Here is a 133,732-nt window from a genome sequence, read left to right on the forward strand (position 1 = left end):
TTCTTATGCTGATTAATCTCTTCCTCCAGCTTCCTGTGCCCTGGTCTAAGAAAAATGAGCCCAAAGGAAAGTAAGATTTTTTTTTCCTATTAAATTGCTCAGTGGTTCAAAAGATGAATAAATTGGAACTTCCTTTTTTTTGAAAGAGAACAAGTAGTTTTGCCAAGGACTCTTCACCCCCAAATCCAGCTAAGGCGCCCAAAGGGCTTCTCCTGGATCTCGAAGCTGGGTTTCTGAGCAGCACCACCTGCTGGTTCTACACGTGTCTTACTTCCTCGGCCCCAAATCTCTCTCTGGTGGACTTGCATTCTTTCAGAATTCTTCGGCACCTAACTACAAGTAAAGCAAAATATAAAGCAGTTAGAAGCGGCGAAACTGCAGCTCCCCAAAGATAGGAGAAGGTAGGCAACCTGCGGCGTGCGTCAGGAACGGGGCGTGGGGAACTAGGGCGGAGCTGGGCTTGAGCGAGCTCACGGGTGCGCGGCGCTGCTTCCGCATCGCGCGGCCCCGCCCCCCGCGACGCTACCGGCGGTCACGTGACGGCCGCGCGCGCGTCCGCGGCCGCTGCGGGCCCCGAGGCCGAAGAGAAAAGACTGCGAGGCGACCGCGGCTGTGGCCACAGAGGTGCGAGTAAGGGCGAAGCCCACTTGAGGGGCAGGGTGAAAGTTAGCCGCTCCGGGATCCTAACTTGGGGAGAGAAGTGATGGCCCGCGGTGTCACCTCCAACGGCGACACACTCTGGGTCGGCCCTGCGCTCCAGGCCTGAGAGGGGCGGCGGCGGCGGGGTCAGGGGCCGGTACGTAGGTGGACGCCCTTGGGCCGGGGGGACCGCGGCTGTTGCGCCGAGCCGGGGTGGGACAGCTCAGCCCTTTCCATCGCTCCCAGCTTGGCTGCTGTCACAGGCAAGAAGACGGTGACGGGCTCTGCGTTGCCTGGGGCCGCCGCAGCCCCTGCCCTGGGCGACAGCCTGGAGCTGGTCACGGTCCGGGTGCGAGAGGCGGAGCAGCGGCCATTACTGCGCAGCCTCTTCCGCCGGGGTCCTCGTCGCTGCCTTTGGTGGCAGCCAGGTCCCTCTCCTTTCCCCTCATCGGTGGTGTCAGGCCTCTACACGGGGACTTTGGGCCTCAAGATTTAGGGGCGGCAATGGTTTGAGGGGTATCCTACTCCCAATTTCCCGTGCGGAGGCTTCTACCCGGGCCTTGGGTCAGGGCGTAGAGTTACTGCATTTTGTCTTTTTCCGGAGTGTCTTTGGCTTCTTTCTCTTCTCTCTTTCCCTCCTCCTCCGGTTCAGTTTCTGGGTATTGCCTAATATGACGAGCAGTCCCTCGCCTTGCTCTCGTTAAGCCCAGCGCTGTTATTAAAGCATCAGAATCATTAAGAGATTTCTCAATACCCGTTGAGCCTCCAAAAACCTCGGTGCATCTTAACAGCGGAGGCTGTTGCTTTGTTCTTCTGGTTGCTGGGTGCGGAATTCTCTCCCTACCCCCCATCCCGACTGAAAGAGTACGGGTCTTATATTGTTGCCGCTGTTTTATTTTCCGTGGGCATCTAGAGAAAGGCTGAAAAATTGTTTTGAGTTTACACACACTTCTGGCAACTAGATCTTTTCCGCTTGATATCGCTTTTAATATGTTTTTCTTTTTCCTAAGTGCCATTTTAGTGAGCACTTATTTCTCAAGTTTCTAAAGTACGTACATTTTGTTTGTTAAGTAATATTTTGTTTATTAAGTAATATTAAAACTGTGGAATTGAGAGAAGAAAGCCAAGAAATGATAGAAAAACGCGTTGTCTTTGGATGATTGACATTTCAGGTACCCCTCCAATGTGTGTACTTTTAAAATAGAATTTGAAAGTATGACATTGGCGTTAAAAGCAGTATATACTTACGGAAACTGGAAGACTTAAAACTGTTTTTGTTTTTTTAATAAGTGAATCTATATTTAGACCTTTAAAAGACGTGGCATATAAGACCCAGGAGGAAAATGACCTGCACAAATAACAGGATTTATGATGTTGGCTTTGCTGTTTTTGTGACCAGCAAATACTGTTCGTGTTGAATGTCTGGGAGTGCTCTAAAAATCATGAAAATACGTCAAGTAATCCAATTTTAAAGAGCAAACCGGAAAAGTGAAAAACCACTTTAGAAATAGATTTTGCATGTTTGTTTTAGCTTGTACATCTTAAATTGGAGCATTTTGTTAAGCCGAATCTTTGATTTAGAATTTATGTTTCAAGTGGGCCAGTGTAAATTGTGGGCAAAATGAAAATAATGGCAAACATTTGTAGGATTTTGTTATTTACTCGGTTGTTAAAAACTTGGTAGAATTATAATCATCAGGAAAACTGTTTTTCCAAATAGCTGATCATGAGACAAGAGGAAGAAAAAAAGAATTTTTTTTTTTTTTTTTTTTTGTAGGAGACATGTGTCAACTGGTAAAGTATTTTGTTTTTGAGTTGTCGCAAGGATAGGGCAGATTTTTTTTTTTTGAAAGGATCTAAAAATGATTTCTTGACTTAGTAGAAGAAAAATATAGTATTAAATTTTTTCTTTTCACAATATTGATCTGCATAGAGAATATTATCCCATGTATTAGCAATTTACTAGCATAAAACACCTGACACACTGTCAGTTGGGTATTTGAATGCTTTTTTTTCCCCCAGTGTTAGTAACAGAAGGTGAACCTTTTCCATCCTCTTGCCTGGTTTTTGATTGTGCCCAAGGAACCTGATTTTGTGCGACCAGCTGGATTAGAAACAGTCTTTGTGGGTATGGAATCCATCTTATTTACATTCTGCTACAACCACCTGTGCTATTTATGGACTGTTGAGTGTTCATGGCTTATTACCCTTTGAGTTAGTTAAAACAAAACCCGTTGTTAAATCGTATTAATTAAAGTATTTAGAATTATGGAAGTGTAGAGTAGGGTGAAATAACAAAGACATGGGAGTTGTGACTTGACCAAGGTCACACAGATAATTAGCAGCAGAGCTTTTCTTATTTACAAAATGGTTGCAGGCTATGCAACTTCTGGTTTATGTGATTAAAAGACAGTACTTGTTCACATTCACATTTAATGTTTTGTTAAAATAAAATGCAAAGCCCACCTTTTTGGGTGGAAAATATAAAGATTTAATTCTTGGGTATGAAGATTGTGAAGGCCGGAGGTTGTCATACAGTAATGTTTTTTATGGGAAGTGTTAAACGCAGTGGTGGAAATAATTCTTTAACATAGAGTACTGTAAAATATTGGACCCCATTTAGTTGAAATGAGTTTTGACCGAAGACTTTTGTCTCCCAGTATGACGTGTGCTTTCAGTAAGCTGAGTTTTAGCAGGAGATGAGAAGGAAAGCTAAAAATGGAAACATTAGGGCATTTAGTTACATCTCTCAATTTGGGACTCTTCCTTAAGAAATATTAAGATGTATCTGCTGAATTACACCCGATCTCTCTCTCTCTGTTCCTTCTTTTACTGGTCCTTGCTTTTTGTTCTTTTTTCTTTTTTGACTTTGTATACCAAAAGTTGTAAGATTTGTAGTATTTTTCTTTTCTGTCACTGATACCTTTTATATAGAACATTTCCTGTTTTGTGTATTTTGAATAAAGAGTAAGAACTATTTTATTAAACATTAGCTGTTAGTATAATTGGAAAAATACAGGAAATCTTCAGATCTTTGTAATTTGATATTTTAACTGTTACATGCTTATCTTTTTCTTTGATGAGTTCTTTAAAAAAAGATAATCATTTATTTGAATCTATAATCTAAAAAAAACCTTTTTTTTTGACTCCATGACTGACTTGAAAAGTAGACTTGTGATTAAGCCTGTTTTCAGAGAAAATAACAGTAGGTGCAAATAATAGGAGCATGAATTTGTTGAGTGGTCACAAATTATAAATAATACAATATTCATTTTCAGTTATACTTAATTGGTTGAATGGGTAGATGATTTAAATTAACTGATACTCTCTAATCTCTTTTATATATTTTTAAATTCAGTCTGCCACTTTTTTTCTTTAGAATTGTTAAGGGGCAGAAATATCTCATTTAGTTCCATATGTTTTCTCTTTCTATGTTACCCTCCTAATGGTTCATTTCTGTATAAGTTTGCACCTTAAGAAGGAACCTTAACCCATTAGCTAATTGGTATTTGCATGTCAAAATATTGTGGCAAATTTTACTGTAATAATTCATAAATTGTGTTGACTTTGGTCATAATTTACAAATCATTCATTGCAGAAGGAATTATGTATGTTTACCAAATTAATTCTGGCCTGTAGTTAGAATTATACTATTCTTTTATCTTTAGTTGAAAGTAAAAGCCTCCCCCTCCTTCCATTAAAGAAAAAATATTTGGTTTCAAATGTAGAAGTTTTCTGAGGGCTACTTTACATGACTGTTCTGAATATTACTGATACATGCCATACCCTATGTTGTGCCCAATTGGCATTGTAATTCTCAGAGGCTAGAGTTGATGGATCTATTTGGTAGAATTGAGACTAGCTAAACCAGTCAGTTTTGATCACAGCAAAATATGCAATTTTCTTTTTCATCTGTGCCAGCAAAGGTGTGAGTAAAGTAACATGGAGTTCATTTTCTTTATTCAACAATTCTTGTAGTAAATTGCCAGTTTTGTGTTGGAAAAAACCTGTTGGTATGCAAGACATTCTAAACCTGCATTGCCAGTAGCCACTAGCCACATGGAGCTATTGAGCAAACTGTGTGGCTAGTCTGAATTGAGTTGTGCTATAAGTAAAATACACACTAGATTTCAAAGAGTGTACACACACACACATGAGTGTAAAATATCACATTAATAATTAATTTATATTAAATACCAGTGGAAATGGTAATGTTTAGAATATATTGGGTTAAATAAAATATATTCTTTAAATTAAATCTACCTGTTTTCTTATTATTATTGTTAATGTGGCTAATAGAAAATGTGAAATTACATATGTGGCTTGCATCATCTTTCTATTAGACAATGCTATTCTAGACCTTTTCTTTGAGATACAGCACATTGAGGAAAATATTTTTTTTAAGATATACTTGAGCTTGAATCTCATCTCCCAGTATTGATAGTTTCGTGATTTGGGGTTAAATCCTTGTGGGCTTGGGTTTCCTCATTTATAAAATTTCTCACAGAGTCATTTTGAGAATTCAATGATATAATGGGGCTACTAGTGCTTCCTGAACTTTAATATGCATATGAAATACCTGAGATCTGATTCTCTTGGTAGGGAGTGGGGCTTCAGATATTTTGTTTGTAAGGAACTCCCAGGTAATGCTGATGTTGCTAGTTGGGGACCACAGTTGTCATAGCTAGGATCTAGATGACTACATAGGTTTTAGTTCATTTTCCTCCCCTCAACCATTATCCATTTAGAGTCAGCTTTGAAATTTAGCCGTGGGATACAGGAATTGGAAAAGTCCCCATAGCTTGCAAGATTTACTAAAATTGGTTTTATTCCTAGATTTTTATCTGCATTCTGTAGAATTCATTGCCAGCAAATAAAGCTGGATAAATGATGTACTTGTCAAAAGATATAAAGATGGCATGAATTTTATATTTGTAAATGTAGTAACTCCCTCTGTTAGATTTTAAGTTGTTTAAAGAAAGGATTAGAGTTTAGATATCTTTATGTCTTTTGTGGTTGGGTGCCTATTCACAATTAGAATGCAAATGTTGTGTTATGTTAGTAAATAAATTTAGTTTTTCATTCATCCAAGAAATACCAGTTCAAGTTGTCAACAACTGATTGGCAGTTTACTGGCCGCTTAGAGATATAAATTGTCCTTGTCTTCAGGGGGCTCATGGTTTACTAGAAGAGTCAGAAGCGAACAGATGATTGCAGTGCATATGATAAATTCAGTAATAGAAGAATTACAAAATAGAGGGGAGGGAACAGTTTTTTGGAGGTAGTCAGAGAAAGGTAGTAGCGTTCTTTTTAGCCTTAAAAGAGGGAGACTATACCAGGCAGGAGGAAATACAGAACTACAAAGGGAAGTTTGGAGAACTGAGTAATTAGGTGTAAGTAGAGTATTAATTTGTGAGAGAGAGATAAGACTAGAGAGTTATTTAGGTTTCAGGTCTTTAAGACTTTTGAATATTGTTCTAAGGAGCTTTACCTTTGTTGTATAGGCTGGAGAGCCCATATAGGGCTTCGTGTATAGAAGGCTTCATTTTTCTTTTTAAGTCTATCACACTCAGAGACTTGGTGAATAAATTTAAGGGGTGATACTGAAGCAAGATAATCAGGCTGAACAGTAGTCCAGGAGAGAGAGGATAAAATTCTAAACTAGGGGATTAGCAATGGCAAGAGAATGGAGGATAGATTCCAAAGGTGTTAGGGATGAAAGTTGACAGAATTTGGTGTGATGTGTTAGGAGGGGAATGAGGAAAAGAATTTTGTTTTTCTCTGTCAGCACTCATTGGTTAAGGCATGGAAGCTAAGATGTCACATTGTTAGATATATGCAGAGATGGGGGTGTGTAGAGTATGTGTAGATGAGAGACAGAGATATGAGAGAACCAAGCATTCTCTTAAGAAGTTAAAATGGTTGGGCTCCAGATTGGGCAGGAAAGGAAATGAGATCAGGTATTGGAGAAAGGAAAGGAGGTGGTCAAGAGACTGGAGGGCCCCTTGAAATTAAAGAGTGGGTGTGGGAATGAATAAGTGAGCTGAAAGGACCGGAGCTTGTGATCTGAGAGTGAGATTAAGATTTTATAGAGGCAGTAGTTTTAGGAGGCATCTAGTTCCAAATGTGGCCATCATATTTTTTTGGGGGGAGGGGGGTGATGAAGTTCATTGAATTTAGGATTTTAGGAATTGAAAAACAAGGACAGTGTTTCTCAAATTGTATTCGATGGACTACCTGCATCAGCATCACTTGAGGTGAGATTCCTGGGCTGAAACCCATCTCTACTGGCCTACAGTATCTCAGGTTAGAGCCCGAGAATGTGTATTTCTAACAAGCCACCTCTGTGGGGCAAGTTCAGGAACCTCTGAGTTAGGTGTTGAGTGGTTTATTCTCAAGGATATTTAAATAGGTTCATAGTGAGATGTCAGGAGATAAGATGAATAGGATGACCAGTAGTGAGTAGATTAAGTCAGTACCTTAAGGGTTAAGAGAGAACAGCTATAGGGGATTATAGCCAATGGTTGGAGACTTCAAAGAATAAGTGGGGTTTTTTGGTTTGTTTTTAAGAGTAATGATGTTAGAATAGTAGAGTGTTTCCTGCTGTCCTGTGTGTGAAACTGGACAGTTTCTATTTTGAGTAGGCTACAGGAGGGAAGTGAATGATGGAGGGTAAAGTGAAAGCGCTGTGGAGGAAAGTCAGGACAGTGGAGTCCTTATCATGTAAAGACTAAGTTCTAAAGTCAGAGTAAAACAAAAAGTCATGTTGTTTAGAAACCCTTTCTAGTCAGTTACTTTTGAAAGTTCTCCAGTTTTGAAACAGATTGCATACTGTTTGGTCTGTTAAACATTTGGTGAGATACGCTGGCTTGTATTTAAAGGCCATATATCGTCTTAAATACTAAAATTACAAATTTTTTAGGGAGATGGATTCCCACACTGTGCGGCACATGGAACTGAAAGAGTATTTGTCTCTCCTGTCTTGTGGTCACTGTGAAGCCCGTCATCTCTTTAGTCATCACGTATGCTTGATTCTAATTTCTTTGTGGTAAAATGAGCCTCCCACAGTGGGCATGATGAAGTGGAAGGAGGAAATACTAAATGGGAAGAAAGAGGATTAATGGCTGAGATGATGCTTTAGTTGGTGACTCTGGACTTCCTGGACAACAGGCATCTTGAGAGAAGGTTGGCTTAAACTTGGACATACATATAAATACCAGGAGGTCCTAGTTAATGTGATGATGACCTTGCCTTCCCATACATTACCTTCTTGTAGGAAGGCAGTGGCTATGGAATACATTCCATGTGGGCTACTTTGTCTATAAAGAACTTGTTTCACTTAAATTTTTTTTCTTGTGGTGAAATATATCAGTTGGCCATAGATGAGTTTATTTCTGGACTCTCTCTTCTGTTGGTATCTTTGTCTGTCCTTATGCCAGTACCACCCTGTCTTGATTACTATAGCTTTGTAGTAAGTTTTGGAATCGAGAAGCTTGAACTCACCAACTTTGTTCTTTTTCAAGATTATTTTTGGCTATTTGGGGCCCCTCACAATTCCATATGAATTTGAGGATTTGTTTCTTCATTTCTGAAAAAAAGGCTCTTGGAATTTTGATAAGAATTATGTTTAATCTGTAGATCACTTTGGATAGTTTTGTCATCTTCATAGTCTTCCAATCCATGAACACCAGTTGTCTTTCCATTATTTAACTCTTCTTTAATTTCTTTCAGCAGTGCTTTGTAGTTTTCAATGTACAAGTCTTTCACCTCCTTGGTTAAGTTGATTTCTAGGTATTTCATTCTTTTAGATGCTATTATAAATGGCATTGCTTTCTTGATTTCCTGTTTGAATTGTTGACTGCTAGATACAGAACTGACTTTTTCGTGCATTGAACTTATAATAAACTGCAATTTTGCTGAATTTGTTTATTAGCTTTAGTAGCTTTCTTGGGGATTCTCCAGAATTTTCTATATAGAGAATAGAGAAAATTTTACTGTCTCTGCAAATAGTTAATGGTTTTACTTCTTCCTTACCAATTTGTATGCTTTTCATATCTTTTTCTGGTCTAATTGCTCTGGCTAGAACTTCCAGTAAAGTGTTGAATAGCAGTGGAGAAAGCAGGCATCCTTGTCTTGAAATTTTTCCACTTTTGAGATAAAATTTGCCAGTGAATTTTGTTAAATGAAGAATCATACATAATTGACTGAAATTAATTTTTAATGTTGTTGATCTTAGTCTGTAGAGAAGTTGATGTTGAAATTTTTCTTTTGCAGCACAGGATGATCCAGCAATGGAGGAGAAAATACTGCAAACTGGCTGATTGCTCGTGAAGAAGATGTTTTATTTTTGTGACAGTCATCTGTGGGATCTGTAGTAGAAATGTAAGTATGGCATCATGTTTGTTCCAAAGCTGCAGTAAATTAAGTGGACTGGTATAAAATGTAATAAATCAAGTATCTGTCATAGTTAGTTTTAATTATACAAAATGAGCATTTTATATAACGTTTAGATCTTTGAGTTGACAATTTTATTCACATTAAATTATTATTAATGTAGATTTCCAAAAAAAAAATCTCTTCATAGGGAAAAAATCTCTATTAAAAAGTGGAACTGAAGACAGAGAAATTTGCTCATAGAAGGCTAAAAAAAAACTGGAAAGAGCTCCAGGTCTTCTAGGTTCTACTTTTTCTTTACAGAGTAATTTACTTAAATAACCAAGCTAAGGAGATAATATCAGGCTTTATAAATAAGAAAGACTTATGGGTTATAAAATACTAGTTATTAAAAACATGTTTCAGTAAAATAAATAGTTTTTTTTAATTAATTGGTTCTTTTAACAAGTTAGTACATGCATTTTAATTCCTATTGGAGTCACTGTAGTCCCCAGTTTTACCAGTTCTGTTTTCCTATCAGTTTCTCTTTGTGAAGTATGCTTTAAAATGTTACTGCTACCTTGATCTTGCCCATATTGAACTTCATTCTGTTATTGATGAAACTTTTTCACACAATGAACATCATATTTCCGTCTTCCAAGTTGATATGAAAAATATCCAACTTGAGTCATTCATGAAAAATGCAGTGAACACTTTACTTTTACAGTTTTGGTGATAACAGTGTTTAATATACTTGACCAGAGAGTGACCCTTGTAGATACTATTTCATATGTTCTCCCAGTTTGACATATAACTATTGTTATCTACTTTTCCAATATGGTGCTTTGATTATATATTCCTATTAAAAGTATGACCATATCATTCTTAGTCAATGTTGAGAATTTGATAAAAGACAGTTGAAACCAGTAAGCATTTTTTTTAAAATTGGGACAAATATATTTTTTATTTAACCCTGTTCATGTATTGTCTATCTATATACATATGTATATTTTTTAATCCTGTAGGTCAGATAGTCTGACCATCAGACTATCATGGCCATCAAGGAACTAGACTGTGGTGTAGTCAGTAAGACACATATGTAATTAATAATTATATAGTGGAAGAAATACTGTATTGAGGCAACAATAAAATGCTTTCAGAACTGAGAGGATTTATTCCATCTGAAGGGTTCAGAGTGAACAGGGAACTTTTGGTTTGGTCTTAAAGAATGAATAGAATTTTAACAATCTGAGAAAACTAGGAATTATTTTTTAAGCCAAGGGAATGGGGAAGGGCACAGCTGCCTAAATATCAAGGTATCTTAGGGGAGTCGGGGAGCAGTCCTATGTGTGAAGGTGGAGTGGGAAATAGAGACTTCACAGGGAATGAGTGTTTATTTAGTGCCTACTTATTGCCAGGTGCTTACTGGGTATTTTACTTGGATTACTGAATTCAGTCACAAGATGGTAGTAGCCTTATTTACTGATGAAGAAACAGAGATGAAGTCATTTTCCCTGGGTCAGTGTTTACCAAATATCTCTGAGAATAATCTACTAGGGCACTTGTTGAAAACTGAGTTTTAGACTCTAACCCAGATGTGTCCAGATTTCCAGGAGAGAGCACACCAGCTAATTCTTATCTTTAGAGAAGTTTGGGAAACACTGTTCTAGGTCAACAGTAAGAATAAATGATAGATTTTAACTAAGTCTGTTATACTCTGAAGGCTATGTCAGTATAATTGAAAGCCAGTGTTTAGGAATTTCTGTGGGATTATGTAGGCAATAGAAAACTATTGAAGATTGAGTGGGGGGAGACTAATTAGACATAATTGAACTGAGGAAAGATGAAGAAGAAAGGACTGAGGTCAGGAAGGCCACTTGGGAGGTCAGTATTTTGTACAAGAGTGTGTCCAAGAGGCCAGAATTAAGGTCACAGCTTTAAAGGGAACACATTCTAAAGAAGTTTCTGTTGCAGAAAAGCAAAGTGGCCAAGGAATAGGGGAGCACTGAGGATGACTCCCAAGTTTTATCCAAGATAGAGACCAAAGGAGGAGGGTGTAGGTTTAGGGGAGCAGATAATTTTGGTTTTATTAATGTTTGGTTTCAGGTGACTGGAGATACTGAGGTAGACTTTTTGAATACAGAATTGGAAATACAGATTTTAGGTATCTAGAACAGTTCTGGATATTAGATTTGGGGACTCATGGGGGTTTATATATATATACTATATATCTACTGAGTATTCCAAACTAATACATATATATAAGTTTGGAATATTCAGTAGATTGTCTAGGCATGGAATGTAGTATGAAAATTTGGTCACCCACAGAGCCCCTGTGAGGAATACTGGTATTTAAGGGAAGCTAAAGAAGGTAGAAAAAAAATGATAACAGAACGGAGAATTAGGAGAGAGTACCATCATGGAAATGAATAATATAAATTTTTAGAAAAAGAGTCGATGGTTAATAATATCATTTAGTTCAATGGGATCGAATAGATCAGACTGAAAGAGGTCATTAGACTTAGCATATTAGTTGATTTTGAAATTTAGGGATGGAGAATATTAATCGAAATCTTGGAGGAATTGGGATGGTTTAGCTTTGAAAACTAGCAGTGCCCCATCCTGAGCCAAGAGGAATGATGATAAGGTAGAGTGAAGATAAAAATAAATTTTGAGGAGTCATTCATACCTAATTTCTTAATAAGGGAGTCCAGAATATCTCTTTACTAAGAGGTTGGAGGAGTTTTGTAATAGTCTTTGTGGGAATAGGGAAAGAAAGATGTCTTAGCTGAGTAAAAAGTAATTGATAGCAGGCTTGATGGATTCTGGGAATCAAAATAGCTAATCAGTGTATGGTGCTCACAATTTTTGCACCATATATTTCACTACAAATATGGAAATTTTCATAAGTTGAAGAGTAACTTTTATAAGTTCTCTCCTTGCTTGACCCTTCTTTTTTGCAAATGTCTCCCCTTGTGGCTTTCGAGGTGGCAGTCTTACTTTATTCCCCATTCCTCTCTGACCATTCCTCCCATCCTTTGCCTCACTTATAAATGTTGGAGTAATCCAAGATTCTATCGCTGGCCCTTTTGTGTGCACTCTCTAACAGGTTTAATTTGGGCATTTGTACATTTTCATGTCCCAAGAACCATGTATGTGTTGGTGGCTCATGAGACTTCTTTCTGCTTAGATTTCTTCAGAGCACCTATCTAGTAAACTCAACTGTCATCTACCTGTCTTCATCTGAAGACTTTATAAATATCTCAAAGTCATTATGTCAGAACTCGCCTCAAGTTCCGAATCTTGATGAATGATGCCATATCCATCAGTAACTAAATGCTTTCATTTCTGTTTCCTTAGTATTTCTTATATTCTATTGTTGGAACCTTACATCTGTCCCCCCCCCCCCCAATTATCTTATACCTGGATTACTCAAATTTTAGTTTCCTTTTAGCCCCATGACACCAAGTCTTCCTCCAAACTCCTGTCCAAATGGTCTTGATAAACTACTAAACTGTAACTTCCTAACATAAAACCTTTCAATGAATTCCTGTTGCCTCCTTAAGGGTTCATATATGGACCAGCTTCATAGAGATCCTTGAACTCCTTGATGTTATATGTAAGATTTCCTTAATAAGACTGTGACCTAAAAATGTTTAAGAACCATGTGTATTTAAAATAAGTGTTTAAACTTACTAAGATAGCGTAATGTACAAGGTCTTTGCAATACTTCCTGCATAGTACATTTCATCCATTCAAAATGTATCTTTCCCCTCCCTGCTAGTTACTGGGGAGTACAAAGGAAGAAATGGTATCTGTTACACTTATCAGAAACCATTAGGTAATGTAGTGTTCTTCAACTTAACTTTGATGGCAGTTTGATTATCCATTTCTCTGCTAGCGCCATGAGCATGGTAGATGCTCAGACACTTTCTCTGTTCAAAACTGAAAAGGAGTAAGGAGAAATACGTGACAGCTCTTGCAGCAGGTGATAAAAATGTCATTCCTTTATCAGTCTGTGAAATTTCTTAGTAACTTCCTGAAGTCTTTCCTAAAATTATTGATGGTGGTTCTTATATTTGGATAGTCATGATTATTTTAGAGGCATTCTGTAACAGTTAAGGGTAAAGACTATGAAGTCAGATCACCTGGATTATGAAACCTAGATTTGAGGCTGGCTCCATCACTTAATGAACTTTGGGTATTTCTTCACCTGAACTTTCTGTACCTCAGTTTCCTCATCTGTAAAATAAGGAAAATAGTGGACCCATTTCGTAGGGTGATAAGAGGATTAGATATAAAGTGCTTCGCAAAGTATCTGCCACATATTATGCAATCAGTAAATGTTAGTTGTTATATTTTAATGTAATGACATATGCATCAACAGACATCCAACAGAAATTAAACACCCACCAATTACAACACACTGTACAATAGGAAAAGTTAAGAATTTTGTCTTAAGGACTTAGGAATGGTCATTGTTAAAATTAAAATTTTAATGTTATATTTTTAACTTGTATTAAACCTCAAACTCTTTATATTCCAGCAGAACTAAAGATTTGAGGAATTTTTTTTTTTTTTTTTTTTTTTGCGGTACGCAGGCCTCTCACTGTTGTGGCCTCTCCTGTTGCGGAGCACAGGTTCCGTATGCGCAGGCTCAGCGGCCATGGCTCACGGGCCCAGCCGCTCCGCGGCATGTGGGATCTTCCTGGACCGGGGCACGAACCCGTGTCCCCTGCATCGGCAGGCGGACTCTCAACCACTGCGCCACCAGGGAAGCCCTTGAGGAATTTTTTTTGTTTTAAAAAATAGTCAAAGTTTTGGGAAGGAAGATGACATTCTTTTTTGGTAGGTCTGCGCAAAAGATGTTGCAGTACCTTATTCTTTATTCCTTTTTTTATGTTTTTAATTGGATTCTGAGCCCAGAATTAAAAACCTGACTTTTAATATTTTGTAGTTTTTAATTGCTGGCAGAGATTTCTTCAATACTATGTAAGCTAAAGGTCTTTTTCATTTATAGTAATTTTACCTTTCTTTTGACTAATGAAATGTTTTTAAGAAGATTAAACAAAATCTGAATACTTGGAGATTTCCACTGAATCTGCCCATATCCCTCTATATTTGGTCTTGTTGAAGAGAGAAGCCTTACTAGCATTAATAGATGTTTATTTGTCTTCCGGAAATATTTTACATAGTTTAGACGAAGAATGGGATTTATGCTTAAAAGTCATATCACACTAAGAGTTCAGTTAGTAAGAAAGTCTTGGAAAATGAGTGAAAGAAACATTTACTATGTTCTTCAGCAGAGTTGGACTAACGTAATTCCAAATTTCTACATATTATTCTTAATTTAGTAACCAGGAAATAAATTCCCTTTTTCAAAATGATCTCTGAAGTTTCCTGAGACATTTACTAGTTAGGGAATACTACTCTTTGATTAGCATTCTCTTTATCAAATTCTTGCTCTACAAAAAGGAAAGGAAAAAAAGCATTTCTTACACACCAGTATGATCCTCTGAACATACTCAGTCTCCAGCCTATTTGAAGATCATTGAAACTATGCAAAGAAAAAAAATCTGTTTTGTAGAGTAGATTAAAATGGTAATGAAAATTACCTTGAAGTGTGTCTATAGATAGGCAGGCTAGTGGGTTGCTTTGTCTTTATCTTGTTAAATATCTTAATGGTATCTTGTCCACTGTGTGTGCCTCATCCAGAGCTATGTAAAAAGTATAAGTTCTCTCCGTTTCTTAGTTGGTGATAGACTAGGAGTGTACTTGGTGGGCTAAACAGAATCAGAATTTGATGTTTGCTATGGCAAATTGATAGTTTAAAGTGCTTTAGGTGAATGAAACTTTAACTATCTTGTGTCTGTCTGTTTTCTGATGAAGTTTATCCAATTCTACTTCATTCTAATGAGGGAACCAAAATACCTGCCCCAAAAGAATTGTTTTGCCTTTCTAAATAAGCATGTTGCTTTCACAGTTCATGTCTTCCCCTGGGATGGCTGTAATTGCTTTTTTTAGTTTGTTAATTATATGTTTACGTTTATTTGTGCATGCAAGAGTAAGAGTCATATAAAATATTGATCATGTTAAACAGGATGGAGAGTAATGTTTTTAGGTTGAAAACTTCCTTTTTGTAGATAACCGCATCTAATGGAAGATCGACTTTTGGGTTAATTTTACTTAAATACAACAGGGTTTGGGATTATGTATCTTTTAAAAGTATGGCATTCATCCAGGTTACACTGTTGGATATTTTATTTACATTTTACATTTATTTACATTTATCTACATTTACATATAGACATTTTCTTTTTAAAATTTTAAATTTATTGGCCTGTCCTTTGCCCAGAGGGTACCTAGATAGTTTAGGATATGGACTTACTGTATATGAGATGTTGCTATTGTTGTTTCAAAGTACTGATGAGCATTAGCCCATTTCAACATTTTGTCTTCCGAATAGAATCAAACATCTGTCTTACTCAGTTAAATTACTTGTGGATGAAGGGCGTCCTTATTTTCTTTTTCTTACTTGGGCTTCAAATAAATATGGAGATTTAAAAAAAGATTTTCAAGAATTGCATTGACAACTGATTTCTTTAACTTAAATTGAAAGGGATGAAAGAATATATGTACTAATTGTTCACCCTTTCTACAGCTGATTTTAGTTCTTTTTGTTATGAAAATGTTTAAAGTTATCCTGAGATTTAAATGTAGCGATAGGACCTGATGAATTAAAACTAGGTAGCCAGTGCCTTACAACTGTTTTCAGAGTTCTTTTCCTGAGCACGGCCTATATATAGCTTTTGCCAACAAACAGAAAAGTGAGAAGCTAAATTCAGTTAGCAAGTATTTATTAGGTACTGTGTGATGAGCATGTATTAGATATCTTAGAAAAGGGAATTTTGAGTCAAAACATGAATTTTTCCTGTTTTACTGATGAGAAAACTGAAGTCCCAGAAGCATGGTGTGTGAGATATTTTTTCTTTTAAATCTCTTAAAGGTACATTGGGCACTGAGTGTAGTATTTGGCCAAATTGAAAGTAGTGTACATAAACTGTTACCACAGTGTAAGACTACCTGGGGCAGACAAAAGTATTCTGAATCGTTTGCTAAATGACAAATGAAATATGTGGTATTCTGTCTCTTGCCATTTTGGAAAGTAGTTAGATTTTGTATTCAAGCAATACATATGAGTTTTTGAGAGCCTAACAAAATATTCTGTGTACAGCCAGTTCATTTTAGGGGAAATAGGTGGGGGATATTAATTGACCGGTTGAGAAGCATGTGCTTTCACTTATAACTCAGATTGTTAAATTACAAAATCTTTGAAGGCATAAGTGTATCTCAGAATACTCTGAAGCTCCTGTAGTGCCTAATGACACATATTAAGAGGTCATATTTGGTTGACTTAGAATTTACCATAGGTTAGGAAAAAGTTGTATTTTACTAGGTTCTGTAACTTAGAATTTCTGGTAAAGGAGTTGATTGGAAGTGAAATTAAAGGTTAAAAAAAGATTGGAAATTAAGCATTTCATGGAGATCAGTTCTTTCCCTTGAGACTGTGTGTTGCTTCCTTTTCTAGATAAGTGCAGTCTTTTCAAAAACTTACTATCATTTTGAACCTTGCCTGTTGAGGAACCAAGGACACAGAAAAAGCAGTAAGAGAATGTATTTTTGTTTGATTAGATGTACTGTGATGAAAGCCTAAGAGATAAGTGTAAACATTTTTACTGACTATATCTTTTGTAACTATTGAACCCATTTTTGAGAACTTGATCTTGGGAAAAAAGCAAATATCCTTATGGTGATTAAATTCTAAATATTCCGTATTTAAAATGGTAGAACCACTCACTTTAAGCAGAGATTAAAGTGGAGAGAGAGATTGCCACTCACTTTAAGCAGCAGTTAATTAAGGGTTGCTAGTCTCTGTAAGGTCTTCACCTCCATTTCTCAGTCTTTCACTTATCACTCATATACACCCTCTTATCATTTTCTCCCCCTTTAAAATATCTGTGGTTTCCTATTACTATGGGATTAAACCAAATCAGATGTTTCTTTAGCAGGGCACAATAAGGTTTTCAGGTTGGGCATCTGGTTACCTTTTCAGCTTAATTTCCTGCTGCTCCATTGCTTATGACTCAGTGCTTTGCACATGTCTCTGCCTTGAATCTCCTCCACTCCCCAGCCTCCTGCACCCCAAATTTTCTAACCTATGTCTATCCTCTCATCTCTCTTATCATTGTTACTTTTAATAAGTATACTAACACATTTCAGTTATTGCAGGAATCAGGTCACATTGTGAATATCTGCTTGTTTGCATGTACGTTTCTATTTAACAGAGTAGGTATGTGTCTTATTCATCTTTAGATCCATCAATACTCAGAATTGTATGCGGACCATAGTAGTAGTTTAATAAATGTTTATCTGAATCAGTAAGGTGGAAGTTCCAAATTTTATACCAGTGTTTAAGCTTTATACATCCAGTTTGACAAATCTTTTTTATTTTTTAATTTTTAAAAATTTTTATTGGAGTATAGTTGATTTACAGTGTTGTGTTAGTTTCAGGTGCATAACAAAGTGAATCAGTTATACATACACATATATCCACGATTTTTTTTTTTTAGATTTTTTTCTCATATAGGCCCGTACAGAGCATTGAGTGGAGTTCCCTGTGCTCTACAGCAGATTCCTATTAGTTACCTATTTTATATATAGTAGTGTGTATATGTCAGTCCCAATCTCCCAATTTATCCCTCAAACTTATGGTACCTTATCCCCTGGTAAACATAAGTTTGTTTTCTACATCTGTGACTCTACTTCTGTTTTGTAAATAAGTTCATTTGTACCCCTTTTTTTTTGGATTCCACCTGTAAGTGATATCATATGATATTTGTCTTTCTCTGTCTGACTTCACTCAGTATGACAACTCTAGGTCCATCCATTTTACCACAAATGGCATTATTTTGTTCTTTTTTATGGCTAATATTCCATTGTATATATGTACCATATCTTCTTTATACATTCCTCTGTTGATGGACACTTAGGTTGCTTCCATGTCCTGGCTGTTGTAAATAGTGCTGCAGTGAACATCAGGGTGCATGTATCTTTTTGAATTACGGTTTTCTCAGGGTATATGCCCAGTAGTGGGATTGCTGGGTCGTGTGGTAGTTGTATTTTTAGTTTTTTAAGGAACCTCCATACTGTTTTCCATAGTGGCTGCACCAGTTTACATTCCCACCAACAGTGTAGGAGGGTTCCCTTTTCTCCATACCCTTTCCAGCATTTATTGTTTGTAGATAGTTTGACAAATCTTTGGTTTTTTTTTTCCTCTCTCCTTCCTCTTCAGGGCAACTTCGGTATGCATGTCATTTTCTCCCATGGTCTTATATGATTGTAACATTTGTTGAGCTTTTTTTTTTTTTTTTTTTGGTGGGGTGGTTTCCCACCTAAGTTTCATGAATTCATGGAGGCTTTCTCAAGAGAGATATAAGATGGGTAGTAGTTTGTCCATGGGGGGGCATGAGAGGCGAGAAATGAAGAAATATTCCGTATAGAGAAAACCTGTTATTGGAGGGAGTAGCCACTGTGGCTGGAAGCCTGATCAAGGGGAAGTTTGATGTGAGATGAGGCTGGCGTGGGAGCTGGCATCCAGACCATGCAGGGCATATAGATCCTGGTCTTTAACCTAAAATCAACCTTTTAAAAAGGGGTAAGGCTGGACCCATTAAAAGGCATATGCAGTAATTTAATAAATAGTGTTTGCTTGGTGACTAGGGAAGGGTAGAGGTGGATAGTAGATGGATTTAGGGGATATTTAGGAGATAAAATATAAAACTTGCTTATGTTGTGGTTGGGGAGGGGTTAGGAGAAGGACAACTTCAAGGATGGATTTCTGGCTTGAAAAGCAGATGAATAGAGGTGTCTCCAGAGGGGCATTTAGGGAGTGAGTAAATAAGGAGGAAGCAGATCATAAATTCAGTTTTTGTGCCTTCAAGACATCCAAGAAGAGATCTAAAATAGGCAATTAAAAGTATAGGTATAGGGCTGAAAGGAGAGACCTGGGCTGGTGATTGTCAACTTATGAGTCGGTAACAGTTGAAGCCATGAATATAGATAAGATTATCTTGAAAGAGTATAGCAAGAAGAGCATATATATGGTTTAGAAAGAGGCAGCAACAACAGGAAAGGCCATAAGAAGAGAGTGTTTCACAGAGGGGGAATGAAATGACTGGTTTAACCAGTGTTTTTAGATTATACAGCAGAGAAAGGGAATTTCTAGAATTTAAACTCTGGTATTGATTTCATATGGTCTCCTTGTCAAGTACCAAAAGTACATTAATACATGGCAATATTTGCAAAACTGCACCTAGTAGTATCCTAAAAGGCTACAAAATTTGTTACTTTCTGCAATTGTAACGTGAATTACTTTTAGCGATTTTCTGTTTCTCTGCTTTCCAGACTGATTGTAAAAGTCTAGATGGGTTGTATTGATACATTTTAAAATCTTTGCATTTAGTTCTATCTTGTAAGTTCTGTGAATAAATAGAAATGGTGTATTTATTTGAAATCTATACTTTGGTTGTATGTTTTTATTCTTGGCTTAACATTTGTGTGCCTCATTGCCACCCACAAGTAAAAATTAATACAAATCAAAAAGATTTTTCTGTACAAGTTAGAGTTTTTTTCTCTACTTTCATTTTTGTATCCCCATTGTCTAGGATGTGGCTTGCATGTAACAGGTACTTAATGTTTTCTGAATTGTTGAATTAAGATATTGGAAGAGTTAAAACAAGATTTTAATACTATATGTATTTTCTCTCATTTTCTCAGGATGGCTGGCTGTGGTGAAATTGATCACTCAATAAATATGCTTCCTACGAACAGGAAAGCAAATGAGTCCTGTTCTAATACTGCACCTTCTCTAACTGTCCCTGAATGTGCCATTTGTCTGCAAACATGTGTTCACCCAGTCAGTCTGCCTTGCAAGCATGTTTTCTGCTATCTGTGTGTGAAGGGAGCGTCATGGCTTGGAAAGCGATGTGCCCTCTGTCGACAAGAAATTCCCGAGGATTTCCTTGATAAGCCAACCTTATTGTCACCAGAAGAACTCAAGGCAGCAAGTAGAGGAAATGGTGAATATGCATGGTATTATGAAGGAAGAAATGGGTGGTGGCAGTATGATGAGCGCACTAGTAGAGAGCTGGAAGATGCTTTTTCCAAAGGTAAAAAGAGCACCGAAATGTTAATTGCCGGGTTTCTGTATGTTGCTGATCTTGAAAATATGGTTCAATATAGGAGAAATGAACATGGACGTCGCAGGAAGATTAAGCGGGATATAATAGATATACCAAAGAAGGGAGTAGCCGGACTTAGGCTGGACTGTGATGCTAATACCGTAAACCTAGCAAGAGAGAGCTCTGCTGATGGAGCGGACAGTGTATCAGCACAGAGTGGAGCTTCTGTTCAGCCTCTAGTGTCTTCTTCTGTAAGGCCCCTGACGTCAGTAGATGGTCAGTTAACAAGCCCTGCAACACCATCCCCTGATGCAAGCACTTCTCTGGAAGACTCTTTTGCACATTTACAACTCGGTGGAGACAGCATAGCTGAAAGGAGTCATAGGGGGGAAGGAGAAGAAGATCATGAGTCACCATCTTCAGGCAGGGTACCAGCACCAGACACTTCCATTGAAGAAACCGAATCAGATGCCAGTAGTGATAGTGAGGATGGATCTGCGCTTGTTGCGCAACACTCCTTGACCCAACAGAGACTTTTGGTTCCTAATCCCAACCAGACAGTATCTGATCGATCTGATCTATCAGGAACTGATCGATCTGTGGCAGGGGGTGGAACAGTGGGTGTCAGTGTCAGATCCAGAAGGCCTGATGGACAGTGCACAGTAACTGAAGTTTAAGTAAAAAAGTTTTCAGATCCATGCTCAAGGTAAAAATGGTTATCTGTAAATTTCTGCCCACATAACATTATACTCATCCCTAGTAGTGCATTTTGGGAGTTGGGGTGGGAAGGGGTATGGTAAGGATAGACCTGTAATTAAAATGTCTAACATGTCTCTGTTGAGAAATTTATTTAATATAAGGAACTTGGGTGTTAATAGTTGAGAGCTGTTTAGTAGTAACCCAGTTTTCTTGAGGTCTGTTTATAGTTTTTTTAAATATCTTCAGTTCTTTTGGCCAGCGTGTATTATTTGTGCATTAACGATCCTCATCTGACTCTTGCATTGTCATATTTTTCTGCATGGAATGACATAAAACCATTACTAAAATTTGGCACCTATGAGATGTCTGGGATCAGTATGAACAAGCAGCTTAATTAATGTGAGCATAGATGTGAATTTGGGGGTTTAAAATAGATGAATAACAACTATTTAATAGTAAAGTTACTGAAATGGAAATGTAAAGAAAACAGCTTATAACTTATGTTTCAGAATCTTGTCTGTAACACACTTCATGGCGTTCCCATAGGCTTTGCAGTCTAGTCCTTGTAGTTTGAGGTGTCTTGATCCACATTTTTCTTTTTGATTACAGACTTTATAATTTAATAAATACTAGAGTTTATCAAAATTAATCTGTCTCTTGTTTGAGTCTGGAAGGGGATGGAAACATTTTGACATCTGTGGCCAAAAGGTCAGTAAAAAGGGGGTGATTTGAATTGGTGGTGTATTCAGCTTACATAGTCACCTGCTCAGAAAAGTTTGATTTCTTCATAGAGAATATTTAAACAGAGTCTACAGGGAATGTTCATGGAATAAATATGTATGGAAATAAACCTAAAGCCTGTGAGACTTAAAGGCCTTAAATAACTGATAGTAGAGACCGTGTATATATATTAGATTTTCTTTGCCAGTATTCATTAATGGCTAACCCTAATCTGAATTAAATGGTAGGCTTATTTTTAAACAGCATTAGTAGACACAAAGTGATTCAACACAAAATGTTGTACAATCTGTATAGCAAGGTAGGAAGCATTGGGTTAACTTGGTAATCCAGAATTTGATTCTGAAGAAAAGTAACGTGAGCTTCTCTTCTGTATTTTCCTAAGTAAAACAGTAGGATCACAAAGCATACGCAAGTTGTCTTTAATATGATTTTTCAAAGGTGAATTGAATGTTACAGTAGCAAATATAAATTGTCATTTATTTTTTTACATATTTATTGGAGTATAATTGCTTTCAATGTTGTTAGTTTCTGCTGTACAACAAAGTGAATCAGCTATATGTATACATATATCCCCATATCCCCTCCCTCTTAAGCCTCCCTCCCACCCTCCTTATCCCACCCCTCTAGGTGGTCACAAAGCATTGAGCTGATCTCCCTGTGCTATGCAGCAGCTTCCCACTAGCTGTCTATTTTACATTTGGTAGTGTATATATGTCAGTGCTACTCTCTCACTTCGTCCCAGCTTCCCCTTCCCCCACTGCATCCTCAAGTCCATTCTCTACATCTGCGTCTTTATACCTGCCCTGTCCCTAGGTTCGTCAGAACCATTTTTTTTTTGTAGATTACATGTATATGTGTTAGCATACATATACAAATGTGTTAGTATTTGCTTTTTCTCTTTCTGACTTACTTCACTCTGTATGACAGACTCTAGGTCCATCCTTTTACCTCTTGTTGTGACAGGTTAGAATTAGGACTTAATTCTTTGACTTATGTTTTTTAAAGTCTGTATTACTGAGATCATAAAAGTTTCAGTTGCACATTATTAACTTTACTTTTAAAAGACAGCTAGTTATAAAAGAAGAAACGCTAGCTACTTTTCAGAAAAAAATAGAAATCTGATGTAAAATGCAAATGTATGTTACAGGATGCTTCCTCAGTCTCTGCAGTCTTTGGCAGTTTTGATCAAAGTTCAATTTGATTACTACGTAAACTACAGTACTTCTTAACTATTGGTTTGGAAATTCTGGAGCACACAAATGAACTGGCCAATTTTGTAGTTAGTAGACTTTCTTTATGGTGGCTATCATTGTTTCGTAGATAATTTAAAATAGAAATCTAATAATTATTTAAAAGATCAAATAAATAAGGTCCAGATTTGTAGAGGGCTGAGGTGAGGAGCATCTTTATTTAAAAGAAGGGCTGTTACCCATGACTTCTTTACTCCAGCTGCTTGGAGCAGAAGAGGACTAATCATACCTTTGCGTATTTTCCTGTCCCTGACCCCTCTCCACTTTTGCTAAGTTTCATTAAGCTATTTTTGTAAATAATTTCCAGGTAAGGCAAGACAAAGACTTTATGAAAAATAACACAAGAGATTTTGTGTAGTTTTTTCTTTTAAAAACTGGTCTTTGGTTATAGCCTAAGAACTAATATGGGAATTTGGGAATTGCTAATAATTTTTAAGCTGAAAGTGTCGCATATTTTAGTCAGATGTTCAGAATTACTTGGTAAGTACCCAAATAGACTGAAAACTAGGCCAATGAGTTCAGGTATTCAAACAGTTGTTTAAAACTGAAATACTAATAGTAGCCTTCAAAGTAGTTCTGACATTCATATTTAATATCATTTAACTTTCATACGTATTAATCATTGGAGTTTTACCTGTAGTACATATTTTTTTAAACTATTTATTAAACTTTCCTTTCCTAGCAATAGCCTCTAAATTTGCGGGTCCACCCCAAACTGTTCCTAAAAGATCTCTTTCAGTCTGTAATGCCTCCTCTAAACAAAGCTCTTTGCTTGAAGAAACAGATTTTTTCAAAGCTCTAATTACTTCTGGTGGCCCTTTGATAAACTGCTGTAGCCACTCTTGTGCCTCTCTGAGACATTCGGTTTCATCTGAAGACTGCAAGACCTCCTCAACCATTCCTATTTGTAAAGCCTTTTTTGAATCCAGCTTAAGGGCCCCACTTAACACTTTGAGGGCTTGTCTACTGCCAATTATTTCAACTAGCCGGGTAGCACCTCCCCAGCTTGGTATTACACCCATCTCCTTGTGGACAAATCTGATCTCACTCTCGGTAGTCATTAATCTGCAGAAGAAAAAAGAAAAAACTTAATTGAAACTATATATGCTTTAGTCACAAAGTACTACCTATTCATATCTGATCTGAAATCTCCATAGATCTTTACAGGTAGATGTGTTGTATTAAAAACAATGTTCAAAAAATCTGGCTAAGTATAGAATTCAATTTATTGCACACTATTTAGCACTTCCCTTTGAAAACATGGTCAACATTCTTGTGCTCGCTTATCTTTTACTTTGCATATAAGAATCTAATCTTTATGTTTACTTCTAAAAGCCCAAAGTGTATCTTTCTCGAGTGGTGGCCTACTGAGAAAACCTGGATTAAAGTGAAAATATGGGAGTAAGGAATGTTAGGTGCATACCATGAAAAAAAATGCATAGTGAGTTAAACTCAGTAGTCCTCAGGGGAAAAAAAAAATGAATGTTTGGTTTCTTTTTAACTCAATTGATTGATCCACTCTTCCAACAAATATTTCCTAAGCACTACCAACGCTAGATGCGGGACTACAGGAATGACCAAAACAAAATCCTTATGCTGAGTTTACATTCCTGTTAGGAAAGACACTGGACAATATAATGTCAGTGGTGATAAATGCTATAAAGAAAATGAGGCAAGGAACTAGAGAATGAGGCAATGTGTGTTGGGTGTGTGCTATTTTAGATGGAGTCCTCTGAATATTTGAGCAGCTACCCAAGTGAGTGAGCAATGCAAAATTCTGGGAGGGAATTCCAGGAAGAGGGAATTGCAAGTGCAAAGGCCTTGAAGTAGAACTGCTTAGTATCTCTGGGGAACAGGCTAATGTAGCTTGAATAGAGCCAACAGAGAGTAATGGGGGATGAAATCAGACAGGTAAGCTTATAGGCACTAAGGAGGTCAGGTTTTATTTTTTAAGTGTGAAGCTCTTTAGGAGGAGGCTGGCCAAAGGAGTAGTATCTGATTTGTTTTGTAAGAGTAGCCTATTTAGCATTTAATAGCACACCAACTATTTAAGGAACTTTATGTTAACTAATCCTCAGAACCACCATATGAGGTACAGTAATATGCTCATTTTACAGAGGGAAACAGAGGCAACAGCGATTAAATAAATAGCACACCCAAGGCCATGCAGCTATAGCAGGACCAGAATTTTAAATCCAAGTAAATTAGCTTCATTATGTGTGCTCTTAACCTCACAGTACATAAAATAGTTAACTAGATGAGTGGAAGCAGGGATACCATTAAAGTTGACAGTGGCTTGGGTTGGACTTGAGTGATTTCCTATAGCAGGGATTCATTTCCCCCAAATCTTGGGACTTTTATGAGTAGGGGGATTAATAATCAAGTGGAACAATAAAAGGGAATAAACACAAAGAGATTAGTGGGCACAGCAGTCACATTTGCCAGTTAAATGTGTATAGTATTAATAGGCTGCATAAATCTATACTGTTTAGAGAATACAGCGTATGAGTTTTATTTGGACTGCATTCTTCAATGCATCCACTATGTTAAAATCTCTAATTTGGACCAAAAGTCATGTCTGAATTTTAATTTTTTAAGAAAAATTATTGCTTTCAAACTACTCATTACAAAAACGAAGACTTTAAGATAGTTCTGGTTTTCCAAAGAGTTCAATGCTTAGCTGCAGGTGGTTTGGTTCTTTTAGTACCAAGAACAATAGACTTTCAGTCTCTGACCCTTTAATCAAGAGAAATATTCCAGTAGAGAATTCTCACAAAAGCCTATTTACTAACCCACTGGGAAAGAGAACTTTCTCTTCACAGCTGTGAATTCCTGTAAGAGAAAATCTGCCTCTATTACGGACAACTGCTATTAGAAGCAAATAGCCATGAAAATAGTAGTTTTCAATAAATTATTTTTAAATGGGAGGGAAGAAAGAACAAGTGTCTTAATCTGAATCTAGCCCCAAGTTGTGAGAGGAGTACTGTCTTACAATAAACAGAAATCAAGGTCAAAAGTTAAGAAAGTAGACTAGACATTACAATAATGTCTAATAGACTTGGAAATAGGAATATTGTTAATACTGAAAATCCTATAAAGCTTTTCACAAAATAAATGTGTCACAGTTCCTCATTATATACTGAAATTGACACTGATGGCTCAGATCTATGCCTACAGTACAGAAAAGGATTATGTCAGGGAAAAATTCATTTAAAATCAGCTGAACATAAAAGTTGGTTAAAGTTCTAGATGTTGGGATAATGTAGATGAACTTATGACAACAAAACTTATTATATATGTAAGCATATTTATATTTGGAATTATTTGCTTCTAAAGAAGAATGTTTATTACCATCTTTATACCATGTGTGGTTTTTCCCTTTTGCCTTATTTTATAAGGTGAGGTATGATTTTTTGAATCATATTTTATAACTCTAACAAATCCTGAGGTGATCTTTATAAAAATACCTATTGTGATCAAACTCTGACATCCATTCTTTACATGTCATGCCTAGGGTGTACTTGTGTACTGATGTACATATTATCAATACATTAGAAAATATGACCAAAAAATGTATTAGTGACAAAAGAACACAAAGTAGTTCAGTCTAACAATGAAAGAAATATGGAACATTCAGATGATAACCTTCCACAATACTCTTTATTAACCTAAAAGTTAAATATAAAATCTTCAATGGTGATAACCAGAATTTATGAAGAAAACGTCATATCAGCAAGATGCATCCAAAAACAGAAACTGCTTCCTGATAGGCCTTATAGGATTATACACTAATTACTGCTAGAGTTTAGATGCAGTTACCTGTATGTAATGTAATTTATTGCAAGGGATAATCTATTAATCTATGTAGAAAACTGGAAGACCTGAATCTTAAGATTCTGAAGCCTTATAGCCCGACTCATTTATAAAACCATATTAAACTCTCTTATTTTGAAAAGTAAAAGAATTGTAAGTATCATCTGTTTATTAGTGTCATTATTATTAGCAAAGTTGAAAATTTCCTGCGACACCTTGGGAGAGGGGAGATGAGGAAATTTAATCAAATATGGATATATCTGGTGTTACAGTATGGATGCATCAGTGTTATAGGAAAAACTACCCATAACTTGAGGAAGAGTATCACCTTTGACAGGTGTTGCAAAGTCAATGTTGATACCTGAAAGGACTGTTCATTGTGCTACTACTTTCTGATGAGTTAGCTATAAGTTGCAGGACTTTGGACAAATGTATTCAAGAAAAACAATTTTAAAACAATTACCAAATTTTACTAAAACAGGAAGATTTTTAGTAAAAGTAAAAAATGTTTATTATTAAAGAAAGGTACTTTTACTGATCTCTGTGGCAAAGAGAAACACATAAATAACTGCATTGGGATAGAGTAGGAGCTTTGATGTGAAGTGCATAAATGTAAACCAGACTGACTGCCTGGCTTGGCCACTAGACCGGCTGCATTTTACACCTCATAAAATACAGCAAAGAAAAAAGACACATGGTATAAAGAGGATGAGGAAGAGTAGATTACTTAACATCCCTGGGCCTCAGTATGCTTGTTTATAAAATAGATATAACAATAGTACTTATGCCATAGAATTACCATGAGTATTAAATGGTTAATATATGAAAGTTACTTAGAACATATATACACCACAATTCTTTTAAACAGAATCTTAGAGGAATTGTGTTTATATATGTTTAAAAAAAAATCAGTGTGAAATTTTCTGTCTGAGCCACATCTATAGAACACAGTATTATTTATACTTTTATTTGGAATATAAAAATTGTATGTATTTTGTAGCCTCACAGTGTACATATTAAACTGTGTACTAGCTTTTATTATTATCAAGTTGGTTACATTAATAGATAAGTCACTACAAATACAGCAGTGTTTCTGCTAGAAAGACATCATAAAGTTTCCTGGACTAAACTCACTCAGTCCCTAAAGTAAGAGCTATACTCGCACTGAAGCCCAGCAAATAATGATATACTACCTTTCCTCAATATCTGTTAATGGAGAATACAAAATATATACAATTTTTGATTTCCAAATAAAGGTAGAAATAATACTGTGTTCTGTTATAGATATGGCTGAAGCAGAAGATTCCAAGGTGATTTAAAAAAAGAAAAATAGACATATCTCTCTAAGACTAACTTAAGGAATATCATACAATATAAGTAAAAGCTGAAATATTTAAAAATTTTAAAGAAGGCAGTCCTGTTACAAAATTAAATCATGTAATATAAATTTGAAGTCTGAAATCATTGATTTAAATAAACTGTAGGGCCAGAAATTGCTGGTCCTTTTACATGGTATTAAGAACGAACCAGGCTTCCCTGGTGGCGCAGTGGTTGAAAATCTGCCTGCCAATGCAGGGGACACGGGTTTGAGCCCTGGTCTGGGAAGATCCCAAATGCTGTGGAGCAACTAGGCCCGTGAGCCACAACTACTGAGCCTGCGCGTCTCGAGCCTGTGCTCCGCAACAAGAGAGGCCGCGACAGTGAGACGCCCGCGCACCGCGATGAAGAGTGGCCCCTGCTCGCCGCAACTAGAGAAAGCCCTCGCACAGAAACGAAGACCCAAATACAACAAAGCAAACTGGTGATATGGGGAAATATGGCACATAAAATTATATAATAGCAACAACATACCTGACCACAAACAATACTTTAAAATCATGCTTTGAACACAGACACTTGTTTGTGCATGTACTTTCCTGGCACCTCCTTCCTCATGTTTTCTACCTGCCATCACAACGTAAGACAAATTATGGAAAACAGAAGGAAAGACTCCAAAGATTTTCCCCATAGCTCACTGTTCTGATTTCCTGCTCTCAGCTGATTGTTCTCATGAGGCTCCGTGTATTTTATGCAAAGAGACTGCTTGACTAAGAGAGTATGTGGTTGAATGAGTGAATATTGTGTGTGTGTGTGTGTGTGTGTGTGTGTGGTGGTACAGTGAGATAGAAACAGACAGTAAAATGTTTTGGGAATATAGTCTGATTTTAATACTCAGTAATCCTAGCATGCTCAGAGGTGCATTTTCTTGATATCACAGGCTCTAAAGTAAGTCTTTCCGCATAATAGTGATAACTACAAAACAAAGCAACATGCGTGGGCAGCGTGACTGCTTCCTAAGGTGGACAGCTCATATTTAGAGAACAGGCACTGCCGCAGCAAAAATGGAATTTGTGGGCTTCCCTGGTGGCGCAGTGGTTGAGAGTCCGCCTGCCGATGCAGGGAACGCGGGTTCGTGCCCCGGTCCGGGAAGATCCCACATGCCGCGGAGCGGCTGGGCCCGTGAGCCATGGCCGCTGAGCCTGCGCGTCCGGAGCCTGTGCTCCGCAACGGGAGAGGCCACAACAGTGAGAGGCCCGCGTACAGGAAAAAAAAAAAAAAGGGAATTTCTTTTCTAATGACTCTGGGATGTGCTGGTTGGTGTGTGTGTGCACGTGCACATTTGTGCAAGTGTGTATGTGTATTTTGTGTTTTACTTATTTAGTATTTTAAGAAAAGAGCTACCTACAGTAGCTCCCTTGGGACAAGGCTGTTTATAGCTCCCTTTCTTTGTAATATACTTTGAACTAATGGGTAGCAGCTGGAAATGCTAATACCTTTGGCTGAGGGTTATTTATATTCATGAAAGCAATGTTAGAGATTGAAAACAAATTAGATAGGCAGGCTCTAAACTGCATAAGTGAGAATCTTATTTCTCTAGGGAGATGGAGGAATAAAAATGTTTTTCATCCAGTGTATAAACAGCTAAATCTTGGATACTCCAAAGAAGAGCAAAAAGAAAATGCAGACAATTCACACACACACACACACAGATACACATCAATGAACATGTGAAAATTTATGCCTCACTGAAACCTTTAAAAATTGCAAATGAAAATAAAATTTAATTTTTGATTATCAAAATTAGAAAAGATCTTTTAAAAGAGTAATACTCATTGTAAGAAAGGATGCTCTCAAACAGACACTCATATACTGCTGGTAGTTGTATAAATTGGCAGAATCTTTTCTGGAGGATAACTTGGCACCATATATCAAACACCTTAAACATTTTCACATCCCTTGACTAAGTACTTGAAGTACTTAATAAGTACTAGGATTTATTCTAAGGAAATAATCCAAAAGGACAGAGCCTTATTTATAAGGCAGTTATCACAGCATTAATCATAATAGAGAAAAATTAGGAACAACCGAAGGAGGATATTTTAGTAATCCAAACTGATGGAATATTTTAAATTTATTAAATTCATGTTTTCCAAGTAAACTATATGTCATATGATCCTAATTTTTAAAAAATAGTTATACATCTGTTTTAAAAAGATGTGAAGAAAGCACACCACAGTGCTAATGCTAATTATCTTTGAATGGCAACAACTTTAATTTTTAGTCTATAACTGTACATTAAAAAATTTTTTTTACTGTACAGTAAGGTATATTTTACAATATGTAAAATATTTTTGAAATAAGTGTTTTCAAAATAATCTAGAACCTTGTTATTCAATGTGTGGTCTGTGGACCAGCAACATCAGCATCACCTCAGGCTTCACCCCTGAGATGAAATCAGAACTGCATATTAATAAAATCCCCAGGTGATTCATATTCACCAGCATGCACACATATCCTTTTACAACCAGAAAGCACAATAAACATTTTAAAACTATCATCACCTGTATTATTTACTATTGATGTTATAACACAAACTTATTGGCTTAAAAATAAATTATCTCAAAAATAAATAAATAAATAAATAATCTCAGTTCTGAATGTAAAGAACTCTGACAACTAAGTGCAGTACATGATCTCGCAGTGGAGGAAAAGTCCAGGAGTGCTATACTGGGTATTACTGCTGAATCGACACAACTGGAATATGGATAGTATGTTAGATAAAAGTATAGCACTGATGTTAAATTTCCTGCATTTGACAACTGTGCTGTGGTTAAATAAGGAAATACTCTAGTTCTTAAAAAATAATATATATTTATGTGAGTAATGTGTGTTTAAAGGAGTAAAAGGGCAAGATGTTTGCAACCTACTCAAATTTCTCAGAAAAAAATTATTATATATATATATAAAACATACATACACACACACACACACACACACGAGGTGAAAAACAAAACAGCAAGTGTTAAAAATCGGTAAATTTAAGTGATAATATGTTATAGGAAAATTCTCTGTTCATTCCACGATTGGTTCTGGGACTCCCCACATATATCAAATCCTCAGATGCTCAATTTCTTCATATAAAATAGTGTAGTATTTTTATGTAACCTACACACATCCTCCCATATACTTTAAGTCATCTCTAGATTATTTATAGCTAATACAATGTAAATGCTATGTCAACAGCTGCAAGTACGTAGCAAATTGAAGTTTTGCTTTTTGAAACTTTCTGGATGTTTTTCCAGAATATTTTCAATCCTTGGTTGAATCCTTGAATTTGGAACCCGCAGATACAGAGGGCTGACTATATTTCCAAACAAAAAATGCAATTCCAGTTTCTCTCTTATACCAAATTAAGTAGCAAAAACTAAATATTAGACATGTAATTAAACTGTTTACATGCTTTTGACTGCCAAAAGTTGATGCTGAAAAGCCAAGCAGTCTGAGTTTGTCATTTTCTATTTTCTAGGGTAGTTCTGAGAGATTTTCTTTTCTCTCCCCTTTGTCCCACCCCGACCCCCTTTTTCTGAATGATATGGAATAAGACAGAAAGCAGAATCAAGGAATGAGTGTTCTAAGTACCTCCTAAAATACATTCTGGAAACTTGAGCTTGAAACCAATCTAAGAAACCATACTATAGTTACACTTAAAATAATGTTTATATCAACGAACCTTTATTAATTTGGTGTATATAGGAACTCTTATTAATGTTGTCTAAAAAGTACCTAAATAAAAGTTTAAAAAGAGTTACAGGGCTTCCCTGGTGGTGCAGTGGTTGGGAGTCCGCCTGCCGATGCAGGGGACATGGGTTCAGGCCCTGGGCCGGGAAGATTCCCACATGCTGCGGAGCAACTGGGCCCGTGTGCCACAACTACTGAGCCTGTGCTCTAGAGCCTGAGTGCCACAACTACTGAGCCCATGTGCCACAACTACTGAAGCCTGCGCGCCTGGAGCCCGTGCTCTGCAAGAAGAGAAGCCACCACAATGAGAAGCCTGCGCGCTGCAACGAAGAGTAGCCCCAGCTCGCTACCACTAAAAAGAAAGCCCGCATGCAGCAACAAAGACCCAAGGCAGCCAAAAATAAATAAATAGATAAATAAATTTATAAAAAAAAAAAGAGTTACAAAGGTAGCTTAGAGTAACAAAGTTACCAATTTTAATTGGTGATCAAATAGGAATATAAAAGCAAAAAATCTGGCAATATTCTCTATGCCAAGCCCATACGATGTAGGTAGAATGGTCCCACAAAGATGTCCGGGGCCCTAATCCCTGGAAGCTGTGCATAGTAAACATAGTAAAAGGGACTGTGCAAATGTAATTAAGGTTATATACACCAAAATAGGGGCATTATCCTTGATTACCTGAGTGGGCCTAATCTAACCACATGAGCTCTTAAAAGCAGAAAACTTTCTCCAACTGGAGTCAGAGAGATGCAGCAGAGGGGAAAGTGAGAAAGATTCAAAGTACGAAAGGAACTTAACCCACCACTGCTGAAGGGGGGCCACATGGAAAACATGAGAAGGAATGCAGGCATCCTCCAAGAGCAAAGACTGGCCCCTGGCTGACAGGCTGACAGAAAAACAGGGACCTCAGTCTTACAAGTGCATGGGGCTGAATTCTGCCAGCTGTAACCAGGATGGACCTGGAAGTAGATGATCCCTCAGAGCCCAGTCCAGCCAACATATTGATTTGGGCCTTGTGTGACCAGGTTTAGAGAACCCAGTTGAGCCCAGCCAGATTTCCAACCTATACATCTGTGAGATAAACTGATGTTGTTATAAGCCACTAAATTTGTGGTAATTTGTTACGGCTGCAATAGAAAACTAATACTCAAATATTTTCTTAATTTATATTTCATTCTAGATATTTTAATTAATCAAGACAAATTTAAAAATTTGAAGCAAATGATTTTAATACAATTCTAGCTTTTTATTTCATCAATTTTGTCACTAAAGGGAAAGATAATGTTAGAGTGACGAGATTGTGAGCACTGTAGAATGTCATTTTTTAATTCATAAGTTAATGCTTTGCTTTAGAAAATGTTTTTAAAAAGCCATTTTCTCTAAGAAAGTTTAAATGAAAATTATGACTCAATTGAAGGCAATTTAGTATGAGGGTCTATATATGCCATGTAGACCTGTTTCTGACATATTAATTCATTACATGTATTATCAGCTGGTGCTTAAAGGGTTTGGGGGCAGCGAGTAGGATAATGCTAGAATGGTGCATGAGCTCAATTCTTTGGAATATTCATATTAAGATTATTTCTCTTCTTCTTCTGTCAGTTGAGTGAATTCCAGGCAACTCTCCAAGGTAAGAAAGTTAAGCTAAAAAGAGCCAACCTACGGAAGGAACTTATCTTTTTAGCAGAATGCTATGAAAGCTTTTGGTGTTTTTTTAATAACAAGTAGGTATTTTTATAATATAATTTGTCATAGAAGATAACTGACAGGGTACTGATCAAGTTGGGGGGAAAATCAGCTAGAGCAATTTGTATTGATTTATCACTACCTTGTAACTGTGGCTAGTAATGTACTTCACTATACAACCCTCTCTATTAGCCTTTATCTTTTAAGAACTCTTGCATTTAGTATAAAGATTTAAAAGGGCTGAATAGTCTAGGACAGTGCTTTTCACACTTCTATTGTGAAGGATCAGTTTTTTTTTTTTAATTTCTTTACAGTTGTGAATCCGAAATTTTATAAAATGTAATAAAACTGTATTACTAGAAAAACTAAACAAGAACCCAAAACATAAAAGTTTCTTAAATGGCAGTGCCTAGATAGCCATGGTGCTAAACTATGTTTAATGAATGACTCTACTGAATGCAATTTAATATGAGGGTCTGTATATGCCAAGTAGTTGGTCCACAAATGAATATGTCTTCATTGGAAAAGTGACTGTATCTGGTTATGTTACTGAATATATCTGATGAGGGCAGTATCCTCAGACAACTCATAATCAAAAAAACTAAGTATTTTATGAGGCTCTAGGAACACATGACCCTTCATTTAGAGAATAACATAGCAAGGTAAATTAGCAGTATTAAAGGACTAAATAATCTCTATTTTTTCTGTGATTTTGCCTTTTGGCCTAAACCCTAACTACACCCAAACACAGGTCAGGAATGAATATAAAGGATGATGCAAAAGTCTAATAAATGCTTAAAGATGAACACCAGACTATGTTAGAGGGTACACTTTCTCCAGAGTGCATCTATAAAGTTTTAACTTGCACTTACTTTTATGCAAAGAATGTTTTTTTATGTAGAGAATTTTTAAGTGTAATAATGTATACTCACATATACCTTAGGATTCTTTAAATATATTAAATTATACTTAAATATATACTTTATATCTTATATATATTATATAATTATACATTTAAATGTTATATTCCACAAGTACCTGTGTTTCAGGGTAAAGTGAGAAAGCATTTAATCCTTTCACACACAGAGCATTTATATTTAGTCTCATACTGTCCATGAAGCCAATAACTGCTTCCTCCTCACAGAATGAAATGTAGCTTCCTGATGCAATCTGCACTGATGACAGCAGGGGTCACTGTCATGTGAAATCGCCATTTTTCGTTGTGTACAAGAATCCTCCCCAGTTAGTAAGTACTAGTTTTCAGAGAGACTGGGATCTTTGTAAATTGTCTTATACACCAAAACTATTTTAAAATCCCGACTTATGTGAATACAAAGTGATATATTTCAACTTACAAATTGAAACCTGTCATAAACTTTAAAAAGAAAAATTAATATATCAATAAAATGTTACTACTTTGCATGAATTAGCTTACTGAATCTTTCCTCATAGTATTTCTATTAGTATATGATGCCATTTATATTAAGTTCAAAAAGAAAAAATAATAGAATATATTGGTTACAGAATAGTTAACTTATAAAACTATACAGGACAGTAAGAATGTAATTATCATAAATTACAGGGTAACAGTTTCCTATAGATGGAAATGAAGGGTCTATGACTTAGAAGGTGCATGTATGGGAGTTCAGGAGTGCCGGTAATCTTTCTTTTTTTTTTTTTTTTTTTTTTTTTTTGGCGGTACACGGGCCTCTCACTGTTGTGGCCTCTCCCGTTGCAGAGTACAGGCTCTGGACGCGCAGGCTCAGCGGCCATGGCTCATGGGCCCAGCCGCTCCGCGGCATGTGGGATCTTCCCAGACCGGGGCACGAACCCGTGTCTCCTGCATCGGCAGGCGGACTCTCAACCACTGCGCCACCAGGGAAGCCCCAATCTTTCAATTCTTGACCTATAATATGGTTACATAGGCTCCTATTTTGTAGCAAGTCATTAAACTGAACATTTATGTTTTATACACACAAAACCAAAATATAGAAGGCCTTATCAAAATTGTGTCATTCCTATAAAGTACAGCTAGCCAATACTAAAAAGAATTCTAAGGATTGAAAGGTTAATTGGTCCAGAATAACTTTCTCTAATTGAATTCCCTAATCAGCCCAAAATCTCCACAAAGTTACTACAAATCACAGTAAAGATAGGAAATAGTTCTCAGAAAACCTCTTGTTATTTGTAAGAGGAAGACTTAAGCAGTCTCTTTCTCTATTCTCTTTACTTTATTTCTCTGGGTTTTTTTAGTTCTTTACTTTTCTTGTATAATTCTTGGGAATCTTAAAGTTTCATATATTTTCTTGGTTTCCTTCCCCAGGGACTTTGCTAATATGGGTGTGATTTATTCAAATCCTTTTGTTAACTTTTTGAAATGCATAGTAATGAAATATTTATGGAGTTATACTAGACTGACTAAAATTATCTACTTGAATGATTGGCAAAAAGAAAATATTCACTAACTGATTATCCTCTTTAAGAATAAATAAAATATTGATATTCAGGCAAAAAATGAATTTGAGCATGTTAATTACACCTGTGCAAGGAGTCATACAATTCTTACCCTACCTGAAATCACATGCTGTGGTAACCTCTGCTCCTCCACCCAGGGCCCGACCTTGAACTAGTGCAACACTTATTAAAGGAAGTCTGTATATTGAAGGAAAAAGGAAAAATGGATGTTAATATTTTTAATTTTGATATTAATTTACAAATACTTTTAAAACTTAAGATGCAGTAGAAACAAAATTACTGAACTATGTTTATAAAAATAATCACACCTCAAAGTATAGAACTATTAGCCAATGTATCATGAGCAAAACAGTATAATAATGAAGATAAAATAATTCATACTAAATGCTATGTAAGCTTATCAAAATACCTCCCTAAATCATTATATATTTTTAAACTATAGACATATCAACTTTCTTCCAAATAAATGGATGTTTTTGTGTAATGCAGGCACTCCTCATTTCATTGTGCTTCGCTTTATTGCATTGGATTAGGCTTTGGCTAACAGTTAGCCAAGTTGTGAATACAGAGGAAAAGTTCTTGAAGGAAATTAAAAGGGCTACTCCCGTGAATATATGAATGATAAGAAAGCAAAACAACCTTACTGCTGATAGGAAGAAAGTTTTATTGGTCTAGATAGAAGATCAAATCAGCCACATTTCCTTAAGTCAAAGCCTAATCCAGAGCAAGGTCCTCACTCTGTTCAATTCTATGAAGACTGAGAGAGGTGAGGCAGATACAGAAGGAAAGTGTGATGCTAGCAGAGGTTGGTTCATGAGAAATCAGGAAAGAAGCCATTTCCGTAACATAAATGTGCCAGATAAAACAGCAAGTGCTGATACAGAAGCTGCAGCAAGTTATCCAGAAGATCTAGCTAAGATAATTCATGAAGGCGGGCTACACCAAACAACAGATTTTCAACGTAGACAAAACAACCTTATATTAGAAGAAGATGCCATCTAAGACATTCATGGCTAGAGAGAAGTCAATGCCTGGCTTCAAAGTTTCAAAGGACAGGCTGACTCTCTTGTCAGGGGCTAATGCAGCTGGTGACGCTACTAGTTGAAGCTAATGTTTATTTACCGTTCTGAAAATCTTAGGGCTTTTAAGAATTATGCTCAATCTACTCTGTGCTCTATAAATGGAACAACAAAGCCTGGGTGACAGCACATCTGTTTACAACATGTTTTAGTGAATATTTTAAGCCCACTGCTGATTTACTGCTCAGAAAAAAAAGATTCCTTTCAAACTATTACTGCCCAGGGCTTCCCTGGTGGCACAGTGGTTAAGAACCCACCTGCCAATGCAGGGGGCGTGGGTTCAAGCCCTGATCCGGGTAGATCCTACATGCCGCAGAGCAACTAAGCCCGTGTGCCACAACTACTGAGCCTGCGCTCTAGAGCCCGCAAGCCACAACTACTGAGCCCACATGCCACAACTACTGAAGCCCGCGCACCTAGAGCCTGTGCTCCGCAACAAGAGAAGCCACTGCAATAAGACAGCGCACCACGACAAAGAGTAGCCCCTGCTCACTGCAACTATAGAAAGCCCGCACACAGCAACAAAGACCCAATGCAGCCAAAAATAAATAAATAAATTTATAAAAACCAAACTATTACTACCCACTGACTATGCACCTGGTCACCCAAGAGCTCTGATGAAAGCGTACAATGAAATTAATGCTGTTTTCATGCCTGCTAACACAACATCCATTCTGCAGTCTGTGGATCTAGCAGTAATTTTGACTTTCAAGTCTCATTATTTAAGAAATACATTTCATAAGGCTATAGCTGCCATAGATAGTGATTCCTCTGATGGATCTAGGCAAAGTCACTTGAAAACCTTCTGGAAAGGATTCACCATTCTAGATGCCATTAAGAACATTTGCGATTTATGGGAAGAGGTCAAAATATCAACATTAACATGAGTTTGAGGAAGTTGATTCCAAATCTCTTGGATGACTTTGAGGGGTTTAAGACATCAGTGGAGGAAGTAACTGCAGATGTGGTGGAAACAGCAAGAGAACTAGAACTGAAGCCTGAAAATGTGACTGAGTTGCTGCAATCTCATGATAAACTTTAACAGATGAGGAGTTACTTCTCATGGATGAGCAAAGAAGGTGGTTTCTTGAGATGGAATCTACCCTGGTGAAGATGTTGTGAAGACTGTTGAAATGACAACAAAGGATTTAAAATGTTAAATAAACTTATTTGATAAAGAGCGGCAAGGTTTGAGAGGACTGACTCCAATTTTGAAAGAAGTTCCTCTATGGTAAAATGCTATCAAACAGCACTGTATGTTACAGAGAAATCATTCATGAAAGGAAGAGTCAACTGATGCAGGAAACTTCACTGGTGTCTTGTTTTAAGAAATTACCGCAGCCATCCCAGCCCTCAGCAGCCACCACCCTGATCAGTAAGCCGCCGTCAACACTGAGACAAGATCTTCCACCAGCAAAAAGTTTACGATTCACTGAAGGCTCAGATGATGGTTAGCATTTTTTAGCAATAAAGTATTTTTAAATTAAGGTATGTACATTTTTTTTAGACATAATGCTATCGCATACTTTAATAGACTATGGTAGAGTGTAAACATAACTTTTATACGCACTGGGAAACCAAAAACTTCTTGTGACTTGCTTTATTTCGATATCGCTTTATGCAGTGGTCTGGAACCTAACCTGCAATATCTCTGAGGTAGGCCTGGATACAGCTCCTGGAACTTTTCAGCAGCTGGCAATCGGGAATAATTCAATGTGATACTGTCTTAGTCCATTTTTATTGGTATCAAATTATGGATGGGAAAATTAAGAATGTATCCAAAAGGAAGAATTGTGGTACAGAAGACTGAGCTCCAGAACTGTTATTGAAGGTTCCTATCAAAAATGTTTTCATTACTCACTAAAATGATCCAGAGACTGATCCTATATAAAAGAATGGTTCTGAAGTAAAAATAAGTCTTGGGCTTCCCTGGTGGCACAGTGGTTGAGAGTCCGCCTGTCAATGCAGGGGACACGGGTTCGTGCCCCGGTCCAGGAAGGTCCCACATGCTGCGGAGCGGCTAGTGCTGTGAGTCATGGCCGCTGAGCCTGCGCGTCCGGAGCCTGTGCTCCGCGACAGGAGAGGCCACAACAGTGAGAGGCCTGCGTACCATTAAAAAAAAAAAAAAAAAGTCTTAACCTTTTGTGTTTGCAAAGACCCACTTTGCAAAGTGTGTATTTAAAAGGTGAATTTAAAATGTTTTGAAAGTACAGAATTTTTTGTAGGTCTAACCAAAATGAAAAGGTGCAGGTCTAAAGTAATTGCAAATTTCTTAACACACACTGCTTCCAAATAAAAAGGATTTTTTTGGGCTTCCCTGGTGGCGCAGTGGTTGAGAGTCCGCCTGCCGATGCAGGGGACACGGGTTCGTGCCCCGGTCCGGGAAGATCCCACATGCTGCAGAGCGGCTGGGCCCGTGAGCCATGGCCGCTGAGCCTGCGCGTCCAGAGCCTATGCTCCGCAACGGGAGAGGCCACAACAGTGAGAGGCCCATGTACCGCAAAGAAAAAGAAAAAAAAGGATTTTTTTTTTCTTGGCTGCATCAGGTCTTACTGGCAGCATGCACGATCTTCGTCGAGGCATGCAGGATCTTTCGTTGCAGCATGCGGGCTCTTCCTGGCAGGGCACGGGCTTCTATTTGTGGCATGTGGGTTTTTTTCTCTCTCTAGTTGTGGCACACGGGCTCCACAGCACGTGGGCTCTGTAGTTTGCGGCACGCAGGCTCTCTAGTTGAGGTGCGTGAGTTCAGTAGTTGTGGCACATGGGCTTAGTTACCCTGCAGCATGTGGGATCTTAGTTCCCTGACCAGGGATAGAACCCACGTCCTCTGCACCACTGGACCACCAGGGACGTCCCTAAAAAGGATTATTAAAAAAAAAAAACCCAAGTTTTAAGATTTATTTAAGAAAAAGTCAAATGTAATAGGGAGAAGTAGGTGAATAGGAGCTAAGACAATGAAGAAGGTATTTTAAACAGTAATGTTGATTCCACTTTTCTTTCTAGACTCACATACAAAGAGTACCAAAAATACAGTGATGTCCAATAAACAAGTATGCTAAATAAATATGAATTTCCTTAGTTATAATTATATTTAAATTGTTTACATTCAGAATATAGAAGTAGAAAGCTAATCAGCCCAATCATTTCACACTTTGTAACCCCAAATACAAAATGACAGGCCCAAAATTTTCTCATTTTTCTTCCTCATCTAGGTGCAAAGTGAATCCATCTTCCTCAGAAATCTGTAAAAGCCTTCTCCAATTGGGAACTCTTTTTCTATCTCCTTGCGGATACAGACCACTTCACTATACATTCTACTAATTTTGAATATTAGGTAATCTTTGTGTGTCACCTCTTGACCAGTGTCTATTCTGCTCTAGTAACAGTATTTAACCTTCCCATGTCTATACCTAAATATAACCAGATTATACCTAAATAACAGCTCTTTAGGGAAAAGTGCTATGTCTTTAATTCTTTTTATCTCTCATCTCTTATTTTTTAAGAGACATACTTGTATGTCCTTCAGTAACATTTAATTATATGACAATCCTTGATGGCACAAATAGTTCATCATTAGAATAAATATGGTTAGAAAGTCAGTGACTGCTTTTTATCTACTGCAAATCACAGAATGAAGAGCTATTTTTGGTTTATTAGAAATTATATTTTAAAAACAAAGATACATTACCTCATAAATCTTGTTAAGGTGTTTTGCATGAACATGCATACGGCCATTCCATCCTTTAAATAAGAATAAGCACAAAGATACAATGCAAATGTATTATATAAGAAATTATTAAAAAACACTTTCAGGATTTAGAAAGTAATAAAGCCAAAAATATACCAAACTTTATAAAATGAGGTTATCATTTAAAACTCTTTGAAGCTGTCTGAAATGCAAATGATGCAGTATTTAGCTGTGTGGATCTTCTAGGGTTCCTTGAGCTCAGCTTTGCATGCGCTATTAGTAAAGACTTAGGTGTGAGAGAGAGAGAGTAACTCTCACACCTAAGTCATATACCCCAGAAAAGAGGGGAGTTCTACTCAGGGTAATTTGGAGGGAAGAGGCATAAGACAAACCCACCTATTATCCCAAACTCTGATCCCCTAAGAATATAAACATAAAAAACAAGTTTCCTAATAGTAGTGTAAACTCACTGCCCCTTCTTTTTTCCCTCATATACTTTCTTCAACTAGTATAATGTGGTCTTCAGCCTTCTCTCAAAAGATTCTCCTCAAAGGTTTCTAATAATCTCCTAATTGTTAAATTAAATGGCTTTTCCTTATCCTCATCTTCCTCTGTGTCTCCGTAGTATACATAGCATCTTGCTTTGACCAGTTTCTGCATTTTGATATTCTCAGTTTCTAGCAACATCTTCCACTCCTGATCCCCTTCCTATTTCTTTGATTGTTATTTTCCAGTTTTCTTCTTTCTCTCTTTTTATTCAGCTAAATGCTATTACCAAAGATCCAATCCATGATTCTCTTTCTCTCCTTTATCTACAATTTTTCCCTTGGAAGTCTCAACCATTCCCATTGCTTCAACTACTGTTTTCATGTAGAGTCCCAAAACCTGCTAGAAATTTCACATTCTGCTAATACTTCAAATTCAGCACGGCAAAACCAACTGGTTGTGAAAAAGCTGGGTTTTAATCCTAGCACTGCCACATAATAATAACATAAACGTGAGCAGGTCATAACTATGAACTTCGGTTTTCTCATCCATAAGGAAGGAATGAAAATTTTAAAAACCTGTTCTATTTGACTTAAAGAATGGTTGGAAAGATGAAAATGTACCTAGATACTCTGTAAAAGATCACAGAGTGAGTTCTGAGTTAATAGGAAAGGTTTCCTGGTCCAAAAGGCTCAGAATTTTGGTATTATCTTTAACTCTTCCATTTCACAGTTCTCGCATGCTCGATGAGTTAACAAGCATGTCCCCTCAATCCTTCCTCTGAAATATTTCCAATGCAAATCCCTTCTTTTTCTATTTTCTCTGCCGCAACACTAGTTCAGACTTGTGTTACTCATGCTTAGATTATTACCAACAGCCTTGATTCCTAACTGGTCTCTCTATATTTAATTTCTTTTTCCTCTGTGATATATCTTGCATCCTGCCTGAAAAACCTCCCTGTAGGATGATAATTTCATATCACCAATAAAATGAAGTCTAAATTCCTTGGGAAGGATTAATCCCAAACTACTTTACCAACTTTATTGACTACTGCACCCCTCATCCAAGCATCTTAACTTCTGCAACGACAAACTATTTGTCATTCTTTTAACACCTTGCAGTTACGGTTGTTCCTGTGTCTTTGCTTACATCATTCCCACTATTTGGAACAGCCTGTCCTTTTCTCTACCTATTTCAAGGAATGCCTGGATCAAATATTTTTCCATCAGGAGTTTCTAAATCCCACAGTAATAGTTTTCTCCTTTGTGTTTCTGCAGTATTTTTATTTTTCTAACTTAACTACAGAATTTATAGATTGTATACACTGTATTTGGATTTATTATCAGTCACATCATCTCTACAAAATAAGGATAGGGAACATAATCAGTAGAATGTGGTCCCAGTTCCCAGTCCTCAAAAATCTTGTGAGAAATAAAGAAATGCAACATGCATCAAGGTATAGTATAATAAGTATTTTAAGAAATGCTTGAACAAGCTGAGAACAGTGGCAAATAGGAAAACAATTCATTTCAACTGGGTTGGGGTAGTTGAGAAGGTTTTATAGAGGAGAAGGGGAGATGGCATTTGCTAGGCCTAGATAATAAAGTCTTTGAGGCTAACAAAATGCCTTCTTTATCCTCAGAAGCTAGTAGTACAATGTTCTGCATATAGTATGTGCTTGCTGAAGTTAACTGACTCAGATGAATTTAAGATGGAGAACTATGTTGATTCATAAAACAAAGGCAGTCAATGAGTGGTAAAAACCAGTATGATACAAATTTCCTAACTGAAAGCCTTTATCAGGAAGGTCAGTCTATACAATAAAGTGATGAGAAAATTAACACAAGCACAAAGAGCTAGAAGGTTTAAAACTAGAATAGTTTATATTCTATTAAAAATCTGTCCTATAAAGCCTGTTAAATTATCTCAACAAAGTAATTTTAATAGGCTTATTTTCTATTACTAGATTTTAGAGTACTTAAAATACTGATGGAATTATTTAGAATTGGTAGAAATAAAAGTGAAGCGGGTATTAACCTATGTACTATTATGCTTCTCATTCAAAAGATAAAAGTCACACTAAAAATGTTTAAAAGCAATATGGAATAATAGATAACAACACAGACTCTAGAGCTAAACTGCCTAGGTTTGAATCTGGGCTCTACCACTTAATAGCTAGTTTGAATTTTGGCAAGATACTTAACCTCTCTGTGCCTCGGTCTCCTCACCTGTAAAATGGTGCTAGTAATAGTACCTATATCTCATTAGGGGAATTAGTAATAAATAAGTTACAACACAGAAGAGCTTAGAACAGTGCCTGACATACAGTACCAGAACAAGAATGTTATCTATCATCATTATAATTAATATCAGTAATAGCAATCAGATAATAAGGTATGCTTTGGCTTTAAATGTATCATAGAGATTACACTGCACTAGCCAACATGACCTAGGGAGAAGAAATATTTAATTTATTAAATTTATTCCCCAAAGCTATTGAGCCAACAATGACTAAATGTTCAGGCTTCTTCCTAGGCTACAGGATGAAAATAAGCCAGTGACAGAGAAACCCTGACTTGTGATAGAATAAACTGAAAGAAAGGAACCAATGAAAATCTAGACCTACTCTGATGAATGAAAGTTGGGAGCCTGGAACTTAAACTTAATAAAGGTTTTCAGAGCTGCTGCAGAAGGGGATACTTCCATCCTATCTGGATGATACCCTGAGACCCAACCCTCCTCCTCCAGCTCCTCCTAGAATTAACAAAGATGAGACGCACAATGCCCAGCCTAAGTGCCAAAGGGAACTATCAACGTCATATTTACTCTAAACCACATGTATACTGAGTGGAAAAATGCCCAGCCTGTAAACATATCTTATCCTAGAACTTTTTGGGAACCACTGACAGAAATCATCTGCCCTGGCCAGGCAGGGTAATAATTGCTTGAATGAATTATCTCACAACAGGAGGTCCTGATAAGGAAAACAGAACTGACAAGCTACCACCAGCCGGAAGAGAGGCCAAAATGAGGGAGGAGATGCCAGCCCATAATATGTCCTGCCAACCTCCCAGAAATCCTCACGCTGGAAACCATCTTGACTGAGAGATGTATGCGCTGCCAGGAAGTGGGCCAAATATGGGCACAAGCAAGACGATCATCCAGAGACAACCTGGAAAGCTAACCCCATTACCATAAAACCTGAGATTACAAGCCACGTGTCAGAGCAGTTCTCCTGGGTTCCTTATACCTGGCTGTTCTCTGCCCAGGCACCCCTTCCTAGTAAAGTCTTTTGCTTTGTCAGTACAGGTGTCTCCTTGGACAATTCAATTCCGAGTGTTAGACAAGAGTCCACTCTTGGGCCCTGGAAGGGGTGCCCCTTACAGTAACATAACCATAAATGAGCCTCTTTTTTTTTCCCTAAGCGCTTGTTGTATATATTAATTTCCTCAAAATACATGGAAGGGTTTCAAGAAAATTATAATAGCTTGTCTACAAATTAATAAGGCTACAATGGAACTGTACAACAGTCATAGCAAAAGCAAAGAAGTTAGACAAGAACTTTGAGGTCGCTGTGGAAATTTAAGCAACAGAGAAATAGGGGGCAACAGACTGGTAGAAAAGTAACAAGGGAGGTCAGCGGACAAAGGAGGATATTATCTTCCAGCTAGATTAAGAGTATAAAGGTTTCTAAAACGCCAGACTTTTCCTTGAGGCATTAAACCCATTCACTGCAGAGTAAGCAGGTTTTTATTACCCCAAATCTTGAAGCTTCTAATTGGATTTTGATTATTTCTGCCCTCTGAAAAAAGACTTCTTTTAGTCTGCAGAACATTGATAGTATCAGTTCAAATCTTATAAATGGGTTAATACTTACACTAGATTTTTTCCTATTTTATTCTTTTTTTCTGTCCCATAACTTTTCAGGGCTAACGCTTGTGTTATGCTAATTCATCTCCCTGCCTGGACCTTCTCAACCAAGGATTAACTGCCTAATAGGAACAATTAGAGCTCTTTTCCTGCTCATTAAACAAAGGGTACCAATATGAAACCAACCTCTTAGGAGACCACATACATAAAGAAAAAAAAACTAGAATGACAGATAAGCAAATATAATGTTGATGACTGTTGATACTATTATGAGTACATGAGGGTTTCAACGTATTAGTCTGAGAAGAAAAATATTGCCTGTCATATCACTAAACAAAGGATGTCACAGCCATCAGTCACAGCAGCCACTGCTGATGGTGAACCCTGAGGGAACTCGGGATGGAAACAAGGAATGCCCCCCATCTAGCAGTCATTAGACTGCAGCCACCCCAACACTGCAGATTTAAGGAAACTCAGGATGAGAAAACACAGAACACTGGCCCCAGATAGCTGAAGTGCCTATCAAAGGAATGATTTCAATGAGCCTAGACTCTTGCACCTCCCTATACATAGAAAAGCAGTAAATTCCTTAACTTGAGATATCTGGTTTTCTTTAATTAACAATAAACTTTTGACATTCCGACTACCTGCCCTTTGCTGCAAATACTCCTATATATTCCGGTTCCCCCTCACCTCCTCGGAGCAGTTTCTCAGGGTTATTTGAGATGCTGTCTCCAGGCTTGAAGTCCTAAGAATGTCGGCTGAAAAATACATAACTCTCAACTTTTAGGTCATGCACTTTTTTTCAGTCGACATGTCTACTTTTGTTTATATTTGGTAATTTTCATTAATAAAATATTTTTTCAAAACTGAAAACATACAGTGGCAAAAACATCAACATAATTATCTTTTTTAAAAAAGCCATTTAATAATCACTTTCATGTATATTATTATAATGAGAAGGGAAAGTAACCCAATTACTAAAATCATCTATTCTACTTATCTCATCACCCTCAGAAGAGTAAATTCACCAAATAAGCAGATGCAATGACGCATTTGCAACAACAAAGAGTAAGTATATTAGATAAAGAAGAGCTTTGTTGAGAGAAAGGCTGTTTATACTTAAAGTCATGTTAAGCATCTCAGAATCTCTCAGCTGTGAGGGACAGATGCGTTTATACGTGCAGCTGCAATTCACAAACATGCATGAGCCTCAAAAGTCCCAAGGCCATTGAAAATTTCAGTTTTACACACATTTATAGTTACTTCTCAGGCATACAGGAATATGTTCTATATGAGAAATGGAAACAGTTAACAGGAACTTCATGTAAACTGCTTCCACTTATTAATTTTAAAAATCATCATGTGACAAATATACCATACTTTATAAATATTACTGTGTTTCTTAATATTATCCATAAAGAGAATTTACTCAAATTGTTTATTTCCATGCTATATATTTCCTATAACTATGACTAAGAACGTTTCATAAAAGTACAATAAAGGAACCATCTACACAAAAAAATGCTTTAAATAAAATAAGGTATTTTAAATACCAATCTGGGCTTGAAGCATACACACTGTAAAGCAGAATCACAATTCCAGATTTTTTTTTCTAATGAGACTGGCAGATGTGCAGCTACAAGGGACGAACACCGGCAGTGTTATTTAAGCATTGGGGTAACACCACCCGAGTTCTCAGCTGTTGATCAAAAGTCAATCTTACTCTACTGCAGGCGTTCAAGACAGCAGATTACTTGGAGAATGTCCTTACTGGAAAGAATAAACTTTATTTAGTGATCCCTTACCTGAAGTCTGAAAAAAAATGATACATATTTTTCTACATGATTTACATCAGGCTGGCTACATATATGTGAAACAATTAGCATGTCTCCACTTTTAGTTTTTACATTTATAGGGGAAAAATTCCTGGCCACATGATCTAGTTAGACAGCAACAACCTTCTAACTAGAAGAAAGCAAAATAACCTTTCACATTTTTAGGGGTGTTTTCCTATCTGACTGGAAGGTCAGGCCACTCAAGATGGCTGTTCTCTGGCTCTCTATACATTCCCTGCTCCACCAGTGCCTGCTTTACCTACACCCTACTCACATGACTGACCTTCCTACATACCTGCCCCAGGCCCCAGCTAGTGACTGTTCTTAACAAAGGGGTGGTGAGGGGCGTGCCCCTCTGCTAGTTTCCCTGGTAACCAATGAGCCAACCTGAGGTTAATTCCCCTTAAAACTGGCAATCTCCCATCTCCCCTTGCCCTTGGAGTGAAGACTGTCCTGCCCTGTCCTACCCGCCATCTGCTGCAGATGGTGAGGTGTTGCTCCAGGACCTTGCTTCAGACGCTCCCCCTATCCACTGAACCACTGATGTCTCTGTCACTGACTCGGGGCTCTTTCTTAGGTCTTAAAGCTGGGCAAATACAGGCCTTGCAGGCCTGCAGGGTACAGCCCAACGCTGACAACACACCAGACCCACAGTAATCTATTATCTCATTCTACAATATCTTTATAGTATCTTTTGTGAACAAAGTAAAGTGCTTAGCAATACAATTATTCTAGAAATGAAAAATTATAATCAAATGACTTGCAGGTCACATAGTTAATTATCAGTAACGCCTGGGCAAGAATCCATATATTCAGATCCGCAGCTTAGTGCTCTTGATAGGGACAGATTAAAGGGACAAAGTAGGTGATTAAATAGTTAATCCCACTAGGAGATTGTAAGTAAAGACAAAGCATGGGAGACCCTGTAAGGTAATGATCACTCAAGAAAGCAGGTTTGCTTCACCACAAAACCAAGCAGGCTTGCTTAGCAACAAAATCATGCAACAGAAGCATGACACATGCCCCAAACAATAAAATAATGGTGGATTGAGACCCACATCCTGTCCAGTGAGGTCAGTAAGTTAATGATTTCTAGGACATGCTTCTCTGCATACACTGAAAATAAAAATATAAGGAAAAGGTGACATTATACTGAAAGCTGAGATGATTTATCATATTTTAGTATATGTTACCACCTTTTTGCTCATTTCCATTACACTATGACAGCCCCAGTTTGACCATGTAGGGACAAGAAAAATCCCCCACCCGACATGGAGGAGGAACCAATGTTGGAAGTGTGATGTCTACTCAAGAATGAGGAAGAAGGTGGTCTTCTCCCCCTCCCCACTTTTCCTTTGATTATAAAACTGTAGCCTACTAAGTTCTCAGGGCAGCACCCTCCTGCCTGCCTGCTTGTAAACCTATAAGCATCCTATTCTAATAAATCATTTCTTATCTATCACTTTGCCTCTTGCTGAATTCTTTCCAATCTGAGACATAAAGAACCAGAGCTCCTCGGAGCCCCCCGCCCCGAGATGCATTTCTGCAGTTTCACTCTAACCGTTCAGAGGCATTACAAATTTAAGGCTAGTGCTGCTACAAATTACGGATCATTATGGATGACGATCTTTGAAATAAAAATAATAGCTACCTTTTTCAGACACCATGCTAGTAGGCACTTTATATATATTATCTTAAATCCTCACGATAGCTCTGTGAAATATACAATTCTTATTTATAGATTAGGAAAATAAGACTTAGAAAGAGTAAGTGATTTACCCAATCACTTAGCCAGAAAATGTTGAAACCAGCATTCAAATACAAATCTATCAAAATTTCCAAAAGAGAGATCCTTCCTCATATATTATGCAAATAGAGATCATTATACTACATAGAGTGGTATGAGAGTTGTGCAATAATATTAAAACATTATTACCTACGTACAGCTCACATCTATAATTAAATGGCAACAGATACCTTTTTTTCTTTTTCTTCTCTCTCTCTCTCCTCTCTCTCTCTCTCTCTCTCTCTCTCTCACTCTCACTCTCACTCTCTTTTTTTTTTTTTCCCTGCCTAGGGGATGTTAGTGGACAGCTGAATTCAAGAAAAACAGGTTGCTCGGAGGACAGATAATGAGAGATGATTCGGATTCCTTTTCTGTAATCATAATTCAAAAGAAAATTTTTTAACTCTTAGCATTTTTTGAAGTCTACCATGTGCCAAAGCTATGCTAGGTACCTCATGGAAAACTCCTTATCATGAGATGCTAAGGGACTTCCACTTAAAAAATTAAAATCCTTGCTGGCTTTAATAATGAACTTTTTATTGCTAGTCTTCCTGTCCTTCACTTTATTCCTCATTACTTCACACTATTACAAGCTAATCTTTACTTTAAGAAGCAAAACAAAAACTCGGATCCTTGGAAAGCTATTAAAGAAAAGCTGTCATGATAATAACCATATAAGTAGAACATAAGTATCTTAGCCCAGATGTCTGACAAACATGTAGAACCTATTGCATAATTCATACAATACTTGCCTCTGGAGTTCCTAGTGCTTTCACAGCATTCAGATCAGATCCTGAGGAGAAAGTATTTTTTGCTCCGTGGACAATGAGACCTTTCCCCTCTGTCCAATTTTCCAACTCAATCACTTTTTCCAGAAGTTGTAGCATCATAACACCTGCCAGAGGGGAGAGGGAGTCAAAAACACATAAAATATTGGACAAATAGAAATAATTCAGAAACTGTAAGGTGTCAAACAAGACTCTTAGGTCACAAATTTTACAAATATTTACTGAATGTCTATCAAATGCCTATCATGTTGGTACTAAGGAGTATATACAAAAGAGGCAAGCATGACAGTCTCTGCTTTAAAAGTTTACAACTTGATAGTGACCTCTTTCTCTCTCTCTCTCCCTTAATTAAGAAGTCACATAAATATGTGGTTAGGTAGAAAAAATAATGCTGGCCCTAAGTATGAGAAATCTGTACCAGTAGTTAAAATAATCTTTTTGACTTTGTAAAATAAACGTAAGAGTTGAAACAGACCTTAAAGAGTATCTGGTTGGCTGATTTTCAAACAAGGGCCTTGAGAGTTGTGTGGTGTGGGGCTAATTCATCATCTCACAACCCAACCCAACCCAACCACCATCATCCAAATCAAAGCAGTTCTGCTTGTATTAGTTTTAAATATTAGGCATCAAATTAATACTTGTTTCCGTTTGAATAAAAAGTTTTACTAATATAAATTATAAATTGTAGCTATTCAGTAGTAAGTTAAAACAAGTATTTATCTAGTCTAAATCTCTCGAGCAGTCTTACCTTTCTAATTTTATTTTTCCTAGGCTAATATAAAAACTGGCTTTTATTCTCTGAACCAGTTGAGGGTATGCAGCTGCACTGTCCAGTAAAGTAGCCACCACGCACATGTAGTCATTGAGCACTTGAAACATGGCTAGCCTAAACTGAGATGTGCAGTAGTGTGAACAGCTTTGGGCAGGAAAGGCCTCTTTGCAAGAAAGAGCTCTCTACAGGAGGCCCCTTTTGTCTTGTCACTAACCTTAAGCCAGGCACCCCCATCCTCTACTCATCTCTGGCCCTAGCACAACTTTCAGATCTTTTGATCACACAATACGTTGCCTAACCTGTTGGCTCTTTCCGTAGATCAAAGAAGTAGAAATGAAGAATAAGTAATTAAGACATGACCACATCTCTTCCCTAGCTTCCCCTTCAGAAATCTCGAGAACAAATCTGTGTGAACAAGATAGCATCTAAAGAAAAATCACAAGAAGTCAACAAGCCTGCACACACTCGGGGATGGCGACGATTCTGACCCCTTATCTCAATGACTGAGATTACTTCCCCTTTTCCCTTTAAAACTTTCATGGCTGAGCAGAATCTTCAGAGCTGGTTTTTGGGGGACAACTGAATCCAACATCTCCCCAGATTGCCAGCATTCTGATTAAAAGCTACTTTCCTTTCTACCAACATCTGTCTCTTGAGTATTGATTTTTGAGTGGCAAGCAACCAGACCTGATTTGGTAACAGTAGTGTAAAATACATAACAGATTTCAGAGAATTGGTATGAAAAAAGAAAAGAGGAAAATACCTCATTAATAATTTTTGTATCAGTCATTTGTTGAAATATTTTGAGTACACTGGGTTAAATAAAATATGTTATTAAAATTAATTTTACCTTTCTTTTTCCTTTTTAAAAATATGGCTACTAGGAAATTTTCAATTACATATGTAGCTGACACTTGTGTCCTGCATTATACTTCTATTGGTTAACATTAATAGAGACATCTCTGAATTCTGCTGAATGTAAAGAAAAGTCATCTTGTGTTTAAAGACCCACCACTAATAATTTACAAAGTTTACAGTCTACTGAGTTATGTGTATAAGTAGGATTATATATAGACACAAGAAACTTTACTGGGATATTTTTGAACCCAATATTTCAAATGCTACTATAAAATATAATTCGCTCCCCCCACAATAAGTATGTAACTAACAAACAGAGATTGCCAAAATCACCTGGAAACACAAGTGCTGGGTAGTCAGGAAGGTAACTCATGAGCTCTTGTATAACCTCATGGTAGGATAATTCAAATTTGAGCTTTGGCAAAAAATTACAAATTATCACAGGTCCTGGACCTTGAGGTCTCTTAAATATAAAATTCTTATATGCCAAGAGTGCTGCCTAGTAAATAAAAGGTATTTACCTGTATCTCAGAGCTAGAAAGGGGCAACAAGTAGGCAAGTGCAGTGTTCTCAGTGATTATTGGAACTACATGGTTAAAATGACAGTCTTATTTCAGTTCATAGAAAAAAAAATTTAAGCTAAATAATTTTTTTCTCATTTTAGGCTTTTCTCTTTAGGTTGTAAAATCTTTGAAACATCCTTCCCTTTGTCTCCCAGTGACATTAGCTGAACACAAACAAATGAAGTTATTAAGCACTTAAAATTTCAGTGGAAAAAATAATCAAGATTAATTTGATGGTTTCCTTTTTACCAACATCCATACTCACGGATTTTTTAAAAACATTAAAATATTCACAATTAGTAAAAGAGTTCCTGGTTCAGGTGATTGTTTTGTTTTGTTTTCTCATGTTCTACAAAGAGTACCATGACTTTCAAGAATTCTTCAACAGATTTAAGGATAAAAGCATGGGACAGCAGGTTAGATTTAGTGTCATTTTTTAACTAACAAAAGAAAGCTCTCTATACCTGAGAAGGCATTCATTTTACTTGGATTGTTCAGAGTAAGAATGCCAATGCCACTGTCTTCCTTCTGAAGGTCAATGGATCCACCAGGAAACTGCTCAAGTTTTCTTTTCACTTCTTCCTCATGGAAGCCATGAGAGGTACTATAAAGTGACAATCCTATTTGATGTAGCAATTTTGTCTTCATAGGGATAGGTGATGTCTTCAAAACATGTCTTGCCATTTCTGGAAAAGAAAGATAAGTATGCAGTAGTCTGGATAAACAGACACTTTTAGAATATTATACATTAATAGGCTTTAGTGGGAGACCTTTCTGTTTATTGGGAGGACTTCCCTACTTCTCAAAACACTCTCTGAGAAGTGTATAGGATTGCTTCCCTTCCCCCCCGCTTCTCAAACCAAAGGATATAAGTTACATTATTTCAGTATATCATCAGGAGATGATGACGTAGTTATAGGGCATTTACTGAGATCCAACACACTAGGAGGATTTAGAAAAATGTTGCTGTTCTGTAGTTAGCACCATCTCCTGCCTTCAGGGAGTCTTCCTCATGACAGCAGTTCTTCTTCCTTTAACTCTAAATCTAAGAATAAATTCAGTCCAGAAGTTCCCTTGGAAACAATCTCTATGCAGAAATGCTACAGAGCAGTTCCAGTCTCTAACAGAAAATTTATTTTTAGCATTATCCTTACCTTATGTAATGCTTTATAGAAAAAGCTGGAATGGGTCCTGAGGAAAGTGGGCAAAGAAATAGGAATGTATGTGTGTGGTTTCTGTATTCCCCAAACTTCTGTCACTCTTCTCACTTTATATATCTCATCTCTGGGTAATCTCCTATCTGCCCAAATGCTTTTTTGCCCTATGTAAGTACTTTTGTTCACATAAAAAATACGTTCAGAAAATTATACAAATCATAGGTTACAGTTCAATGAATTTTCACAAGGTAAATACATTCAAGTAAATAGCACTCAGATCAAGAAACTGAACATGACTCCAAATAAAAATAACAACTATCTTGACTTCTAATAACCAACATTAGCTTGCCTGCTACTGAACTTTATATAAATTGAAAAATATAGTAAATATTCTTTTGTGTCTGGTTTCAACTACGTTTGTGACACCCATTACTATTATTATGTGTACTTAGATTCTAAATAGTCCATTCTTTTCATTGTTGTATTTTATTATATGAATATATCACAATTCATCTATTCTAATGTAAATAGTCATCTGGGTTGTTTCTGGGTTTTGGCATTACAAGTAGAGCCGCTGTGAACATTTTAGTATCTGTCTTTTGGGTCAACAAGTATGCCTTTCTGCTGGCTATATCTAGAAATGGAATTAGTGGGTCAGGCAGCAGCTGGCTAAAACTGCTTGTTAAACACTGAAGAATTTTGCAAGTTGCTTTTTAAACCATAGGTAGCTTGAAATTAACCATGGTGAGAGTATTAGCAAACTCTACATATCAATCTCTCCCCGCCCCCCCCACAGCCATTTTCCGGGTACACCACTGGTCATAATGATCACATCTGTTCATTTATTTCACTTTAAAAGATACTGCCTAAGAGTTTTCACATCCACAGCTAGTGAACGTTCCAGTTGTTCCACAACCCTGTTATCACTTGCCAATGTCTTTTTTTTCCTTTCTTTCCATTTTAGGCATTCTAGAGAGTGGTATATCATTGTGGTATCACTTTGCATTTCTATGATGTCTCATGAAGTCAAGCTCCATTTTCATATGCTTGTTATTTGCATATCATCTTTTATAAAGTGCCTCTTCAAGTTTTCTTGCTCATTTTTTTGCCTTTTTAGTACTAATTTGTTGGAATTCTTTTATTCATTTGCCTACAGTTTTTATTAAAACTCGTAAGACAACAAATTCTACATTTCCATCTCTAGTTGAGACCTTATGCCCAAGTCCTCCTAAATCAAACAAAAATCTACTTCCTTACTCCTCACCTCTAGATGTACCACAGGTTTCTCAAAATCACTGTTTAAACCTAACTCACACTTTTAAAACCTGTAACTACTTTATTCCTTCCCTAGTATCCTCAACCCAGAAAGCCACAGCGGAAAACCCAATCTCCTTCCCCACCTTCATTCCTCATATGCAACCTTTTGTATTTTTCTCATCCTTTACTTCTTCTATGACTAACATAGTTCAAACCTATGTACCTGGATGAATACAGTGGTCACCAATCAGTTGTATACTACACCTTAAGATCAGAGCTATCTTTCTACTGTATGCCCCCAGAAGTACAAATCTTCATATACATTTTCAAAGAAATTGAAAAGATTTAAAATTAGTCCTTCTCAGGACTTGAGCATGAACCTAAAAAATGAACCTGAAGGGGAAATAAAGTGATTAAGGTGGGAAAATTTAGGTCTATGGGAAATGAAAGGGATGGGGGGGGAAATACAATGTTTTTACTAATTAAAAAGTACGAAAGAGTTATGAAAAAACACAAGGATTTTGGAGGCTTCCTAAATTATCAACTAAATATAAGTATCAAGTTCTCTCAAGATTCTCTTAGCTAGCAGAGGAAATCTACACTCAAAATTTCAGGAGTTATTGAGAAATTACAAGCAATGGGGCTAGAAATAAATTAAATTAGCAAAACTTATATTCTCAGGACAAGATATATATGTGTATTTATATGTATGCTCACGACTCCAGCAATGTGCAAAAAGCCCTCTCACCCCCAACCACTGTTCTTTCTTTTTCATCTCCCCTTTCACTATCCCTAGATTCAAGTTCAGTGATCAAAGTCTGTGGGAAAAATAAGGTCAAAATATATCATTCAAAATGAGCTTGGAAGCCTTCCTTGCTTTTTAAAAGACAAATTGCAAAAAACATACATAATAACTAGATTAGCAATTAAGATAAATCTTTTAAAACAGGACAGTATTCTTTCTTGGATTATTTAAAGTAAATAGCTTCATTCTAAGAATAAAAAATGGTTGAATAGTTTCTTTGCATAAAAGCCATTAAGTAAATTACACCATGTGTATATAGGTTTTTATAGCCAAGAAGTTCAAAGGACTGGGATCCTAGTATATAAACATACATGCATATGATAAGAGCATTTGGTAAGATATAATTGGTAATAGTTCAATTGGTATTTATTGAGTTCCTATTTAGTGATCTCCCCTTTGCTAACTAGCTATTTCAGAGAGAAAAAAAAAGTATTTTTAGTTTTATCAAAGAAACAAAATACATACACACTCAGCAATAATATTCAACTCTCTAGTTGAAAATAGAACAAAATACCTCCTTTTATTAAGCTCTATTAGAGACCTGCATCAAATTTAAAATATAGCCATAACTTCATAAAAGGATTTTTTTCTCTTCACCAATAAACTTTTATCATGAAGTCTAAGAATTTTCTATAGGCAGAAATGGATCCAAAGACATTAAATCAGTGCATGGGATTATACTTTATTTCCCTTAATTCTTTCCAAGTTTTAACATTCTAAGCAGAAGTAGAACAAAAATCAAGCAACATTCTAGTTCTGCTGGGGAGTAACCAAAGAAAGAAGTAAACTCAGATCAGCTCTTTTTTTGCAGTGTCTTGTGGCCAAAATATTGGCAGAGGGATCTACTTTCAAAATACTCTCATCTTACATATTTCCAGAGTATCAGTTCTTCACCTGATTACGTTAGCACTAATATATTAGAATGAAAATTATATAGTCCCACTACCCTCACAAAACAAATCTAGAAAACAAACAGAAAATAGGGCCCACATTTCCATTTTACAAGTAATGAAAGCTTACCTTTATGTGAAGCTTTCCTCTAGAGAGTGACCTGCTTGCTGTCAAATTCTGAAACAACAGGAAAGCTCTTGAAGTTCTCACTCTGCTTTTTCTCCAAATAAATACATGTAATTTTTTAAAACAAATTATCAATTTATAAAAACCTTTAAAACTTGAGACACTATTTTAGGTAACTAAATAGCCGCCTAGAATCACAAGTCTTTTGAATAGACAAGAACATACTTTACATAAAGGCTATCGGATGAAATCAAAACATTTATGAGGTTATATGAAACTGTGTGACACTACTATTCATGTATTACTTCTATAAAAGATTGCTTTCATTTACTTACTTTGAAATCAGGTTGTATTACAGTTAGCCAGAATGAAAATAAATGTAGACATGAAGAATGAAGAAAGCTAACCTAACATACTTTTGAAAAAGTAAGGTTTCAGAATGAATGTGTTGTAGTTCTTAACCTAAGTAATGGATACACAGGTATTTCTTTTTGTTGTTGCCTTTCTTTAAACTCTTCTTATGCTCTTTTCACTATATGCATGTATGCTACATTTCTCACTAAACATTTTTTTAACTGAAGGATATCATTCCAAATTTAGAGGGGATGGTCTCTACCTTTGCTAGTAATCTCTCCCAACCTTCTAAACTGCCGATTTCAAGACTAGTTTTCTAAGTACTCTGTTTTTTGCATAGAAGATATTTAATAAAGAACACAGATATTGCCATTGGTGGCCACATAGGTGTCTGAAGGTTCTGGCAGGTCTGACAACTGAGCAAGTGTCCTTATTAAAGGTAATGATATTTCTTAAAAATTGATGTACAGCCAGAAACCAGATAAGAACGAATTAGAGATGAAGCTCCTGCCTCCAGTAAATTCAAAAACTCTTACGGGTAGGGACCACATCTTATTCATGGCTTTAGCATACAGAGCTTTACATTTAATATTTGCGGTACTAAATGATACCTAACGTGGTTATTACCATACAGGGTTTACTGTACCTAACCATCATTCCCCAAACTAAATAAAAGATCTCTATTTGCCATATAGAAAAAGTTTATTCCATTGTTGGAATTCTAGGAAATGCAAGTCCAGGATATGTAGCTACAAGTGCTCAAGGGTATTACAGTCAGCCAGAGAAGGAGATCTCCTTTTCACTGGCCCCTGGTCAGTTTGATCCAGGACCACGACTCCACCGTCAGTCCTAGCTTAGGAGCCCCTGCTCCTTTTCACAAAACAGACAAGAGCTTTGGGTCTGATATTTTTTTTCTTTTCATGTTTACAAATTGGGTTTGCATACAACACAATCTCTATTGGATCATTAATGAAAATACTAACACTTTTTAAGAAATGATGGTAAGTAATAGATAACAAAACATCGCTCTACCTATTTATAATGTCTGTAGTTGGTAATACATATTTTACAAGGGTCTGGTTAGTAGTATTCTTCCTACTTTAACTATATAACCAGATTTCCCTCACAAGGGTTAGGACTAGCCTGTTACATTCTCTAACTTCCTAGGAATGAAAGGCAATTTACCCAGTGAGTACTGAGGTTAAGACCATGTCACAACTAAGACCCGGTGCAACCAAAATAAATAAAAATTAATTAATTTTAAAGAAGACCTAGTAACTGTTCGTGGCAAATTTAAATGGGGAACCCATGACTGGACCTATTTTGCCCTACCTTCCCCACTCCTCCTTCAAAGGAAGATGCTATCGGTTTTGAGCCAACGACATTCAAAGTACCACAGCTTTCTGTAGAAGGCAACAGAGTGAAACTGTTTCCATTGGCACTGCTGCCACTTTGGATTTCTTTGTTCTCATCTCCCTCCTTTCCTCCTTTTCCTCTCTACTGGGTTCTCTCTCTCCTCTCCTCTCTTTCTTTTTCAGCTTGTGTGGTACATGGAAGCAGGGGCTGCCTTTATCTTCAGAAGGCATCTGAAGAAGGTTAAAGGCAGTAGGGCTCAGGGTTCCTTAGGCCTGCTTCTAGTCTAAGAAAAATAAGCTCTCAAGGTCACCTGCCAGATCAGTTCACAAAACTGAGAGGTCTACATAGAGGGTCAGAGCAAAACACAGTATGACCAAGCTTGCTTTTGCCTAGAATATGCTCTATGCATGTTTTGCCCCTGGGGATAAGTCATATATAGAAGAGACCACTCAATGGAAAATTCAGTTGGGGCAGAGGTCTCTTCCACATTGACCATGACTTCAGTATAAAAGAATTGTGCCAAAGAAATTTGATGAGAACTTAAATGGCTATTTAAAAAAATAAATAAATTTCCCTGTTTTCCATAGTATTCTGTTTAGGGAAAAGAATAAGGAGTTAAACTAGAAAATAAGAAGGGGTAAGGCTTATGAAATCATTAGCATTTTTAAGTATTATGAAGGGATAATAGATTCAATAAATGTTATCTTCTTTCATTGTAAGGAGTCTGTCTGTTCTGTCTTCACACACTTCCCTACCTCCAATAACCAAAACAAGGGCAATTAGTATAGACATCATCAGATCTGTATCTCCTCATACTTAAATCATTACAAATTTAAATATTCATGTTACTAACATTTTTGCCTCATTGGACAACTCTGATATGCTGATTTTTCCATGGAAACCTTATAATAAAAACCTCATTATCCTTTTTCTCTATTGATTGCATATTTTTTTTCTTTTCCCCCCTCACTCTTGTCCCCCTTGCACTAACTCTCCTTTCTTTTCTCTCCTCCCCTCATATCCCCTTGTCTGTGCCACACACTAGTACCAGAGAAACTCAAGGGCACTGCTTAAGCCCATTAGATTTGCTGATCTCAAGTTTAGGGATCCAATTCTTGACATTTGAAATAGCCTATTATGGATACTTTCATCCCAATTCTAAACTCAGAGATTAAATTAGACAATAGTTCAGTACTTAGAAGATGACAAGGTGTAAACCACTATTAAACTACCATATTATCTGAAAGTATAAGTGAACAAACAAGGGCTGAGATTCTGGTCTTTTATAAGCATGTAGTTAAGCAATCGGCATTTTGGATTTGTCCCAGGATCAGAGGCAACGAAAAGGTTCGGAGGCATTTTTGATTTTATAAATTTTCTTCAGGACAAAAAGTATGTTTAAAACTCATCCTGCAGGATGCTTTGCTGTCCTACCACAAGCAGATTCAGCCCAGCTGAACAAGCTCACAACCATACCATGGGAAAAGGAAAAGAGAAGAGAGCCCTGTGTACATCTGAGATCAAAGGTTTCACTTTCTCCACTTTTGTTTTAAAGTTCTTCAAAGGTGATCAACTAGCTCCCTTCCCTGCACAGGATCTAAGCTAGCTGTTCTCTTAGAAGGCATAACCCGTTTTACCATGTGTTGAAACTGCTAAATCTAGACAATAAACACAAACGCATACTTAGTAAGAAAACAATTAGCTTAACGCAGGGAGTAAACAAAAAATCAAAACTATTCTACTTTAGACTGTCAGTATATGACCTGTTTCTCATATTTTAGTTTGGTTTTAGGCTGTCATTTATTATCCTACCTTTCAAGGTTAATTACGTGCCACACATACCCTTCTTCCTCTCAGCCAACATGAACTTCTTTCAGTTTTTCAAATCCTTCAGGTGTTCTCTTCATTCCAAGCCTCTGAATACGTGCTTCCCCCACCCATTACACTTTTTTCTTCCTCAGACTCCAAGTCATCTCCTTTAATATTCTAAACTATACCAAATACTTTTACTCTCTGTTCTCACAATATTTATATCCTTTATTAACCCTCACTCACGCTTCCCTGTAATGACTTCTTTAACCAAATCTTCCCACTAGATTTAGCTGTAAGAGGGCACTTGCAGTGCCTAGTACAGTACTTGACAAATAATATTCACCAGTAATAATTTGGCACACAATGCTTGAGAATCCATAATGCCATACAAGGCTTAAGAAGCTGTCCACAAACCAACTCTACCTACCCTGTTTATTATTCCCACCATTCACCCTGTTTCGGTTCCATTCTTCCCTGCAAGCTGGTCTCTCCTCTTGGAATGTTGATCACTGCCTGTGCCCCAACTAACTGAGATCTGCTCATCTTTCAGATCAGACCAATAAAATATCAAGAAAAGATCCTCTGTTTTATTACCATGCTCCTCCCTCCCCCAGCAGATTTCGCAGTTATATGTGTGTGTAGCATTAAAAGGATTAATGAGGCTCAAAAGAATTCTATAATGAAAGAACATTTACCAAAAATGAGTTAGTCATTTTTGCTGTTGTCGAAAAGTTGGCTGCATGAAATGAAGGATGCAAATTTTACTTAAGCAAGATAATTTAATACAGGTATTGAGAAGGACAATTACAGAGTTCCCAGGGAACATTACCTACTGTTGAAATCAATTTCTAGGCCCAAAATAGAGCTGCTCCTGCCATGGGTCCCACATCAGCAAACCAAAACTTAGACAACCTCCATTAGATAACTTTCTGTATAAAGGCTTTATCCCTCCTGTGAGCACTCACTCACTTAGCATTTGGCCCAACTCGTTTGGAATCAGGCTGTTCCTAATGGAACTGTGCTGATATTTGACCTGCAGACTGTTTAGGAATTTTCTTTTGCTCTAGGAAAAAAACCTGAGAAATGGGATCCCAGTAATCTACATGTTGGAGTTCGCCCCCTGCCCTTTCAGGGACTCTGGACAGTACTACATTTAAAAATTGCAGTCCTACCTCATGCACGTTTCAAACGAAGAAAGAAAGACATGTCCTCTGAGGTCTCTCTCTCCCCTCCTCCAATTTTCTTTGTCTCAGGCCCTGCCTCCAGTGCCGGCTTCCTCCTTCCCTTCTCCAAGATGGGTACTAACACGGTTCAGATAGTGGGAGTCTCTGCAATAGGCCTTTTTTTAGGCCTTTTGAGAGATACCCACTCTTCCCTCCTTAACTTCCTCTGCCCCCTATTCATTTATTAGGCCAAGACTTCTTAGAAAAGTATCATGCTGGGATTTCTTTCTCCCCAAAAAGGAAATAATAATTCTAGAATTTGACAGTAGATAAATAAGCCTTCAAAGCAATAAACTCATTCCTTGTAATACCCCTAGTTTACCTGTGAGAAAACCCGAGGCCAGGGATGGAGCTTTGTCCAGAACCTCTGAACAATAAATAACACCGTTATCCCTCAGTACCCTATTGTTCCTAATCCCTACAAGCTACTGACATCCATTCCTACTGAGATCAAATTTTTTGATAAACTCTTCTATTCTCTACTTTGTTATACTATGTAGATAATCTGTTTCTCTGCCCCCCTTCTCAAATTTCTTCACAGAAAAACAGCATCCACCTGTTAAAATGTTTGACCTTAAGGGGATGTAATGTCTCCAAAGAAAAACTGCAGTTTGCTCAAACCCAGGTTCAATATTTAGGACACCTGATCTCGAGGACAGTGGAATGCATTCTTTAATAGGTATGCAGAAATTTCTAAAAAGACAAGAGGACTCCTAAAAGACAGCTCTAAGAGGATCCTTACAGTATGCAATTAAACAGGTTAACTTAGTCCATCTGCCAGAGATACAATTTGGATCCAAATATTCTCTTTGAGTTTTGTACCAGGCTATAAGATCTCTGTGTCTGTCTGTATGTTATGTGCGTCCATATATGTGTTATAGATGTGTTCTTTTTATACCTCCAGATGGTACTGCCAAAATTAATTTATAAAAACAGTTCTATCTAACTGGCCTAAAAAAATTAAGTACTTATATAAATTAAATTATCAGAAATATAAGAGAAACTCAAACAGATGCTTTTGTGGTTCATGTGATCTGGGAAAATATCGGGCATTAAAGCTAGTTTAAGTTTGTTAGTCTAATTGAAACAGGAATGTCTTTAGAGTTATCAGCATTAAATATAATACTTTTATTCTACTTGGGTTTACTAGTCAAATAAGTTCATGTTATCTCTGTTGCAAGTTTTTTAGAAAAAAAATTTGCTTGAGTTGATGGCTGACTTTGTCTAATGTCTCATGAAGTTTTTGTGAGCAATTTAAACATAAATGCTGGGAACAAATAATTCAGATAGATGAAAATGGGGTAAGAGTGTTTAGGTGCAATAATTATGTTTTATGATATGTGTCCTTAAAAAAAGTAGCATACTCAAATCTTTATTGAATGTCTGGATCATTCTCCAAACATGATAAATTACTAAAACATTAATTACCGAACACAGATCTATTGCTTTTGGCTTTCTATTTTAGAGAAACCAAAGTTAAATTTTTGTCTTTTAGTAACCATGTCTTGTGTCACACTGAAAGACTGTACTATTTAAAATGGCATATACCTTTGGAAACTAGAAAATACATTTATAAATTTGCTACTCTAAAATTGCTTACTTCTTAGTTTTCACTAGAAATCAAAGTTTCTAAGGGTTATATATTCTGATTAATAAATATGATTAAAGCTACTAGAAATGATAAGGAAAACATCGCTGTATGCAAAGGAAGTAGTTTTGTCCTAAAGTAAAATAGTTGCCAGAATAAAAAGGAAAGGATAAGACAAAATCTGAATGTAAATAGAAAACTGTAGAAGGGTTTGTGAAACGAGAATCTTTTGAAAGAAATTTTATACGCAATAAAGTAGGATAAGATTAAATATACTTGCTATAAGGGTTTTAAAAGTAAGCTTTAATATCAATAGTGTACTTATGTAAAACTGGAACTTAATTTTCTTTCAGCTGCTGAAAGGACATAGTTTGCTTGGGCTATTGGTCTGCTCCTGATAAGAGATTGTGAAAGGTTTTTCCTTACTTTTTTGTGTTTTATCAAAATTATCTCCTGTGCTTTTCTAAAAAGCTGTCTTTTTTATAAAGAAGAGCTAAGGGTTTGGTTTGGTTTTTTTTGTTTTGCAGCTATGTAACCTTCTCTATTTGTCTTTTGAAATCTTTTTGTCATTTTGATTAAATAGATACTTGGTGTTTTGTAATCTTCAGTAATCTTATTTGGTCAAATGTCCAAAACCTTTTGATATTTTTGAAACACTTCCCCAAAATCAAACTCTAAATTAAGTCGTTTTGACCTGAAAATAACTTTGGGAATCTCCAGACGGCCCCTGGGACTTCTCAGAGGACTTGTTCTCTCTCCTTATAAAAAGGGAGATGTTAATCAGGTTTATCTGATATGTCAGATTATATGGGAAGCTTTGTCAAATAAATGATGATAAACTTTCTTAGGTTATGTTGTATACGTGAATGTTATTAAATGTTCTAGAGATTGTATGAAAATTCCTATGATTCTGATGTGTCCTGGCATAATGTTATCAGCCATGATTTTAAAGATGTAGTCATAGAAATAACCAAATTGACTTGTCAATTACATCATAATGAACCTTCATCAGATCTTTAATCATTACTATTTTTAAGTCTTTTGTCAGTTATAGACAGTTGTTGTTTTACTCTGGTGCTTTTGCAAATATCATTTCTAGTACCTTTCATCGCAGAAAAGATCCTGACAAATACTCTAGAAGGCAGGTGTTAGATAACTGTAAGATATTACACAGAACTAGATTTAAAGGACCTTTTTCTTCCTCTCCTTTAAGAAAATGTATCTTTGGGCTTCCCTGGTGGCACAGTGGTTGAGAGTCCGCCTGCGGATGCAGGGGACACGGGTTCGGGACACGGGTTTGTGCCTTGGTCCAGGAAGATCCCACGTGCCGCGGAGCGGCTGGGCCTGTGAGCCATGGCCGCTGAGCCTGCGCATACGGAGCCTGTACTCCGCAACGGGAGAAGCCACAGCAGTGAGAGGCCCACGTGCCGCATAAAAAAAAAAAAAAAAAAAAACGTATCTTTGTAACAAAGGTTAAAATATTTATTTTTTTTCTCCCGTCCTGATCCCTCCAGAATTCAAAAGCTTAAGTATGTTTTTCATGACAATATGTGTACTTGCATAAATTCAATGAGAATCTGTTCTCCTCATAACAAGACACAACTGGAAATATTGGCTATATTACCAAGGCTTTGGCTGGATTATCATATTCAAGAAAGACGTACATAGACAGATATGACCAGACAGCTTTAAGGAACTTCTCAAAAATAATAAATAAATCAGCCTGGTACCTTGCTTACAAGATTCCAGCAAAACAATTTTGAAAAAGAGCTTATATGGTCAATCACCATTCTTGCTGCATTTATGTAAATAATCAAACCAAGTTTAATACCAACAAATTAGTTTTACTATGATTATCTTTGATAAAAGTGAGGACAATCATAGAGAGAAAAATCATGTTTGCACTTACGTAGCTATCAATTATCTCCAAGGTTCTGTCATATACCTGCACACTGGACTGGATCCTAAATTCTTCTAGTCTCCAATAATGTCTGGCTACTCCTCTCCAGACTAATGTTTTCAATTTTCTTCCACTCTTCTGATTGGAAATCAGTAAGAACAAAGACTGCCTTGAATCCTCTTGGAAGGGACTATACCAGGTCCTCCTCACTACCTAGAAGACAGCCAAACTTCAGGGACTCGAACCTTGAGTACACATCTCACAGCTAGAGAAGACCGCACCTGACATGTGGTCCTACACAAACACTGGAAACCTCCAAATTGAAATGACTAGGAAGAGAAGCAGCTGACAACGGAGGCATACAGCTTTCCAAAGATGACCTGACCAGGCCTGTATACCCTTTTTCTCACTGTTGCTTTGTTTTTACTCTCTCTCTCTTTCACAGAAAGACAATGCCCTTGTTTGTATTTCCCAAATCCTCTTCTTTTGATTATGGCCTTTCAGAAACTACCTCATCATGACCCCATAACAAATTAGTCTTTTCACCTGCATTTTGGTTTTTTTTTTAAAGAGTTAGAAGGTTCAGAATTCACTGAAGTCTTTCTTTCATCTGGACTATTAACTGTTTCGGGATTCTTACCTAGATTCACGGTCTTTGAATTTGCAACCTTACAGGCTGTCTTACTGGATAACACACTTGGTTCTAAACAGCTCTTTGGGGATAACAATACTATTTTAATACGTCTTTGAAGTTCTGCTGTTTTTGCAAAGAGCTCATAAGCTATTGCTCCATACTTATTCCTGCCCTGTCTTCCCAACACGCTCAGTTAATTCTTTCAGTTTGTGCTGTTGCTGTATTCACTGTTCTATTTTCTCTTCAATACAAAATAGAAGCCTCCCATTGATCCATTTTACTAAGCCTTCATGGCCACCTTGAGTGGGAACTTCCAGGACGCATACATGACTCCATGTCTGCCTCTGTAGGAAGGGCCTTTTTTCCCTCAGGTCCGAGTAAGTGCCAAAGAAAACATGATTAGAGCAGCAGAAACTCAACTGCATGGAAGAATTGAGGAGAAAGAGCACTGGTTGCAACAAGTCTCACCTGACCCTCCATGATTTGTTCAGCTGGCTACCCGCAGGCCTAAGGTCCTAGTTTAGACCATCATAAAATTTGGAGTTATGTTACTTTTTTTTTTTTGCGGTACGCGGGCCTCTCTCTCACTGCTGTGGCCTCTCCCGTTGCGGAGCACAGGCTCCGGACATGCAGGCTCAGCGGCCATGGCTCACGGGCCCAGCCGCTCCGCGGCATGTGGGATCTTCCCGGACCGGGGCACGAACCCGCGTCCCCTGCATCGGCAGGCAGACTCTCAACCACTGTGCCACCAGGGAAGCCCTGGAGTTATGTTACTTTTAATTACGGTTTGTATAACTATTTTAAGTTCTGTAGTTTGTTTCCTGTAACACCTTTGTAAAACTGATGTGTCCAACAGGTAATGCTGGCTCAACATTTCAAAATGATCAGAATGGTCTGCAACGCTTATGACCTTAAGAAGACACAGACTTTAGATGGTAAGTGCCTGAGATTTCTCCCTCGTACTCCTCCTTGTTACTTGAACATGACCTCAGTCGTTTTCAATCTGTGCACTTTCCCTTTAAGGTGGGACACAACACCCAGGAAAAGTCCTGGCACCAAGAGACAAAGGCCACTGAAGATGGAAAACCTGACTCTTGATCAGCGATGCTTTCAGAGAAAAGCAGAAAATGTCAAACTGAATAGCGGAAACCTCATTTAAAATAGCTGGGAGTCCAGAAGGGGGAACCCTCACACACTACCACAAGAAGCACCAACTACTCCCGTTAATTACATACTCCAACAGCAAAGCATCATTCACAGACCTACTAGGAGGGAAGATTTCCTGTTCACCCAGCAAATCTGCCTAGGAGGAACCATCACCACCTGAACTCTCACTTTCTACCAGGGGACTTTCTTCAGAACAACCCCTCCCAACTTCATCCTTTTTCTCTGTAACAGAATGGGCCTCTCCTTTGTTTGCTGAACTTATCTATGGCTTTTCCTATAGTTCGCTTGTCTCGAATTGCAATTCCTCTGCTATTCCCAAATAAGCCCATTTTGCTAGTAAAATAAACGGCTGTTTTATTTTTACCTTAAAAGCTTCCTGCCTTCCACCTTATTTTGCATGTCTCCAAAAGGAGACTGCCCACTTCATGTCAATGTGAACTTAAACTGTATCACCTAAATTATTTTCTTTAGTCGTTTTTTTTTTAACACTGCTGAGAAGAGGGCCTGGAAAGTATTCAGCATTTAAATTAGTGCACTGAAATCAGGTCTCCCTATTCTTTTGAAAACGTTTATGTCAGCTGTTTCTCCACTCTCCCAGGAAAGTTCGACTCGTCTTTCCCTATCACCCTCCGCTCACCTGGCAAAGGCCTCTGCGTCGCTGTGCGCTGCGTCCCCACGCCCAGCAGAGGGCAGCGGGCCTGCGGGGCGGCTTCACACGGACCGCGCCGCCGAACCCCCGCGGCTCGCCGTCTGGAATCCCTGTGGAGAAACACTAAAGTCCGTTACGCAGAGACAGCTAGAGTCCTCGCCTAGACGGTACTTACTTAAAGTGAAGCTCCTACGGCCACAAGTTCCCGCAGCTCCCAGAAGCGCCGACTTCCTCTTCCGCTCCGCCGCGCCCCCATTCCGCTCCGCCCAGATCCTCTTCCGTTTCCCCGCCCCCGACCTGCAGCGCCCGCTGCTCTCTGATCTTCCGCGGCCCGTTATCTATATTACGCGTCGGCTCTTTCTCCCGGCGATCCTGTGCCGCTCCAGGGCGGGCACCCCAGACCCAGAAGACCCCGTTGTTGGCCGGGTGCTCGTGTCGTGAGTGAGCCCTGAAAGCGGGCTCCTATCTGCCGAGCTTCGCGACGCAGGGCCGGGGCTGGTGCCCGGAAGCCCCGAAGTCCTGCGCTGTTTCAGGCTCCTGTGTAAACGTGGAAAGAGTGAAGGAGAAGGACCAATTTAGGAGAACTTCGAAACGGGAGGGGAGAGGAAGTTATCTAGGCTGTGCCTTCTTACACATGTCATCTGTGTTATTGAGTGGAGAGAAGGCATTTTTGTGTTTTTTGTTTTTGCCAGAAAGCATATGCACCGCGTGTAATAGCGTCATTGTAACGCTCAACAAGCTTAAAATTATTTGTCAATCCGAAGTGCTTTGGAAGGTAGCTGAAAAGGTGCTCAGGAGTTTGGAGGAAGGGGAACAAGTTTGGCAGCTAGTGAAGATTCATGGAAGGTAGCACAGAAGATGACAATTATGCATTTAAGTACAGTGACTAATACGCTGGTAGACCAGTATTTCTTTTCTCTAATAGCACTTCACCCACAGAAGTGCCTCTTCACCCACAGCTATGGGCATATAGTTAGAGTAGATGGGAATCTGCAATGACGTGTCAGTGGTGGTAGGCAGTGGGCCTAAATAACGAATTCTATTGATATTTACTTGAATTTCATGTTGAAATTCCCTCACACCCCCTGCACACACACACACACACACACACACACACACACACGTGTACATTTGTAATTAGCCTTGATAAATTGGAATCTACTATGAGGCTAAGCCACAAAAAGTTTATTTATTTAAGTGTCCTGAGAGGACAGGAAGGTGGGAGCTGGGAGGGCTGAGACCAGGATATCTGATACTTGCTTCCCATATCCTGTAGAAAAAGTTTTCTATTAAAAGAGCTAGTCTTTAACATTTTTTTATTTTCCAGTAGTGTTCTGGTTGCCCATCTGTATGAATAGCATTTCAGTGTATATTAACATACAACTTAGTGTAAAAATACCGTTTACTACAATAACCGTTGTGCCGAACTACAAAATTAATGTGCTGTAATATTAGCATGTCAGTGCCTAGTCTAACTGCTGGCTCAATCTGCAAATATTGGATGGCCATTTCTTTAATCATTTGAGTTTTCATAAAATACATGTCCAGTTATTCTTCCCCTCCTTCACTTGACTTGCTGTTAAACTGCGTTTCTTCCTTTTACTCCATCTCATGTTCTACAGTCAAGACTTTTCAGTATCTACTCTTCTGAGAGATTGGCTCAAAATAGCTTTCAGTCTTGAGGCACATAAAATTTTCTATGTCACAATTAGTTTTTTTCTGCATTTTTATAACAATTCCAAAAGACTTTTTGGACCTTAAAAAGTATTATGACCCAACTTTATATCTGGATAGGTCACCTTTCATCCCTTTCTATAGAGTTTGGATGTCCAAGAAAAACCCAATTGAGAGATAAAAGTAGATATTTTTATCAAATATGAAAAGCATCAAGTGACTATAACTTCTGTTTCTTTGCGATTTTCTTCTCTCCTCTGTCTCTTCCATGGCTTTCCCCTCTCCCTCTCTCTTTCCGACACTTCCTCACTTCCTAGATAGTAAGAGATATTCCCTCCCATCTATTTTTAAAAGAGTGTAATTCTCTGTTGGCATTAGAAAAAAATATGTTTTTTCTATTTAGGAATATAATGTTACTGTGCACATATGAAAATTTTAAAGAACAACAAAAACCTTCCCTAGTCCTATTCACAGAGATAACTGCTAATATTTGAATATATTCTAAAAATATAAATTGATATAGTCTATAGCAATATCTATATCTGATGGGCATATGTATATATATATATAAAGGAATATTATTCAGCCATAAGAAAGAAGGGAAGTCCTGCCATTTGCTACAATATGAATGGATCTTGAGGGCATTACAGTAAGTGAAATAAGTCAGAGAAAGATAAATACTCTATGGTATCACTTATTTGTGAAATCTAAAAAAGCCAAAGTCATAGAAAAAAAGCCAAAGTCATAGAAACTGAGACCAGAAAGGTGGTTGGTTACAAGGGGCTGGGGGAATGGGGAAAATGGGGAGATATTGGTCAAAAGGCACAAAATTTAAATTACATAGGATGAATAAATCCTGGAGATCTAATGTATAACATGATGACTATGGCTAGTAATACTGTATTGTATACTTGAAATTTGCTAAGAGAGTAGATCTTAAGTGTTCTCACCACACACACACACACACACACACACACACACGGTAACTGTTAAGTGTTGGATGTTAATTAGCTTGATTGTGGTAATCATATCACAATGTATACATATATTAAAGCATCACATTGTATACATTAAGTATATACAATTTTATTTGTCAATTATACTTCCATGAAGTTGGGGGGGGAAGGAAATAGGTTAATGACACCTTCAACTATTGCTGTTGAATTGTGTTTTTCTAAGTCTGTTTCTCCCTTCAATTTTGTAAATTCTTCCTGTATTTTGTGGCTCTAACTTTAGGTAAACATGTGGTTATGAATGTTTTATCTTCCTAAGGGTGACACTGTTATCATTTTTAAAGTCCCTCTTTGTCTCTTGTAACATTTTTTAAAAGTCCAATTTGCTTTATATCAGCATACACATTCCAGCTTTCTTATTGTTACTATTTACATGATATATATTTTTCCATCTTATTACCTTCAACCTATTTGTATCTATAAATACAAATTTGTCCACTCTCACAACATATACTTGGTTCTTGTTTTTTTTTAACCAGTGTCACAATCTCTGTCTTTTTATTGGATTGTTTAATTCACTCACATTTAATGTTATTATTAATATAGTTGATTTACACCTGCCATTTTACCTTTTTTTTCTGTCTCCTTTCTTTCCTTTATTTTTCCTTCACTTCTTAGTTTTGCATTAATGATTGTTTTCTCTTGTTACATTTTTTTTTCCTTTTACAGTTTTTTCATTATCTGGGGGTTATTTTCTTAGTGGTTGTTCTGGGGTTTGCCATATACATCTTACCTTATCAGAGTCTACTTCAGATTTATACTAACTTAATTCCAGTAGCATATAGAAATGTTACTCCTATAGAGTTCTTTTTTCTGCCTTTTCGTTCCATTATTATTATACATACTGCATTTATAAATGTTACAAACTGCACAGTACATTGTTATAAGTGTTAATTTATATAGTTGTATATCTTTTTAAAAAACTGAGAGAAGAAAAGAGCAAATGTATATTTATAGCATTTATTATATTAACCTTATTTATCATTTATGGTTCTCTTTAAGATTTGAGTTACCATCTAGTATCATAGCCTTATTCCAATACAGCTTTGCTCCCACCGATCTCCTCTGTGCTATTATTGGCAAATACATTACATTTCTATATGTTATAGACCTACTTCTATACATGCTGTTTTACATAATTGCTTTTTAAATCAACTAAGAGAAGAAAGGAGAAGCAATACACTTTCAATGTTTTATCATTACATAATTATTTTATCAGTATCTTTTTTCTTTTTTTCATATGGTTTCCAACTACTGTCTGAGGTCACTTGCTTTCAGCCTGAAGAGGTTCTCCTAGTATTTCTTGTTAGTTGGATTCACTTACAATGAATTTTTTTCAGTTTTTGTTTACCTGACATTGTCTTTATTACAGCTCCATTGTGCTGCTTTCAAATTTTTCTCTTTAGACAAAGATGTCTTTAGACAAAAATGTCTTTGAACATTTAACTATCATGTTGCTGGGTAGCTCTCTTTGTGTTTTTCCTACTTGTAGTTTGTTGAGCCTCTTGGATGTGTAGATTAATGTTTTTTATCAAATATGAGAAATTTTCATGATTTCTTTGAATAAGTTTTTGCAGTTTTGTTTGCTTGTTTCTTTCTCTCTCCTTTCTCTGCTCTGGTAATCCTATTACGTGTATGTTGGTGAGCTTAGTGATGGTATGCGTTTCTCTTAGGCTCTGTTCATTTTTCCTTCATTCTTTTTGTCCTCTCTATTTTTTTGGATTGTATACTCTCTATCAACCTTTCTTTATATTTGCTAATTTTTTCTTCTGCCAGTTCAATTCTACGGTTGAGCCCTGTAGTGATTTTTCTTTTTTTGGTTATTGTATTTTCAATTTTAGAATTTCTATTTGTTTCTTTTTTGTAATTTCTCCTTTTTGATATTCTCTCTTTGGTGAGGCGTTATCATTGTACCTTCCTTTAATTCTTTAAGCATGATTTCCTTTGATTCTTTGAAGATATTTGTGAGAGCTGCTTTGAAATCTGCTATGGTCAACATCTGGGCCCCCTCAAATAAAGTTTCTATTGCCTGCTTTAAAAAAAAAAAAAAACTGTGTATGTGTCACCGTTTCCGATTTCTTGCGTGTCTCCTTTTTTTTAACTTTACATTTTAGATAATATATTGTAGTAACTCTGCATATGATTCTCCCCCACCCATTTGGTGCTTATCATTGTTTACTTGTTTATTTCTTTAGCTACTGGTGCTGCTATCTTAGTTTGAAGGCTCTGATGTTGCTCCTGAGAGAGTACTGCAAAGGTTCCTGGGATGATAGTGGTTTTAGCAGGGCTTTCTTTGTTTCTTTCCCTGATCACACCCAGATGTTAGACTCCTTCAATTTCTGGCTGATCTGCTGTATTGTTTTATAGTGCCCTTGGGCATAAATTGCTCCACAGTTTGATGCAATTAAATTTGGGCCTCATTTTAGGGGTAGTGTCTGAAGCCAGTGTGTGAAGATTGCTCTGACTCCAGGAGTGATTTTCTTGGGCATCTCTTTCCCTGTTTCCCTCTAGCAAACTTGCTGGCCAGCCTTTTAGCTTGGCATTCTCACTCCCAACAAACAGCTCCATTGTTTCTAAGAGCACCCTTAGGTTTGACCTTTCCCACACTCTGTTTCATATAAAGTTAGATCATCTGGTAGAGCTTCAGAAATTTCTGTTCTAAAGGCCCATCTGTCCTCCTGAGGAAAAAAAATCTCTGACTTCTCTATGTATGGTATCTTTCCCTCAGGAGGAAGGCGCTAAGTGTAGGCAGTAGCCTCTGGTCCTCTTGGCTTGCCTCTCCTATAGTGAAACCTCCACCTCGAAATGAGCTAGCTTGAGAGAAATCAAGGGCCCAGTCTTCTCAGCCTACCGCACTTGTGGTAGAGCCTCTGGCCTATGAATTGAGGCTGGGTGAAAGAAGAGAGCCTCTGACCTCTACTGCAGTCACCTGGAATTTAGCCTCTGCAAAATGTAGCTGGGGTATTTGATAAACACTGGCAGCCTGTCCCTTGCACAGCACTTAAGAGGAGAGGGAACCCTATGTTCTTGGTTGCACTTGTCTGGAATGAACTTTCTTTCATGCTGATGTGGAGCAAGGGACAGAGGGAACAGGTTGTGATTCAAATGGCCCAGATTCTCACTGTTCTTACTGAGTTTTAGTAGATTTTCCTGAATAAATGTTTGTTGTATGTCCTTATGCCAATTTCCATATACATTAAAATGTCATGTTTTTTTAAAAATAAGTTTTACTATTTATGCTTATTTGGTTGGGGACTGGGTCCATGGAACTCTTCATGCTGCCGTTCCAGAGGTGGGACTCCTGAAATAGGTCACCTTTGAGAGAGCAGCTTTAATTAAGGTGGGAAGAAGCAGTGCAAACGATTAAAAACTCAAAGGATGGTAGTGAAGTGAAGGCAAAGGCTGGCTAGCAACTACTCTTTTAGATGTTTTGATGCAAGGTAGGGTAGCTATAAAATCATAGACAAGAAGTACAAGGGTGGAGAGGTTTCTTTTTGTTGTTTTTTTTTTTAATAAAGGCAATCTCTTAATAGTGGATTTTAGTGTTGAAAGTAGATAAGAAGTAACATGGCTTGACAAGGAGAAAAGACAGCTTTTTTCCCAGGTCAACAAGAGTGGAAAAGTTAATTGGGGAGGTTACTGAATATTTTTTGATGAGGGGAGTGGTGTGGCAATGTGTCTTGAGATGAAAAACAGGAAAGATTAAATAAATTGATGAGAGCTGGGTTTGATCTTCTCACTAAGGCACTGATTCCCAAAAGTGTATGCACTTTAGAATTTCCTAGTGTCTTCTTTTGCCTACATCAGAAGCATGCCTTAACCCAAGGATTCACGTGCAAGCAGTTTATTGAAAGTAGCCAGGAACACAGGTGAGGTGATACAGAGAATTGAAGGAGGAGTAATTAAGCATGATACCACAGTGGGGGGGGAAAAAAAAAAAAAAAAAAAAAAAAAAAAAAAATGGAGCCTAATCCCCAGGGAATCTCTAGAAGACAGTGTAAAACACATGTGCAAAATTGTCCCATCCAGGGAATGTTGAGAGCTGGAGTATATGTATTCCCACACCAGCGAACCATTTTCCTGGCGCTTCTGGCCTGCTGTGATCTCCAGCAAAGTGAGTTCAGGCAGCCCAAGATGTTGGAAGCAATCATGGTATGCATGGAAATTATGGATATTGATAGTGCCTCCTACACTAGGGAGTTTTTCAAACAAACCAGCCTGTGCCCTCTCTTCCCTTCACCCACCACCTTGCATTCTGACTACTCTTGTATACGGCACAATTGGGAGAGGTGCATGTAAATGTGTCTCCTTCGTAAAGATGTCCCAGTGATTAATAGCCTAAACTTATTGGTTCAAGACCATAGAAATTAAATGAGAAAAAGCTTCCATTGAGACTGAACAAGGCCGTGGTGGGACTGGGAGACAAGGGGGGAGAGAAAAATACTCTTTAAGGTCTCCTTAGGAAATATGATTCTGAATCCACAAGAAATGAATTAAAAGATTTCTGGGGGCTTCCCTGGTGGCGCAGTGGTTGAGAGTCCGCCTGCCGATGCAGGGGACACGGGTTCGTGCCCTGGTCCGGGAAGATTCCACATGCCGTGGAGCGGCTGGGCCCGTGAGCCATGGCCACTGAGCCTGTGCGTCCGGAGCCTGTGCTCCGCAACGGGAGAGGCCGCAACAGTGAGGGGCCCGCGTACCACAAAAAAAAAAAAAAAAAAAAAAAAAAAGATTTCTGGGGGACTTCTCTGGTGGTCCAGTGGTTAAGACTCCGTGCTCCCAATGCAGGGGGCACGGGTTCGATCCCTGGTCAGAGAACTAAGATCCCACATGCTAAGATCCTGCATGCCACACCACACGGCCAAAATAAACAAATAAAAAATAAATTTTTAAAAAAAACAGCAAAAGATTCCTGGAATTGAGGTAAAAATTGCAAGAATTCATATGATTCGGGATCATATTTGACATACAGGAACATTAGGCATTCTAAGGAAAGAAGGGGATGAGTGTAGCAGTTACCAAGGTTTATGACCTGATTTTGTAAGTTGGTGAGAGGTTAGAGTCTAGGGACTCAAAAGTGCTGGGAAAAAAGGGCAGAGTTGAGATGTGCAAGCATGGAATTAGGCTAAATAGAAAAGTAAGAGAAGCCAAAAGGAGCTCTAATGTACTGAAAAGATACAGAAGGGGAAAGGACACCAGAGGTCTTCCTGAAGAGTAAATGCAACAACTATGAGAGGAAACAGAGCAGGAGGAAAGGATTAGATAGAAGTGGAGTCTTGAGATTTAATCTTCGAAGGGGAGCAATTCAGAGCTGTAAGACTGACTGAAATGAAGTGGAGATAAAAGGTTTTGGGAATATGGAGCTTGAGAAATTATGAGGCTAGACTTTCTGATGAGTCATTTATATACATATATAATAGCAGGAGATGAAAGGAAAAAGAAAGTTCTCAGCCTAGTATTAAAGGTGTGAAAGGAGATGATGTGGGATGTTGGGATGTTTCATAACCAGGAGATGTTGCAAAAAGATTCAGAAAATTATGCATCACATATCAAAATTATTTTGATATTTGACACAGAGACATACTCTGTCTTATTTAGTATAACCCACAACATTAGTCTTTCTGATTCACACAGAAGAAATTCAACCAAGAATAAATTCTTTAGTTTCAACCATTGTTTTAAGATTTACTAATTGGAATAATAACTTTTTGAATTTTATAGTCGGCTCCCATAAAGCATTTGCTCCGATATGGAAACAGTAGGTTCAGTCTTCAAACTGTGAAGGCATGTCGGGAAGTGATCTTTAAATTTCAGTGGTTGCTTTCAACAACCTAATTATTTCAGAATTACCAGTTAAGCAATCAATTACTAAAGTGGAGCCTGCATAGCAACATGATTTCAGGACCTTTCACGTCCTAAGAGGCCTTGTTCTAGGCACTGAAGATCAAATAGTGAACAAGATAGACATGGTTGCAGGTGTATAGGAGGAGAAGGAGATGACATTGAAAGAAGAAATAGGGGTTTCTTTCTATAGAAGTTTCTACATCGGTTTATTCCAAATGGCTGTAAAAAGATGAACACAAAGATTGAGATGAGAAAATAAATAATTTTCCTTTCAACACCTACCTGAATTCCAAATGAATAAACTACACACAAAGTTTTACTTAATGATTTATAAACATAATAAAAGTAACTTTTTATTGAGCACCTACTATGTATCCAAGAGATTAACATGGCATTAACTAATTGGTGGCACTACCAAAGTGGGCAATTGCTGCTTTCTGTGCAAACATGAGTTTAGCTCTCATTCCCCCACCCCCAACCAGCTTGCCACCCCTACGTCTGATATATGGAAATCCTTGCAGCAACCACTCAAGGTAAGTATTGATATTATTAACTTCATTTTATAGATGAAGAAACTGAGGTCAAATTGGTTAAATAAACTGCCGAAGAGCTCATGGCTTGTAATTGCAAAAGATATAATTTGAACCCAAATCTTGCGGAGGGTTTTCTTTATAGTGCTTCAATAATGACTATGTTTCTCCTTTGTATCTATACTGAGCTGCATATATATAAAACTCCCCCTCCATTTGGTCTCTTATACCATTTTTAGAGCTTCCTCCACCTCCTTTTTCTCCTTTCCTCAGATCTATGTCTGAGTAAGTAGAAGGAAGAGTATTTTAAGACTGGCAGTGAACATTTCTGATTGTGTGGCTACATAGCCAGGCTGATGTAGAGGTAGGAAGTGAGTAGAGGGTTCAAAGCTGATATCCCCAGTACTATGTTAGATATTTCTAATTCTCTATATTCTCTGTGCAGGTCCTGGGTCAATTTGTCCTCAAATCTCCTTCTTGGTCTTTTCTATTTAGCAAAAAGATAAACTCCCATGCCAGTTTGTTTACTGCCAATGATGACTACTGTAGAGAAACTGAAGGGTGGGAGGAAAAGGAAAGCCACGGCGTTTCCACATCTCCTGGCCCGTGGTGTCATAACTGATGGAAGTTGTGTTTCCTAACGTGGCTCCAGTTCCCACCAGGTGACCCTGGCCCCTGTGCTCTCATAATGCCACCTCTGCCTTTTGTCCTTTCAGACTGAAGTGAGGAGATAATGGGTTCCTATTGTTGTCAGCCTCTAGATAGCCTCAGGGTCCTCTGTTGGACTTCTCAGTTTTTCATCACCTGTGTCACCATTCCTTTGCAATAAATTTCTGCTGTTTTAAATACTCAGTGGTTTTTGTTTTCATGATCAGCTCCTCACACACACCCAGTATACTTTATACTTTATTCTAAGGTTCAGTGTGCATGTGAATATATATGTAATAAATGTCTTCTTAGCCAAACTCTAAGTTTCATGAGGACAGAGACCATTACTATCTCCTTTAGCTCTGAATTGCCATGATTACCATATGAGAGGTGCCGGATAATTATTTTTGAATGAACGAATGGATGAAGAAGATGCGCAGTAGTTTTTCTCTCCTCAAACTATGTCCGTCACCTCCTCATTTCTTATTCTTGCCTTGGAAAAATGAAGTAAAATAACAGACAAAGCAAAGTTCTTCTTGTTCTATACTTGCTGACACTTCCTCATGTCTTTCAAGCACCTAGCAAAGTCAACTCACACACAAAAATCAAGTAACATCTGCCCAAATAATTAAAATAAGAGTGGACTGTTTGAATGTACCAAAGGAAAAACTTTATGAAACTCACTTGAGAAGCTGAGAGAGAGAAAGCTTAAGGATGTAGCTTTATAGAACCAGAAGAAAACCCAGTGAGAACTGCACTAGTTTTATTTTAACATGGAACTGGTTTCTTCCTGTCATTTTTACCTGTCAAATAATTTGGATTTGAATGAGTCATACCAGTGATTCAAACAGTTTGAAACGATATTACTATTTATGAAATTTAGTAGGAAAGAGGGGAGAATTTATTTTGAAATTTCAGAAATCTTAAAATATGTTTTACTTGGTCAGAGTGCAAAGTCATGAGTTCTGCAGAAGTTGCAGTTTGGACGGTGCTTGTGGATTTTTCAGATCTGTTTTCATCTCAGCAGAGATCACTGTGTATCCTCCTGACATTTTTGGAGGACCTTCTATCCTCCCTTCTTTTCCTTCTTTATGAGAACAGCAGGAGGGGATCATGGTGGGAGGAGAAAAGTAGTTGTCAGTCAGTCTTTTTCTTGCCATGATTTAGAGAAAGTAACCCAGTTCCTGCAAAAATTAAGTGGCAGAAAGTGAAGCAGTACTCAAAGTAAGCAAAACTCATTTGGTCAATGTCAAAAACAACGAGCTGAAAATGATCTTTGTGTAAAGAAATTGCACGTTAAATATCCCTCTGGAATTCAAATTCTCTTATGTCAGTGATATGTCTGAAATGCTACTTTTGGTGTTCTTATGCTCAACTTAGGAAGAGGTAAAGAGAACTTCCAACTGTTGTCTAAATGTAAAATACAGGCATATCGAGAGAGTGGTTCAAGATGGCAGAGTAGAAGGATGTACGTTTACTAACTGCTGAACATTCATTGAGAGGAAGACACTGGAGCTCACCAAAAAAGATACCCCACATCCAAAGACAAAGGAGAAACCACAATGAGACAGTAGGAGGGGCGCAATCACAATAAAATCAAATCCCATAAATGCTGGGTGGGTGACTCACAGACTGGACAACACTTATTCCACACAAGTCCACCCACTGGAGTGAAGGTTCTGAGCCCCATGTCAAGCTTCCCAACCTGGGGGTCTGGCAATGGGAGGGGGAATTCCCAGAGAATCAGACTTTGAAGGCTAGTGGGATTTGATTACAGGACTTCGACAGGACTTGGGGGGACAGAGACTCCACTCTTGGAGGGCACACACAAAGCAGTGTGCGCATCAGGACCCAGGGGAAGGAGCAGTGGCCCCACAGGAGATTGATCCAGACCTACCTGCTAGTGTTGGAGGGTCTCCTGTAGAGGTGGGGGGTGGCTGTGGCTCACTGCAGGGACAAGGAAACTGACAGCAGAAGTTCTGGGAAGGACTCCTTGGCGTGAGCCGTCTTGGAGTCCGCCATTAGCCCCACCATAGAGCCCGGGTAGGCTCCAGTGCTGGGTCGCCTCAGGCCAAACAACCAACAGGGAGGGAACCCAGCCCCACCCATCAGCAGACAAGCAGATTAAAGTTTTACTGAGTTCTGCCCACCAGAGCAACACCCAGCTCTACCCACCACTAGTCCCTCCCATCAGGAAGCTTGCACAGGCCTCTTAGATAGCCTCGTGCACCAGAGGGCAGACAGCAGAAGCAAGAAGAGCTACAATCCTGCAGGCTGTGGAATGAAAACCACATTCACAGAAAGATAGACAAAATGAAGAGGCAGAGGACTATGTACCCGATGAAGGAACAAGATAAAATCTCAGAAAAACAACTAATTGAAGTAGAGATAGGCAACCTTCCAGAAAAAGAATTCAGAATAATGACAGTGAAGATGATCCAGGACCTCAGAAAAAGAATGGAGGCGAAGGTCGAGAAGATGCAAAAAATGCTTAAAAAAGACCTAGAAGAATTAAAGAACAAAACAACAGTGATGAACAATATAATACCTGAAATGAAAAATACACTAGAAATAATCAATAGCAGAATAACTGAGGCAGAAGAACGGATAAGTGAACTGGAAGACAGAATGGTGAAATTCACTATCACGGAACAGAAAAAAGAATGAAGACAACATTTTTCTGAGGAGAGACCTTCAAGATGGCGAAGGAGTAAGACGTGGAGATCACCTTCCTCCTGATAAATTCATCAGAAATACATCTACATGTGGAACAACTCCCACACACATACTGAACGCTGGCAGAAGATCTCAGCCTTCCCAAAAGGCAAGAAAATCCCCACATACCTGGGTAGGGCAAAAGAAAAAAGAAAAAACAGAGACAAAAAGAATAGGGACAGGACCTGCACCTCTGGGAGGTACCTGTGAAGGAGGAAAAGTTTCCACACACTAGGGAGCCCCCTCACTGGGGGGGATGGGGGTTGGGGGGGGAAGCTTTGGAGCCACGGAGGAGAGTGCAGCAACAGAAGTGCAGAGGGCAAAGTGGAGAGATTCCCGCACAAAGGATGGGTGCCAACCAGCACTCACCAGCCTGAGAGGTTTGTATGCTCACTGGCTGGGGCAGGTAGGGGCTATGAGCTGAGGCTCGGGCTTCGGAGGTCAGACCCCAGGGAGAAGAAAGAGGTTGGCTGCATGAAGACAGCCTGAAGGGGACTAGTGCACCACAGCTAGCTGGGAAGGAGTCCAGGAAAAAGTCTGGACCTGCTGGAGAGGCAAGAGACCTTTGTTTCAGGGTGCGCGAGGAGAGGGTATTCCTTTCCAGTGTGCCCACAGAAGACAGAGCACTGCCTAAGAGAGCTCCAGAGACAGGTGCGAGCGGCAGCTATCAGCTCAGACCCCAGGGACAGTCATGAACCACTAACACTGCTGCTGCTGCCACCAAGAATCCTGTGTGCAAGCACAGGTCACTATCCACACCTCACTGGGAGCCTGTGCAACACGCCACTGCCAGGGTCCCATGATACAGGGACACGTTCCCTGGGAAAACACACGGCATGCCTCGGGCTGTTGCAACATCACACCAGCCTCTGCTGCCTCAGGCTCTCCCCACATTCCAATTCTGACTACCAATCCTGCGGTCTGAGTGAGCAAGAGAGCCCTAATCGTTGCTGAATTAACCCCTTCCTCTCTGGGCAGGGAACAGACTCCTGAGGGCAGCCTACATGCAGAGTCAGGGCCAAATCCAAAGCTGAACCCCAGGAGCTGTGTGAACAAAGAAGAGAAAGGGAAATTTCTCCGTGCAGCCTCAGGAGCAGCAGATTAAATCCCCACAGTCAACTTGATAAACCCTGCATCTGAAGAACACTGAATAGACAACAAATGTTCCCAAAATTCAGGTAGTGGACTTTGGGAGCAACTGTAGACTTGGAGTTTGCTTTCTGTGTCTAATTTGTTTCAGATTTTATGTTTATCTTAGTGTAGTATTTAGTGCTTATTATCATTGGTGGATTTGTTTATTGGTTTGGTTGCTCTCTTCCTTTTTGGCTTTTTTTTTTGCCATATGCGGGCCTCTCACTTTTGTGGCCTCTCCCATTGCAGAGCACAGGCTCCAGACATGGAGGCTCAGCGGCCATGGCTCACGGGCCCAGTCACTCTGTGGCATGTGAGATCTTCCTGGACCAGGGCACGATCCTGTGTCCCCTGCATCAGCAGGCAGACTCTAAACCACTGAGTCACCAGGGAAGCCCTCCTTTTTATATATACATATTTTTTTTTCCTTTTTATCTTTTTGTGAGAGTGTATGTGTATGCTTCTTTGTGTGATTCTGTCTGTATAGGTTTGCTTTTACCATTTATTCTAGATTTCTCTCTGTTCGTTTTTTTTTTTTAATCTGTTTTTTGTTTTTGTTTTCTCTCTCTCTTCCATTTCTTCTGAGCTGTGTGGCTGGCAGGGTCTTGGTGATCCAGATGGGTGTCAGGCCTGAGACTCCGAGGTGGAAGGGCCGAGTCCAGGATACTGGACGACCAGAACCCTCCCAGCCCCATTTAATATCAGTCGGCAAGAGCTCTCCCAGAGAAATTCATCTCAACACTAAGACCCAGCTCCACCCAACGGCCAGCAAGCTCCAGTGCTGGATGCCACATGCCAAACAACTAGCAAGACAGGAACACAACCCCACCCATTAGCAGAGAGGCTGCCTAAAGTCATAATAAGTCCACAGACACTCCAAAACACACCAGTGGATGTGGCCCTGACCACAAAAAGGACAAGATACAGCCCCACCAACCAGAACACAGGCACCAGTCCCCTGCACAAGGAAGCCTACACAACCCACTGAACCAATCTCACCTACTGGGGGCAGACGCCAAAAATAACAGGAACTACGAACCTGCAGCCTGTGAAAAGGAGACCCCAGACACAGTAAGTTAAACAAAATGAGAAGACAGAGAAATATGCAGCAGATGAAGGAGCAAGGTAAAAACCCACCAGACCAAACAAGTGAAGAGGAAATAGGCAGTCTACATGAAAAAGAATTGAGAGTAATGATAGTAAAGATGATCCAAAATCTTGGAAATAGAATGGGGAAAATACAAGAAACGTTAATCAAGGACCTAGAAGAACTAAAGAGCAAACGAACAATGATGAACAACACAATAAATGAAATTAAAAATACTCTAGAAGGAATCCATAGCAGAATAACTGAGGCAGAAGAACAGATAAGTGACCAGGATGATAAAATAGTGGAAATAACTGTCACAGAGCAGAATATAGAGTGAAAAGAATTGAGGACAGTCTCAGAGATCTCTGGGACAACATTAAATGCACCAACATTTGAATTATAGGGGTCCCAGAGGAAGAGAAAAAGAAAGGGTCTGAGAAAATATTTGAAGAGATTATAGTTGAAAACTTCCCTAAAATGGCAAAGGAAATAGTCAATCAAGTCCAGGAAGCACAGAGAGTCCCATACAGGATAAATCCAAGGAGAAACATGCCAAGATACATATTAATCAAACTATCAAAAATTGGGCTTCCCTGGTGGCTCAGTGGTTGAGAGATCGCCTGCCGATGCAGGGGACATGGGTTCGCACCCTGGTCCAGGAAGATCCCACATGCCGCAGAGCGGCTGGGCCTGTGAGCCATGACTGCTGAGCCTGCGCATCTGGAGCCTGTGCTCCGCAGTGGGAGAGGCCACAGCAGTGAGAGGCCCGCGTACCGCAAAAAAAAAAAAAAAAAAAAGTCACATGTACTGCAATGTTCATTGCAGCACTATTTACAATAGCCAAGACATGAAAACAACCTAAATGTCCAGCGACAGATGAATGGATAAAGAAGATGTGGTACATATATATATAACGGAATATTACTCAGCCATAAAAAGGAAAAAATTGGGTCATTTGTAGAGATGTGGATAGACCTAGAGTCTGTCATACAGAGTGAAGTAAGTCAGAAGGAGAAAAACAAATACCTTATGCTAACACATATATATGGAATCTAGAAAAATGGTACAGATGAACCTGTTTGTCGGGCAGGAATAAAGATGCAGAGGTAGAGAACGGACATGTGGACACAAGGGGGGAAGGGGAGGGTAGGATGAATTGGGAGATTGAGTTTGACATAAATACACTACCATGTTTAAAATAGGCAGCTAGTGGGAACCTGCTGTATAGCACAGGGAACTCAGCTCGGTGCTCTGTGATGACCTAGACGGGTGGGATGGGTGGGGGAGGGAGGTCGAAGAGGGAGGGGATATATGTATACATATAGCTGATTCACTTTAATGTACAGCAGAAACTAAAACAAAATTGTAAAAGCAACTATACCCCAATTTTAAAAAATTTAAAACAAAAACTGTTTTAACTTCGAGAGTTTTGTAATTATGAGGTGTGAGGTCATGTTACCCTGACTTTATCTGCTTGACTTTTGGATTTCTGAGAATCCAACGTTTAATCCACAAATCTGGATTAAATTTATGCCCTTAGGGAGTATGTTCTGCCAGACACCCAGGGCTCTGCCAATGAGGACCAGTGCAAGTATATTTCTCAGCTTGGCACTTAACCACCCAGGAGGTTTAAAATAAAACCCTAAGACTGCTTGAACTATGCCTGTGTTTACAAATTCTCAAGGGAGATTTCTTTCCTCACTCATAGCTCAAATTAAGTCAGGCACATTTTCTGGTTGTATAGATTTTGCCTCATTTATCATTTTTCAGAAGGCACAGCCCTTCAAAGATCACAACTTTGTGCAGGGGTGGGAGGGCAGGACTCAGTTTAACTCTCCACCTGGAATGGTCCCAAGGTCTTATTTCTTTTTTGGCTCCTGAATTTAGAACACAATTAGAACACAAACTTCTAGATAACCTAGATCAGAAAATACCCTGAAGGCCACTTTAACTCACCATTGTAAAGCACACAGAACAGTAACCAGCAGATAGAAAGCATTGTATATAAATAGAATTAAGTAAATAAATAGAAAATATCATGTAGGAAATCTTTGATGGTATCAGGAATAGTTAACATGGAGAAGTTGTGACATTTTGTCAGGATTGGGAAGGAGTGGACAGATCATCTGACAGCTCTCTCTACCTAGTTTCGAATATTTGAAAGGTGAAGAAGTTGAAATACATTTGTTCTATGTGACTTAAATGAGCAGGATTAAGACTGACCCCCCATTGAATATTACAGCTATTGTTGTCTGGCAGTGGAAAATATAAAGAACTGAAATATTATCATTTGATTTACTTTCTTTTTTACAAACTTTAATGGTTACATATGTAAAATTTTACTCATGAAATTGCAAAAAAATTAACATTAAATCATAAACCTTTAAAAATAATACTAAGTTTTCAAAACATGGTTATGGGCTCCACAATATTACATAATGTGGAAATGGCATGATTTGTTTAACCATTCCCTTGTTGTAGAGTTAATTTTTGCTCTTAAGAAGAGTACTGTGCAAAACGTCATATTCCCTTTTTAAAAGATCACTGACAAATTCCTTAGATAGATTGCTAGAAGTGTTAAAATGTCATGAATAAGTTTTAAAGGCATTTGATATTTGATTCCAATTTGTTTTCTAGAAAGGTTAGACCAATTTACTCTTCCACCAGCAGTACATGATCATGTTTGTCTCATTTCTGTAATTTCTGGGTGCGTTTACTTCAATTTTAAAAACAGAAACTCATGTTTGCAACCTGTAATACTTAAAGTACAGGTGTTGCTCATAAAATATACACTAGATTTGTGTTGTAACAAGACACTAAGATAGCTGCCAAATTGATGGACATGCACGTGTTATTGTTTTAATAACTTCCCATGTCCTCATTCTGCTGTTTCTGTTGAATTATCCCCTCATTTCTTTTGCCTGGAGGAGACTACTCACAGTTCCAGATGGTATCTGTTTGAAAGCTGTGTGGTTTTTAGATGCCAACTGTAACTGTCTTTTGCAGCAATAGACATAGAATCTAAAAGTAAATCCATTTTAGATTCTTTCTCATATGACATTTTCTCTTCCTAAAATAGCATGAAGTCCTTGATATCTAAGAAACAGTGCTTATTAAAGATCAGAGACTATACTATTTAGAACTGGAAATTTTTTTTTTTTAAGTTTGAAGGCCTTGGGTTACAATTTAAATTTTACTCAAAACACAGATTCTGTTGTTTTGGGTGGTAGGAAAATCTGAAGCTGTATTTGCTAATGTATCTTCAATAAGTTATTTAGATAAGTAAATAAGTGATCCAGAGTGTTTACCACTATTCCACACTGTACAGAGTATATAGATATACTATGCAAACTTACCCTGGGCAAAGAGAGCTGTGATATGTGGTCAAATTATCTCATTAGATCAAAAGTGAGTATTCATGAGACTGGCATGACTGAATCAACCTCATTCATTTATATCTTCAAGCAAATGTAAACCAACTCCTTATATTGCACAGAGTATCTTCACTTAAAAGTCCTCTTTTTAGAGAGAATGAAAGACATCAGAAGTCAGTCTATAGACAGGGGAGTTGTTTTGAGTGACAGGTACCTTTTCTGTTATCCCTGAAGGAACATTGCCTAGGCAGCCACTGACTCTTCAGACAAGTAAGGGTGGCTTTGACATCATGGCCTCTTGACCTCATGGCTAGAACACATTTGGACACACAAGCCATATCCCACTGGAACTCATTTGCTCTTACAGTTGAGTTCAGTAATCAGTATGCTTTTTTTTTTTCTCTACTGCAGTCATCATTTACATTTTAGAAATGCTTCCTCTGAGATCTTTAAAAATTGAATTTCAGGAAAGAAAATGTCACAACTGGAAAAGAACCATACTTGTAGGGAAAAATATTTGTGCCATCTGTCTTTAAATTGATCACCAACTGTTTTTGTTTAGGTGAATGTAGCAATTTATATTTTAAAAGACGGCAAGACAAACAGAAAATATAACTACCACCCACTTTGAAATTTAATTAATTGAAATATTATCCTTTATGATCTTTCAGAAGTGTCAGCCTAAAGTTTAAGTCCTCTGTTCATCAGCCTCCGAGACTCTATCTCAGGTTACATGGCTGTAGAACTGGGGCTATTACCCACTGTGCTGTGCTCCTGTCCACTCTGCCTCCCCCTTGCCTGGTTACAATGGCCTGTGATTCCTTGTTCCCTGATATACTTCTCAGAGAGACTACTTTCCTTCTTCTCTCTCCCCTGTATATTCTCTGTTCATCCTGTTCTCCCAACCAGAGAAGTCTCCCATCTTTTTACTATCAATTAAAATGCGACACTGTCTGACTAATGCCAAGTTATCCATTAACATTTTACTTGATGTGTCCGGAAACATACCTCTCTATCTTGCTTATATCATATAACTTCACCTTTAGAATTATATTCAGGTTGTTTATTTTTGTCTACTTTTCATCTGTATTGTTTTGAACTTATCTATTTATTGCTTTATTAAATTTCATAATATCTAGTACAAATATGGATACAATAGGCCTTTAACAAATACTAGTGATTTAGAAATAAATAATAGTTCATTCTAAAATATGTACATTTTGCAATGATCAAAGAGTTGAAATGTTATCAAGATAAAAGATTACAAATGGGATAATAATGACAACAACAAAAAGCATAATTTTCTTTCTTGGTTTTTGGCAACATTTGAGAATATTTTTTCAACAAAGATTAAATAAAAGATGGTAATGCACACCCTTTGGGTCTAATTTTTCAAGGGTGGATACATATAACTGTGGAAATATAGGGGGGGATGGTAGGTGGTGAAAAGAAGGTTCCTTGCTACCTGTAACGTTTAATGTCTGAGCCTAAGAGAAACACAATAAACCACACTTCTGTTGGGAAGTAAGTTGACCATATAAGTTGTCTGCAAACTCCTCAAAGACTGAGCCACTGTTATAGTCAACTAAAGGCTGAAGATGGCTTCTGAGACAAAAAATAATAATTTTGACTGAACTAAACTGAACTTGCCATTAATGTTGAGGCAATGAATATTTCTCGTACCTACCACATTAATTTGAGTTTTTAAAGATATCTTGCCTACATTATAAAAATATTTGAAACTCTTTAAAAGTTAAAGGAAATATAAAAGTAAAAGAATTAAAACAGTGCAAAAAACACTTGACAAAAGCAAATTGATATTTATTACCAGGCATCTGACTATAGTTTATTATGGCAGGTAGATATTCTGTTTTACTTTGAGATTTCTGACAGATAAGATACAGAGGAAATCAGATGAGGTGTTATAATTCTAGTGATCTTATAGCAGAAAGCGTGTCATTTGGATTATAGTGACAATCTTTTTCTTACGCTGCATTTAAAGAGAAATTTTCAAGTCAGTTGTTATGTAAGGGAAATTAGGTACTATTCTGGTAAATAATTTCATGCTTTGTTCAAATCTTTTTGGAATTTCGATTGAGCAATCCTGAATTTGAATCCTGGGTCCTGCTAGTTGTATAACTGTTACACACATTCTTTAAGTTTGAGTTTTCACATATGTGAAATAAGAATAATACCAGCACCTATCTTGTAAAATAGCTTTGAATCAATATATAGGATGTAGAAAGTGATAAATAAATGATAGAAATATAACACTGCTATTGTTTCACTGAGGGCTAATTTATAATATAGATGCAGACTAGAGATATTAGAGGATTTGGAAAATGAGCAGGCCGACTACACTCCCTTTGCAATTTCAGATATCCCAAATAATCTTGTGATAAGTGTCGAATCGCAGTCAAGTTGGGGTGATTTTTATGCTATACCTCAAGTGTTGGTATTTCACATTTCTCATCACAAATACAGCTAACTATGAGAAATCACATTGATATCCCATTGTAAAATTTTAAGAACAAAGCTTATTCTTACACAAGATAAGCAAACAATAAAAATCTATCAAGAATAAACAATATTTGGAAAACAGAGGTAAGTGAAGCTTTCAGAAGCAAAAAAATGTATTTGTTAAAATAAAACCGAAATGGATAAACAGTAAATTAGAAGAGAATTACTTAAATGGAATTTATAACTGAAAAAAAAATTATGGACTATAGGATAAAGGGAAAACAAATAAAGAGTTTTTAAAAGAAATGCATGAAAATGTCTAACTTTCAACTAATTGAAGAGCTAGAAAAGATAGACTTGATAGACTGGAGGAATAACAATGTTCAATGAGATAACGACTGAAAACATTCCAGAACTATTGAAAAATATGAATCTACAGATCCTGGAAGCAAAAAAACAATTCAAGATATACAGTAATTTATAAAAAATAAATGCATACATAGCAAACCATTGTGAAACTGCATAACACCAAAGTCGGGGGGAGTTCTTAGATTAGTTGAAGAGGAAGAACAGACACCTGTGCATAATCACAGACTCAAACTGTTTAACAGACTCACACAAAACACTGAAGTGTATTCAACATCAATATCCAGGAGACCCCAAACTGTCAGACCCCATTTTCAGAATCCCTTTCCCTCACCAGTATGTGGTTGCTTTTAGAGTGTTGAGAACTGAGTATTGGCCAAGGTAGCACAGGAAAGCCACTGTACACACCTTCCATTCTTCAGTGCAATGGCAGTATATAAATTGCAGGTTATTTACAGTGACCAATCTGCATGGAACAGATCCACCATGCTAAAAGCATTCCTAGCTCTGTAATCAGCACATCGAAACCCCTGCATAACCCTCATGTATTTCTTAGTCAGTAAATTCCACCAGTTAACATTTGCAAGGAGTTCTGCTCAGGGTCAAGCTTGCCTCTGGTGTCCTTGTGGAGCAAGGAATGGCTTCCAGACCCATTGTTATTCTTTCCATTCCAAACTACAGAGGAGTAACAACAATAATAGGATTACAGCAAACTTTTCAACAGCAACAATGAAATCTAGAAGAGAGCGGAATAACATCTTCAAATTATTGAGAGAAAATAACTCTCAACTTAGAATTTCATGTTCAGCAAAACCTTTTAGAATGAAAGGAAAATAAAAATATTTACAAGTAAAAAACTGAGTTTACTACCTTCCCAGAGTCCACCATAAAGCAGCATTTAAAGACACACTTCAGAAGAAGTAAGCTCATCTTAGATGGTCTGGAATGCAAAAGGCTTGCTGAACTAATAAAATGGTAAGTTTTATTATGTGAAAATTACATAAATTAATATGACATTTTTCAAAAAGCAGAGCAAAGAAGAATGTCTGACAGAAAGATAGACAAAGACTGTTCTAGTATGTTTCCCTTCAAAAAAGTGATATGGAAATATTCAGTACCACTTGAATCCAGAAGAGGAAAGGCCGAGTTTCAGTGGCAAGAAATGGGCATTTTAAAGGAGTTTCAAGACGCTGTTAGAGCAGAGCATGGATTACACGGTATGTCAGAAATGAGCGTAGAGAGACACAAAGGGGCCCCGTGACTGAGGTCTTGTGGGTTATACCAAGCTGTGTGGATCTTATGCTTTTTATATGCCATCACTGCTTCTAATATCCACTTCCATAATTGTACTTATACCAGATTATGGTCATTTATTTACTTATCTTTCCTGCTATAATGTGAAGCCTTCTCTAGAAGTATCTAATTTGCCTTTGTATGATCAAATGCTTAGCAGTTCCTGGTAATAATCATTGCTAAAAGCATGCTCATTAAATGACTAAATAGTTAATATTATTTTCCTTTGCCTCCTCACATAGATTTAAGTACTTTCTTGTTTGTGGCCCCATATAGCCTGTACATACCTCTAATATTACCTGTTATTGTTAAAAAATTTGTCTCTGTTAAACTATTAACCCTTAGAGGGTAGAGTTCGTCTTTGTATCTCCCATTTCTGTCACAAGACACTTCATAAGTGTTAGTTTAGTAAATGAATATAAGTATGCATGTGTCAGTTAATGAAACCAAACACCATAACGGACTGAGGTGTGTGATAAACACCCTCCAAGGAAGAGGATCAGTGGTGTGTTGGAGTTTACCTATACCAGCTCATGAGAGTCAACTGATAAATATTCAGGAATCTTGTGAGCTACTTGATATCACACTGGTACCTGGAAATTGGCCATGTTAGAAGCAATGTACACGGTGGAAATCAGCAAACGCTACAATCACTGCGTTTTTTGTTTACTTTTCCCCCCAGAAAACCAGTTGTAAAACATTTACCAGCACCCACGATCGGAACCCTAACTCTTAGGTCAGATGTTTATACATGTTATATCCTGGAAGGAAGGAAAATTTTGTAAATAGGCAGGATCTAGTTGCTCTGCAGCTGTTTTGATCTAGACTCAGATCACTCACCAGACAATAACCTCCCTCACTCCTTTCAGCTAAGCCCGGGATGTGAGGTTTCTGCTTCTAATGCTTTGTAAACTGCATTAGCTTCACTAGATGCCCACCAGCCCACCAACAGATGACTGACTTTCCACTGAACAAGAGAATCAGATGGAGAGGGACCTCTCTTCTTTCTTACATGAATGAACGGATCAGAAAGAATAATCTGTTGGGTCAGCTGTTTGTAGATCCTTGCAAGTACATTTTTGTTATTTTTTTTTTAGTCAGCACTTCATCTTCATCATTTTTCAAGTTTGAAACTCAGTTTCTGAGTAAAGTCATGATCTTACACTCATGAGTTGAGGATGAACATAGCTCTGTAAAACAAAGGAATTGACCTAGGTTTAAGATTTAGTAGAAGAAGAAAACTGTATGCCAATATAAACGGAAGCCCTGCAATAAAAGAACATAGTATTAACAATTATATGGTGGTAATAAAAAATGAACTTAGCCAATTTTGCCAAATGGACCATGGCAAGGATGATAAGGTGTCTAGCTCACTAAGTGTTTCACAATAATATTGGCACGACTATGAAATGTCAGGCCCTGTGCTAAGTGCATGGGATTCATTAATGTGCAGATCACTAATGTTCCCTTCCTTTGTGAAGCTTACAGTCTAGTGGGGAATCTGACAATGAAGCAGACAATCCAAGTATAGTGTATGGTTAGGTGCTCTGATGGGGCAGCACACAGTCACTGGCACAAGCTTCCACTGAAAACCAGAGAATGCCAATTCTTCCATGCAATCTCCTAGGAATGTGCCTTTCTTTAACTTCAAGTCATCTCTATTTTAAGAGCATTCATTACATTCTTTTGGTTGGGAGCAGTAGGAACCAATTCTGACTAGCATAAGCAAAAACAGGGAATTTGTTGGAAGACAGACATATCTCACAAAATCAAAAGAAAAATGAAGATGCAAGAAAGGAAGGAAGAAGGCAGATCCAGAAACCCAGTAGCAGGAGACTGTAAACATTGTGGTCCAGATTCTCCCTGCCATTTAAAGAACTCAGCTCAACTAACTCCCAGGCTCTCTAATCTTTCTTCTGATTGACCAGTTGTTTTGTGCCGATCCCAGCCTGTCAATAACCAATGTTGTGGCTGGATCAGCCCCGTGGTTCTTATTATTATTGCAAGATGCCTTTCAGCAATAACCATCAGGAAACTTTGAAAAAAAAAGAAAAAAGGTTTATTACGCACAGGTCCTGGAAAGCACATGGCACACCTGGGGCCTAATGGTGAGGTTGTTTGGGGGCGGGGGGAGAGAGAGAGAGAGAACAGGCCTGGAGTTCTGCTTTCACTGGAGTCAAGGATGGGGGCCTAGGGTTTCAGGGGTGCACTCTACTCTTTCTTGGTGAATTTAAAGTATAGGAGCTGGAATTTAAAGTTTGGGAAGAGAAAAAACAAGTGGTCCAACTGGTCAGTTATTGAAATCAACAAAGGTCTCTAAAACAAAGGGGTCTCAGTGGGAGAAGGTGACCTGGCTCTTTATCTAGTCCTATGGCTGGCAAATTTATTCTAGAAAGCCATCTTTAAAGTGGATGCCTCAGCAATCCAAGCTTAACTCAGGCAGTTGTATTAAAAAAAAAGGAAAAAAATAAAAAGTCAGGTTTTACAGGACATTCCAGATAGCTCTGGAATCCATCCTTGGATCAAATAGCTATGACTATGTTGACAATGATATTTTCCACAGATAAGGGTCTTTAGGAACCATTACTTCCTGGTGTTGGGGTTGGTTCCCTGAGAAAGGTGGGTTTTATTTAACCACAGAAAGTGCCCAAAGTACCAATGCTACTAGAAATGCATGTAGCAAAGAGGCAGATAAACCGATAAGCTAGTAGAGGTTGAAGCAGCAGAGTAAAAGTAAAGGGCTCCATGACCAGCACTCTCACTCCTAACCCCCCCAGAAGGATCTATTAGTTAGCCACATTCAAGGACTTTGTTACTGAGGCTTTACTTTCTGATGCCATTTTTTTTGGAATCAGGATGCAGCATAAGCTTACAGAGTTTACTGTGTCAGCATAAGCTTACAGAGTTTACTGTGTCTTCTCCTTAATAGCAGTCGCGTTCTTTAGAACTCAGTTCATTCAGTCAATTCTTTTTTTTTTTTTACAGGCTAGTGTAATTCACATCAAAAAAGAATACTTGGGCTTCCCTGGTGGCGCAGTGGTTGAGAGTCCCCCTGCCGATACAGGGGACGCGGGTTCGTGCTCTGGTGCGGGAAGATCCCGCATGCCGCGGAGCGGCTGGGCTCGTGAGCCATGGCCGCTGAGCCTGTGCGTCCGGAGCCTGTGCTCCGCAACGGGAGAGGCCACAACAGTGAGAGGCCCGCGTACCCAAGTGGACCATGGGGTGTGAATTCTTTGAATCTGCTGTAAAGACCTTTGCCTGTGCTGTCATTCTAGATAGTGCAGTGGGCCAGCTAGTGACCACTCAGCTAATACCCAAGTCCTTTCGTCTGCATCGTGTTGAGGGTCAGAAAAATTCCTCAGACAATCAGGGGTAGTGTGAAACTTTATCTCTTCTTCCTTTCAGAACTCCTTACTTCCTAATATTCCCTATATCCTTCCAATGGAAGTTGGGTTCTATTCTCCCCATTGTGAAACTGTCCTTACTAATTGCTAAATTTCTTTTGGGTGCAACTCTTCCACAAGGCTCCATTACTAGTTCTCTCCACCTTCACCCTGCTCTCTTTTTTTAAATACCATCTCTTTCTAGGCAGTTTTACCTGCAACATTTTATCTTCAACATTTGTAGATTATTTATAAATATTCTCACCTCTGTACTTGTAGTTCAGATATCTCACCTTAGCTCCAAAGAGCCTATTAAATATGTCTTCCTGTCTGTTTGCCCCAACATTTAAATGTAATATTCCCAGATGAAATTTCATCTTGCCTTGAAAATCTACTTCACCTATTTTCTTCTCCAAATCTGCTCTTGAGTAGACATTCGTCATCTGTAGTTGGCCCACTCCTTTGAATACCTCCATTTATTTTTGTAATTCCTCACACTATGAGTCCTGCCTTCTGAAGGTAGAAGCCAGAAAATTCACACCCACAAACTCCTTTGTATCTACAGTACAAGCATATGAACTAGGTTGGACCAATCAGATTTTATGCATTTTATTTTATATATAAAATAACAGAAACGTTGGGGATGTCTACAGAACTGATTATCCCTTGTTAAAATAGTCAGATATCAGATCTGTCATGTCAGATCTACACTGTGATACTTAGTTGTGTCTCCAAAGGCTCTCTGTTCCCCTCAGGATAACGTACAGTGTCACTAACATAGACTTTATTTAATCTGGGCTTACTAGTCTATTTAACTCAGGGTTGCATCAGTCCACTTACCAAGAGCAAGGAACTATTATCTTGCATATAATGCTCACATGTTAAAAAAAATCTCAATATACATCACTCAAAGGCAGGAAACATTTTCAACATTTTACCCTTATTAAATTAAATATAAATAATTACCTTAATTTTTTAGCATGTCCTATTCCTTAGGTACAGGTTAGTTATGATTTGACAGAAAACTGAAATCACCATATTTCCATATATGTTTTATATCACATACGCATATTTTTGGATTTACAAAATTTTATTTTTTATCCTCATTTAATAGACATAAATATATTTTAAAGAGAATTTAGCTGAGACGAGTTAGAGCTCCCCCTGTTATTCAGGAGACAATCAGAAAGTTTGGGCGTTTAATTGTGAAGTGCAGAGAGAGCTCTTGCTTCCTGGATTGAGTTAATGAATTACCGCATCAGTTGGGCATGACTTGCATCAAGAATAGTGGTAACAGGGACTTCCCTGGCGGTCCAGTGGTTATGACTCTGCGCTTCCACTGCAGGGAGTGCATATTCGATCCCTGGTCAGGACACTAAGATCCCACATGCTGCAAGATGAGGCCCAAAAAAAAAGCAATAGTGGTAACAGCAGAAGAAGCAGGAATAGTCTCTTTTCCTACCATTACCTACACACTCTATCCAAATGGTCGCTAATCTTTCCCTGTAGAGCTGAGTATATCTGTGTCGACAAATAATATCCTTCATATTCTATCATCCCCAGGTCAGAGCTGGATTGAGAGCAGAATTGTATAAAGAACACATTGTATGGAAGGTTGAATGAATAGCTTTTGAAAGAGATTCTCACTTAATAAGGTAATTAAATCATAAGAAAATGGCTTCACAGAGCTGTTGGCCAGAAACCATAACAACAGCAACTTTTTAGGGAAAGCCTCTGAGAATATTTTCAGTAGAGAGATTGTAACTCATTCTCATTCTTCTTATTGTACAGCTGCACATCGGGACTGTGCAACTCTAAGAACCCCTAGCTTCATCTCCATTTATGAACTGGTACAGAGCAAGTTCTCCACAGAATGGTGACCCAGTGTTCTCTAGGCTCAACTGCTTGGCACCTACTCCAAACCAATTTCTTCTGTGAAGCATTTTGGAGCTGAATAAAATAATAGGTACAGTCTAGAAACAATTAATATGCTACTGCATGTAGAATTTAAAGGGATAGAAGGTTTGTTTTTTTCTTAATAAAATCTAATGTTACTAAGAAGGAAGGAGTAGTAGATGGGGAACTAACATTTACTGGTGGCTAGTCTGTGACTCACTGTGCTAGGGGCTGGACAGATTATCACATTCAATTTTCAAAAAGATATTTCCCAAAATATTTTCTTATTTCAAAGGTGAGGGAACAGACATTCAATTCTTCCCATTGCACAGAACTAGTAAGCAGCAAACTTAGAATTCAAAGCTAGAGATGTCTGGTTTTAAAATCATGGTCTTTCTATCGTATGCTTTTCTTACAACATTTCTGTCTTAGTTCTGGTTTTAGTTTCTTTCAAAATCTAAAAACCTCACTTAAAATGAATCTCCAGGGTTCATAAGTTACCAATTCACTGGTAATTCCCTATATGAGGCAAATGCAAAGTAATAAAGCAATATTTTTAAGAGCTGCATTTTGAAGCCATCAGTGGCATAAATTAATAAAAATAAAGAAGAAAACTTCAACCAGTTTTTTAAAGATGTTGAAGAAAGAGATATATGGCATCCTAATTTATTTAATATTTCCATTACATAAAAATGTACTAATAACACTTCCCTTAGAATTTAATTCAGCATATCAGACAGATTTTGATATTCTATTCTTTACTAGAACTAATAAAATAAATGAACTCAGAGTACCTTTTGTGAGAAGAGGACAGAGACAAGCCAGAAATTGTGTCTGGATGAGAACACACAGTTTATGAGGCCAAAAAAACTCTGGGCACTTTAACGTGACTGAATAAGACCAGAAGACACTAACTATAGTGTGGGGTAGAGAGTATCACGCATTTTTGCAATGCTGTAGCTATTTCCATGACTAAGAATGCAATGTCTTGGAGTCATCGTGCACTTGGCAGGACAAGTGTGCACTGCATTGCAGTGGTTGCCTGATGTAAGCTAAATGAAAATTTCATAGCAATAGGGTATGTATAAACAATGCGACCAGCTCAGACAACACATTCACCACCCTGTCTCCCAAAGCTCATAATTTTCTGAGCGGTTCGCCTCTGACAAAGCCTGAGGCCACATCTGTGTAATGTCAAGAATGATCTGTGTGGATCTGTAATATTCCATCACATTATAAGCTATTTTGCCTGTATAACATCAAGCTGATAGGCATTCATTCATTTTCCCATTCATTTATCACACAAAGATTGCTTTTCTTATTTGGATGCGTGATATCATTTAAATATGGTCCAGGACTTATTCAGGAATTAAAAAACATTCTTTTCTTATACAACTAAAATGACCAACATGATATTATGGCCCGGCTATAAATAACGGGCATATCAATTATCCCGTTGCCTCCCTCAGGCCAGGTGGATGACAAACTCCTACCCCATCTCTACAGTGGAAGCATGTGTTTTGGTATTTCCAGTTTATGGTTTATAAAAGACCTAATACACAATGTTCTTCTATTTTTACATCTACAAAAACAGAGCCTAGGAGACCCAGGAGCTACTTAGGATTTTTAGCTCTGCTCACCACGGACTCAAGGACATCTGAGAGGCTAGTCTTCTGTAGTTAAAGCTCAGCACACTGTTGGTGACGCAGCTGCCTACCTAGACCAGGTGGCTCACTAGGAGGGTGGCTTCTCTCAGCTCAACCACTGCAAAAGTCTCCTTGAGTTATTATGTCACTCTCAACCTCAGAGCCTTCACCCATGGGATGGACTAGTGATTTTCAGCTGGCAACATACCAGATAACCTGTGTTACTAGTATAACCTGATATTATCATTAGAATCACACAATTTTCGACCTAGAAGGAAGCTTCTGGACTATTAGAGTTCCTCTCCCTTATTTGGATAGGAGGAAGCTGAGGCCAGGCCAGGTGCTGGTGAGTTACAAGACTATCCCATGAACCAAGGTGAAGTCGTAGGGTTTTATACAGAACAAGGCCATGTAGTTCTTAGGTACATGACTCAGAGTAGTAGACAAAGAATGATAAAGACAGAGAGATGACTTGCACCATAAAAATGCATGAAGACTAAGAATCGTCACAGGCCAGAAGACAGCTCACAGCGATTTGCTGTGCAAGAGGGGTGTCATCCTTGAGAGGAAGGCCTTTCCTGCTCCTGCCCGGACATGATTGGCAGATTTCACCTTGTCGTGAACCAAGACTCTCAGCCCATTTTTCTGCCATTGCTTTGAGTCGTTTCCAAGTTTGATCTAAGAACTCTTCTTTTGGACCCCAGAGAACTTCCATTCAAAAAAATGCAATATACATATGACCAGACACATATGTATATTGATATTCTGTAAATTCAAATGACTGAACATTCCTAGCTCTTTATTTCCTAAAAAGTCTTACCTCTTCCCTGCTTCCCCCAGAGATGTTAGCTTTTTAATTTCATTCTATTGTTATTCATCCATTTGTTTTTTATTTATTCTTACATTCATTCATTTCACATTTATTGAATACTTGCTTTTTATGATGCACATTCCACATCCTGAATGAGATATAAAGATGTATAAGAGATGTTCCTTATTCTGAAGGATTTCATAGTCTCCTGTGTCAGACAGGCCTGTAAACAGATAAATTAAAATACCAGAATACCACAAAAATGATAGAATTGCTACTGGAGCACAGGGGAGGGCGTTGCTTAGTATGCTTGGGAACATTTGAGACAGAACACGAAGGATGAGAAAAGTTGGGCAGACAGAAAGAACAATACTTCCTTGCAAGTAACAGCATGTACAAAAGCACAAAGTTCTAACAGGAACTTGTGATGTTTGGGAAATGATGAGCAGTTTCATGTGGGCAGAATAAAGAGATACATCTGATGTAACCAAGAGATTTGACTGGATGGATGTTGGATAAAGAAGCTCCAAGTTTTCTAGCTCAGGAAATAGAATAAATACTGCATATAGTAGAAATGTGTTAAACAAGTCTAAGAATATAGCATAGAGTTCAGTTTCGGACATCTGAGACTGTATAAAACCCTGAGGTCACTTGTAGAACAATTATTATTCTGCCTTTCCAGTAGTTAAAAAGTTTTCACTAGTATAGATGGTCTTGCTTTGTTCTCAATAATCAGGAAATAAAAGAATAGGTAAATATAGTGACAGCTACTAGCTTAAAAAAAAAGACTTTATTTCCTGCTATTGATAATAATATTGGAAAACTGGACAATATTTCTACTGCACTTATTTAATTAACCTAGGGGGCTTAAATAGAATTGTGGTCCAGCTTTCCTGTATTATCTATTTTTTAATTAATTGAAACAGTAACACAGATAACTTGCAATGCTAGTTACTAAAATAATTGAAATTAGAATGGATGCAGATGGATAGGACCAGAACAAAGTTGTAATGTACATATTGAAAATAAATTAGACCCTCTTGCACTGTTGGTGGGAATGTAAATTGATACAGCCACTGTGGAGAACAGTAGGGAGCTTCCTTAAAAAACTAAAAATAGAACTACCATATGACCCAGCAATTCCACTGCTGGGCATATACCCCGAGAAAACCATAATTCAAAGAGTCATGTACCACAATGTTCATTGCAGCACTATTTACAATAGCCAGGACATGGAAGCAACCTAAGTGTCCATTGACAGATGAATGGATAAAGAAGATATGGCACATATATACAGTAGAATATTACTCAGCCATAAAAAGAAACGAAATCGAGTTATTTGTAGTGAGGTGGATGGACCTAGAGTCTGTCATACAGAGTGAAGTAAAAAAGAAAGAGAAAAACAAATGCCGTATGCTAACACACATATATGGAACCGGCCCCCCCCCCCAAAAAAAAAGGTTCTGAAGGATCTAGGGGCAGGACAGAAATAAAGACAGACGTAGAGAATGGACTTGAGGACACGGGGAGGGGGAAGGGTAAGCTGGGACGAAGTGAGAGAGTAACATTGACATATATACACTGCCAAAGTAAAGTAGATAGCTAATGGGAAGCAGCTGCATCGCACAGGGAGATCAGCTCAGGGCTGTGTGACCGCCTAGAGGGGTGGGATAGGGAGAGTGGGAGGGAGATGCAAGAGGGAGGGTATATGGGGATATATGTATATGTATAGCTGCTTCACTTTGTTATACAGCAGAAACTAACACACCATTGTAAAGCAATTATACTCCAATAAAGATGTTAAAAAAACAAATTAGATCATGATGGGGGAGATAAATCCATTATATATATTAAAAAGTTAACTGATTTACATCACAAATTTGGTTTTCTGCTAATTTGGTGTAAATATGTTTGTTTTATGTATGAATCTACATGAAGTAATCTATTATAAAGTACTATGAACTATTGGAATAGAATAATATAACACATTTCTTATATTTTTCTTTTTTTCAAAATTTTATTTTAAAATAGTTTCAAATTATAGGAAAGTTACAAGAAAAATTTGAATAACTTACGCTACTGCAATATCGCACTCAGTAAGTTTAGCATTGATACAATAGCTTTATCAAATCAACAATTTATATTACCATTTGGACAATTTTATCATAATGTTTATGTAGTCTTTTTTTTCCATATAAAACTAGTCTAGGCTCACACATTGCAGGAAGTTGTCACGTCTCTGTATTCAATCATCTGAAATAGTTCACCAGCCTATGAGGTTGATATTTTGGAGACTATGATCAAGTTATTTCATAGAATATTCCTGAATATTTATTTGTCTGATGTTTTTTTCATAGTTAGATACAGGTAGTGCCTTCCTGGCCAGAATGCTACAAAAGTGATGTTGTGTTCTTTTTAGGGTGTCATATCTGGAGTCACATGATATCCACCAACCCTTTCTTGGTGATGTTAATTTTGATCACTGGTCAGTATGTTGTCTGGTTTCTCCACTGTATCCTTACTAACTTCCTCCTCGAAACTGATAAATAGTCTATGGGGTTAAAACAATTCTGCTATTCAACAAACTCATCAAACTTAACCCTAGCCCCTGCCTTCATATCCATCTATTGACTATTCTTCCCCAAATCAATATTTACTATAATGGAGGCAAAATGATTTCACAACTCCAGTGCTCGTTCCACGTGTATTAGTTGTCATTCTACTCTAAGTAAGGGCTTTGCCTCTCCTCTATTTATCTATCTGTAATGTGGACTCATGGATTCCTATTTTATTTGATGATATTACCATCTTTATGTATCTGAATAATTAAAATGTCTCAGATTGCCAAAGTGGAGACACTTCAGGCTGTCTTCTGTATTACTTATTTATGCCCCCATTGTGGGTTTTTTTTGTTTTGTTTTCTTTTGTTTTGTTTCCTTTCTGATGAGTACTTCCTTAACTTCTGGCACAACGATGGGTTCCAGGCTCATCTTGTACCTTCCTTGCCCCAACTCTGGAATCAGTCATCTTATTTTATCAGCTTTATGGAGCCATTTAAACCATTTTACTTTTTAACATTTAAAACATAAACCAAAGACTTACTCTGGCGTTCTGGATCTATTCCTCATTATTGCTTACTAGGAAGAATATTAAAAATGTTCTCTTCTTAATAAATGTGCAGCTCATTTTAAAATATAATCACACTTCTGTGGATTAAAAATATCAACACTAAGAAATCTCTGATAGAACTTGTAAATCAGAGAATATCATGCTGGATTAGAATATTTTCCTTGGCCTCTAGGGCATGTTAACAAGGACTGGAGGTGCTAATCACACAATTAAGTATTGCTCAAATGATGGGAGCAACTGTGGAATCTATGTTTGTCTGCCCGACATCTGTTGCTCGTTAGCTCGGTACATCTATCAGTTCTGGTGATGCAGCTCTTTGCATTCTGCCAAAACTGTCAGCAGTAAAAATTTGCTTTCATGACTAATTTTTAAACAATTTGAAGCACCACCTGTTATTTTTCTTAATATGATCTTTTTATCACATGATCCAATAATGACTTTCTGCTTCTCAAAATGAAATACTGTATATTCATCGATCAAAAATATCTCAGTTAAGTAACATTAGAATACAAAGATGGGGTAAGTTTGGGAATAGAGTAATAGACCCTGATTCTAAGACAAGCTATTGCACAATGAAATGAAATTGCAATCTGACCCATTTCATTTCTTTAGTGCATTATGCAAGTTATAGAAATCATACACTAGTACTTTAAGTAATGCAACTTATATAAATGTGGGATGCACATCTGAATAAAACCTTACAGCAGACAAAGGAAGAATTTTGAAATTAGTGTTCTTGGGCTTTTCTGTGAGTACTATTTTTGGGGGGGGGGTACGCGGGCCTCTCACTGTTGTGGCCTCTCCCGTTGCAGAGCACAGGCTCCGGACGCGGCTTAGAAGGCTTTTTCTAAGCTTTTGATGTGGCATCAGCAACTTTGGGGATAGAAGACCCAAAGTTTCCATTTCATCAGTTGAATTGAAAGTTGAGCAAGGCTTGACTGACTGCGTATACAGTGGTTTTCAGCGTTGCCTTCCTGAAGATTACTCCCAACACGTGAGACACTTGTTCTGTGATAGCAGAGGGTATGCCAGCATGTAGTTGTCAGAAAGCATGAGACTGGGAGCCAAATGGGTCTCTATTTGAGTGGTGACCACTTCAAAGCCGTGTGAATTTACAAAGGACACTAACACTCACAGATTTCACTCTACAAATCTATTAAGTGGGTGATGACAGTAACCATTTCATAGGATTATGTGAAGTTTAGGTGAGATAAACTAATAAAAGTGTTTTGAATATTTTGAATTGTTCCTTCTTCTTCTTCATGTTAACATTGTAGGCTTGTCTTCATCTTCTCTGGATTGTCAATAAATAACTTTGGAAACAATGCACTTGGACAAATACTAAACATATGAAAACCATAGTAAAACACCTCTACTGAGAATTTTTATTACATCAAGCACTATCAAAATACTTTTATAAATACTCATTTATTCTTAAAAATCCTATAAATTATAACTTACTTCCATTTTGCAAATGAGAAAAATGAAGAATGGAAATGTAGATAATGTGCCATAGGTCTTTAAGTGACAAAGGTGGTGTTTGAACTTAGACCTGCTGGACTTCTGTCTTCAATGTCTGTATTCAGTGTTAACTTTGTTATGTGTCTTGCTAATTTTCATTCACAATCAGAAGAAAGATGAGATGTTATGAGAGGAAAGAAATTTCCATGGGCTGTAATGAACTCTGAGTGGGACTGGGAGTGCTCATCTGTGAAACTCATTGAAAACAACCAAGAATATCATCAGAGAACATCACTATTAAAAATGAAAGGCAGGGCTTCCCTGGTGGCGTAGTGATTGAGAGTCCACCTGCCGATGCAGGGGACACGGGTTCGTGCCCCGGTCCGGTTGGATCCCACATGCCGTGGAGCGGCTGGGCCCGTGAGCCATGGCCGCTGAGCCTGCGCGTACGGAGCCTGTGCTCCGCAACAGGAGAGGCCACAGCAGCGAAAGCCCCGCGTACAGCAAAAAAAAAAAAAAAAAAAAAAAAAAAAGTGAAAGGCAAAGGAGAGCCAGAAAGAGAAAATTTGCTTTCTGTTTTTTCAGATGGTAGACTTCATCCAAGAAAGAACTGTGAGAAAAAGCTCTGTAAAATGTTTTTTAAACATCAGCGAGGAAGAGAAACTTCTTTTTTTTCTTAATTTTGTAAATTAAAACAAAAGAGACACATCAACCAACAACAAAACCTAGAATCAAACAGGTACGAGTTCCTCTGAGAACAAAAGAATCGGAGTACCTGAAATCTAAAGTATGGTTCCTATTAAGAGAATGAATCACAAAAGGAGATTAAGAGGTTAATTCAGAATTGGCTTACTTTCACGTACTATCTTGTCTTAAAGAACACTTATCAGATCAAACGAGGAAGAGAGACAACATACATGGTTATGGTTGAATTTGCTTGACTTGCTTTTTTCATTTTTATTTCTTATGCTAAAAATGTTAATTTACCGATTATATATGTTGGATTTCGCTTCATGGCACACTACACCAAAACTTAGCTCCATGAAGCAACAAACATTTATTTGGCTCATGAAATTTTGTTTGGCCTGGGCTCCACTGGTCTGAGTCTGCAGGTCTTTTTTGATGTGTCTGCAGTCAGCCCAGGTTGGCTGGTGGTTGGTCTGGGAGGCCTCAGCTGGTATGGCTTGTGTCTTCTTTATGCGATCTGTCATCCTTGTCTTGACTAGCCATGTGTGCTTGTTCACATGGTCAAGCTCCAATGTGCAACTGCTTGTCAAGCTTCTGCTGCTCGTGTCTCCTTTGCTAATGTCCAGATCAAAGGTGAAAAGATGCCACCTATTAATGGGAGGACCTGTAAAGTCAAATTGTAAAGACATGGGTTCAGGGAGAGAAAGAGTTTGTGGCCACTTTTAGAATTCATCACATTGGTCTACATTTTAATATGAATCATATAAAATTATAAATAAATTATTAATTATAAATAATTATTCCTTTACATAAATACAGATAATACTTCCATACTGTTCTAAGTTTTCAAGAAGTGAAGCCTCTTTGTACCTATACCTTGTTGTCTATTATAGCATTTAATTAAAGGAAGAGACACTGCATCATGGTAAATTGAACACAGTTGTTCTGCCGTTTCTGTGGGGAATTGGTTCCAGGACATACCACCCTCCTTCCCACCCCACCCCGGGTCCACAGATACCAAAATTTGAGGATACTCAAGTTCCCTATATAAAATGACATAGTATTTGCATATATCTCATGTACATTCTCCTGTACATGTTAAATCATCCCTAGATTACTTATAATACAATGCAAATGCTAGTTAAACAGTTGCCAGCATGTGGGCAATTTCAAGTTTTGCTTCTGGAAATTTTCTGGAATTTTTTTTCTGAATATTTTTGATATGTGTTTGGTTGAATCAGAGGATGTGGAACCTGTGGATATGGAGAGTCAACTGTGTGTTGGACATCTGTTATTTATTGCAGATGTTCCCTTGTCAGCTGTTCTGGTGCCTGTTAAGAGCACCTCACTTTTCCTTTTGGAAGTTGTCCCTCCCTCATCCCAGATTCAAAGGGGTAGAGGGCAAGCAATGCATGTATTCCAATCTGTGCTAATTGTCATCTCCTAAAAATCTCAATCTGAAGTGAAGCCACACAAACACAGAAGGCGGGGCCCTAAAAAGACCATCTGAGAGTTTCCATGGCTGAGATTCCCAGTTACCCTGGTTCCTATATTTCTTGGAATCTGATTGTTCAGCATTTCCTTCAAATCTGTGAGTTTGTATATTTAAAAATGTTCTGCTTTGCATAAATATATATTTAATACATATGTATAATTTACTATATTATATATAAACTATATGTGAAGTAGGACATTTATGAAGGTCTCAACATATATACCTTAAACAAATATGTATATTTGCTGTATTTTGCCAGAATTTGTTTTTTCAGGCAAAGTAGGCTTAATAATAAATTAATATAACAATTCCAAAACGACTATTACAAATCCTGAATCCCAAAACCTTACTGAGGGCAGTACATTCTTTCATTTAACAAATATTTACTGAGCACCAGCTATGGCCAGGTCCTATTTTATGTGATAGGGATAGATCAGTAAAGTCAGCAGATAGTAATTCCTGTCCTCCTGAAGCTACTGTTCTGACAGGGAATGACAAGGCTGCAATGGCTCTAAGAACTCACAAAATTGTAAATCACTGAGCCCTGAAATGCTCAAAGAAGGCTTCATGGAAGTAAAGGTGAGCTGTGCATTCAATGGTGTGGGATTTAGATAAGCAGAAAGAAAAACCCAAAAGTAATGTATTCTTGGAATTTAATATGCATTTTATGGGTTAAAATAGTAGTGTTTTAGTTGGTGCTGGTAACAAAAAATCTGAAATCTACATTTAAAAACAATGCAAATAAGGCCAATCGATTTAAATCCTTCAGTGGCTTTCCATCGCTCCCACAGGATAAGATCATAGGGTAAGACCAGGCTCCTCTAAGATCTGGTCCCAGCATACCTATGAAGCTCCTTCTTTACCCTTTCTTCTCCTTGGTCAATAAACTCTAGCCACACTGACCTACTTTCAATTTTCATAGCTTTCAAGTTTCATGCCAGGCTTTATGATCACTTTGCCTGCAAGGCCCTTTCCCCATCAGTTTAACTAACTCCTACTTATCCTCCACCTCTCAATTAACTGACATTTTCTCAGGGAAGGCTTTTCTAATGCTGTAGTTTAGGCAAGGTCTCCTGTTATATACTCCCAACATCCTGTATCTTTCCTTCAGAGCATTTAATAGAATATAATTAATGATCTGTGTAATTACTGGCTTAATATGTTTCCTCCCTATTGACTGTAAACATTTTTGAGGACATTCGACATTTGTTAAATAAATTAAGGAATAACACGAAGGTATTGTACCTATTGAGACCCTTTCCTGATCCAGTAACTGTTTACTGCAGGTACTACTCATGTCTGGGAACAGATGACCCTAGATTTCCTCACAGTTGGATTTGCTAACAATGAACTTTCCAGCAGAGAGTATAACCTCTACCGTCTCCCTTGTCAAGAACAGGTTAGAGACTGAAAAAGAGATTGTTTTTAATTTTTTTATTTTTTACTTTTTTGCGGTACGCGGGCCTCTCACTGTTATGGCCTCTTCCGTTGCGGAGCACAGGCTCCGGACGTGCAGGCTCAGCGGCCATGGCTCATGGGCCCAGCCGCTCCGCGGCATGTGGGATCTTCCCGGACCGGGGCACGAACCCATGTCTCCTGCATTGGCAGGCGGACTCTCAACCACTGCGCCACCAGGGAAGCCTGAGAGATTGTTTTTAGAGCACCAGGAGAAAGAGCCAACCTTTGAGAGGAGGAGGGAGTGATGGTGTGATGTGGAGAAAGGTGACACTGTTCTTGCAGAATGATTTCTAAAGATAAACTGGGGCTTCCCTGGTGGCGCAGTGGTTGGGAGTCTGCCTGCCGATGCAGGCGACACGGGTTCGTGCCCCGGTCCGGGAGGATCCCACGTGCCGCGGAGCGGCTGGGCCCGTGAGCCATGGCTGCTGAGCCTGCGTGTCCGGAGCCTGTGCTCCATAACGGGAGGGGCCACAACAGTGAGAGGCCCACGTACCGCAAAAAAATAAAAAATAAAAATAAGATAAACTGTTGAAAACAAGGAAGAAATATGAAATAGAGGGTTGTGGGAAAATGTAGGACTGAAATACCCATAAGGCAGTAGGAGAGAGATGGCTTGGGAAAAATAAAAGTGCGGCAGGCACTGAGGCCCTGATAAGCTTGATGGTTGCCCCTTGTGGCGACATACTAACTTTCAGAGGTGTAGGATTTCCTCTAGTTTGCTCAGTAGATGAGAGAAAAGAAACCAACAGGTTGATATAAATCGGAGATTTTCCTAGGTGAATGTCATGGCTAGGTGCAAGAACCTCCCCGTCCTCCTAATATGTGTTACTTAAATCATAGAAGAAAGTCTAAAATTTAGAAAGCAGAGGAACGAGGGAAGAACACACCTCATCACATGAACACACATACCAGTAGCACTTTAGTATAATTATTTACGCCCTTCGAATACGTGGTTTTATTGTTTATATAACAAAAATCAATGAATCTATAAAAAGGTATATTTTTTTCATATGTAAGATAACCTTTACAATAATAAAACTATGTCTCAGGCATGTGGAAAATTTAGATTTACAATACTTTAGTGAAAATGATTGGTAGGTGCCCCTGATCCCTTCCCTCCTTTTGATAATATGCAGAATGCCCTGTCTTCTTAATCTCATTCCTCTCTTGCAGCCAGTTTGAAAATTAGCAAGTATCTTTGGCCCAGATATGATCTTGTAAGTAAATGCTTTTAGCACAGTTTTCAAAATTGCTCTGTTGGACTGGAAGAAAAAGCAGAGTAAATATTCTCCATGTTCAAAGCTTACAACGTGCTCATTCAAATATCACCTCTTTGAGAAATGTTTAATTAGAAGAATTATGCCGTAAAAAGATATGAGTCCAAAAATTAGAAAGTTTCTTGTTTTCGTTTTTCACTGTGAGCTAACCAGAAGAAAAAGACCAGTGAATATTTGTCGAATAAATAATGAAAAAAGGCAAATATCAACATAGCTTAAAGATGCAAAACCCATCTGACAGACTATAAGTCACTTACAACTACTTTTCAATTTCAAGGTTATTTCTGGGAACTTCCTAAGTCCTTGATTTCACAGATACTCTTTGACTTACATAAAACATGAAATACAGTTTTCTGGGAGGTAGTTTGGATGCTATCCCTTTCCTCCTGTGACTTTAGAAAGAAATTCTTTCCAGGATTTCAAGTTTCGGTGAGGAAGGAGGTTTTTCTGGCTATGGTTTTCTGGGAGCTGTGAGAGCATGCCGTCCTCCAGGTTCTGCAGATTCTTCCTGTTCACAGAGCCGATATTATTCAGTCCTCTCCACCTTCCCTCTGCACTAATAATCAGGCTCAGAGTTACTCTCTTGTAACAGGGCATAGCATGGCCAAAGGTGGACTTGGACTGAGTCAGGTTCTTGAGCTCCAGCCCTTGTTCCTGCCGTGTTCTCCTTATGTCTGTTCAAGGAAAGAATTGAAGGAGCAATGATCACTATCATCTTCCCTGCCTCAGAAATAAAATGAAAGCGGACTTATCCCAAATTAGCGTTAGACTGCTCAGTGCCTAGTTTTATCAAAAACATTTGAAAGTCAATACGTACTATATATATATATTTTTTTTAAATTTCAGTAGTGTTTTACTTAATCCAATTTTTACAAAATATTATATCAATATTTAATCCATACAAAAATTAATGAGATATTTTACATTCTTTTTCTGGGGTAGCAAGTCTTCAAATTCTGTGTGTATTTTATACTTCTAGCACAGCATTAGTGGTTTTCTCAAAATGAAGACAAGAAAAATAAATTTAATGGAATATATTAAGTTATTCATTAATTATGCTTACCTTTGTTTTATTACTCATCACACCACCAGTCTATAAATAGAATCCTGGACATGTGTAACAGTAATTGAATTCAGCCAACTTTGGTGTCTCTCAGATTTTCAAGTTATATGAAAACCATAGTTTTACAGGTATTTTGCAATTTTGTTGTTATGAAGGTATGTGACACATAGAATATGGGTTTCCATTTTGTACAATTGCCCCAGGCCCCATGAGGGTTAGGGGTGGGACTAGTTTCTCTCCACCATATGACTAGGTGCAGTGGAGGAGAACATCCTTAGGCAGCCATAGACCCCTCTGTGACAGCACTTATCACTGAGCTTTCTTATTCCTAAATTCTTCCTACATTCCCTCTATTCTCTTCAATCTGTCCCCTTCAATGAAATAAATATTTATTGACTAAATAAATTCATGTGATGTTTTTATTTTGTAATCTATAAGGACTTTCACATATATCATCTGGTTGGCATATAACACACTATGTGAGGCAAATAAGGAAATGGACTGAGGAAGTTTAAGAGACGGGGGTCAAAGTTTGATAGTTAGTCACCCAGGCTCCTCATTTTAAGTTCTTGCTCTTTCAACTTCATTTTGGATCAGGAGAAGTGGGAGTTGGGGAAGCTTTTCAGGCAGAGCAAATAACATGAGCAAAGGAGCAGAAAATGGCTGTTTGGTTTGGCTAACGCTCACTGTGTGTGTTCAGAAAAGATAGAAGATGGGAGACAGAGCAGGGCTGTGGTGATGAGGCCTTGGATGTCAGGTTTGGGATTTTGCATTTTACTCTGAGGATTGTGTGCTGTATATATATTTTTCGAGAAAGTAATTGAAGTAAAGAAACCTTATTTTTATCAGTAAAAATGCTGTTTATTTGCTCTTGAGATTAAGCTGATTTTCATCTTAGTAGGAACAGGAGGAGAGAGAGAAGTCATTCACTTTGCACTTGCCAATGATAAGCTCCCAAGGCCCACGCCTTCCTTCATTGCCTGCGTGGGAGGAAGCACCTAATCCTGGCCAGCTGGCTCCTCTATGTGTACTGGGCAGGAGAGTGACAGGCTTAGACAGGGTGGATGCATCAGCTCCAACTTTACCACCATTTTTCTGCCAAATGCCCAAACAAAGGATCCACATCTTTGTACAAAGGACAAGGCATTTCTTTTTTCGATTGATAGATACTTCTATGGACTCCTTGTTTTCAAGGCAACGGAGAATTATTTGTTTAGATTTTTCTTTTAAATTCTCAACACAGCATCAGAGCCATGCCTTTAAAACATGTGTAAGATCATGTCGTTCCTTTGCTTACAGTCCCGCCAGGGCTTTCTATTTTGCTTGGAGTGGAAGTGTAAGCCTTTAAAACATCTCAGCCGGCCTTACACAACCTGGCTCCCCATGACCCTTCCAGTCTCTTCTATTTTTCTCTCTCTTGCTCGCTCTTCTCCAGCCACACTGGCCTCTTTACTGGGTCTCTCACTCACCAGACACTCCGCTGCCTCAGGACATTTGGTCTCGTTATTCCTTCTACCTAGAACACATTTCCCCCAGATACCTACAGAGTTCACTCCCTCGCCTTCTTATGATCCTGGCTCAAATATCCTCTTCCCAATGAGCCCTCATTAATCACTCTGTTTAAATTGAATCCCCATTCCAGCACATTCTGTCTTCTTTCTAGTTCATTTCCCAACATCTTACTTCCCACCTGGCATCCAAAATCTTTTCTCTGTATGTTTTTTCTTGGTTTTTCTTCCTTCATTAAACTGTAAGCACCAAGCGAAGGGATTTTATCAGCTTGTATTCACCCAGACCCACAACAATGCCTAATACGTAAAGGTGCTTGATAAATATTTGTTGATCGAAATAAATGAGATCTTTTATTCTCTGAATATCGTGCATAGCATTTCTTTGGGTCTTCTAGCTTATTAAAATGACCTCTAATCTTCTTATGGATTTCTATGAATCTAGAGGAATTTCTTCAACCCCCTGCGTATTTTGGGTTACAGTGTTAGAAGCTTCATTCTTGTTTTATATTCAGGACTGGCAATGTCATCAGGGTTTTAATCAGATGGAACAAAGATGACCTATTTTATGTAGGTCATAGAATGGGGTTTGGCAAATCCTGGGAACTTGAAAAAAATCTCCATCTGCTGAGTGGGACAGAGGCACCATATGTGGTCAGAAATACTATTACTCAATCTGTCTAGTTTGTCAGAAATATTATTACTCTGTCTAGTCTGTCATTTCTACATGTATGCATTTAATTTGTGCTATTACAGTATTGTTTTATGCTTACTGACTGCTAACTTTGGAAATGCTCCAAAGCATGTATGTTTTTCTCTATAACCATGTTTTAATACTTGAGGGCAAAGGCCCAGGTTACTATGATGTCTAAACTGGTGGTGTGTGCAGAGGCTCAATAAAATATAGGTTAACTCATATTTATGGTTCAGTGATGACTGTCTTTTAATTCTGAGAGTCAAATAATGCCATAAAAATTATAATCATATTCCGTGGGTATCAATTATACCAAGCTATTCAAGACATACATAAGAACAAATAAATCTTGCATGTTTTTAAAATATCAAGATATGTGGAATCAGAGAATAGAAGAAAAAGAATAAGTGAAAGAATAACTTTCCATTATGTTGCTTCAACTTTTATCTCCAATTATTTAAGCATTGAGAACATTTTCAGAACGCTAATTAATCTTATCCATCCTGGTGTGTCTTGTTTCCATATAGTGTTATAAAATTAACAGGCATAGTATTCATAAGAACAATTTTAGTGAATCCTTCAGACTCATAGATTCTCCCTATGCTTCACTGACAAAGAGTTTTAGAAGAGGGACAAATTTGTGTTTGAGAAAGAACCAGTGCTATACACCTTTATTCTATTGCAAGATGGAAGCTAGTCAGCTCTGACCTGGAAAAGAAAGACAAAGAAGCAATGTCCCCTAACCCCAGACTGGAATCTATTGGCTGTCTTAAAGCCTCACCCAGTAGACTCCAAACCCATGTCACTGTTGTGCCATTCACTTCCTCTCTGCCATGCCTCTTCCCAGTTTCCTGGAATCTCAAGGATTGAGAATCAACACTGCCTCAGAATATGTTCAAAGTCCCTGAAAACAAAGTCTATTTATTAAGATAACAATGACCTAAGTTTCTTAACCAGAAAAATGGTCCTCAGAATCTTGGGGCATTTCTACAAAGAAACAGTTGACATGAACGGATATCCTTTAGCTACTATCAAATACAATAGGAGCATCTGGGAAGGGATTTTGACAGTTGATACCTGTAACTTTTTTGCCAAGTTTAGTGGTCCGAAAAATATATACTGGCATAGTATGGCAGTCCCGAGTTCCTAGAAGAAATTTCTTAAAAATATAAAGAACGTTTTTTTACTCATATACTTTATTGAAGCCTACTGTCATTTTCTTCAAAGATAAAATGTCACTGGCTTCTTTCAAAATTTTCATTAGTACCCATTGGTTTACTTAATAAAGTATAAACATTTTAGCCTTATTATTCCAGTCTCTCCTGAAGCCTCCCCTCCAGGCAACCTGGTCCACTCACTGTTTTCCAAATTCCAGTGGAGGGCTCAGGAATTCCATTTGTCATGCCTTTGCCAACAAAGTTGTCTTTCACTTAACATGACCTATGTGCTTAGGTCCAGTCAAATCCAGCATCTGTCATAAATGCTCCCCTCCAATTTTGATTTTCTAGACATTTAATTGCCTAGAATATTCAGAATCATGAATGTGATGTCAGACTTTATCTCTTACTAGAATTGAAATCTTAGGCAGGTTCCTGTCTCCCTAAATCCCAATTTCTTCATCCATTGTATGGTGGTAATAATAACAAATTCAGAGTTTTAGTGAAGGCCAAACTTTGTACACTTTAATAAATTATAGAAATATTGAGTATATCATAATTTTTGTTTAATACCATGTATTGTTTTAGTTACAATTTTATGTATTGTATTTTTGTATTGTATTGTATTGTATTTTTTCTCCATCTACATCCTGAATTCTTGAGAATGCTGTATAGTTCTTATACTTTGTCTTCTCAATACTCCTGGCCAAGTACTTTTCTATTCTATATAAACAAAGATACTTGTCAACTGATGGGGTAGATTTGATACGGTGATAAAATGCTTCCAGAGTATCTCATGTTAAATATGTTATTAGTTGGTTAGCAATATGTGAAAATAGCGCTTAATTCTTTGTTGTTGTTAGTTGCAGGGGACGTGGGGTAATTTAAAACAGAATTGTGACAAAGAGGAGCTAAGTTCTGTATATTAATTAAAAAATTATATATCCCTCCATTTTATCTCTCTGCCTGAAAACCGATGGTGAATTTGATCAAATGTAACTTATTACTCACTGTTTTAACTTTAAAAGCTAGAACACTGACTTGAATGTCTGACTACAGAATGACTTGTAATTCAACCTGCTGGGGGCTGGCTGTGTATCAAAACACAGTGGCTTTAATTAGATCTTTCAAACAGCTGACAAAAGTGGAAAAGCTGGGGGTGGGGTAGGGAGAGAGAAAAGATGCTTTGTTTTAGGGACCTATTTTTTTTTAATCCATTGATCAAAGGACTTCAGTGGCTGCTTCAGAGACTCAAGTCAGTGGAGTCTCCAGGGTTTACTTTAGTCGGTCTCTAGGGTAAACAGGACAGCCTGCAGCAGAGAAAGAAAAATATGTAATGCAGCCAAATAGATTATTTCAAAGTCACCTTTCAGTTATTAATTTGAAGTTGAGCAATCTGTTTTTCTATATGAGGATACAATTATCACAAGTGTTCATTAAGGCTTCAAACCATGGTCAAAGGTAACGTGAGATTCATCCAGTATTCCTTCTCCTCCTATCTTCTGTAGCTTCTATTGACTTGTCAGTGATGGCTCACTGTCAAGTGATGGCTTCCAATGAGGGCAAAACGTGTGGGCTCTCTCTATAAAGAGGGAAAAACATAACAGGACTATTTTTTTCATGATTCCCAGTAGTTCTAAATGCGTTAGAGGATTTAATTGGATTAAGGAGAAGGAATTGTTCAAGTCACTTTAAAAATCATAGGAACTGCGCAGTTGCTTGAAGAATGAGGGAGAGAAAAACTACTGGATTAAACATACTGTGTTATTTAGAAAAGTAATTTTTAGCAACTCAGCAACATCTATCAAAAGCTTTAAAAGGTTCATTCTTATTTACTTAGAAATCTTATTCCTGATAATCTTTCTTTTAAAAAAATATTTATTTATTTAGGCTGCGCTGGGTGTTAGTTGTGGCACGCAGGATCTTCGTTGCAGCATGTGGGATCTTTTAGTTGCAGCATGCAGTCTTAGTTGGGGCATGCGGACTCTTAGTTGCGGCATGCATGCTGGATCTAGTTCCCCAACCAGAGATTGAACCCGGGCCTCCTGCACTGGGAGTGCAGAGTCTTACTACTGGACCACCAGGGAAGTTCCTCTGATAATCTTTCAAAAGAAAATAATGTCAAATACGCAGGAATAAAAGTTTTATCCACCAAAATATTAACTGCTGTATAAAATGAACCATAATGTAACAATTAAAATATTACCATTAAAAGCGATACTTGTAAATAACATAGGATAACGTTAAGAGAGAAAAGTCAGACACAAAATTATGTTTATATGGTACAATTAAAGCTATAGAAACAAAGTGATGTATAAAATATTATAAAAGAAAATATACCAAAACGCTAAAGGGATTATATCTACGTATAGGTAGTATCAAGATACCTCCTTAACTTTTCTTATAATATTTAAGGGAAAATACAATTTAAAAATAAGAGGCTTATTTCTTTTTGTTGAAAATAAGGGAAGAAATCTTCCTCTCTTCCTTTTTCTCAGAGCATTTACTTTAGAAAACTTGTAACTGTAATTTCTCCTCTTTTTGAAATATATGTAAACCCTTTTGGAGACTAGATAGTCCTTTGTCAGCTTTATGAACCAGGAATGTATTCTCTCAAAGATCTGGGAACCATCTCTTTGAAATGTAAACATCAAACTTTTCTGCCCTGTGAGGACACAGTGAGCAGAATGAACCTGGAAGTCTATGAACCAAGAAGGGTCCTCACGAGACACCAAACCTGTCCAATCTGTTGGCCGCCTTGATTTTGGACTTCCTAGCCTCCAGAGCTATGAGAAGTAAATGGTTTAAGTCTTCCTGCCCCCTCCACCGCCCCCATCACACACAACAGGAAACATAAACATTGAGGAAGACGGCATCCCTATCTCCCAGTCTCTGTGGATGGGCAGGAGCCTAACTTTAGTGGGCACCTGGCTTCAAGTTGCAAAACTACCTTCTGTCATAAGAACGTGAGAAGTTTGTTTTCCCTCTGGATAGGTCAGTTAGCTAACACAGATGGCCACCCCCAATTACCAGGTGAATTTAGGATGAACTCTACGTGCCAGGCGGTGCTGCCCGGTCCTCCCTTTGAGGATTAGTTATTATTACCTTGAAAATAGATGTTCTAGAGTCTGTCATACAGAGTGAAGTAAGTCAGAAAGAGAAAAACAAATACCATATGCTAACACATATATATGGAATCTAAAAAAAAAATTAGTTCTGAAGAACCTCGGGGCAGGACAGGAATAAAGACGCAGACGTAGAGAATGGACTTGAGGACGTGGGGAGGGGGAAAGGGAAGCTGGGACGAAGTGAGAGAGTGGCATGGACATATATACACTACCAAATGTAAAATAGTTAGTGGGAAGCAGCCACATAGCACAGGGAGAGCAGCTCGGTGCTTTGTGACCACCTGGAGGGGTGGGATAGGGAGGGTGGGAGGGAGAGGCAAGGGGGAGGGGATATGGGGATATATATATATATATATATATATATATATATATATATGTATAGCTGATTCACTTTGTTATAAAGCAGAAACTAACACACCATTGTAAAGCAATTATACTCCAATAAAGATGTAAAAAAAAAAAAAGAAAATAGGTGTGCAATGGACTGTATCAGCTTGGCTATATAAGAGGGTAAGACTCCTTTCTGTCTTCGCAATCTCTTAGCAGGTTACCTGTGATGTGCGTTATAGTCTGGTTTAACACCTATTCAAAAACAAAAGTGCTGTCTTTCTCTATTACTTTTTTGGGTTGGGAAAACATAGTGTTTTTAATTATATTTCTCTAACAATTTCAAATTTTATATAATAAGCATTATTATGAATACAGTGGAAAAAATAGTTTATTTTGTAATTAGCTTCTATTTTGTAATTGATTTCTTAATCTTTTTGTTAACAGTTTATAACTACTTTATTAGTGTATCCTACTCTAAGCTATAAACTCCTTTTAGCTCCAGACTGACTTTTCCAAGTCAAAAGAATTCTTTTGATTGTTCCATTTTCTTCTGAGCTGCATGTTGTAGGGTTTTAAGCTTGAGAAATACATATCTAGCAGCAACTAGGAGCTCCACCAGTCTCCTGTGGAGATCAACTTAAAACCTCCTCTGCTTTTCAAAGCAACCAGTTTATTGTTAGTCTGGTTAGCCCTTCCCTTGGTCTCTGTTTTCTGGTTTAAAAATATTTCTTTTTTCTTTCTTTCCTCTATTGAGAATCAGAAAACAACAAGAAATGTTTTAGCATGTGTGTCCCAAATATTGTGTTCTATCTACCTACCTATCTATCTATCTATCTATCTATCTACCTATCTATCTACCTACCATCATCATCCATCATCTATTTATCTATCTTTGTGTTAACAATCGGTTCAGAGTAGAATAAACCAATAAGGTGATTATGAACCAATTGTTGTTTAGCTGAAGTTCAAATTTAATTGGGCATTCTGTATTTATAATTGTTAAGTATAGCAACCCCACATGTATGGTCATCATAAATATGCTTATTGGAACAGTTTTCCTCAGGATGGTAATTTCTTAACCCGGGTAAGGGTCATTAACTCAGTATTTTATAGTCTATTATATAAAATAAGTTAATAGATTAAACACAATTCAGCTAACAGATAATGCTTATATAATTTAAATGAATAGAAAGTGATTTATTTATAAGATAAAAATATTTTTTCTTATACTTTAGAGGAAAATTAAGTTAATTTTCTAATTAGGACACTAGAAGATAAAAATCATTTGAAAGACTAAATAAAATAAATCATATTTTGTTTATATATTTTAAAATTTGTTTCTCTTTACACATATCTGTTTCTATAAAATTTTGAGTAGAAAATACAAAGGTATTTGTTATATATAAGTGAAATCCCATTACATTTTTCCATTCTACGGTATAACAACATTTTTTCCTACAGTCAAAAGATTAAGTGCCTATTTGCTACTAAGTCCTCTAAACTTCTCTAAATTTTTCTTTCTCTTTCCCTGGCTGCTACAGTTCACAATTATAAGGAGAGACACCTTGAGATGGCTGGTGTCAGTAGCTCATTTCCTCCCCCTTTTGGTAGCTAGCTAGATTCTGGTCTGAGTCAGCCTGATGAAAGAACAAGCTGACAGCAGTGCCTGAGCTCTGGGGCTCCGCCTTTCCCACAAGGCTGTTTTTAATGTCCCATGACATTATTAAAATAAGCTCCCCTTGTTACACTTTCAATCAAGTGGCCATTTCCTACCCCTCTTTCTCTATTAATATGTAGAATAGTAGTATCATCTTTCTCCTAGAGCCCTTTCTATGATGAGAGAGTCCTGCTCTCCCCTCCTCAGCTTGCCTCTGTGAGCTATGCAGGGTATGCAGGTCAATGGGATCGAGTGTGCTCTGCTGTTGTTGAGTGTGCCTGACTGTATGTTTCCCCAGGACAACCACTTTACTTTTATACCTCTGGTTGCTAATGTTGTGTGTGTCTGTGCCCCCATTGCATGACATGCACTGCCTGAATTTGGGGACAGTAACAGTCATGTGATTTAGAACCAGATCTGTCTTTTCATTTAAATAATTATGGAAGTTTTGTTTAATAAGCCATGAACATTTTAGAGTGTAAATTACAGAGTTGGAGAAGAGATACCAGGTGAATGAATATATTTTCAGGTTTTGTAAATTAAATTAGGATGACCTGGGTAAGAGGTGCTTGCTTAGGGCACAAATGTGAAATGCAGTTTAAAGGCTGATCCTCAGTGATTTATTAATCTTCTCTTTTTTTGAATGGATTAAATACTTTTATGGTGTTCAATACCATAAAAGAAGAGCAGACTTATTCCTTGCTCTTCTCCTTCACACAAACAAGTTAATATCCTGAGTACAATTTGGGAAAACCCCCCACAAATTTCTTTGTTCTCTTACTAGCAGTTTGAAATTTCTATGTGGTACTCTGTGCCAATTTAAGCCTATAAACCCTCTTTGTCACTTTTACTAAAATCTATAAGTAAATGATCCTGCTACATATTGGTGATAATTTCATTTTGCTCTAAAATATTGGGGTTAAAAAATAAAGTTTCCCGACAGGTGCCATGTACTATCATTTTTCCTGTTAAGGCACTTTAAATCAAATGTTTAATTTTATAATAAGTTCTGCAGAAGCATTTTGGATTTTCCCACTTGCCTTTGTACACTCTGCTGTGTATGGTCAGGGCTGGGAGACTACACATCTTAAGCTCCTTTGATACTGGCAGGAGATCAGGATGATAAAGGGAAAGAGAAGCTTCTAGCTCCCACCCAGTGGTAACTGCTGGTGTTATTGTAATGGTAGTGGAGGTGAGGTGATTTCAGACTCGACAGTCCAAATGGAAGCTGCACTTTTCTGTATGAAATGGTCCTTATTTAACATCCTAGAATCAGCCCTGACAGAGCTTCCAACAGCGCAGCATCAAGTGTGTGCTCCAGGCTAGGAACATTAGCTCTTAATCTCTAGGTATTACATCTCCTTTCTTGCTCCTCTAGGCCCCATCATCAGTTGTTCTTCCAGAAATGCCAGTACCTTTGTTATCAATTTCCTGTTCTTTTGTGTTTAGATTCCTACCATTGTTTCTGTTTTCCTGACTGGCCCCTGACTGATAAAGTACTGATACGAAGCCACTAGAAATCCTACACTACAAACAGGACATCTGTCTTTGACACCAGAATGAAGAGGTACCTTAAGAATTATGCTCTTTTTATAGCAAGGTATATGGTTTTACAAAAGAATGATAAAGTACATTCATGCTTTGGAAATGTAAATAGAAGTTTATATTATAAACTCAACACAGCTTACTGGAATGTATATTTACTTTGAGATTTGTGTTTAAAAAGACAATATTTTCTTCAAGCTTAAAAGTTTTGGGCAGAAAATTTTATTAGTGAATTCTACCAAACACTTGAAGAAAAATTAATACCAATCCTTCACAAACTCTCCAAAAAATAAAAGAAGAAACACTTCACATCACATTCTATGAGGCCAGTATTACCAATATTACCCTCATACCAAAACAATGTATAAAGATATCACAAAAAATCTACAGACCAATATCCACTATGAATATAGATGCAAAAACCCTCAATGACAAAATACTAGCAAACTGAAGCCAGTAACATATAAGAGGGATTAAACACCATGACCAAGTAGGACTTATTACAGGACTTCAAGTTTGGTTTAGCATATCAACTCAATCGATGTAGTCCACCATATCAATTGAATAAAAGACAAAAATCACATGATTATTTCAACAGATGCAGAAAAATCATTCAGCAAAAGCCAACCCCCTTTCATGATTAAAAAACAAAACAAAACACTCACCTAACAACAACAAAAAAAACCACTAAACTAAGAAATAGAAGGAAATTTTTTCAAACTGATAATGAAGAACTGTGACAAGCCTATAGCTAACATCATACTTAATAATGAAAGACTGAGGCTTTCCCCCTAAGATTAGAATAAGACAAGGCTGTCCACTCTTGCTGCTTCTATTTAACATTGTTCTGGATATTCTATCCCAGTCAATTGGTGAAGAAAAAGAAATGAAAGACTTCCTGATTAGAATGGAGGAAGTATAACTATGTCTATTTGCAGATGCTATGATCTTGTATGTAGAAAATCCTAAGGAAACACCCCACCATACACACACAAATATTAGCACTAACAAATGAATTCAGCAAGATTGCCAGACACGGGATCAATATATAAAAATAAATTGTATTTCTATACACTGTTAATGAGCAATCTGAAAATAAAAAGAAACAATTCCATGTACAATAGCATCAGAAAGAATAAAATGATTAAAACTGATTTTAACAAAAAAAGTGCAAAACTCATACCCTGGAAACTACAAAACATTATGGAAAGAAATTAAAGAAGATAGAAATAAATGAAAAGATATCACATGTTTGTGGATCAGAAGACATAATAAAGATGGCAATAGTCTCCATATTGATCTACAGATTGAATATAGTCCCGACCCAAAACCCGGCTGCATTCTTCTGTTGCAGAAAGTGATAAGTTGATCCTAAAATTTATATGGGAATGTAAGGAGCCCAGAAACTTACTCTAAAGCTACAGTAATCAAGACAATACTGTACTTGCATCAAGATAGACATACAGATTAGTGGAATAGAACTGAGAGTCCTGAAATAAATCATTTATTTTTATCAGTTATGCTGGGGAAATTGGGTATCCACATCCAAAATAATATAGTTAGAGCCTTGCTTCATGTCATATACAAAAATTGACTAAAAATCGATCATAAAACTAAAAGTAAGCTAAAAAGCAACATACTTATAGAAATATAGAAATGAATCTTGATAACCTTGCATTAGGCAATGGTTTTTTAGATATTACACCAAACGTGCAAGTGACAAAAGAAAAAATAGATAAATTGGACTTCATCAAGATTAAGAACTTTTATGCTTCAAAGGACGCCATTAAGAAAATTAAAAAAAAAAAACAGAATAGTAGAAAATATTTGCAAATCATGTGTCTGATAAGGAACTTGTGTCCAGAATATGTAAAAAATTTCTAAAAGTCAACAAACTTAAACATTGGGAAAGAATTTGAATAGATAGTTCTCCAATGAAGACAAACACATAGCCAATAAGCACACATAAAGATGCTTAACATCATTCATCATAAGGGAGATGCAAATCAAACACACGGAGATACCACTTCACATTCAGCAGGACAACTAACATGAAAAATCCTGACAATATAAAGTGTTACCAAGGATGTGAAGATATTGGAACCCTTGTACATTGCCAGTGAGATTGTAAAATGGAGAAGCCACTTTGGAAAAATATTTGGTAGCTCCTCAAAATGTTAAACGTAGACTTACCACGTGAGTCAGAAATTCCATACGTAGCTATCTGATCAAGAGAAATGAAGCATATATTCTCACAAAAACCTGTACCTGAATGTTCTGAGCAGCATTATTTATAATAGCCCACAAACTGAAACAACCCAAAAGTCTATCAACTAATGAATGGTTCTACATTGGTTACAATGTAACCAATGAATGGTTCTATATATGGTTAGAACACAAAATGTGTTCTAACCATACAATGGAATATTACTGGGAAACAAAAGAAGTGAAGCACTTACACATGCTACAATGTGAAGGAACCTTGAGAAAATTATGCTAGGTAAAAGAAACCAGTTATAAAACGCCATATATCATATGATTCCATTTATATGAAATTTCCAGAAAGCCAAATCCATAAAGAAATTAGATTAGTAGTTGCCATGGGCTTGTGTGGGGCGGGGGAGGGGAAAGGGGAGTGTAAGGGATGAAATGGACAGTAACTATTACTAGTACAGGATTTCTTTTTGGGGTGATGAAAATGTTCTACAATCAGATGGTGGTGATGGCTGTATAATTCTGATAATAAACTAAAACCCACTGCATTATGCACATTAAAATGATGAACTTTATGGCTTATGAATTACATCTCAATAAAGCTTTTACAAAAAGAAATTGCTTGGGGAAGACTTCTTGTTCTAGCCAATGTGAAGTAGCCCAATTCTTCCCAGGTCGTTTTTCTTTAAACACACTGGACATAACACAGTAAACAAACATGAGAAGTCTCTGAAAGCTGGGATAAAGATGGAAGAGGGACCAGTTACCCCAGGATGTGAGGCATGGCGCGGGATTCAGTTCCTTTGTTTTTCTTTTGGCCTTTCATATAACTCAGACAGGGCACCGGGGAAGCCTGCAACCTGGACCACCAACAGGCACAGGCAAAACGAACTCCAAGCAAAGCCTATTTGTTCTGGTCAAAGGACCAGGAAAAAGGCAGCCTAACAGAACATAAAAGCTTCTTGACAATACCCACTGTACTCCAGCAAAATACCACTACAGTACAATACACTGTCCACCTCACTGACTGCACACCCTCCGTGGTTTTGGCAAAGATAAGTGGGGAGCCAATCTACCTCTTACTCAGTAGAGGAAGGTGGCAATCCTCTGGTGTTTCTTCCTGGGTAGTAGTGTTAGTGGAGTCCAGCTGGAAGCTGAGCCTCTACCCCACTACGGCATCAATGAAGTAGAATGAGGAGGTGCAAGGTGCGCTAGTCTTTAGTCTGCATACCTGTTGTCTCCAGGGCCAAGTGGAGAGCCAAGTCTCCATCCTTGTCTGGCATCAAGATGGACAGGTGGTATGAAGTGGGCTGGATGGCACTCTGGTTTCCTCCACTCTGGTGGAGGAAAATGCAAACAAAAACCACAGGGAAATGCAAACAAAAACCACAATGAGATATGACTACCTATTAGAACATTTAAAATAAAAAATATAATAATAACAAATATTGGGGAGGGTGAAGAGAAACTGGATTTCGTATACATTGTTTTTGGGAATGTAAAACAGTACATCCACTCTGGAAAATGGTTTTCCGGATTTTATAAAACTAAAAATACACTATTGTACTACCCAGCAATTGTACTCTTTTTGGGCATTTACCCCAGTGAAATGAAAACTTATTTCACACAAAAACCTGTGAATGTTTAGATCAGTTTATATAGCATAATACTGAAAACTACTCAATGTCTTTAAGTTGATGTATGGTTGAACAAACTTTGGTACATCCATGCAGTGGAATACTACTCAGCAATAAAAAGTAGTGAACTAATGATATACGCAACAAACCAAGTGGACCCCCAAGGACATTACGTTTAGTGAAAGAAGTTAATTTCACAACATTTCATTGTATATGATTCCATTCATATAGTGTCTTTGAACTGATAAAACTAGAGAAATGGAGAACAGGTTAGTGGCTGCCAGGGCACAAGGATGGGTGTAGTGCAGGAAGGAGGGAGACACAAACACGCAGAGGCAGCAAAGGATGTTCTTTTGTGATGATAGAACAAGCAATTATTTTGATTGTGGTGGTAATTATACAAATTTGTACATGAAAAAAAGTGCATAAAACTACACACACACACACACAAATGAATGCAGGTTTTAAAACGGTAATATCCTAATGTCAATTTCCTGGTTTGATTTTACACTAGAGCTTTATAAGATATCATCATCAGGGGAGGCTGGGTAAAAAAGGATGCATGGGGGATTCTTTGTTCTATTGTCTCAACTGCCTATGAGTTTATTATTACTTCGAAGTAAAAAGTGTAAAAAGCTGTGTTTAGTACATGCCAACTCAATGAAAAGTAGATAATCTGATTTTCTTTGTTGGTGAATATTTCGCTGCTTTTATGTAAGCCTAGAAAGCATAACCTGCTTAGGCACGATTGTTGATTGGAAAATTTGGTACTCCCGTGCTGAGGGAATAAAGGGCTGATAACATTACCGTCCCAAGAAACTAATCTGAACATGCTACTAGGGGAAGAACAGAGTGTGCTAAGGCACTGGCTGCTAGAGCAGAAAAGCTGAAAAGCGAGATTTCGTCACGTGTCTTCAGAGACCTGCACAGCCAGTCTTTAGAGAAATTATTTAGTTACTGCAAGTCAGTGTTTTCAAACTTTAGATTACATGCCACGTAAAGTCATTGATTCCAAAATGGAATTTAAGAATTTCTAACAATTACTGTCATTGTGTATTTTGTTTACAAGTGCTTGATTCCTTCTAAGTTCTACTTTCTGCCAATAGCAAATATATATACTAAAAAAATCTGTACTGTGTGTTATCATTTTTTCTCTTATATATTTAAAATGTAGTAATTTTAAAATTGTATTCCCTACAGGAAATACATTTTGTGATTTAATACAGGAAGTTTGGATCACAAGCTGAATATTGAGTAAAATAAAACAGATGATTTAAATTTTTTAGTACATCCAGAAATCACCAAAGTTCAGATAGATGAGTTTTTCCAGTGAAAATGATGGTGAAAAGGTCATAGACCATTCTCTTTACTGCTGAACTAGTACTAGGTAGCTGCCATCTAAAAATAGTAGGATGTACTTAGAGGCACATTTGAAATAGGAGCTATAATATCGTGGACCTGCCAAAGGTCTAGTCCTTTATATCTTTCAGTGGATAAAACCCTGAGAATAATTGCATAAACCATCACTATTCTTGTGGTTAATATTAAAATGAACTGTTCAAACAACCAGAAAATGTCACACCAATAGAGAAAAAAAGTATTAGGTAGGAATGAAAAGCACAATTGAAAAGTCAAGATTTCCTGATGATTAAAGTCTATTTAAAGAAAAAAATCCCCAACCTTGGTGAAGCTCCATGCTATAGCTATGGTTATACCTGTTTGGGGCTTAAAAAGAAACTGACAAGGTGAAAAAGATACAATTATTAAATGATGTTCAATAGTTCTAACACACCAGAAGTATATCCTGGAATGACTGATTGAGAGACGAACATTAACTTTGCTCTTTATTTTAACTGAAATCATGGACACTAATAATTTGGCAATTTAATTAATCCTTGCCCATTAATATTATATGGATGATTTAGAGTAAAATAACAGTAAAAATAAATTTTAAACTATATATGAGATTTATTTTTAATGAATGAAAATACACATTGATGAGTGTATGCAGAGAAACGAATCTATGATGTTGACATTGATGGGGAAGGTCACTTTTTACATCCTGCATGAATCAGCAGCCCTGAAGCCGTGCATCAATAATACCTCCTTTCAAAGAGTTTGTTTTTTGCTTTTCTTTGTGTATTAGTGGGTTGGAAATAAATGCTGAATTTTGTTGAAAATTAACAAAACTAATTATTTAGATGCTTATCTTTTAGATAAATTTATAAGGAAATGGGAAATGAGTCTGAAAACTTGCACTTTGACATGTATATGTGCTGGTTTAGACAGAGAAAAATGCTGATCAGATTTTCAATTTAGTAGAAATACTCTTTTTTAAATGGAGAATTAAAAACTTGTAAAAATGGCTAAAATATGGGTTAAAATGATGAATCACAGCTTTGGCTAATGATAAACAGCAGTTCTCAGAGTTGGCTTATTTAGCAAAAACTTGTTAAGACTGAATTCTTTGTGAAAGTGAAATTGTGAAAGCTTTCACTGGGCGTGATAAGACCGCAGCAGAATTAAAGTGTGAGAGTTGTAAAGAGTTGACCTTATCGACAATGAAATTTTGGAAATTTTAATTCAATGACCTGTGATAAAAGTTAGTCCATATACTGTTTTTTTTTTCCCTTCACAAAGGCCCTTCAACTGTTTTTCTCCTAAGACAATAAAAGAGACAGTCTTAACAATATTTCATATAACATGTCAACTTTTCAGCTAAAAGATACTTAAAATTTCTACCAGCAGTCAATTCAAACATAGAGGAATACTATCTCTTTGGTAGTGATTTTGTATCTTGCCTCAGTGATTATGCTTATAAAGTTTACAAAAGAGTGAAAAAAATGATCTCAATTTGTATGCACATTTTAAGTGCTAAAAATATGGTGACACTATGACAAGAAGAGAAATGAATATACAATGTAAATTCAGGTGGCTCAATTTTAGGAAATAAATAAATTCAGTCCAGTGGTAATTAAATAAGGAAGCGGACAGGAAAACCTATTTTGAAGTTCCTGATAGGAGGTGATTAAAACACTTCATTCTGTTATTGTTAAACAGTTAACAAAAATTTTTTGTTAATTTATTCAACAAACATTTATTGAGCTTACTCTCTGCTGGCACCTTCCTAAGCGCTTGGCAAAGGCAAGCAAACAAAATTCCTGTTTGCTTAAGGACTGTAAAAATTTTCAAGTTACAACCCCCCAAATTAAAGAATTTTAGACAACGTCAGAGACCTTTGGGTAGTGATTTCTTTTCTCTGCTCTTAGAGAAGACTTCCTGGAAATAGTCAAAGAACACCAGTCTAGATGCTCTCTTACTTCTCTCAATATCTAGGTCGTTAATTTGAGAATCAGAAGGGTGCTTGAGTTAGTGTGGAAAAGTGAGCTGATGGCATTGGGTGACCTCGTGGCACAGATCAGTGTGTGGTAACCTCTTCCTCCCGAGACAGAATGGAATAATCCTGTGGTTAGAAACTTCATGTTCTCAGACCCTGGTCTTTTTTTTTAACTGGACAGCAGTGGATCAACACTGGATACTCTTGCTCTCAGGTACCTTTGCCTCTGCTCCATGAAATCTACCTCCTTTCCATTCAGAGAGAGCTCAGAGAAGTTGATTACGTTTTACCTTCTTTAGTTATAACATTGCATTTCTTTTTCTCTAAGACTGTATTCTATTCTCAGATGCAATCTGGGTGTTACCTATGCTGATCCACTTCATATATACAGTAATTTTCTAAGAAGTTCTTCTAAAAATGGTGGGACTCTTTGATGATGTGCCTATTTTTATTTTTTATTGAAGAAAAATGTCACTTTCAATTTCTGGGGTACCTAGTTTTGCTCTTATGGTCTATTATGTGAAGATACAGATGGCTTATTTTATTTATGAGATTATCTAGGTAAATTTTTAGATTCTGGCAGCAGAGTCACAGGAAAATGACAATAAAAGGAAGGTGAAAAGAAGAGAACATCAGTCCATACCTCATCACCTTCACTTGTCTTGCAAAATCAGAGCTCAAGTTGCACTGATCCTCCATTTATTTTAGTTTCTGGTGGTTACACTCTTAATTCCCTACAAATGGGTCCTTCACTTGCTACGCAAGTCTTCTTGACTCCCATCTTCGGTAAAGATCTGGTACACTGGTGAAAACCTCTCCGTTCTTATTTCCAATGGAAATTTCCCTCCAAACATCTAGTTTTATCTCTCAAATTTCCTACATGCTGGTTCCCAGGACTAGGCTTCTTGATCTAGTATCTTGCTCTTGCTATTTGCCTTCTCTGGACATTTCATTCCTACCCTGGCCCTGGACTCAGTGTCAGGTCTCTGATGCTTTATGAGGAATCTCCATGAAGATGAACACCTGTCTGACTCCTGAGCACATCCACCCTGGAGTCCTTGATATTGTACTTTTCCCAGGCCCTCAGTTTGCCTGGGAAAGTCTAGTGGTTGCTTTTGCTGTGTTGAAAATGTCATGAGTTCATTTAGCTTTGGCTCACTGGGCTACACCACTACCAGTTTCCGTCATAATGAAATGGTGACAAGCCTGGTCTCAGCTCCTCTCTCCTTGCCTGGGATTTCCCTGGAAGAATCTTTATTCTCAATGATTTACCTCCTGAATTTAAACGTATAAGAGACGGAATATTGTCCCCTTTTACTCCTTTATATAACTTCCTTTTAAAAATAAGTTTTTCTGGCTTTCATTGCAAATTAACTCTTTTACTCTAGGTATCATTAACTCAGAGAATCCTTTACTGGGTTAGTTTTAACACAAAAATTTCTTGCAAAGACTGAAATAAAAAATTTTATAGTTCAGGTTGTATAATTTGGTGCTACTTTAAGGCTGAATAGCATTATGTGGAAAAAAAAATGCAGATCCCAAATAGCTGGATTAAATTTGTTGTGATTTTTATAAAATTACATGAGTAAATAATTTAATTGGAGAATAAGGCCTCAAAAAGAAATTGATGGGACACAAATAATTTTAGAGTGAAATTATAAATTGGAAATAACTCCATGCAGCAAGGGAAATGCGTGCATTTATTCTGGAGTACACATAAGTCATGTAGAGTGAACATTTTCTGTGATTCTTTTGAAGATTGAAGAGGTCAGGATTCCATTGCTGCTATAGATGAGAATTGCTTTGGATAGTTACTGGGATACTTACTGGTTTTTACCTTTAACATTTTGACTTACATACAAAAGTTATACAATATCAGAGCATAAGAATCAAAAGTTAAATTATTTTCATAAAGTGAGATTTCATGACCTCTTGAATAATATCTCTTGGAAGAACTGAAATCATACATATCATGAATGATGGATTTTGGTTAAGATCACTGGAAGAAAAAATTAAGAGAAATTCTCAGTCACCATTAAAATCCAAAAGGAGGGGTTTCAGAGAGCTTCCAGATTGGTGCAGCAGAATGCCTCCACAGGCCACAATTCTGGGCTCCAAACTACAAGAGGACTGAAGTTTCTTTTTTCTCGACCTCACCCTATGAATCTCTTCATCTGGCTGTTGGTTCCTGTGCTTCAGTATCCTCGGTAATAAACCATTCATCTGCCGTGTTGTTGACAGGGTCTTGGTACTCTGGCCGGTGTCAGGCCTGTGCCTCTGAGGTGGGAGAGCCGAGTTCAGGACATTGGTCTACCAGAGACCTCCTGGCTCCATGAAATATCAAACAGTGAAAGTTCTCCCAGAGATCTCCATCTAAATGCTAAGACCCAACTTCACTCAACAACCAGCAAGCTCCAGTGCTGGACACCCTATGCCAAACAACTAGCAAGACAGGAACACAACCCCACCCATTAGCAGAGAGGCTGCCTAAAATCATACTAAGTTCACAAACACCCCAAAACACACCACTGGATGCAGTCCTGTCCACCAGAAAGACAAGATCCAGCCTCATCAACTAGAACACAGGCACCAGTCGCCTCCACCAGGAAGCCTACACAATCCACTGAATAAAACTTACCCACTGGGGGTAGACACCAAAAACAATGTGAACTACGAACCTGCAGCCTGCGAAAAGGAGACTCCAAACACAGTAAATTAAGCAAAATGAGAAGACAGAGAAATACAGCAGATGAAGGAGCAAAGTAAAAACATACCAGACCAAACAAATGAAGAGAAAAGAGGCAGTCTACCTGAAAAAGAATTCAGAGTAATAATAGTAAAGATGATCCAAAATCTTGGAAATAGAATGGAGAAACATTTAACAAGGATCTAGAAGAACTAAAGAGCAAACAAACAGTGATGAACAACACAATAAATGAAATTAAAAATACTCTAGAAGGAATCAATAGCAGAATAACTGAGGCAGAAGAACGGATATGTGACCTGGAAGGTAAAATAGTGGAAATAACTACCGCAGAGCAGAATAAACAAAAAAGAATGAAAATAACTGAGGACAGTCTCAGAGACCACTGAGACAGCATTAAATGCACCAACATTCGAATTATAGGGGTACCAGAAGAAGAAGAGAAAAAAAAAAAGGGATGAGAAAGTATTTGAAGAGATTATAGTTTAAAACTTCCCTAATATGGGTAAGGAAATAGTCAAGTCCAAGAAGCGCAGAGAGTCCCATACAGGATAAATCCAAGGAGAAACATGCCAAGACACATATTAATCAGACTATGAGAAATTAAATACAAAGAAAAATATTAAAAGCAGCAAAGGAAAAACAACAAATAACATACAAGGGAATACCCATAAGGTTAACAGCTGATCTTTCAGCAGAAACTCTGCAAGCCAGAAGGGAGTGGCAGGACATATTTAAAGTGATAAAAGGGAAAAACCTACAACCAAGATTACTCTACACAGCAAGGAACTCATTCAGATTCGACAGAGAAATTAAAACCTCTACAGACAAGCAAAAGCTAAGAGAATTCAGCACCACCAAACCAGCTTTACAACAAATGCTAAAGGAACTTCTTTAGGCAGGAAACACAAGAGAAGGAAAAGACCTACAATAACAAACCAAAAACAATTAAGAAAATGGTAATAAGAACATACATATTGATAACTACCTTAAATGTAAATGGATTAAATGCTCCAACCAAAAGACATAGACTGGCTGAATGGATACAAAATCAAGACCCGTATATATGGTGTCTACAAGAGACACACTTTAGACCTAGGGACACATATAGACTGAAAGTGAGGGGAAGGAAAAAGATATTCAATGCAAATGGAAATCAAAAGATAGCTAGAGTGGCAATTCTCATATCAGACATAATAGTCTTTAAAATAAAGACTATTACAAGAGACAAAGAAGGACACTACATAATGATCAAGGGATCAATCCAGAAGAAGATATAGCAATTCTAAATATTTATACACGATATCAAAATAGGAGCACCTCAGTACATAAGGCAAATGCTAACAGCCATAAAAGAGGAAATCGACAGTAACACAATCATAGTGGGGGACTTTAACACCCCAGTCTCACCAATGGACAGATCATCCAAAATGAAAATAAATAAGGAAACACAAGCTTTAAATGATACATTAAAACAAGATGGGCTTAATTGATATTTATAGGACATTCCATCCAAAAACAACAGAATATACTTTCTTCTTAAGTGCTCGGGGAACATTGTCCAGGATAGATCATATCTTGGCTCACAAAACAAGCCTTGGTAAATTTAAGAAAATTGAAATCATATCAAGTACCTTTTCCAATCACAAAACTATGAGACTAGACATCAACTACCGGAAAAACAATCTGTAAAAACTACAAACACATGGAGGCTAAACAATACACTATTTAATAACCTAGAGATCACTGAAGAAATCAAAGAGGATATCAAAAAATACCTAGAAACAAATGACAATGAAAACACGATGACCCAAAACCTATGGGATGCAGAAAAAGCAGTTCTAAGAGGGAAGTTTATAGCAGTACAAACCTACCTCAAGAAACAAGAAAAATCTCAAATAACCAACCTAACCTTACACCTAAAGCAATTAGAGAAAGAAGAACAAAAAAACCCCAAAGTTAGCAGAAGGAAAGAAATCATAAATATCAGATCAGAAATAGATGAAAAAGAAATGATGGAAATGATAGCAAAAATCAATAAAACTAAAAGCTGGTTCTTTGAGAAGATAAACAAAATTGATAAACCATTAGCCAGACTCATCAAGAAAAAACAGTAGAGAACTCAAATCAATAGAATTAGAAATGAAAAAGGAGAAGTAACAAATGACACTGCAGAAATACAAAGGATCATGAGAGATTACTACAAGCAGCTATATGCCAATAAAATGGACAACCTGGAAAAAATGGACAAATTCTTAGAAAAGCACAACCTTCCAAGACTGAACCAGGAAGAAATAGAAAATATAAACAGACCAATCACAAGCACTGAAATTGAAACTGTGATTAAAAATCTTCCAACAAACAAAAGCCCAGGACCAGATGGCTTCACAGACGAATTCTATCAAACATTTAGAGAAGAGCTAGCACGTATCCTTCTCAAACTCTTCCAAAATATAGCAGAGGGAGGAACACTCCCAAACTCATTCTACGAGGCCACCATCACCCTGATACCAAAACCAGACAATGATGTCACACAGAAAGAAAACTACAGGCCAATATCACTGATGAACATAAATGCATAAATCCTCAATAAAATACTAGCAAACAGAATCGAACAGCACATGAAAAGGATCATACACCATGGTCAAGTGGGGTTTATCCCAGGAGTGCAAGGATCCTACAATATGCGCAAATCAATCAATGTTATAAATCATATTAACAAATTGAAGAAGAAAAGCCATATGATCATCTCAATAGATGCAGCAAAAGCTTTCCACAAAATTCGGCACCCATTTATGATAAAAACCCTCCAGAAAGTAGGCATAGAGGGAACTTACCTCAACATAATAAAGGCCATATATGACAAAGCCACAGCCAACATTGTTCTCAATGGTGAAAAACTGAAACCATTTCCACTAAGATCAGGAACAAGACAATGTTGCCCACTCTCACCACTATTATTCAACATAGTTTTGGTAGTTTTAGCCACAGCAATTAAAGAAGAAAAAGAAATAAAAGGAATACAAATTGGAAAAGAAGAGTAAAACTGTCACTGTTTGCAGATGACATGGTAACTATACATACAGAATCCTAAATATGCTACCAGAAAACTACCAGAGCTAATCAATGAATTTGATAAAGTAGCAGGTTACAAAATTAATGCACAGAAATCTCTTGTATTCCTATACACTAATGATGAAAGATCTGAAAGAGAAATTAAGGAAACACTCTCATTTGCCATTGCAACAAAAAGAATAAAATACCTAGGAATAAACCTACATAAGGAGACAAAAGACCTGTATGCAGAAAACTATAGGACACTGATGAAAGAAAGTAAAGATGATATAAACAGATGGAGAGATATACCATGTTCTTAGAGTGGAAGAATCAGCATTGTGAAAATGACTATACTACCCAAAGCAATCTACAGATTCAGTGCCATCTCTATCAAACTACCAATGGCATTTTTCACAGAACTAGAACAAAAAATTTCACAATTTATATGGAAACACAAAAGACCCCAAATAGCCAAAGCAATCTTGAGAAAGAAAAAAGAAGCTGGAGGAATCAGGCTCCCTGACTTCAGACTATACCACAAAACGACAGTAATCAAGGCAGTATGGCACTGGCACAAAAACAGAAATATAGATCAATGGAACAGGATAGAAAGCCCAGAGATAAACCCAAGAACATATGGTCACCTTATCTTTAATAAAGCAGGGAAGAATGTACAATGGAGAAAAGACATCCTCTTCAATACGTGGTGCTGGGAAAACTGGACAGCTACATGTAAAAGAATGAAATTAGAGCATTCCCTAACACCATACACAAAAATAAACTTAAAATGGATTAGACCTAAATGTAAGGCCAGACACTATAAAACTCTTAGAGGAAAACATAGGCAGAACACTCTATGACATAAATCACAGCAAGATCCTTTTTGACCCACCTCCTGGAGAAATGGAAATAAAAACAAAAATAAACAAATGGGACCTAATGAAACTTCAAAACTTTTGCACAGCAAAGGAAAACATAAATGAGACGAAAAGACAACCCGCAGAATGGGAGAAAATATTTGCAAATGAAGCAACTGACAAAGGATTAATCTCCAAAGTATACACGCAGCTCATGCAGGTCAATATCAGAAAAACAAACAACCCAATCCAAAACTGGGCAGAAGATCTAAACAGACATTTCTCCAAAGAAGATATACAGATTGCCAACCAACACATGAAATGATGCTCAACATCACTAATCATTAGAGAAATGCAAGTCAAAACTACAATGAGGTATCACCTCACACCGGTCAGAATGGCCATCATCAAAAAATCTACAAACAATAAACACTGGAGAGGGTGTGGAGAAAAGGGAACCCTCTTGCACTGTTGGTGGGAATGTAAATTGATACAGCCACTATGGACAACAATAAGGAGGTTCCTTAAAAAACTAAAAATAGGGCTTCCCTGGTGGCACAGTTGTTGAGAGTCCACCTGCCAATGCAGGGGACACGGGTTCGTGCCCCAGTCCGGGAAGATCCCACATGCCGCAGAGTGGCTGGGCCCATGAGCCATGGCCGCTGAGCCTGCACGTCCGGAGCCTGTGCTCCGCAACGGGAGAGGCCACAACAGTGAGAGGCCCGTGTACCGCAAAAACAAAAAACAAAAAACAAAAAAACTAAAAATAGAACTACCATACGACCCAGCAATCCCACTACTGGGCATATACCCTGAGAAAACCATAATTCAAAAAGAGTCATGTACCATAATGCTCATTGCAGCTCTATTTACAATAGCCAGGACATGGAAGCAACCTAAGTGTCCATCAACAGGTGAATGGATAAAGAAGGTGTGGCACATATATACAATGGAATATTACTCAGCCATAAAAAGAAATGAAACTGAGTTATTTGTAGTGATGTGGATGGACCTAGAGACTGTCATACAGAGTGAATTAAGTCAGAAAGAGAAAAACAAATACCGTATGCTAACACATATATGTAGAATCTAACAAACAAACAAAAATGGTTCTGAAGAACCTAGGGGCAGGATCAGAATAAAGGCGCAGAAGTAGAGAATGGACTTGAGGACACGGGGAGGGGGAAGGGTAAGCTGGGACAAAGTGAGAGACGGGCATGGAAATATATACACTACCAAATATAAAATAGCTAGCTAGTGGGAAGTAGCCACATAGCACTGGGAGATCAGCTCGGTGCTTTGTGAACACCTAGAGGGGTGGGATAGGGAAGGTGGGAGGGAAACGCAAGAAGGAGGAGATATGGGTATATATGTATATGTATACCTGATTCACTTTGTTATAAAGCTGAAACTAACAGACCCTTGTAAAGCAATTATACTCCGATAAAGATGTTAATAAAAAAATTAAGAGAAATTCTCAATGAAAGCAAAATAAACAATTCCATTGTCATGCATAAAACATAAGTGAAAAGGAACTATTCACTCTTTGCCTTCCTCTTCTCTTCTTTGGGAAAAGAACCTGAACTCAGAGTCGAAGATCCACCTATTTATTTCTAAACATTATCTTGGGAAATATTTATTCTATTATCTTGGCTATTTAATTTTTCCTTCTGTAATGAGAAATCACAATGGCTGCCTTGAAGCTTGTTGTTAAGAAGTAAATAAGTCAAGGCATATGAATGTGCTTTGCAAACCATCAAGTCCCAGATGCACATGGATGTACAAGGAGGCAAACCACTGGTGTTTGAATCTGGCTGGGTTCCTGGCCCTATAACCCTGGCAGCCATGGAGACCTCTCCAAGTTTCGGGTTTCTCTCCTCTAGATGAGAATGCTCTGTGTGGTTTCTAAGGTCCTTCCTATTCTAGATTCTTCTCTCATTTCTAGACTCCATCACAGCTTCATATAAGCAGAATTTTTTTTTCAGAATTTGCTGGTCTTACCTGTTGGATTCATGAGACCATTGTAATATATATCGGATTTTAAGTCTTATGATTTTTTTTCCCACTGAGACAAAGATGAAAAAATGTTGAGTAGACACTTGCCTTAAAACTCCTCCCCCAAGTTTTTTTTCTTTGCTTTGATTTTTTTGCTTCATGAAGCTCATTTTTTGAAGGAGCATATCTTCTGAGCTATAGTAAAATGAGTAAGTCATGGTTCTAGATTCTGATAAAGGTACTTGTTATTTAAGAAGAAATGTGCAGAATTTGAAGTAAAATCGTACTATATTAGAAATTGTAATATGCCTAAAAATAATTTAACTAATTTCATCACATAAAAGAAAATTTCAGAGGAGTATTCCTTTTTCAAACAAAACTTAATCGGATTCAATAAGCAGAAAAATGGGCACAAAATGGTGTCAGTACATGAGAAACTAGATGTGTTGGCCTACGGCCGGGTGTAGGAATCAGGCAGGCTTTGTCTTTAGACTCTACTATCTAGAAACATTTTAGGAGAAGCTAGGTTGAACTGTGTACATATTTGAATTTAGACTTTAAAAAACTCTCAGCTGGAGTTTCACCAGAAAAGGAGGAAAATAAAAATGTTCCTCACGTACACCGATGCCACAGCAAGTGTTTCCCCACCTATTTTACTTGATAGCTTCCAATGACTGAAGAGATTTTATTATCAAGTAGTTGTTTGTCAGCAACTGTGCCTCAAAATAATTTAAAAAATCTTTGTAGGAAAGCAGATTCTCCTTTTTTAGGTCCAGATGTTTTCTCAGGATGACATGGAGTCTGGCTAAATCCTCTATGTAGAGGTAAATCACTTTTTGTGCATGTT

The 133,732-nt window shown here is 37.6% G+C and overlaps 2 protein-coding genes across 8 annotated transcripts; one reads left to right on the top strand and one right to left on the bottom strand.

Moving 5' to 3' along the window:
- Window positions 1–415: 415 nt before the first annotated feature.
- RNF146 (ring finger protein 146) lies at window positions 416–22,132 on the top strand. 5 transcript variants are annotated; one of them, XM_079939740.1, is made up of 4 exons: window positions 416–624; window positions 8,914–9,021; window positions 16,601–16,676; window positions 19,849–22,132. In XM_079939740.1, the coding sequence occupies exon 4, from the start codon at window positions 19,850–19,852 to the stop codon at window positions 20,927–20,929; it is 1,080 nt and encodes a 359-aa protein (XP_079795866.1). In that variant the 5' UTR covers window positions 416–624; window positions 8,914–9,021; window positions 16,601–16,676; window position 19,849; the 3' UTR covers window positions 20,930–22,132. The 5 variants fall into 5 exon arrangements, with proteins under 5 accessions (XP_079795866.1, XP_079795863.1, XP_079795867.1 ...); XM_079939741.1 differs by having other exon boundaries at window positions 541–624; window positions 8,919–9,021; XM_079939737.1 differs by lacking the exon at window positions 16,601–16,676 and having other exon boundaries at window positions 419–624; window positions 19,849–22,131.
- A 195-nt stretch (window positions 22,133–22,327) lies between these two features.
- On the bottom strand, window positions 22,328–66,826 carry ECHDC1 (ethylmalonyl-CoA decarboxylase 1). 3 transcript variants are annotated; one of them, XM_079939426.1, is made up of 8 exons: window positions 66,613–66,826; window positions 64,184–64,387; window positions 55,945–55,992; window positions 52,170–52,391; window positions 49,477–49,619; window positions 40,745–40,797; window positions 36,074–36,154; window positions 22,328–24,007 (listed from the first exon to the last, which is right to left on the bottom strand). In XM_079939426.1, the coding sequence occupies exons 4-8, from the start codon at window positions 52,387–52,389 to the stop codon at window positions 23,599–23,601; spliced, it is 906 nt and encodes a 301-aa protein (XP_079795552.1). In that variant the 5' UTR covers window positions 52,390–52,391; window positions 55,945–55,992; window positions 64,184–64,387; window positions 66,613–66,826; the 3' UTR covers window positions 22,328–23,598. The 3 variants fall into 3 exon arrangements, with proteins under 3 accessions (XP_079795552.1, XP_079795553.1, XP_079795551.1); XM_079939427.1 differs by lacking the exon at window positions 64,184–64,387 and having other exon boundaries at window positions 66,800–66,826; XM_079939425.1 differs by lacking the exon at window positions 64,184–64,387.
- Window positions 66,827–133,732: the final 66,906 nt, after the last annotated feature.

Source organism: Stenella coeruleoalba, assembly GCF_951394435.1.
Source record: "Stenella coeruleoalba genome assembly, chromosome: 12".
Classification (NCBI taxonomy): domain Eukaryota; kingdom Metazoa; phylum Chordata; class Mammalia; order Artiodactyla; family Delphinidae; genus Stenella; species Stenella coeruleoalba.

What these genes read in the sequence shown, in the direction of transcription:
- ECHDC1 (XM_079939427.1), bottom strand. Translation starts at nt 52,389, where the DNA reads ATGGCAAGACATGTTTTGAAGACATCACCTATCCCTATGAAGACAAAA. An exon ending in AAGCACTAGGAACTCCAGAG is followed by an intron (nt 40,798 to 49,476) that starts GCAAGTATTGTA and finishes TCTTATTTAAAG; the next exon opens with GATGGAATGGCCGTATGCAT. An exon ending in ACCTTAACAAGATTTATGAG is followed by an intron (nt 36,155 to 40,744) that starts GTAATGTATCTT and finishes TTCAATATACAG; the next exon opens with ACTTCCTTTAATAAGTGTTG.